Below are 129,293 nucleotides of genomic sequence, written 5' to 3'. Positions count from 1 at the left end.
ACTTAGCCACCGCCATCTGCTCTTCATCCTTTCTATAAAAGATATTTTTAATTTGTGGATAACGAATTTCCTCCTTTATGAAGGATGTTGTAATAGGTTCGAAAAATCGTGCAATGATATTTAAAGCGTCCTGACTTCACGCAAATTAGCTAGGATCTGTATAATATCGTATATATATATATATATATATATATATATATATATATATATATATATATATATATATATATATATAAATGATAACTGCATCATTTCTGAACAATGTGATCACAATTTTATTAAAGCAGTTGTTCTAGTGCAAAACCTCATTATATACACTAACTAGCACTACGACTTGTAACGAATTAATGAGATATTACTGCAGATTATTACACGGCCTTTTTGCAATAGATCAAAACAAGGAAACTAGAGTGATGTCTCTAACGTACAATTCACACTACCAAAACCTCTGAAATATAAACGACTAGTGTTTTAAATTGCAACAGAGAGAGAGAGAGAGAGAGAGAGAGAGATTCCAATTAAAAGAGCAATTTAGCATATAATATCGTACATGTAATTTAAATAAGGGAGCTTTCCAATAACGTTGCCTCGCTGGCGACGTTATCGGGAAACGGTGACGTTAATGGAACGGTTGGCAACGTCACAATGATCCAACGATGACGATTGCAGCTTACAACTGATACTTATCTTAAAATTTGATCAAGAAATTTTGGCTATTTGCAGTTTGAATGTATTTCAATGTAGTAAGACAAATTGTAGTTTTAGAAATACTGGTTTTGTAGAATTTGAAAACCTCGACGCCATATTGTTTCCTAATCGTCAACGGTATATTGCGTTGCCACAATCGCTCGCCGGCAACGCGCGTTCCAGCAATCGGCGACGAAGGCAACACCGGCAAACCCGGCGATGCCGCTTAAATGGAAAGCACCCTAAGGCCTGAATGCAATCGATAAGCCCTGTCTTCGTATATTGCTTTGTCTTCATATATATATATATATATATATATATATATATATATATATATATATATATATATATATATATATATATATATATATAAAGAAAATTTTAAAAATAAAAGACAACACAGAGTAAAACGTTAGCGCTTTCATTCAATCTTCAGACGTTTTTAAAATAACAATAACGTTACTTGGTGACGTCTGCAATACAATGACGTCATAGTTAAAGTTAAAGTTGTTGAGGGATATTGCCGCGTAATCCATAGCGTAATTCAATGAAATATATGCACAATACACAAAAAAGGTAAATTATAGCAGTCTGTTGAGGCAAGGTTTTAAAGTTTGAATAAAATGTTTTTCTTTTTCTCTTCTTTCCGTTGCACTCTCTGTAAAACGTTTATAAAAAGGAAACAATTTAAATTGCCTGCGTCCGCATACATCAATGTGCTCGCTGAGTTTAATTTTCCGGTACTCTGGGTCTTTAATCTGCTGTTTATGCACCCGGATTCTTGTTCTTAATGCAGTCCCTGTTTCGCCGATATAAAATTTGTTGCAACCATCTCATATAATGGTATATATTAAATTTTTGGATTGACATGACATGTCCGAATTTATGCGGAATCGTTTTCCTCTGAAGTCAATCGAGCTGCCTTGTTTTAAAAACGGACACGTGCCGCATCATGTGTCTCTACATTTAGATACCGTTTTTATTGACGTGTTAATTGTAGATGAACAGAGTATCCTCTTAAGGTTCTTTGGTTGCCTTTTACTGTGTATAAACTTGATTTTAGATAAAATGCGAGCCATATCTTCATCTGTTTTGAAAACGCCGTTGAGATGATTGACCACCGGAGCTATATTCAGGTTTCTAGGGTTATGGGTAGTAACAAGCGGTAATATTTTAGTTTCCTTGTTCCGTAAAATTGGATAAATAAGATCCTGTCTTGTCTATTTCTTTAGCCTTCATTATTCTGTCATTGATAAGGTTGATAGGGTAATGTTGGTCAGTCAAAAATTGTTTTAATTCGTTGAGACGTTGATTTCTTGTTTCCTCATCACTGATTATAGTACATATTCTCCTGGCAAGGTTGTAAGGGATGGCCCTCTTTATATGTCGTGGATGGGACGATCCAAAATGCAAATATGGATGAATATCTGTACTCTTGTAGAAGATATCTGTAGAAATTTTATCGTTTTCCTTCTTGACTAGAACATTTAAAAACGGAATTTTTGTGGAACTTTTTACTAATGTGAATTTAATATCTGGATCCAAATCATTAAGAATATTTTTTAATTTGTAAATTAATTTTGTAATTCAGAGTCTCCTTTATTCCATATGATGAAACAATCATCTAGATATCTTTTCCAGTTCTTTTTAGAGTCTGGCTGAATTCTTCACCGAATTACTCATTTGTCTTTTTATACAGACTTTCTTCTAAAAATCCTAAGCATAATGTAGAGTATGTTGGGGCCATGCTGTACCTTTAATTTGATGAAAGTATTTTCCATTAAACGTAAATACATTATTCTTTAACATTTAGTCGTTTATATTTCAGAGGTTTTTTTGGTTTGCTCGTTTGTTTGTTTGTTTGTTTGTTTGGTTTTTTTTTTTGGTTTGTTGGGTTTTTTGGGGGGGTTTTTGGGGGGTTTTATGGGGGGGGGGGGGTCTTCTTTGTGTATATCTTTTTGTTTTTCAAAATATCAGTTGAACTTAAATCATTTGCGCTTAGTTGAGCAAATCTTGATCTAAATTAAATGAGTTTGGTACTTTACTAGTACTTTTTCAATATGAAGTTTTTAATCTTGATTTTAGGACTGATTACCAAAAATTTATTCTATATATGTTAGGTCGTATTTTGTTTGATAAAATACATAAAATCTAAAAGGAGTGTATGTCTGATCTCTGTGAAGACGTACACATCGAAAAGGCTGGTATATTGTTATATTATGCATCTGCTAGCTCTTTTGAATGTGATTTTTGATATCATTTGAAGTTAAAATCACGACTTATAGTTAAGTGTTGTGGTTCTTAGTTTTCTCTTAAATGCAAAAAGAACCAAAAAAGGAAACAAAAACAAAACAAAACGAAACGAGGCAATACAAAAGTTAAAACAAAAACATAAAAACAAAGAAACAAAACGTAAAACATAACAAACATATCTTGATTTTTAGTAATGTATTCTTATGAATAGAAGCTGGAGGAGCTTTTTTTGCTTTATGACTACATGCATTTAGATCCACGCTTTGAACTCATGGTCATTTTTAATCCTACCCACAAAGCGTGCTTTTAAATTTTAGCGATCGTGATCATAGAAGGATTAACCATCACATCTTTATGTGGAAGTTATAGTCAAGTATAAATAAATCCTTTTCATAATGATTTACAATTGTAGGTGTCAATATAAACCATTGATTGAAAAGGATGTTTAAATACTTAATATCATTATAACAAAATGTGCTTGAAATGAGTACTACAATTTCTTTTTTTTTAAATAATACGTGTATCCAAAATATGTCAACCAGATCTGGATACTATATAACAGAATATTTGGATACTCAAAATTTGATAATCTGACGGTTATGATAAAATCGATAAAAGATATTTGCACGACTAATAGATAATAACTGGCGCTGTGATTTTGAGGAAATCATTTCATTTGTTCGACCGATGGCGCCGAAATGCATAAACATGTGCATAGAAACATATTTTCCTTCTCTCTACTTTCCGTGTCCATTAAATGAGGACTAATTTCAACAATCACTACCGTCCCATTTTCTACAATTTTGTGGAATTCTAAACTTTATCATAAATCGGTTAAGAAACCAATCTGGATTAAGGTAACACATAACATATGACACAGCAAACAAATGCATTTTGAACAATTTCTTAGGTAGTTTGCTATATTATTTTGTTAAATACATGTTCATTTATATTAAACGAATAAATTTTGTCCCTGAGAACTACAATCTGACAGATCAAGAGAAATTGATCCTCCTTAAATGTCATTAATATAGAAAATTCCTAATTACTCAGTTATTGTTTATCATTAGCACGCTTTATCATTTATTGATATGCTGCTTTTTAGTTTGCTAAATATTTATATTTTTTATACTTTTCCACCAAGCGCAAACTACTATCGATGCTATATATTGAAAAGCTGTATTCTACTCATCGTGTATTTTATACGTAAAATGTATTTGCTCTCTTAGTACCAGAACTTCTGTATTAAACGGGGAAATATCAGTGGAAAGTATTAACTCCAACCTAACTTGCAATGAAATGAGCAACAATGAGGAGGAAGGAATTGACATTTATAACCATTTACACGAAGACAATATCGAGCTCTCTGTACAGTCAGATTATGAATACGTCCAACAGCAAGTCACAGAGGAAGACGACTACAGTCACGTGACCACATTCAATCCAAATCACATCCAGATCTCTGGAGACTATGGAGTGATCAGTTGAAAAATAGAATGAATTATTCTTTTTTTTTTTCAAGTGAAGTCAACTGATTTATGTACATGCACTTAAAATTCCAGAAATTAGATCATAAAAAACTATAATGACATAACAATAGGTGTATATATAATGAAGAAGACAATTTCAAAACATTCTATAACATATACAAGTGTGCGTGTGATTAATATTCTCTACGTTCGATAGCATAAAAGGTGCATTTTGAGTTACCTATTTTAATTACTTATATAAATTTATGAAAAACTACAAAAAATATTACAAAATTAAGTGTCGTTAATTACTAAGTTATATCAGTCATTGGAGAGAATGGCATGTTAACATGTTTCTATCGTTTCAGATTTTACTGCACAACTAAAAATATAAAATCTACTGAGTGTGATTTTGCAATGCAAACGGCATAAAAAGTACCCAAATGATGATGGTATATTTGAGAGGTAGTCCCGAAACTTTGCAAATGGATAACGTATGACATATTTTCCAATTTAAAATCCCCTCAAGAAAAAAAAATGGTTTGAGTCAATTTGTCTGGGTTAAAAAAGAGGGAACATGTCGAAGAAATAGTTGAACATTTTGTTATATATTGCTTTTTTTGGTTTTGCGCAAGCACGCACTGCAGTATGGTTATCTATAAAAACAAGCAACAAAAAGAGTATTAACAATAACCTGGGACGAATCCGGGATGATTCGCACCTATTCTGTTTCGCGCTGAGATGATTCGCACCTCCCTCGGAGCGAAACATCTCACTGTATTAAGATATTTTTCTCGTGTTATTATCGCTCTGAAATTAATTATAACCAATATAAGAATTGAAATAAGGTATAAAAAACATTGAAACGATGTTTGCATTTATGTATGCGCCGCTATAGTGTAATGTTTTTTTTTCGTTTTCGTCGTCTTTTTTTTATGAGGGCTTTGAAGCCATGGCGTTATTATATAAGTTCAGAACAAGAGGTATTAATTGTGTTTTGATAACAATTATAACATGTCTTTCAGTTTAGATTTACCTGTATTTTTATGAAAAATTAGGGGTGTGATAGCAGGTAATTAAGTACCACTGATCTAAAGGTGGGGATAATTTAATAACATAAGTTTTCTGCTTTAAACTTTACATTGTTGCCTCTGCATCCATTCAGCTACCATTATTTTACTACTCTTGAATAAAAGTAATGTGTGATATTGTTTGATAATTTCAATTCCCATATTTTTATGAATTAATTCTTACGTCATTGGAGAATGGCATACAAATTAATGAAAAATACACACAAAAACATCACATATATAGTTATGTATGCAGAAACACTTATTGTGGATCTTGTACATAGTGGTATGTTTACAAAAATTCATAAATTATCCTTTAAACAACTTGCAAACGATTGTTTGTATACTTACGTAGGCTATGTGAAAAATAATACTGGTTTTTTTATAGTTGCGCCTCTAGTATTCTTCACTAGAGAACGTTAGTCATTTAAGATTAAATTGCCGATATAAATACTTACCTTTGTCTCATAACTATCACTTGTCTTATCATTAGCTGCTCACGGTGTTGTCCATGCTATTGGCAATTGATAATTCAAAATGACTTAATTGGTTTTGCAATTAATTATATGAACTAGTTATGATGTTATTTAAAGAATAATTAGCATGGTCTTCGAATAATCACCGATATTACTGTATATTTAATCATACCATTATAGTCTGTTAACAGATTAATTGAATATATATTGTGTCATGTGCAGGCACTTCAAAAATGCTTTAAATGGGAGAAAAACCCTTAAGTATTTTTATTTCATAAATATTTTGGAATATTAACTTAATATTTACATGTATATATTTAATAAATCATTCATTATTAAGAATGTATTCGATGCGAAACATCGCGATGCGAACCATCTCAGGGCGAAACAGAATAGGTGCGAACCATCTCAGCGCGAAACATGTTTAGGTGCGAAACATCCCGTACCCCCTGGGACAAACAAAAATAACTTACTTCAATTAATGTAAGTGAAAAAGGTTTTCTTGATTTTTGATGACTGACAAACTTGATACATGTATCTAAATTGCCTTAATAAGGCCCCTATGATTAACAGATTGCGTGTACACTGAGATAATTAACATAAGAGAGTAAACAAAGAAACATCTTATCCGTATTGACAAGAATTAAACGTGTGTCAAAGCCTTATCATTGTATTCAGTCGCATGCACATGTAAGTATTGAAGAATTGTTCAAGTTTTAAACTTATGCAGATAGTATAAGTACTTTCTGGTTTCTAACATCCGACAATTTCACAATGTTAGCAAATATTTTACTTCCCGGTACGTGTGTGGGTTGAAATATAACAGTGTGTGCTTGTCTTCCTATTCGAATGCCTTTATTTTGTGTTCTACATAACTTTATAGCGAATTAGTCATATTCGATTGAGCGAGAAAAATGACAACACAGCGAAACTTTATGTGTAAGTAGTTTATTATAATACATTTTTTGCTTCTGTCCGCCATTTATCGAGATTGTTTACTTATTACTTGACTGTAAAACGGACACATGCATTTTTAGAAACGAACGTGCACTTAAGTTGAATCACATTGAAGAAAAATTAAAGCAAAGCAATCTAACACGACGTGTAACACCGATGTTGATGGCTTCAATTTTTTAAAAACAAATACATCACTGTTTATGTTAACATGTTTTTTCATTAATCACCAGCGATTAAACATGTACTAAAATGTGATTTCTTGAAACATGAATATTCAGTATACCATTGTAAAATGTAACTAACTTGACATTAATTCCATTTTAGGTGGAATTCTTATCTTAGCAATTGGCGTTTTGAAGGAGAATATTGTCTTTGTGAGGTAGGGCTTATCGCTCGCTCAATTTTATTTCTATATAAACAGTCTAGAAAATTTGAAAATGTTTATAAACAAAAACTTGTTAATTTTTTTAATTGTGTTTTTACTGAGCGCATTTCATTTCAGCCTGTGTTATTGCTACTTACATGTATACATCTATACCGAACACCGTACATTAAATCTGAACACCTCTCGTAAATACCCGGCACTGTCCGCCATATTTTTCTTTCATAACCGCTATCACTGCAACACATAAAACAGCCGCAGACCTCTTAATACTTAAACGTATACACAAAAAAAACCCACATATTTAGATTATACATGATAGTTATAATCTGCAGTTTATATCTTAAGTCAATTTTCAAAACTTAAGTGTCGTTTGATTAAATCAAACATGTCTCATGTTGTTGTATTGAAAAGTTAAGAAGAAGATCACAGCTTCTCTCTGTCCATAAAAGGTAGGAATTTATCGAGCTTAAATTACGAATATGTCCTCCATTAGTTTCAATTCCAGCCTGAAAACGTCGTGTCAAAGAGTTAATAAGCTTGTTGATGATGTCTTGAGGGATGCTGTTCCATTCCTGCAATAAGACCTGCTCTAGATCCTGGATAGTGGTTGGTGGATTGGGACGGTCTAACTCGTTTATACAGCTCATTCCATAAATGCTCTATCTGGTTGAGGTCTGGTGACAACGCTGGGCGTGGAAGAACATGTTTCTCTGCAGAAAACTTGCGCGCACTCTTGCCACTTGCGGCCTTGCGTTGTCCTGCTGCAGAGTCAGGTTGTGTTGATGGATAAATGGAGCAACTAAAGTAGCAAGGATTTCATTGCAATTTTTTTAAATTAGTGCATTCGTATTTTCATGAATTATGTGGAGTGGTGTTCGCCTTCCGTAAGCAATGCCTCCTAAAATCATATTGTTTCCATAAACAAAGCGATCTCTTTCAATTGCTAAACAGTCTGCAAAACGCTCATTCTTCCTGCACATTGACGTCATCAGCTCTATTTTTGCGTGAGATATGTGGTTATATATTAAATAATACAAGTACACATGATTTTTAATCATTTTTGTATGATAGCCAATGGGAAATTAAAATTTAAGACTAATATATATAGAACAAGGTGTGTACTTCAACCAGCTATTTCCTAGTTAAGAGTTACCGTCTCTGATTTGATATCGATTATACACAAAAGTTAATAACAAAAATAACCGTGAAAGGCAATTTTAACAAATCATATCTTTAAAGTATCGAGAAAGGTTCTAATATTTGTAATTTCCTAAGTAGCCTTTCCAAGTGCTTTATGAGAGCAAAAGTAAACACCATTTTACATTATATCTTTTACAAATACATAATTGAAACGTAAAACAATGGTTCTGACTTTGCTATGAGGTCCATGAGGATATCCTCTTATCGTACACTAAGCAAAGTAGCTATGGATAGTGTTTTTATATAATATTTCATAAATAAATGTGTACTGTAATATAATATCTGGTATTATAATAGAAAAAAATGATTAAAACTTTTATGTTTCTATGCCTTTTGTAAAAGAGTATCAGAGTCAATCTATTTTTTTTTTTGGGGGGGGGGGGGTAAACATTATTTTTTTTTTGATTTGCAATATGTTGAAGATGTTACTGTAAGTCTGGGGGGATGTAAACTGCTTGTTTACGCAGAATGATATTGCTTATTATAATAACTCATTCATAAAAAATGACATATTTTTATTACCTCGAAAACACCATTTTTACCATAACATTAAAAGGATCTTATATTACGAGAGATAACTCCCAAATAGAAAAAAAATCTCAAAAGGCAATTCTAATTCATTGTATGATTTTAAAAAAGGCATTTTTCTTACATTGATTGCGTTATTTGCTTACACAACAAAATGTATAACCTCTTAATGTATTGCTCTTTCATCTTTTGACAATAGTTCTTGGTTGGGCAAAAACAAGCGATTTCCAGAAATGTTTACATAATGATCATTAAATGTACAAGATAGCGGCACATTCCTTTAAGATTAAGTAAATGATGGGAATCTACAGATGATATGATTTTTTTTTCAATGATGCCTCATATCAATGGTTTGACTCATTGCAGAAGCAATATCCATGCTTCGGTGCCAAGTTTTTCGGATGTTGTCTGAACAACAGTTGAAATATTAATAGTTATTTGCATAAAAATGTAATTCAACTTAAATCAAGAACGTAAATTGTACATTATATTTATTGGACAGTGTAAGTTTACGTTGGATACATATTTTAATATTGCATTGTTATCTTGTTCTTTAAAAAAATTCTAAATACTTTTAGTTGGCGGTGCAAAGTTGTTGTGAGGCGGAATATATAACTGTTAAATCATTTTTTAATGCGCCTTTTTTGTATTCTTATAAAAACAGCCTGCATAATGCACACTTCTTGACAACTTCTCTCTGGATTGACTGTGTCATAGCACTTCCTGAATCTGTCCTTCGATCACTTCCTTTGCCAAATAGTGTATTTTGTTTCAAATTGGCAACGATGTACATTTGTTTCTTTCGACAATATTTTTAAAATAATTTTTAGTTGAGTAAATATCGCTATTTCAAGTTTTAAAATAATATTCAGAAAACTTAAATGGACATCAATTTTATCGTTTATTTTTTAAGAAAGTTAAATATTCGTGGCCATTTTTAGACCGCATTCATCTTTGTTAGAAGAAGACTTGTATTAATATTAAAAATATATAGAACAATACTATAGCTCAAAAAGTGAAGTATGTTGTGTTTTATGTACTAATTATTAGTCTAATGCTAAACAATTCATGTCATAAAACTTTAGGAAGACCTTATGGTAAATGTTTTGACCATCAAACTTCCTTTAAAAGGCAAATGTTTGGTAAAGCTTTACTATTTATAATAGCTATAAACAACCTAACATAATTGTAAACAATACTGTGTTTAATTAATTCTTTTATTTTTGCTTTAGGTCTGTTTGCCTTCAGGATGCGTTAACATTTTACAACAGTAAAAAAGACGCATGTTCTTTTCGGAAGGATGATTTCAACAGGATTTTCTTGAGTACAAGATTTGGTTGAGCGTTACAATATTATTCCCGTTTCTCCTTTTATTTATTTTAAATCAAACTTCCAAGTACTACTCAAAATGATTTCAAAAAATACGGAAACAAATTATAAATAAACTCAAGACGTTTTCCGTTGAAAGATTATGTTTTATTATTGAAAAACAAATACAGCCTACTCCGGATATATTGAAATTCAGGGGACCATGCAAATTATTTCAATATAACCGTATTTCAATATAAGCGAAATTGACTGTGTGAAGCCGCCATTTTTGAAAGTTCAATCCCGATGTAAGCATAGAAAACCAAACCCGAACAAATTATTGGTCATCATTTATTGAATATAAGTCTTTGAAATTTTAATTAAAATGATATCCGTAAGTCTTGTAAGTTTCATTTATTTACTATCATAAGCCTCATTATAATATTCGATTGCATTCTTTTAAGTTTTAGAGAAAAATCACCAGACTCAAACGCTTCAAATACTGCTGAACGCTGCTTGTATATCATCGTAAGTGTACTCGCGATAATCTCAAAATCGTTTGCTATTTCGGATTTAGGCCTTGTCCTTTCGTCAATAGCCATAACTATTTCGTATTTAATGTCCGAAGATATAAGGTTTTTCTTTTTCGTGGGGTCTAGCCGCAATAAATCCGTATAGTACGTAAAAAACAAAAAATTCAACAGTGAATAAATTTTACTTTTTAAAGGAAGTATAAAAACACACATTATAAGAACTTATCAATTCACAACTTTGTATATCAACCGGTCAGTCTGGCATAATAACTGTCACCAACCGTGATGACAGCCACTAGGGAGTACATCAATATAACCGTTATAAAAACAACTAATTATCACCTATGGGGACCGATCAGTGGCTTCAATATACGCGATATTTCAAAATAGCCGATTTCATTATATCCGTTAAATCAATGCAAAGAGAATGAGAGGCAAAACTGAGGATTTATTTCAATTTCAAAATAAGCGGAATTTCAAAATAAGCGATTTCAACATAAGTGGAGTAGGCTGTAATAAAGTACTACGGTTTTAGCGGACACGCTTAATATTAACTGACGCGTACAGCGAAGTGATATTAAATCCCTGTGACTTTATTACACGTTTTGAACTTGACGGATACAACTATGTACGCCTTATAACGACGTAAAATCGCCCATACCTTGCACTTCGATATAGCGTTTTTAACTGTATTCTATTTAGACTTTTTAAGCTTAAATAATAAAAAAGATTATCTATACATTTTTTTTTTGCAGATAATTCTAAAGAATGTCAAATCAATTGTTCAATCAACTCATCAAAGCCACAATATTCCAATTTGGGTGATAAGAAATATGAAGTCATAAATATGGAAATTCGTTTTACGTCAACGTCATATAAGTTTCCTCTTAAAACATTGTGCTCAAATGGTACCATTGAGAATTTCGACATTGATTTAGATTGTGAAGGCGAATATTTACATGGTAATTACACGTTACATGTACATACAATGTGTTATTTGAAATTAATGTAACTATTACATGTAAAAATCTTACTTTTACTTTTAATGTTACTGCTTATTACATGAAATTGATATCAATTTATGACAATGTTTAGTTCGTGGAATAGGAGAGCGCTGTGTCAATGCCAGCCAGTGTTTGAGTGTTAATGTTAATTCTACTTGTAATGAGACAATCGGACTGTGTCAGTGTAAGACAGGGTACCAGTGTTTATCAGGGACGAGTACCCGTTTACCAAGTTAGCAATGCGCATTCTTATTTCACAATTACACGAATGTACATGTATAACATTATTTCACACACGCACTCACGCCCACATTAACACAAAGTAAAATATTTTTTTTTCAGTAAAGACCTTTCCTGAACAAATTCAAACTTCAAAATTGAAATTTTAATTTCATAAATAAAATAAATTACTGAATTTTGTATATATATATTTTTAATAATCAAATAGTCTGAATTGTTATTTTATTAATGACAGTAGAAATTTTTACCACAGCTCCAGAACTTGGAGGACAGTGCAACGATTCCAAACAATGCAAAGAGGTTGACCAGTATTCAGTGTGTAGCAGAGATAACATCTGTAAATGTAACAAGGGATATACAGAAATTAGTGATTATCGTTTAAAGGGTAAAGATGAATACAATTATTATACGACAAAATCTTACCTGTTTTTCAAAATGTTTCGAATTCATTGCGTACGTAACGATATTGTCAATATTACACACGTAAAAGAACCAACATACAGTACCGTTCGGACCTAACAGAAAGTAGACCTCAACTTAACCACGTGTTTACTTTTGGGGTCTGCTCAGGATTAACTCTGGGTTTGCTAGAGCAGATCAAAAGTAAACTTCGAGTAAGCCCTGGGTGGACACAGAACGTTACACTTTTTATACCATGCGTTTATGAGATAAATTAAGAGACTCTTCTCATTGTCACTCTAACCCTCATGTTTGACGGTGTATTTTGATTAGTTCACGTCAGTCTACTGGCCCATCTCAGTACCATAAAACTGTGGATTTCTGAATGAAAGTCTCAACTTAAAAAAAAAATAATCTTTACATTGATACGCATAAAAACCATTGTGAATTTTTTATTACGATTTTGAGGAAGAACTGGAGGTCCCTGGTTTTTTTTACTACAATAAATATTAATATATCCCGGTTGATATACAATACATTTTCTATATCAAACATATATAACTCTGTTTCAAGTATTTCATTATTTGTTTTTGTTTTATTTTAGAATGGTTAAAGGAATCAAGCACATCCTAAAAATTAACCTTCTGGTTGTAGACATAATACATACATTTTGATGAAACTTACAACATTTTTTTTTATTCTTATAAAAATTTAGAAGAAAGGAGCGACAACTCTGCATTAGTATTTGGAGTCGGGATAGCTGGATTCGTGCTGGGAGTTGCAGTCTGTGGGTTGTTTTACATCATCATGATTCGGTACAGAAACCGATCCCAAGCCAAGTAAAACTATATTATAAACATACGTATTGTACATCATGCTACTAGTATCGAACCTTTATATTGTACAAGTAAAAAAAAATAAATTGTTTTACAGGAATAATTTGATAAAGTGTATCTTTTTTTTCAAATTTTAAATTTTTTTTATCTATCTATCTATCTATCTATCTATCTATCTATCTATCTATCTATCTATCTATCTATCTATCTATCTATCTATCTATCTATCTATTTATTTATCTCTACAAACCATATCAACAAGGAAAATTCAAGATCTCAATTAAAATATCTTATGATATCCTATGCTCTGTTCTTTTGTAATGTGTGTTTGTTGATTAAAAGCAGGTCAGACAAACGCAGAGAAGATTGCACGGAAAAGGGATCCGTCCTGGTAACTTTATATCTAAGATTTTTCATTTTGTTTGTTGTTTTTCTATGGATATTATTCATAGCAAACAAGCGTTTTCAAATTCATAGTTGTGCTCTTTTACATATACAAGTTAACAATTATAAAATATTATTGTCCAGGTATCTCAGACCTCGACTCCACACCCGAATTACAATAAAACCTTAGGTGATAACTTCGAAGGAAATGATGTTTACAATCACTTACATGAAGCCCCTAATGAGGTCAGTGTACAACCGGACTATGACCATGTCCCACCACAAGTCGAGGAGAACGGCGATTACAGTCACATGACAACACGCAATGCACATAGCTCAGACATTGCTGGAGAATACGGAATGATCAGTTAGATGATTGCAGTTTTGTTTTATATTTTTTTGTTTAAATTTTTTATTCATAAATCATTAAACGAATGATAATTTTTTGAAGAGAACATCAATTGTATTTTGTTTACATGCACCATGTAAAAGATTGTTCAAGCTGAAAAGAATGCACAGGTAGAAGATCGCAAATACAAGATTCTTCAACTGTTTCTTATGGTACATGTAATATATTGGAGCAAACGCATGAGAGAGAGAGAGAGAGAGAGAGAGAGAGAGATTAACGTTAAATATTCGGTTTCTCTAGCTACATGTAATAAGGTTTTTTTGATATTATAATGTTTCATGGTAACTATACTCGGTTAAGATTGCACAGAAGCTTGAGAATCATCAGTTGTATATTGAGTGACGTTGCATTAGACCATGTTACACAATACACATGTAGTTAAGTCAGTCAAAGAGTTTTCAAATTAAGTATCATTTATTCCTAGATAGTGCTGTAGCATTTATCGCACACGCTACTTTTTTATGAAAATATATGATGTTTTATTAATGAACCATAGCATAGTCTTTTATCCTTTTTATTGATTTTTGAAAGAAACTATTTTTGATTTGTATTTTTCCTATTAAATATTGCTTTTAAAAATCATTTTTTTGTATCTGTTCGTACCTACTCACTAGTACAATAATCCATACTGTTATAATAACTTGCTGGTAATGAGATGTTGAATTTGGTCACTAAAGTTAATACGATAAAAATAATTCAGATTATTATGGTTGATTCATATTTTGGCATTGGTCTCTACCTTTATTTGAGGAACATAAACACTTAAATATTCAATATGATTAAAAATGTAAAATGTATAAATCATTCGAGTATCCCCTTTTAATTCAAACGTTTGCTTAAGAAGCGGTGTCTAAGGAAAATTTAAAAAAAACAATGATGGAGGTTTTTTCGTGTTTCTATGACGAAAGTAAACATTTCACTTTCTTATGAAATCTTAAAATAGCACTAACCATAAATTTGGTTGAGTAAATTATCAATAAAGTGTGTTCGCTTGAATACATATTATACATGTACGAATTATTATATTCTGCTCAGCAGCGTAACATTTTAAATAAGTCAAACGTAGATGAAAATATAAACAACCAATCTAATTAAAATTAGACTTGTAATTCCGCTCCTCTACGATACGCTATACAAGTATATATGCTTGTATAGCGTATCGTAGAGAAGCGGAATTACAAGTCTAATTTTAATTAGATTGTATAAACAACAAACGTCATTTTTTTTGTGATTCATTCGGACTATGAAAGTAGAGATTTGAAGCATCGCAGAAATAATACATTACCCGCTAACTGCAATGTTCGCAACCTTTATACCCGCAGGAAGCACATAAGAAACCCTTTTATTGTTACACGTATCGATCTCAAACACGATCAACTACGTCAGTCTATATTTCTGGATTACGCATGCTCGATTTCACGGTCGGACATAATTGAAAAACTACGATTTAATAGCTAAACTGTACAATGACAATGTCGAATCAAAGTACTGAGTATACTGTAAGATGGGGTTCTGAATGTTTAAATCTGTAATTATCCCCATTCTATTCAAATAAACTCTTAAAAATTATGTGTTTGAAATGGGTGTTCAAATAAACATTTAAAACATATTGACCGTGCATTATTACTAGCATTAATATTGGTGTGACATATTCAGCAATTGGAGAAAGATCAGCTGAGTTTCTGATGATAGACATTAAGATATTGATGAAGAAATTATTTCAATTATGAATGTGGTTGGTCTATAGCGTACAGAAATAAAGAAATCAAACGTTTGTGTCATAACAAGTAAAATAATTACATTATGATATTGATCCCGAAAAACCTGGATACCATGAACATTAACATTTAACTTTTGGTTTTTTAATCTATAAAACTGCACATGTATATTGTTTGATGTATTAGTCACCCGTGATGTATAATCTATGTTGGTTTTGTTTAAAATGTATTTTTCAATATTTTAACTCAGTTTAATTAACTAAAGACTCAATGAACGAAAAGGTGAAATCAGACTTATTTTAATTACTATGCATAAGATTCCTTTAGAGATGAGCAGCGGTCATTTTGCAAGTAGACTGGAGGCCTTTGAGAGAGAAATAAATGAAGAACATATTTAAGAGAGCTGTGTATAACCCGTTCAAATGATGAGCTCACGCATAAAGTGTGATAGCATTAAATTGATATATTATCATAATCTATAAAATTGTTTTGATCTATTACTTGCGCTTAACTGATTTTTACATGCATCAAAATATCTCCATTCATTAGTTTACACGTATCAGGGGAAGTCTCTAAACAATTAGTTTATGATTAGTTATTCACTTATGATAATACGAAGCTTTAAAACTGCTGATTTTTTTATACTCGAAATTGTATATCTAATACAGTTGTATTAATAGTATCACTATTATTAACAACAGCGTCTATGTAAAGGAATCAAGCGGTTTTATAATGTTTAAAAAAATACTTATTAAGTTACGTTAATTATTTGCTTAGGTAGGATGGGACAGTTTCAATATTTTTGTAAAATTGAGAGTTACTGTACTTGAAGACTTATTAGTGTTGCTAAAATTCATGAAAAAATGTTAATGATTATCATTAGTTAAAGGAATGTCTCTTGTTTAAATTGATATGCAATATGTAGGCCCCTAATGTTAAGTACATGCTAATCAGAAGTAAAATGCGAAACTCGCGACTGTGACTGTTGTGTTGACTTATCACACTGAAATTGCAAGTTATAGACGGGAGGTAAATTAACACGTCAAGTAGGTGGATAGGACATTATAAGATATACACTGGTAAGTTTCTGGCATGTGATGCTGCAACATGCACACGGTACGAAAGGTCAACCCTTTTCAGGAAATTAGCGAAGGGAGGTCAAAAAAGCTGTAATTCATAAAAAAAATAGGAGAAATAGAAAATGATTAAAATCTAAAAAAAAAATATATATGTAGCTATAACACAGAAACTGATGGCCTTATAAGATGTAAAAAAAAGTTATTTGTACTGCATGGTAACTGCATAAATTCTAGTTACAGAGTTCCGAAGACACTCATTGCCTAGCTACACTGAAATGTATCAAAAGATAAACTGTCTCCTGCCACCTTATTAACAAAGAACTAATGAAGTGCTAATATTTACCGTTTTATAGTAAAATGCGCTTTTAAAATTCCATAGACGTAAATTAAAGATAGAATTGCATAGATTGTCTTCAACATATTCAATTTGAACAAAAAATGAAACACATTACATTTATTTTAATTGTGTTCCTTTAAAAGTAATCATTTCATTACATTTTATAAACAAGCTACCGTATGTAACAGTTCCAACTAAAAGCAAAATTGTTATTTAAATTAAAAAAATCAGTAGGCACCTACCATTAACGTAAGCTAACCTTTAAGTCAAAATAATCATGAAGAATAACAAAAATCTTATTGAATGTATTGTTCAGTATTTTTAGCAAAATAAGCACATGTATAAAAATCCAAATTATTTACAAGTTTCATGACTTTTAAAAGAAGTAACAGGCCTGGGGTAGTTGTCTGTCCACGCACTACTAAACAAGACTTCTTAAATTACATTTATGCGGACTCTGTGAAGCATATGGCTCAGTGGTCAAGGGCATTAGCCCAGTAACCGAAAGATCGCTTGTTCAAACCCTGCTGTGGTCACTTGATGTTGGTGTTCTGCACTTATACAAAGCACTTCATCTAAATCGTCTCAGTTCACCCAGCTAAAATTGGGTACCGGCTTACGCTTGGGGCTAACATGCGATGGACTGGTATCCTATCCAAGGGATGTAAATGACTCTCATCCGCTCAGCACGACGGAAACCTGGGGTAAGCACTGGCCTGATGCGCCTTCGTGGCAGTGAGAAGGATTTAACTTTAAGGAGGTTGTTTACTCAGGGTTTGAGTTCTCAAATCCGGATTGTTAAAAAGTTCAATTTAATGAGAAAAATTTGTTTTGAATACAAAATGAAATGAACTATTATTGACTTAACAATCGATATTTTTACTAAATTATGGAATTAGGCTCTGACAAAGTTTACTTTTAGCAAAGCAGAGGCAATTCGGATTAAATTTTTCAGATTTTGTTTTCCACTGAAATAATTTTGATAGTTTTACTATAATATTTAAAGTTAAGATTTTATTTGTTAGTCAACACAATTTTGCATAATTTCGGTTGGTTTTATCTTGCTTTTTCAATTAGATAATCGTATGGCACACATTACAAAAATATTGAAAAATGCTGAAAATTGATAAAAGACACCATATCTCAAAATTTTGATCATTGACTTCATATAAATTTGATGCCAGGAGAGAAGGGTCATTATACTTAGTATAATACGATAAATGTTTTAGCATTATCATCATTCAGTTTTTTTGTTAAGGTGAATCAAAAATGGGTAGTAATTTAAAAACTGATAGAGGAAATTCGGACTAGAATACCTTACAAAATTGTGAATAAAAACTTAATTCTTTGTATCTATTTAATGTCACTACCATTCATAAACTGTATTTCATTTGTCAAAGAATTAAGCAATTTGTATTATTTTCACAATTAAGAAAATCTCAATCATAGAGTAAATTTTTTATGGATTTTTCTTAATTTTTCAAAAAATATTCAATGGCCATGTACTCAAAAAGTAGGTCATTGACCTACTTATTTGAAAGTGAAGAATAACACTACCATGTAAGGTCTACAACACACAGTAGTTGTTTTTTTCATTATCATCAGTGGAATTTGTTTTCATTCTGAGTAAACGTCATCGTTAATGCAGACTTTAAAATTTATTTAAATAATATCTCCGATTTTCTAACTTACCTGTTATACCTTTACTTTTTACAAAATTTTCTTTATCATAAGTTATAGACTTGTGAACGAGTTTTAGAGTGGTTTATTACCAGATTTAAAAGGTTGACTTCATTGGTGTCTTTTCTCATTCATTACCCATATTTAATTGTAAAAAGTATGGTGAAAGTAAACATTTCAAGCTTTTACAACTTAAACAATCTTGAGTCACAAGTAATATGGGTGTGTTGGTGGAAATGTAAAAGTAAACTTCCTGGTACACTCACAAGTTTAAGTGTACATGTATGTAATGATAAGATGTCCAGGTCAAGTCTAAACGAGTTATTGCACTGTATATTAATGCTAAATTCATTTTACTATATTTTATTAGGAATACATCTCTAAAGAGGGGTCAATGATTGTGGCACGTTAAATCTATATTTACCTTCTTTGGGCAGCGAGTTCTGTATATAGATACAAAAAATGTTAAAATTTGAAAGCGTACATATATATTTTTACTACATAGATTTAAGGGAAAAAGGTTGGCTAATTTGTTGGCCATCTTAATTACAAAAAGCAAATGATCCATAAATGAAATATTGTTTTAGATGATAATTTATAATCCTTCAAACTGAATACGGAAACATACATTAAATTTCAACCAACAAAAAATCCTACGTAACTGGGTCGGCTGGCTAAAATTTGAATCATAAATTAACTTCTCTTTACATACAAAGTACAATGATCTCAGACAATAGAAGGAGCAGGAAGAAATTTAAAGCACTCATATAAAACGTCTTCCGCAATGTAACTACCATTCTCAAATTAAGTTTTAGGCAAAGAAAATGACTTTTATAGGATAATTACAGTTTTTTTAATAATATACCGGTGATCGTGAGTTATTCAAATTTTTAAACTGTCTCATTCACAAGTTATTTGAGTGCTGAGAGAAAGTTTTGATAGCTGATATTCAATACATATGAGTGTATAAAATGGCGTTGATAGTATCTTGTCTTGTCATTATTCGTTAAGTATAAAAACAATTATGGTAGAAGTGTATACTTCATCAAATATAATGTAAAGTCGCACGTATTCTATGTATGTTGATCACTGTCAGAGCGTTAACTTCCTGGTACTTCGAAACGTTTCAGTAATGTCTTATTTTGTGTGTAAACATTCTCCTTGATCAACGTGTAAGATTAGTTTAAACAACTTAACATGATGGCACAGCCTGTCGACTTAGGTAAGTACACATATCGTCTTTATTTTACGTTTTAGATTTTTAATTGTCATCGGTTACCTTCTACACACCTACAAAGAACAGTTACTGTACAAAAAAGTGTTCGGTTGATGTTTTGAAAGAAACTTATCTTTAAAGAAAATAAATTTTAACAAATATTGATTTAAGACATTTCATTCTTATTGTTTAGTGTTCTTTTTTTCTAAATCATTTTCATTTTTCTTTTTCATCAATCATAATTCAACACTAATGTACTAAAATGACAAAAATTATCATTCAATTGGCCAATGTCTGATGAGATAACAGGAAATTAAACGAAATAAATTAACTATTCAGAAAGATTTAACTTAATAAGGGTAAAAAGAGCTAGACAACATTAGCTATATGTAATGAAATCTCCCTTATAGCAAAATAATCTTCATATATCTCTATTAAGTGAAAGGTCAAGGCGAAATCTTAAATAGACATACCGTTCTACTCAATCCACTGAGCTTTCATTTGCTTACTGTAAAGTTTAAGAATCGAACTATTACCTCTAGGCAGTTCTTTGTCATGCGTTCATTTTTCAGTTGGCTGATCATATGCACGTAAAAATGCACGTGCATGTACTCTTTTTCATTGTAAACCATGCATCAACATCTACGTAGGGTTTTCAGATAACCCCTGTGAAGAATTGAAAACTGAACACATAGAGTTTTCTGTTCATAAACCGAAAAGATTCAACCTAGCATTCAAAATAGAACTTCCATAGAAGTGCATTCACGTTTTAGTTCACTAATCATGTCTACATTAAAAAATACATTTATGTGTATACCATGCATAAAATATACATTTGATTTGTATATGCATATAAACCTATCAATCATTGAGAACTCAACTCAAAGAGTTGTCGGTTTATATACCGAAATTATTCAACCTCAAAATACAACATGTTTGGAATGAAATATATTCCAAGAACTTATATTATGATTTCGTGAATTTATGGTGTTTTTTAATTTTGGCTTAACAATATAATGTTTTTCAAGCCCTTGCTGTCCTAGTAATCAAACATTCATCAAAATATCTAAAAAGATACTTTTTGTTTTATAGACCATGAGATCAATAAATGCATGTTAATTCATTGACTGATTTTCATAATTTCAAATTCTGTATACGTTAACAAAAATTAATATGTGTAGCTAGTGTTCATAGTACAAAATGAAAAAAGCAGTAAAGTATATAATATTGTTGTTTTTTTGCGTTTTCTTATAACTAAATATGGCAATGCCCAAATGTAACGAATATACTGTATAAAAAGGTCCAGATTTAAGAAAAACTCGTTATTCATATTTAAGTTATCTGTAGGCATGCAGCCTCAATTAACACGATCCTGAACTTAATGTCAGAGTCAAACATATAACAACGATTTTATTAACAATATTGTTTGGTGTTGTCGGAATGAACGGGTATTCCGGAACTGGTACAACCCACTCAAAACGATCACTTATTGGGTACACAAATAACCAAAATGCACACATGTAAAACTCAAAATCATGTAACTGTATGTAATATTATTTCTCAGAACAGGAAGAAACATGTTTTTTACACACATTACATTCTTATATTACATTTCAAGCGAAGTTTTACTTTTGTTCAAATAAAAGTAACGATTTTCTACTTTTCCTGTAATACGTTTACGTTTACACATGCATAGTTATCTTTATCACAATTTATTGGGAGAGAGTTTTGAGAGCCTATTTTTACCAGATGTAATTGGTTGAATTCATGAATGTCTTTTGAAAATGTTAATTATCCCCACTCTGACATTTTTTAGTACACAAAGTTCTAGAAAAGGTATGGTGGAAGTAAATACTTCCAGCTTTTACTAAGTAAACAATAACGCATGTTTGTTGTAGGTCAGCATGTTAAAGAGAATATCCAAACCTTGCCCTTCTGGTACACAAATAAGTTTCAGTAGAAGTGTTGGTTCGTTTGTCAGCATTTTTTGTTCTAAACGTGCTAGTAAAGTCCGTGAAACAAAACAAAAAAATGATAAAAAGCCCATCAGTATGAGTTTGCACCCATGCATTTCTCATTTTGACATTTATATTTTTAATTGTCATTAGTTGCCTTTTGCACGTTTTCGAACAAGTTTAAAAAGTTCCAATTCATTATTTATACTAAATTTGTCTTTTAAGATAATTTATAATCTTGTACCATAGCTTGGTGAGATTTTTATGGTTAAAAGTGTGGGTTATATGTACATACCCCACACTTTATTTAACTCCGCCCACTATCTCAAGTAATAACAACATCAACAAAGTTGTTTTTTAACACGTCAATAATACTCCAGAGTAAGAGATTCCTCCAGATCAAAATTAAAACTCAACACGGATAACTGACTCGACTAACTTAGTCCGTCAAATTAATCTCATTCGTAGCTCGAGACAAAACAATATCGGCAATGGCTTTGCCTCTTTGACTCTATTTTAATATTTTTCTCCATGTATGCGGACAAGAAAAGAAGCGCTTGTTAAATGAAATGGGGGTATCCTGTATAAAGGTTCTATAGAAACTCAATCACGTGATAGGAGCGTGTTTGAATGGTAAACTTGTTTTGAGGACAGGGTGAATAGCGGTAGCCAATCAGTTTTGATATTTACCATTTATGGTTTCGCGACATGCATATCTCAGATAGTTTTTGGGGGGCTTATTGATTGATTCTGTTCAGTATATATGTACATGTTTTAAAAAACATACATGTATGTTATAGATAAAGAATATCAAATATGATTTCAAAAAGCTAATTTCATTCATCAATTTAAATTTAATTGTTTACACAGAAGCATTGCACAATTTAGGGTTCGTAAATATGAAATTTTGTTAATAAGTTTAAATAAGTAAATCTCGTACTATAGGTCGGAAAATGATTGAATATGAAATAAAAATATAACAATGAGAAGTCGATCTATTAATTATGGCTATGAATTTAAAAAAAAATAAAGAATACTTAATGTTTGTCGGGGATAGAAATTCATTTTGGAAATTCACAGAGTACAATACATATATTAAAGACAAATGCATTGGCACCGTATTGTTTAGAGGCAGGTGCACTCCCGATAACTATAATAAGATATAATGAATAATCGTAAACTATGGTACAAGTAACTTACCCCATATAATATTGTTGGTTATGTGCAGATACCCGATGGGCGTTGTCATAATGACACGAGGGAGCACAGGATGAATGACCATCTTTAAGTCCTCCTTAAAGATAGCTTAAAGGTGTTTAAAGGTAGCTTAAAGACGATCTTTAAGCCACCTTTAAGCTACCTTTAAGCTATAAGTATTGCTTAAAGGTGGCTTAAAGAAAACGTAAAGGTGGCTTAAAGGCAGCTTAAAGACTATCTTTAAGCCACCTTTAAGCCACCTTTAAGGACAACTTATAGGTCCTTAATGTCCAAACTTCTTTAAGCCACCTTTAAGCCACCTTTAAGCTACCTTTAAGCCACCTTTAAGCCATTAAAAAAAAATAGAATTCAATATTGTGCTTAATTTCCAACAAAATGTATTAACTTTATGAAAGAAAAGGTATTAAAACGGTTTTTGCTCTAGAAAGAAAAATGAAAAAGAAAAAAAAAAACGGCCACGGCGAGAATTGAACCCGGGACCCTTAGTTTACTAGCATCACCACACATCCTCTGCGCCACGGCAACTTACATGTATATGAGCGTTTTTATATTCTATATATCAATGGATATTGAATCACTGTATTGAATGTGTTTACTTGAAAAGATTTTGACAAACCATTCAGTTTGTAACAATCAATTATATCTAATTTATAAATTACATGCATGCATGTATTTAGAATGAAATACGGAACTTGGTCTTCAGTGAACAAAAATATATTATACCTAAATGGAAACCGTTAGGTTCACTATAGTAGGCTTTCTTAGTTAATAAATTTAAACCGAGTAGATATACGTTCATCTAATTTATAGCTATAAAAATGTAAGAAAGAAAATGAAATCATTTCTTTTATTAAATGCATTGATACTATTAGGGTATTTGTTAAATTTCCCGCAATTTCCCGGTTTTCATGATCGCGGCGCCGTTCCAATATGTTTAAATATTTACATGTAATTGTATGTACATGTACATGATTTTTAAACTATCAATTCTATAACAAACAAAATTACCAATTACCGGTGACGTATTTACTGCATGTGGCAATTGCAAATGACTTGTACATACAATTGTATGATGTGCCAGGCCGGGTATATTTGACATATTTACCCTTATATATATATTTAAATAATCAACCCCTATTTATGATCACCGGTACATTAATTAATTAGCCTCAAGATTTTACTCTTACATACATGTATCGTTACTTTGTAGACGTAACATCTTTGAAACCCAGAGCTAGGAAATAATACTTTGAAAATGAATTACAAATGTAAATTAACTTTAATTCACTAGACTTATCGTATACTCGTACATACTAAGATTCAACGCCTTTAGAAACCCTGACGTGCACCTGGGCACACGACACACCTGTTGTGTATATCTTGTATATTCTGTGTTAGTTCCAGGGGTTTTCCTAAGTTGGACAAACAATAGACTTTAATTAGATATACACAAACATGCACCTGGGCACACGACACAACTGCTGTGTATATCTTGTATATTCTGTGTTAGTTCCAGGGGTTTTCTTAAGTTGGACAAACAATAGACTCTAATTAGATATACACAAACGAACAAAACTATGTCTAGACAAACAAAGCAGTAATATCCTGCCCGATATAACAAAGGCAGTTGAGAGTCTTTTCATCTTTAACATGTATCTAGCAGATCTAGAGTTAGAAATAATGAAAATTGAAAAAAAAATACAAACCTTAAACCGATTAACAAATTAAATCATGCATTTTTGGTTCATTATCTTTATTTTGTTTAATAACCGGATGAACTGAGAGAGAGAGAGAGAGAGAGAGAGAGAGAGAGAGAGAGAGAGAGAGATTTTTTTCACCGATTAATTTATAATAGGAAACAAACATACTTTAATTAGTTTTATGCACATAGTAAGATACAGAGACTGCGCTCATACCTACAATAATTTTGAAACCCCCCAAAAAAATTATAAAGTATTTTATAACGGCAATCTGTGTCCATCAGAGCGGTGCTGATGATAGCGATCTGTGTTTAATGGAGCGACGATTAAAACCGCCTAGAACACCCCCCCCCCCTTCCTTGGAAATTATATTATCACTCGGATGACCCCCTCCCATCTCTATAAAAGAGCTTTTGCATTTAATATATGTTTTTATTGTTCAGCTTGATCAATATTGACTTAAAGGCCACTTAAAGACAGTGTAAAGGCAGTGTAAAGAGAGCGTAAATGCCACTTAAAGATGCTTAAAGGTGGCTTAAAGGTGGCTTAAAGGTAGCTTAAAGAAGTTTGGACATTAAGGACCTATAAGCACTTGCTTAAAGGTGACTTAAAGGCGGCTTAAAGGTTGTATAGCCTTTAAGCTCCTTTAAGTCACCTTTAAGCCACCTTTAAGGACTTGCTTAAAGATGGTTTTTCGCCCTGTGGAGCGTAGCCCATCGGGTATCTGCACATAACCAACAATATTATATGGGGTAACTACTACATTTTAACGTCCACACACTATTATGTAAGGCATTTCAAAATTTTGTTCAGCGTTTACACTGAAGCACTGAAGTGACATGACTCCAAATTTTGATTAGTCTTTTGAAAAAAAAAAGGTAAACGATAAGTTTAAAGGATTATTTGAAATGCGACTTCAAGTAAAGTGGCAGCATTAATTAAGAGATTTTTATCACAATTAAATGTAGCTCTTTTACTTAAATTTTTACTGTCATAAATTGATTCAAATTTCAGTTGTTTTCATCATCAAAATCATAGCCTTGATAAAAAGTAGCCTGCTTGTAAGGTATGTCATTATGGTTTCATTTCTTTTCTTCTTTTTTTGGAATTTTTAATAATGTTTGCATATTTGCCTTTGGTCAGTAAATTTAATATTTTACATTAAAAAAAATTACGTGTTCAGTTAACTTATAACTTAGCGTTCACTGAAACAGGTTGTTTGATTCATACATTTACATTTTTGCGTTTCAATCCCTGTTTCAATCCCTTCATTTGATCATATTTTGATATAATTCATATAATAAAGCACGGTCGTATTGTATCCATCAATCGCAAAAGAATATAATCAAAAGTAGCCCAATGCATCTATAGATAAGTTTTGTTAGATAATGAGAATTAGTTCACATTATTATATGTACTATATGAATATTTCAAAACATACTTTAATTTGTTTTCTTAAAAACATATTGATATTCAGTGATTAAATACGAACTGTTTTTCATTCTTCATTAATTTCTATTATAAGGTCTGTTTGTCTTCATGAAGTATTGACATTTTACAATGAAGAAAATGATGGAGCCTGTGAATTTAATAAGGAAAAGTTCACCAATGTCTTTATTGGTACAGGTTTGATTTGTTAACAATAGTAAAACATAACTCAATTCATTAAACGCTGAACCAATTAAACTCCTAAAGAACATTACATTTACATGCAACTGTATCAAGCTGTGTGTTTCATTTTTCATCGAACCCCAAAATAAACAACATCACAAAAACAAGATTTGATTTTAAACAATTGTTGATGAATTTGATATTTTTTTATGTTTACAGTATTATAACAATGTAGCAACCTAGTGTAATATACTTAAGCGTTTCCTTATGATAAATTCAAAATAATGTAGCTTTTTTCAAAATAATTTATTTGAAAGTCTTTTTTATAGAAAATGAGGATGCAAAGAGATGCCAAATCAATTGCTCCATTAAATCACTTGATCCACTTTATAAAGATATGGATGCATCCAAAAAATACGAAATAGAGGAATTGAAAATTGTTTTTTTGTCAACAACATACACCTTTATTTTGGAAAAGCAATGCCCTGACTATCCAAATAAAAATGTCTATGTTACAATCAATTGTGAAGGAAAATATTTACAAGGTAATTTGTTTATTTGGTAACCTTAATCAAATCGAAATGCACATTTTAACAAGTTGGAGTGTCAGTGAATCGTCCTCATGAACACTCATTTCGTATAATCATTTCGCAATTTGTTTCTAGTCAAATTATAAATAAAATAGTTTTAATACTAAACTAACAAACGCCATGTACATTTAAGGAAATGCAAATTATTTTTTAAAGTAAGCTGATGTACCATATTGACTTTTGATTGCTTTGCCATCTAAGTATATCTTTTCTGTAATTCATCTTTTTATTTTTATTCGTTTTTAAAAGATCGTGGAATAGGCGAGAGTTGTGTCAATGACAACCAATGTGTGAATGTAAATGTTAATTCTACTTGTGATGAGACGACCCAACTGTGTCAGTGCAAGTCAGGACACCTGTACTTGTGGGAGAATAAGACATGTTCTCCAGGTAAAAAAGACGCTGCATTTATGTACGAGCTTTCTCATCTTCACATTTACACATGTATTAAGTAAAAAAATATCAGGTTATGTTGGAATGTATTTACATTATGCAAAAATGCTAAGACAAATACCAGTATTCTTATACTGAAAAATGGGGAAATTGTATACTATCATTGATGACTCTTTCTCTTTTGCCTTGATTGTCCACAGTTCAAGAATTAGGCGAAATGTGTTACGATTCTAGACAATGCAAATGGATGAATCCATATTCCATGTGTAACAATGAAAATGAATGCGAGTGTCAACGTGGATATGTTAAACTGAATAACTCATGCATGCCAGGTAAAATTTAATGTTATATGACAGTGCCGACGGAGTATTCCAAAATGATGTTTATAGTTTTTTTAAGACATTACAAGCCTTTGGTTTAAAATCTTGACTTCAGATTAAATTTCCTCGTTTTTGTTTTACTTCCATCTATAAATATTGCTGAGCATGTTTAATTTTTTTATTTGATAACTGACTAATATTCTCACTCTAACAAAGTAATATGATCAACACAGTACAACACAGATAGAATAGTTTACTCATGTGCGGTTGTTGTAAACATACAATTTGGAATTGTGATCTTTTTTAAAGCACCTAATATTTTCTTCAAACTGCGCAAACGTTTTGCAATCATTGATTAACCAAATTAATGCATTCACTTATCTTTGTCAAAGAGCGCCGACTGAATGAAACGTGCGAAGATGATCTACAATGCTCAATGGTTACAACTAACTCTACCTGTAACAAAATTACGAAGCTATGCACGTGTAACGAAGGCCATCTACAGATGATGAACATGTGTGTTCATGGTAACAGTGGAGAATTTTTTTTTATTATTTTTAATATATAAGCAATTGCATGGGGTAAAATCTATGGTTTTCAATTTCATTTAGACGCTTAATACTATTAGAATATTTCATTTTCATTTCTTTACATCTTTAAAAATGTAGTTTTTTTTTGCTCGATGAACAGTATACAAATGGTATTCTTTTAAAAAAAAAACCACTGAATTTGACATATTCATGAATGGATTAAGGTTTTGTTTAAATCATTTTAGGTCGTTTGGTGGAAGAAATTTTAAATCACTGCAAGAAAGTACAGTTATCCATCGAAAATTTGGCGGATAATAACGTGGAACAGATCTGCTCCATGCTCTCAGAAACATTCCTGAGTACTAGTACTTCTATAGGTAACATATAATAGTTCTAATGGGATAAGCTTTATGTGTTTTTTAAATCAGTTATTTTTCAATTACCTAATATGCAATTACGAATATGGTCCAAAAAGGAAATAGCTACCTCAGGCATTTCTATACATTATCTAAAATGCATATCTTAAAAAAATATGTTACTGTATATTTTACGCCGATGAATCGTTTATATATGTCCCAGATTAACTTAACAACAAAGAAATACTCAAATTTAATGTTTAACAAACATAAATGATGCTGCAATAAACCTGACGTGAAATCGTATCAAAGAAGTTTTTTGAAGACCATTTGAACTGTTAATGATGTTAAAATACTCTATAAACTGGCAAAATGAATGAATATCTGGCACTTTTATGAAATTGATTTTAAATTGTTTTAGACTGAATAAATTGAAATATATAGGGTAGCTTACTTTTAAATGAAAGTATACAAATAATGAAATGAATTTTGTTGTATGAACAATGACAATAACAAACTGTCAACCATTTCAAACATCCATATAGCAAAATACAAATTCAAAGCAGAGCAACACGGACCTTTAAAAAGATGGAGGTGGGATCAGGTGCTTACATGTAAGAGAAATATGCCTCTCTGCCGACCGGTCACACCCCCAAGTGCTCATTTTCAATATCATGAAAAGCGAAAGAAACCGCACATGTATAAATAATGATCTAACAAGTATGAAACACGTCAGTCAGCATGTGTCTTCATTAAACACTGTACTTGCTGACAAGGTCATTGTACAGACCAAAGAACTTGCGTAAAGATGTTTTAACCGAGGATCTTGATGCTCTTGTTCCAACAAATTGTTTTGTTAGAAACTTTCGTTTAAGAAATTGGTCGCATGGAGCATAACGAATAAGCTGAGAGACATAAACCCTTTAAGAAGATAATGACGGTATATTGCTACATCAGTATAATTATGTTATAAAATTTGATTTTCGGGGTAATTGCAATCAAAATATTGAATCTAAGCACTGCATACTTGTTTTTTTATATATAAAACAGTCATTGTACTGTAAACAAAGTAGTGTAAAGCTTAACGTGTACACAAATGGAATTGTTTGCGGACGTCTCGTTTCATCAACTCTAACTGATCAATAAAGAATGTGGACATATTATGCACTGTATGTGTATAATGATTTTGTGTCACTGAATGATTCAACCTTGATTTATGATCTGACCAAAATCCAATTAAGTTTAATTTGAATTGTAATTTGTGAAATGCTATAATTTTTTTTAACATTGGGGTATATTTGTTACAATTACAACAGAGGCAGACAACGACAGTAGCTATGGTTTAGTGGTAGGTGTTGGAATAGCAGGACTTGTGATTGGAATTGCTATATGTGGAGCTGTATACGTTATTATGACTCGACATAGAACAACGTCTCAAAACAGGTGAAAGATGCATTACTGCTACAGAATGTAAAAATCATTTGACTTGAACTTTTTCAATCAAACATCCTGACCAAAAGTTTCAAAGCTTAAGTCTTCAATTGAAAAAGAGGCTTTCTCGTCACGTTTGATCAATAATATATATATATATATATATATATATATATATATATATATATATATATATATATATATATATATATATATATATATATAACAAATAAGAAAACAACATTTTCCTGAACTATTAAGGCCAATAATTTAAAAGTTACGTAGCAAGGTTAAGGCGTCCCGGAGCTAAAATACGGCTTGAAAATGATATTATTTAATTGTAAAAGACTTGGTTTTATTTGAATCATTGAAATTTATTATACTTTGACCAGGAGTGTTTCTTAAAATCTTTATTACATTTATTGACAATGATGTTAAATATTATATTTGATTTTTTATTGTGACGTTATATGTGCGTCGTAATCACGTGACGGGCAAATCCTTACAGTGCAAATGATCTAATTAAGTTGAATCGGCGCAGGTGATTAATGACATTAAATCATAAATATTTTAAAGAAAAATCCTTTGTTATGTCATATACTTTAAAGTTTTTGCTTGGGCTTGAAGTATATATTTTGTCGAACATAGATATTGCGAAAACATTCCTCAAAATCATCAAAATAAGAGACATTTTTACTGCAAATTACAAAAAATTGAGGAAATCCGTAGGTTTTCCAAGCACGATTCACATGGGTACTAGTTCTTTAAATATTCTCTACCAATTTTTCGTAAAATATTCAAAAATTGTATTGATCCTTCACCTGCGCCAAGCTTGTTTTTTTCATGCATTAACATTTCCTTATTCAGTTGTTTACTTGCAGTAGGGAGAGTCTCCAATTTACTAATTTATAAATTGCCTTTTACTTTAAACGAAGCTTTAAAACTGCAGATTTTTTTATACTGGATATTAATATGAATGAATTTCGCACGTCTAGCATAAACGGCAGCACCTATGTATGGAAAACATGCGGTTTCATTACTGTTTTAATAAAATTTACTTTTAGCTTTACGATACATTCCCTGCGAACTATTGACAAGTACATGTATGCAGATTGTGACGTTAAAGTTAATTATGACGTTAGATCGTATGAAGTACAGACATTTGACTCTCTACACATTGCTGTAAAATCAATCGGGAAGCCTTGACATACCCGCGTAATGTTTTAGCTTAAGGGCCTTCTACACTTTTAGAAGTGTTACGCAAACACGCACAAACTTTCAATTAAAAAAGTTCGATTTCTTAACATTTAAGAACGATTGAGAAAACTAATATGTAAAATTTTGGCAGAAAACATAATATTCATGAAACTGTTATAATACGACTTTCCCTTTCAAACTACTGACTATTTCCACTCTGCTTCTGTGCTTTTATGTCAATATCATAGATTTTCCAATGCAATAAAATATCCGAGCGCAATGTATTCTCATGACAATTATCAGTCCCTGACACTTAAAAGTTCCCTGCTTTAATTATCTAGCAGTGTCGTTGTATTTTCAATTTGTTGTATTTTTTTTTCATTAGTTAAATTCAAACAAACTTAGCACAGAGTATGTGTGTAGGTACATGTATAGGATATCAGAAGCATTAAAGTTTGTTTAAAAAAGGACTTACAGTATGAATTATTAATTGCAAGTACAACCGACCTAGGCTATATTTCAAACAAAACAGAGAGACATATTCACAGAAAACTTCATTGAAAATTACAAATAAGACGTTTGTTCAGGTGTTGACACCCAAAGTAAATATGAAAAACAAGGTGTGAAATTTTCAAAATAGAAATATTAAGGGAATAATAAAGGAACGAAACCATTAAATTAACTTGCTACACATGTACATTGATAAAAAAAAATGTTGTTAAGCATCCTATTGAAGAATGTATGATAATTTTCAAAGACTGTGCCCCTTTGACCAATAAATAAGTTAAGGAGGAATCTAGTACAACATAATGTTGTTTTCAAAAACAACAACGCAGAATTGTGAGTTATTGCTATTGTTTGCAAGGATATAAACGCATTAAATATTTAGGATTGTATGTAGATAATTTTAACCTTAAGAGTTTTAAGAGATGAAAAGTGTTACAAAGAAGGCATAGGGAAACAATAACGTTCAATTCCAATTTCTCAGTTTTGTTTTATGTGTTTTTTAAAATAAATTCATGATATAATCATTATTATTTTATTTTTTTCCCCTTGAGAATTTTTCATCATTTTATAGCTTATCCAAATTCTTATCAACTCACAAATATTAAAATTTTGAGTGAGTTTCTTCATATGAATAAATCTAATGTACATGTACATCTTATCTGTTTATTACCAGAGCCAATGCAGTCAAAGAAGAAATCAACCAGCCAAGATCTGTTGAGGTATATAACATTTTAGATCTGTCTTTTAATCAAATCATTTTATGTGTTTACCTGGAGGAAACCGTACATCGCTTTTTATACATAAAGATTTAAGTATTCGTTTTATGCTAAATTTTAAAGGTGTCCAATGCTGTGTATTCCGAACCTATCAAACATAAGAACAATAAATGTAAAACTGGTATTGCCGTGGAAAATGCTATTTACAGTCACTTACATGAAGACCTTAGCGAGGTCTGTATACAAGCAGACTATGACCATGTGCCACAGTTAGGCACTGAGGATGACGACTACAGTCATTTGGGTACGTGCAACGCGACTGGTGTAGATAGTCCTGAAGAATATGGAGTGGTCAATTAATTGGTAAAAGAAATCGCTTCGTTTATATGTTTTGACTAAAACAATTTATGTCCTCCGAAATAAACAATAGCAAATGGGGGATTTCTTGGTACATATTGTATGTGTCAGTTTGCAATTGATTTTTAAGGTTTAGGTTCTTTGTGTTATATCATAGTGATAAGTTGCGTATTTATTTCTTTTGTTATATTTATATGTATACAAGACTGTGCTTAATAAAACTCCTTTCAGTCAGTGAAATCACTCACTGTTCAATAATCACTGATATGTCTTGAGAGATAACATGTACAAAGTGCTAGCCAAAGGGCGAGGGTTAGATAAATGACCAGATGATAAGTAAATTAAAGGATTTAAGCCAATATTGACCTGACTTGAACGATGACATTATCCCTACTGCAAACTATGTACTGTATTTTTGTACAATGACTCCTATATGAAATACATTTGCCGTATATGCACTGTAAAAATAAGTATCCTGGAAAAATCTTAAACCTACAGATGGTTTTGCGAGGGTCACTTGAAAAAATATTGTACAAGTTATCTACACTGGTGCAACCGCTTGCATGTTATTATTATCATTTTTTTATTTTATTTTTTGCAAAATCAATTTATACAAAATAAATTATTATAATTTTAATCAATGCGTGACAGACATAAATGATATTCAAAAAAGCTTTTAGAAACTTTTATTGTGGCTTTTCTTATTCACAAATCGTATTGATATTAAAATGACATTGTTAATTATTATTATTATTATATTATGAAACAAGATGTATCTTCTTCCATTTTGTTTAGAAATATCGAAATGCTGTTGTAAATAAAAACATTTTGTTAATAGTCTTTCATCCTTTATAATATTCATGATTATCAGTTGGTGGAATACAGGTGTTCAAAGTGGAAGTGAAATTTGTATATTGTAATAACTGTTTTATGATGTGAGCAAATTTTGAACACAGTTGTTATATTACGTATGTGGTTTTTTTTAACGATGATAGCATTAAAATTGTTTGTTTTTACTATGCTTAATTTCGTAATTTTCTTCTTTAATGTATTTGAAAAAGAGACTCTTAAAGTTACTGCTGTAACATTTGCTTGCATAAAATTTATAACAGTAGATATGCATTTAACCTCGTACCATGTGAACTCAAAAGATTGTTTCTTTTTTTTTTTGTAATCTGTGTTTCATGATACAACATTGTCTTTTATCACTTGTACATTGTAATCTGAATGTATATAATTGAAACGTTCTGCAGTCCAAGTCAATGATTGCAAATGTCAAATTGAGACAATTAGAGCGTAACCTAATACTTGACTTATATGTTGCTCCAGGTGAAATTGTGCCATTCTGTCTGCAGAATGTTGACTGAAAGCGCTGAAAATGTAACTGAATGGCGAAGCTTTGCCAATCTTAACATTTAGCTACCTCTCATTTGACTGAATGGCAGAGTTTCCTTCTGTGTTGTAAAACAGATTAGTGTATTTTCTAAATTTCATTCTTATTAGAAACTTTCCAAGATATAGGTATAAATTTTATGTTTCTTATTGTATGATTAGAATGATTACTGGTATGTTAGATTCTACCAAAAGGAAGAGAATCTTAAGGCCGAACAATAAATTAAGAAGCTAAAAAATTATGCCAAGCGCTATAATAGTGTATCTCTTTTTCAATGTTAGGTTGCAGTAGTTACTCACAGACATACATCTCTTTAAATTATTAGATAGCTTCATGAACCTGAGTTCGTTTGTCATTTATTTTGTAATTTTTACAATTCAAATATAATTCAGACATTAAAATTGCATCTTTTATTGCTTGAAGATTTAAAAGAAGCTACATTTCAAGACCATGTAGAAATTAAGATTAAAGTTTGAAGTACAGTTCATGTACATGTATTAACATCAACAACCTGAGCTCGTCTTGATCATTATACATGTATATCAAGATCTCTATTTGTAAAATTAATGTAAATGTATGTTTACTTATTACAAAGTTTTGTATTGTATATATTGTTAAATATTTGTACTGGAATGTTTCTACTACTTCAAGTTAATTGTCGTCATTTGGTTGAGATAAATTCATACGGAATACAGTGAAAACAATTGATATATTTGTTTGAAGTTCAAATACTAGTGCCGTACTACTTGTTTTTGTTTATATTCTGTAAAAATGATATACTCCTGTAAGAGTAGATAATAGTTTCACTCCTATCTTCTGCTTCTTTTTTGTTTATTAATTTGGTATGTTTTTTTTTTTCATTTTATTTGGGGGAGGGGGGTTCTGTTATTTTTTTTGGGGGGAGGTGTTTTTTTTTTTGTTTTTTTTGTTTTTTTGTTTTGTTTTTTTTTTTGGGGGGGGGTTGTTTTTTGTAGAAGATATATGCAAGTGTCAAGTGGTCCTTTAATATAAAATAAATTTAAGTATGTTGCACTTTGTGACTTTGTCATTATTTGATGTTATGATTTATGAGTGTTCAAGAATGAAATAAAGTTCACAGCGACGATCGATGATACGTGCATTGTAAATTTGTGGACTATAGTTTTTATGTCACCTGAGTCACTCAGTCACTCAGGTCGCTCTAGGGTGGGGCCAATATGGCAATATAGTAAAATTGTTTTAAATCTTAAAAAAATCTTCTTCTCTACTCCCACACATGTGGACAAAAACTGAATACATGGTTATGATATCCACAATCTCCTTTACCTAAATTGTGAAATTCATGGCCCCTGGGTCAGGGGTTCAGGACATGGGGGGGGGGGCAATATGGCAATATAGTGTTAATGCATATAATGTTTAAAAATCTTCTTCTCTATTCTCACGCATCTGTATAAAAAAACTGACTAATCATTATGTTAACCAGGAAGTCCTCTACTGAAATTTTAATAATCATGTCCCCTGGGGTATGGGTTTTGACTCTAGGGCAGGGCCAAAATGGATGTATAGATGTTTATGCATATAACGTTAAAAAATTATCTTCTTTACTCCCACACACCTGAAAGGAAAACTGAATTCATGATTTTGTAGACCAGATCTTTTAGTTTTTCACCAAAATTATAGGTTTCACAGTTCTTTTTTAATTAAATGTGGTAGCATTGCAAATTTATAATTTTTCTACTCCAGTTTAAAACCTAATTAATTAGATCCATATATGAGACTCCATGACAAGTTTGTGTATGGGATATATGCTATTCAGGTGACCGTTAAGGCCAATTGGCCTCTTGTTCAAATTAAAAAATGTAGTCAATTATATTCCTAATTCAAGGAACATTTGAGGCAGAAACAACAATTAATTTAGGGAGTTTTCTTACTCTAAAAAAGGTTAAGAGATGTTATAATTTTTAAAAAAAATCCGTATACAATTACATTAGTAACATTTGACATAGATAAAATATAATATAATACACATACTCTATTAAATGAAATTGAAAATAAATAACCTGCAAAAATGATGCAGAAAATATTGTAAATAAAACTATTCTTTAAAACACCCAAACATATAATTGGAAAATGTACACTGTTTGCCTTTATAAACTTCTCTTGCTAACGACTTTATAAACCAGGAGTTCACATACTAGCAGAACGTAATTGTATGATCTTCTTATCTGCTTAAGACAGATGCATAGAGATAAATTTATTTTGTCCATGTGAATACAGCTGCCAAATTGCCTAGTTCATATCAATATTTTTATTTCTATTTGTCAACGCACATAAAATATGATATATGAAAGTAAGGTATTAGATTTTTCTATTTTTTTTTTTCAACTTACAGCACTTTTACTCTTGTTAAAAACCACAAATATATTTTTATACATGCAATGCAATGTCTTTTTTTTTTAAACATAAACCATCAAAAAAAGTAAATACACATATAGGGAAGACAACACTGGCTAGATTGTAAGTGTTAGAATTGTCGGACTTTTGTTAGATGTGCAGTTTTATTTCACTGCAGAAATCTGGCTAACAGGATATATCGTCGCATTTATAGTAATACATATCTATCTATATATCTAGTTTTCTTCTATCTATCTATCTATCTATCTATCTATCTATCTATCTATCTATCTATCTATCTATCTATCTATCTATCTGTCTGTCTGTCTGTCTGTCTGTCTGTCTGTCTGTCTGTCTGTCCGTCCGTCCGTCCGTCCGTCCGTCCATCCATCCTTCTATCTATCTATCTATCTATCTATCTATCTATCTATCTATCTATCTATCTATCTATCTATCTTTCTATCTATCTATCTATCTATCTATCTACCTGTGCTTAACTTTTTTATAGTTTTGTTCCATTATAATTCATTATTCTCCTTTAATTCCAATGATTACTTTCCAAATGAAAGCTCAATACTACATTACTAGTAAATAACAACACACTGTGTGGAATTAGCAACGAAACGCAGCAGCGATTTAATATTTAGCATATTAAATGTACAAATACATAATTATGCCATAAAGTTGGATCACATGATTTATATACATTGTATGGTAATAAAACAATTCTGAAAATCTAAACTTTCCGCTGTACGTGTCGTCCTAAACTGGTATTTAACACCTGAGCAATTCTTTATATAGCCTTGCTAATAAACCGGTTCTTAAGAACCAGGTGACACAAACAGGTATTCGAATGAAAACCTTATATATCCGGATAATTAATTCATTATTATACCAATCTGAAATTGATTTCTGTCTAATTCGTCTCTCAAACGAAAGAAATCATATTTTATCTCTTGGATTTCTCCAGATCCAATTTCAACAAGGTGAGAACAGAAAAGGATCTGCTAAATGAATACATTCGAGTAAAGAGGTCTAATTGCAAGTATCAATAATGAAAAACTTCTTTTCCTTACCTTTTACCTATATTATTTAATTTATTTTAAAACTAGCACTTTACCTTTTATTACCGTCTTCCTTGGAAGATGGTATAAAGAGTTGAAATAATTTACAGTCTCTGGGCTGTGCACTTCCTCTCCTTTGTGATTGGTAGAAAATACATGATGTGAAAAGTTACAATTATTCCATTGGTTGATATACTGTTCGGCACAAGGGAGATAATTTTCTGATGATCGTTTTTACGCACGACTTAACAATTTTCGTAGATTTCAAATCTTAAAAAGTGAGAAAACGAAAGAACAATAAAAATGGCTCTAAGTGAAATTCAGGCATTCATTTTTCTGTTAACTAGTTAAAAGCAATATTCTGTAACATCTCTTGAAATAATTTGTTCTTTTCTTTTTGTTTTGATTACACAAATACCAATGAAATTTCATAAGGTATGGCTAATATCAGTTAACAGGTTTGTATATTAGAAACGGTGAAACTAATATCAGTAAAACTGAATGATACTGAATGCAGTTGTATTAACTTTGATTTTACTACTGTGATACAACCCTTCCTCAGATCTCTTTTTACCTGCTACAGTCGATTTCAAATAAATAACATACTGTAAATAAGTTTCAATTTTAAGCACGCACGCTTAAAAGGCGCATATTTTTTTTAAAAAAAAAGGTCGGCACGCTATTACATCGAGAAGAAAGCGACATTCATATAAAAAATAATTAAATTGTTTTTGATATCTTATTGCTGTTAAGAAATTGCTCTAAAGACGGTAAGCTTTTTTAAAAAGCTAAACTTGTATCTCATAGAGAGTGAAAACCATGTGAACGTCTTGTTCCCGGAGGTATTACTTTTTTAATGAAATCTCATGGGACGCGAGATTTTATAACTAACACGATTTTTTTTAAACCTTACCAATGCTAAAAAAAAGAAGAAACTGGCAGATAAGAACAAATCAGGATCTTTAACTTCAACAGCATATATAAAAATCCGGTGTACGTATACAGACCATGATCTTGTAGATCAGGTTTAACAGAGAATGGTGATAGCAGGCATACAGTCATCAAAACACGAAGCGGAAATACGTAGAAATCTCGCGAGAATACGATGCGTTCAACCAAAGCTTCCTTTAATTTTAAAAAATCGTTCTGACTTAAAATCCATTGGGAATGGAAAGCAGATAAAGTACCTAATTTTTTTTTTTATCATGACTACTCTGATAAGAACTTTGCTATCAAGTTTATTAAGTTTACACTAGGTTGTAAGAGAGAGAGAGAGAGAGAGAGAGAGAGAGAGAGAGAGAGAGAGAGAGAGAGAGAGAGAGAGACTTGACCATTCTTCATGTTGTTGTTTTACATGCAAACCTTTATATAGGGTTTGATGGTTTGACAACCAGATCCCCAGTTCTCCATCGATTTATAACAAAACAAAGTGCACTTGACCTGTAAGATGGCAATAAAAAGAAATTACTTTGCTTGACGAATTAGAAAACGATGTAGGAGTCAGTTCCATTGATTCCCACGGGTTTTCAGTTTGCACAAATTAAAAAATGAGATTTTATTTCAACATTGCTCTTTAAAATGTCTTGCTGTCAAGTTTGTCTTGTTCAGCGGTTTGAATACAAGTCAAGTGAAAAAAAAATAAGACAAACACATGTTTTGATTGTTATTTGGTTTATTCATGTACACATGATTTAGAATGTACATGTAGAATTTATTTCAAATAATCTTTAAATGCTGATTTATCAGGCTAAACCACTTTGTTGTCTGTTATTCAAACTATTTCAGAAGAATTCTTCGTTGTTTCTCTGGGCTTTTGAATTGTTTCATTATTCAATGTTAGAGTACATACGACTTCTTTAGTCAAAATTTTGGACATACATGTTACATGTAATTTTGGGTTTTTAAAAAAATACTACCTGTATCAGTTGGAACGTAATAAAAAGGTGGCGAAATACGTAGTAATTTCAAGGACTAAATTGCATAATAATTTTAAAATTGCGAAAAGTGTATCATAAATATCATTATCCGGTTAACTGTTTCTATTTTTTTCCACCTGAATGGTAATAATGCATTGAAGCTTTCGCCACTCTATAGTTATCTTACAGAGGAGAAAACTGTATGAAACACTAATTGATTTTTCCATTCTAGAACGCACTTGACTTTCTTTTTTAACAGATATTTTATCTAAATGATTATCAAAGAGGTGAAAAGTTCCATTTTACCTTGCATTTATATTTAGAAATTTACATATGTTTTACACACCTAACATGATAAAATCAATCGTCAGAACAGATCATTTGACGAGATAAACTCTAATTAATTTGACACTGTTTAGCTGCATCAACTTGTTGTTGATGTTCTCACTTTGCTGAATCCTAAATAAGTTTACGAAATTGATTTCTAATGAAAAGTTGGTAGGGAGTTTTGATTATAGAACTTATTTTAATGTGCATTTTAATTGAATTACGAAAGTCTGAAGTACACTTAACTGATAGGAATACCATAAAACTGCAAATCTTTAACCTTTAAGATGACTATAGCCAGTGTTTACCGATTTTATATCAGGGCGGATTGGAATATGCATGGTTGAAGTTATCAGTTCTATCACGTGTTTTTCAAGTGGTTTTTGGTCGTGCTTTCAGTGTAAAGAAATTGCCTGACAACCTTGTAATTGAAAATGGATCGTCAATGATAAACGATAACCGATCAGCTTTGATGATAATTCCATGACATAACTGAAAAATGTTATCATTACTGCTTCGCATTGGAAAATGGATGTTTTATGTTGCATCTGTGTAATCTATAAATGAAATAGAAGAAATATCATAAATGAATACGAACTGCGATTGTGATCAGCAACACGGCCAAAATTCTAAAGAAGCTCACTAATTAGAAAATTCCGAAAACATTATAAAACTACTTCGTTTGTGTAACTGAGTGGCTAGAAGCAGCTTGTTGATCACAATAAATTAGTAAAGAGAGGAGTTAAATAGCGAAGGTCAAAACCGGAAAACACTGACAAAAGGAAAAGGTTATAAAAAAAACTTTTTTATATCACCGCCGTTGTGTTTAGATTGCGCATGTGGCTGTAATCCCTACTTTAGACTGTTGGGTATCAAACGTGTATTTTTTCAATTACAATGTAGTTTTTGTTGTGGAGAATAATTTTTATTAATAACTGTTTGAAACGTTTGATATAGTTTCGTGGAAACCTCAACCTAAAATAGGTTCCTATAAATTAGATTCTTTTTTAACAAACAAAGGTGCTTTTAGTATCAAATGAATTTGTTTTACTATTCTGGAATTTTCAAAGGTAGCATTCAGCTCATTTTAATTAGAAAGAAAAGATTTTGGAATTAAAATTAGGAAATAATTGCAAACTGAATCTACTGATGAATAAGGAAACAGTAAAATTAAAATTTATAAAAGATTGCAAAAATTAAAAAAAAAACCTTAAATATAATTGTATCATGGAATCATACACGAGTGTTTGTCAACCACCGATTCATGTCGGTTGACAATGGTTTGTTCGGGGTGTCAATTCCAACTGTTAGCCCCCCAAACAGATACTATTTATATATTGTTATCTAACCCAATTAAGCAGAAGACTGTGAAATCATTTTATATGTGGAGGTCAATGTTCATAGCCAAACTTTTCCTGGTTCATGGGGACGTAAATTCGCTGGAAGTGTAATCGGGATAAGTGTAACGAATATTAAACAAGTGATTGTGCATAGGTTTGTGAGAATGTAAATTTGGGTGTTAAAAATTATCTACGAAATCACGAACATTGGTTCCCCATGAACAATGATGATTCCACAGTACTCGTGGAGCGAATCATATTATTGTTACTGTAGTAATCCTTATCAGATAACGTTGCTTTGTTTGATCTTTAGGGTCTTCAACATATGCTTTCTCTGTTTATATTTCTCACAAATTTGTGATGTGATTATGATTTCACTATAGCTCTGCTCAGATGTGCAAGATATGAAGTTGGCAAGAGTTCTCTCGACCCATTAAATCAGTCACCTCATCGATGAATGTGTTTTCATTAATTACTGGTAGCGACATATTGCTGTCTATACAGACTTTATCATTCTTACAGTGAAAATAATTCCCAGAGGTACGTGTTCGATCAATAAGAAATTTGTTTTTGTATCACAAACGTAATGTCTCCCAGGAGTTGAAATGCTTCCACGGTAGGTGAGGTTGAAACGATCTGCTTGATCCCAAATCCATCAATGAAAACTACAATGAAATTACTATCTCAATAGAGGGAAATGTTTCATTATATATAAACAGTTGGGTTTTTTTTAACTAAAAGTGTTGAAAAAGTCCATATGATGTGAAACCAACTGCTCACAATTTCATTGGAATTTTAAAAAAAAAACATGATGAGCAAAAAATGCCTGTTGTCACATTAAGTGCTTTTTTTCTTCTCGATTTCTTCATCATGTCTCTATCTTAATTAAAGATATGTCCATGTATCGATACTTATTAGTCTTATTTTTAATTATACATGTACGGTGATCGACTTTTTTTCTATTTACTCCCTGGTTCAGGGTTAGGGAGAGGGAGGAAAAGGATCAATGGTGGCCATAAAACGTGCTTATTTCCATTCATTCATTTCAAAAGCTATATGTACGTTTCCTTAAATTAAATTCGATAATTCTCCAATGAAGTCTTGAATGAAAGTTCGCGGTCCTGGTTGCAATTTTCTTTTTCCACAGCTTAGATTTATTGAATTTTATATTCTTGAAAGATTACCAATTGCACAAAATGTTCCCTTGTCGCTAATGAACAAAAGAAATTTACGCCAATGACAGATTGAGTGATTAACATTTCCCATTATGGGACTGATTTCTTTTGAGATTTATAGCAATAACGTTATAAAATATAATGTATTATATCCTTTTAGATTAAATTTTGTTAGACAATATGAATTGTATTCTGGATGCTTAAAACATTAATCGTAACCCGCATTTGGTAACTGAGTGAGAATGATTTTTATTAACCGATGCAGAGGCATTGTGCTGCAAAAGAATTAGGCAAAAGGTTCATTATGTTATTCCTCACCGTTGGTGATTAAAGTCTTTATCGGTGCCATATTCCTCATTTGTTGAAACCGTTGGTGATTAAAGTCTTTATCGGTGCCATTCATTCTCGGTCTCAGCTTTGTTTTGTTTTGTGAATTTATGTAAAACTTACTACGTAGCTTTATAATGACTAACCACAGATCACGTTGGACTTTTGCTACTTTTATTAGCAGCTGAATGATTTTAAATGTAAGTCGTATTTGCGATCAGGTAAGTGCTAGACTCGATGAGTGTTCAAATTAATTAGAGTGAAAAGATTTAATTGGGACTGATCATGCAGGTTTCGTCCAGCAAAGCACTTTTTACTTTGAAAATTCGACTTCCGGAATTTTTTATAAACAAATTTGGTTTAAAAAAAAATCTTGTATAGTTTTAACAACTTATTGGGATCGGCTTCAGCCAATCACAGTTGTGTCCGTATGAGGCATCTATCCGGCAAAGTTCGCTTGGCACTTCTTGGTTAACTATGCAGTGACAGCTTTTTGTAAATATTTTGAATTCATAGGAACATTATTTTCATGCATTTGACTTGAAATTTAATTTAAACATTTATACAGTAACATATTCATAATTTAAAATGTGTTTAGATTTTATTTACATGCGAAAGATTTTTGTTCAGAAGAACACTTAAAAAGTTTGCATACTAAACGTAAGTAAATTCGTTATTTGCTATTTCGGAAAGCAGCAAAACAGCATGATTTTAATGCATGTTGCAATTGTTGGCATAACATTAAACGTTTCATGCTGACAACTGATACATGTATCACATGCCGATCGTGTCTTTAAGGAGGCTATGAGGTCAAAAAATTAACCATCAGATTTACCTAAAATTTTGAGATAACATATGTTACGCTATGACCTATATTTTTGTAAAGAAATACTGTTTACATTTTACGTTTTAAATTTCGTTATTTTCCAATATTGTTATAAAGCTCTTTTTTCTAAAAGACATCAAAACAATCTAATAATAGACAACATCATCTAACCCTTTTAAAGGGAATGTTGTCTTTGGTTATCCCCTATCAACAGGCGTTACATGTAACGTTGTTAAAGGGACATGTCACGATTTTGGTCAATTTGTATTTCTCTGTTTTTATTATTCACAATGTTTTAGAAATGTATTTCCAATGATCACATGTAATTTGAGAGTCAGTGAAAGAGTTATAAGCATGATGTAAGGCTAACAATTCTGTGCCATGTTAACAAGGTTCGTGCCCTGTTGGTATTTACATAGGTTTAATATACCTGTAAAAAACATTTTTCAATCTAATTTGTCTATATCCTCTGATTCATTTACAGCATAAATAAACAGTTCTTAATGGTTAACACAAAAACTGGATTTTTCACTTCAACATTTAAAATGTAAACAAAAGCTTTGTTTACATAGCAAAGAATTGTAAGATCTGCAACTCGCTCGTAACCCAACAAATTACAAGTTTTGGTTGTCCATTAAAAATGTCCATCTGAAGCTTTGTAAACATTAAAATCGAAAATAATAATTTTCAACCAAAATTGTGACCATGCCCCTTTAATTCGTTTTTACGATCTCGTTAGTGCTGCGCTCAGTCATTATTCCAATTGAAGTTAATGGGAAGTAAAACAGAGAAGAGACGCTTTGTGTGCAGACTTATCAAGTGCAAAAAAGTCATCAGAAAAATCTTTCGATAGTTACCTTCTTAAAACTTAGCGGTGTAAGACTCTCCTCAATATCTTTTTGGCACATAGAACAATATTCTTTTAATATATTGGGGATGCCAATAGACGATATACATGTAATGCCTATGCAATACTCTCAGACTGCCTGTTGTAAAAAAAACATTGCATACAAATTCGGTCAAATTTTAGAATTTCTCGATTCCCTAAAACACTTAACAATACTGTAACATTTAAGACGTCTGGCATTACTATGCTTATGATTTTGATACCTTTTGACTTTACCGAAAATTGGCATATCAACGAAAGACACCACGGATGCTTCCTTTATGGAAATTTATCTAAGGAATGCATGTAACATGGCAAATTGATAAAAAAAAGACATATCTTTCTTTTAATTTCTTTGAGTTTTCGTCAAACGTACATCTTCTGCATACCGAGACGCATAAAATATATACTTAAGTCACATTGATTGCCTTTGTTTGGGTCTGAAAGCATTCATTATTTCTCAACAAATCATATTCTTTACCGAGCTGTCTCGACAAATAACTGTAATTGAGGGCACTAGAACCGAATCTCGTTAGAATCTTTCTCACACAGTTGTCTTGATGAGAACCACTGTTGTAAATTGAAAAATCGATTAAATGGCGCTATAAGAGGGCTCTCCAAGAAACTTGAGCTGAATCGCAGAGATCTGCAACGATGGCATTGCGTTTTTTGGCACCAGCTTTTCAACTGTTATGATTAATGAAAAGCCTTCATCAGCAGGTCGTTATCTGATTCCGGTTTGATAACCTGGATATATGATCAACAACGTCATAATTCATGTACTTATTTTTTTTTTTTAAAGGGTGTTTCAAAAATGTATTCCATTTTTTTTTAATGGCGTGAAACTTTTTAACTTTGAGACATAAGCGATAGGTTTGATTTCCCACATTTCAATTCTGGTATTGATTTATATAGTTAAAAAAACATAAAAATTTTGATATTGTTATGCAATAAGTTTCATTTTGATAAAAAAAATTATCGGTAATAGTTCAAACCTTTTGAACACACACGGTATCCCTTTCCTCCTCAAAATGAAATATCATTTAATCTCGTTGTGTATCAGTTGTTCGGATGTAAATAATTAATGTGATCATGAAATTGGTCTTTAAAAAAAACACTTCAACCTCGCTTGATCACAGAGCAAAAAATATCCCAAACAGATAATATCCTTTAACAACGATTATTAATGATTTGTTTTTAATCAATTATACATAAAAATAGTTACTTAAAGATGTTTAATTTCATTATGTTAATTAATTTATCTACGATTAGTTATGTTTTACAACAAAGATTCACACGAATTGTCTTGAATGATTGTCTAGGCTTTAAACTTTATCAAAATAATTTCTTAGACTTCTTTTTTTAATAAAATGTTTTAAACTTTGTATTCTTTGTATCGTGTCTAGTAAAAGTTGACATGATAATCAATACTTACTTTTAATCCTTAAAATCTTACTAAAATAATCAATACTTACGTTTAATCCTTAAAATCTTACTTAAATAATCAATACTTACGTTTAATCCTTAAAATCTTACTTAAATAAATGTTTTGTTTTGATTATGATTCCAGTTCCAATGGTGTCACTTGATAGAGAGTTTTGACATATTGTTGTTGTTATTTTATTGTTTACACTGTGGTCCCGGTACCATCAATTCTTGGGTCCCCATAAGTGGTTTAAAGTTTGATATATGTTTATATGTCAGTAAGGTGTTCTTGAGAACTGCAATGTTCTTTAACATGAAAAGCACTTTGCCAGAAATCATTATTCTACTTTCCATTAAATAAATCTTTATCTAGAATACAATTTGATTGGCTGCAAAAAAAACATTTTTTATCTTGTGATTAAATAGTTTCCAAGATGTTACTCACAAACACTTAGAAAGAATAACTCATGTACTTTAAACGCCCCATTTAAGTTTGCCAATGTATTGGTCGATTTTTATTATATCTATTTTTTCAAATCATTCCTTAAGTAATATGATTGACGTTAAACATTAATATATGAAACAACCTCTTAAATTGACTATACTGTTTACTGCCCAAGGTACATCGAATTCAAAATCTCTTTTGAAAACAACAGAACCGTATCTATAGATGAAATGTCAAATAAAATTAAATACAGTTTTAACAATTGATATCAAATATTTGTTTACAATATAACAGCATTTACTTATCTCCTAAAATTTCATTTTTTTTTTTTGTTGTTGAATTTTCTAATTTTGGTATTCCTAAATTGTTTCATGATGACGAAGTTCTATTCTGTGTCTTTTTAGCTCACCCGAGCCAAAGCTTCAAATGAGGTCTTCTGATCAAAATTTGTTGGTGTCGTCGTTGACGTCGTTATCATTGGCGTAAACATTTCATATTTCCATCTTCGCCAGAACCACATGGGCAATTTTAACCAAACTTGGTACAATGTATCATTGAATGAAGGGATTTCTTGTTTGTTAAAAAAGAGAGCCACGCCCTCGATAAAGAGAATATAATTTAGAATTTTTAAAGAGTTGTTGGTATTTTTCAAAAATCTTTTCAAAACCATGTGGCCAGAAAAGGTTAATCTTGTGTGGAACCGTCGTCAGGTAGTGTGGATTCAAATTTGTTAAAATCAGGGTCCCCGAAGATAAGCTGGGGTCACAATATGGGGATTAATTTTTACATAGAATTATATATAGAGAAAATCTTTTAAAAATCTTCTCATAAACCATTTGGCCAGAAAAGCTGAAACTTGTTTTGAAACAGTGTTATGTAGATTAGATTCAAGTTTTTTTTAAATTATAATCATCAGGAATATGATGAGACCACAGAAGGGGATTTTTACTTTGGAAATAACAGACAAAAAATCTTCTAAATTCTTCTTTACAAAACCCAATTCGCCATAAAAGCTGTAACTTGTGTGGATGCCTTTTGTACAAATAATGGTCCCCGGGAGTAGAATATGTCTCTCTAATTATATAGATAAAAACCTTTGGAAATCTTCATCTCTAAATATAGTTATCCAGAAATGCTTTAACTTTTTTGGAAGCATCCTCGGGTAGTTTAGATTGTAGATTTAAGTTTGTTCTCATCATAATCCCAGGGATATGGTTGAGCCACAATGGGGGGGGGGGGGGTGGTTACATATTAGGAATCTGTGGAGAGGAAAACATCGAAACATTTCCTGGAAAAGCATTCAGCCTTCAGTTTGATCAAATCACGGCTCCTGAAGAAGGGTAGAACCACAATAGAGTGGTATTTTTAATACGAATAGAAGAAGACATTCTCACCACAAATACTGAAACAACAAAAGGGGTTTGAATTTTGAAATATTGATATGTGGACAATAATAGGAAGACTTTTATTAACATTTTGTGCAAGACTTTTCCTACTAAATTTTTAAGATAATTTTGAATTAAATACTGTTTTGATCAGAGTTATCAAAAAAGCTTGTTACTTAGGTGAGCGATGTGGCCTCCGGGCCTCTTTTTATTATATAATATAATGTACGTGAAACAGCGTGTTTCACTTGAAAGGAGATCTCTAATACAAACTACTTAGTGACATTTGGTTGATTAAAATTCCAGCCATGCAGACTGCCAATTTTTAAAAAAATCGAAATCGAACTTTATGTATTTTTCATTTATTGATCATTTGGTTTTCTAAATGTAAAAAATTTTACTATAGGCATTTTAACTAATTATTAAATTTAGTCTGCGATATTTTTTTGGGGTAATGTCAATAAGTTTATGAGTTGGTTTTTTGTGTTTTGTTTTTTTTTTTGGTTTTTTTTTTTTTTTTGGTTTTTTGTGGTTTTTTGGTTTTTTTTTGCATGGAAATGGAGCATGAGAAAATCTTGAAATATAGATATTTCAATATGGAAACTGAAAAGTACGCGCAAATCTATTAAGATAATTTTTTGCATTAGGTTTTAGAAACGTGTAATGGGAAATGATATGATATTATGTCTTCAATGGTGTTTAACATCTTAAGCTGGGTTGTAAAATGTCAAAATTGGTGTCCAGGGAAAAACCTTTAAATTTTCACCATGATAGATCAGAAACTAAACAGCCAAAACTTTTTTATTTAAAATGCTATGCCTATTAAAATATCCAGACTCTATATTGTAGGCTTCATTTTATAGAAATAATACGTCATCTATATATTATCACAACTCGATATTATGTTATTGGATATATAAATGCACATTTTATTTGTTTCACTAATGATAAAGATGAAAAAAGCAGGATAGCTGATGTCTGTTTGTTTGATTTTCTAAGGAAACTTGAGAAACCTACTTCTCATTTGTCCACACAAGGCGATAAAATCGAACACTTTAGTTTTGAAGTTGAAAGTGCATTTCTCCTTTACTTTTACGGTGCATTCAGCAGGCAAATTTCTAGTATACAGTACCGATCAGACCCAACCTAACAGAAAGTAAACCCCAACTAAACCCTGGGTTTACTTTCTGGGTTTACTTCGGCTTTACTAGAGTGGTCCTAGAGTAAACCCAGAGTAAACCCAAAGCAAACCCAGAATGGACACAGAGAGCAAACCCAGTCAGAAGTATACCCCTGAAAGCAGATGCTAACTGTGTATTCGGAATATTCAAGGGTCATGAATAACAGGCAGTATGATGGTAAGATAAAAGATGAATCTGCTTCACAATAAGTGCATAAACTTGACCTCAAAAGCAATTTCCAAGTAAACAAAAGTAAACCCCGAGTAAACCCAAAGTAAACCCTGAGTGGACCAAAATCTTCAAAAAAGTAAACCCAGAGTAAACCCCAAGTAAATCCAGAAAGTAAACCCGGGGTTTAGTTGGTGTTTACTCTGGTGTTAGGTTTGGTCTGATTGGTACTGTACAGAAGGGAAAGAATGTATATTAAAACGAAGTTTAATACAGGCCAACCAATTGCGAGGGAGTTTGCTGTAGGGTAAGATGATCAGGGAAAGCTGGATATTTTTTTTTAAATTCAAATAAATATTAGATAATGATAAACAATAAATAAGTACAAAATATTTTTTGATTATAGATTATATTGATATATAACATATGACATAGAAAGTTAAGTTTTAACTGAATTGGTCATAGAGCAAAAATGGCAAACCGAGATTGTTGTTGGTATTAATAAGGTCTCCACCGCATTTGTTAAACTGGTTACCTTTGCCAAAGGAGTTTTTGTGTAACTTTTTGTCTAAATTGGTTATATAGTCATGTATATTTTGTAAATAACAATCTATTTTATTATTTTTTTTTAATTATCTTCCATATGAATAAAAGGAAACATGTAAATATGCATGTGCAAGTCGATTTAAAATTGTGTGTAAAATCGTACCGTGTGACTCCACTTTCAGAAGTTAGAGAAGTTTTAACAACATGCACATGATCTTACCCATCGCTGGTACTAAACCATATCTTGACTTTTCTTACACCTCCATAAAAATAACTTCATTTGAGAGAGGTGTTTGCTCTGCAACCGGTGAATGGTAAGTATACACGATACAAGTCAAACCTGCATGTTACATGTACTACACTGATTATTGGGAGTTGATTTTATTCCACTCTCCTATGCAGTTACTCTAGCAAACCTAAAGTGAAACAGTGTTTGGACCTAAGCACAAATCATCTCCGCTTTCAAGACTTAAATCTTGAAAATGATGCCTAAAAATTCGGTGTAGCGTATGCTTAACCATTGGGTTGATGTACATGTATATCCTTCATTTGAAAGCTGATTCGAGTTACATGTACTCACGTGACTTTACCATGGATTAAGGTCAAGTACTTTTTTCAAAAATTTAAAGCGTCCTTATTATCTTGGACTTTCACTATAACGGTGCATTCAGTGGGTAAATTGAGAGCATAACAATGATTTCAACCGAATAATGATCACGAACTTAACCAAGAGGCCCATGGGGCCACATCGCTCACCTGAGCAACAATGGGCGTTCACAAGATATTGTGCCATATGGTCCCTCGGTAGAATAACAAAAAAATAAATATTGTCAAGTATTCGAATTTTACACTTATTTTTGCATACACGTAATCTTTGACATTGTACCTTCATGAGATACTATTTTTTACCAGAATAAGAAAATCCTACGCAAGATATAAAACTAAACATTTGGTAGGTGTACACTGTTAAGTTGTTAACTTCCAATTCCCTATATATATTCGTTCTGCCCCCCCCCCCCCCCCCCCTTTGTAAAGCGATCAAAATATATGAGAGCATATAGGTACATTTTTTTCATCAACTACTTACTAGTTATTGTATTTTTAAAAAAAATATAATAGTTATTGTATTTAATTTAAAAAATACTACTTGTATAGATGTAAGGAAGAAAATTGTACCTCAATGTGCTCAATTCCTCAAATTTAAAACATTCAAAAATTTAATTTGTCTTCTCCATTATAATTAAATAACTGTTATTTACCTCGCATACAAACCGGGATAATTTTCCGCTGTGATATTTTTCTTAGGAATTACTATATCCCCGCAACAGAAATGTGTCAGAACTATGGAAACTGTTTTAAAGATATCGTTTTTATTTACTCGTGTTTGAAAAACTATCAAAATTGATGTAAATTTCACATTATTTATTGTATAAAGAGGGGGCCTCAGAGAGTAGGTATATACAGAATATCATTCTTTTATTTTGTTTTTACAAGTTTTCAACATACTGTAATTCATATAGAATTTCTAATGTTCAACCAAAATATCAGCGTCAATCGTAGAATTATAAGCAAGGTACAGAGCTCATAGTTCGCCTAGGTTTGAGTCATATTTTGTTCACATGAGTTTATTACATTCAGCTTAAGATTTTTAACTTAGTATTCCCTATTCAGCATCTAAAATGGAAAAAAAGAATGGTTTAAAATTTTCAATTCTTTTATTCACTCAAGACCAGTTCACTGGTATTTGAGGTTCAAAATCAGCTTATACAAATGTACATAAACACAGTCCAGGATCACATGTACAGTAGGAGTAATAATGACGAAAAAAGGTTAAGTTTACAATACAATTAGTTGTTAAAGTTGGTTTCTGGAAGAACAGTCTATGAAAATTTTCTTAATAAATATTGACAAACTTTTTAATTTTTTAATCTTTAGTTTTTAAGATCTGTGTACAAACATAGAATTGTAAGCAAATCTCTGTATCTTGCTTATAATTCGAAGCTTAACACTCAAATATGGTTAGTAAATAGAAATTGTAAACAATTAAACACAAGAGACAAGCACTATAACAAATAAGGAACACAATTTATTTTTTTTTCGAAATGAATCATATATATACATGTATATACCTACATATTTCCGTCAGCGATATCAAATTCTATTTAAACTGAATAAACTCGAGAAAATGCCGAGCATCTCAACAAAACCTATTGCATTAATCTACCATTACGCAAAAGATACTGCCGAATTACCGATAGAATGAATTCTATTTGAGTACTTTTTTTATACATCAGATTTTGCTTAATTTGCGCAGGTAAAGAGTTAACTGTTTGATTTACCGAAGTCTCTGTTTGATTTTATACGTAAAAATCGCGAAATACAGACGATAGTTCCCAGGTTACAAAGCATAAATAATGAAAACGAAACGAAAATCAGAACTAGCTAACACCAACGTCATGTGTGAAAACTGTCAACGCATTGAAATATTTAACCTCAATTTACTTCACAAAATCGGCACCAATATATTTTGCATGTTTCAAAAATTTCCCTTCATACGCAAACTGTTGCACAACAAGCAAATTCATCATAGTCAGATCGACCCTTTTTCGTATAATATCATGGCTGCTTTAAACAAAGAACCTCGTTTTAGAAGTATGGAATACGAGTCTTGGTAAAATGGGTATGCAAACCCGGGCCGTGGCTAAATAAAAGCCGGGGCAGATCGACAATCGTCAATTCCAAATACGCATTATTTTGCATAATATTTACAGCGAATACAAATATACTGGTCCATCAAATATCCTGAAATTTTAATGAGATTGGCAGATTAATAACTGCCAATCTTTTGTTTTGCCCAGATCAAGTTTTGCCTACCCATTTTACCAGATGCCGAACGCGAAGCTGAAACACGCCTTTCCTTTATTATTATTTTCGTAATAACTCAGATTTGAAACAGAATTAGCACTTAATTTTTGCAATTTATGTTTTCCTTCCCATAAGGATAATTTATGCTAAACTACATTGAACTTGCCTTGGTAGTTCCTGAGAAGAAGATTTTTAAAAATGCACCCCCCCTTTTTCTACAGTTTCAATGTTTTCTCCGCTTTGAATACAGATCGGACTTTTATTTCTGCAATTTATATTCGCCCTCCCATAAGGATACTTTGTGCCTAATTTTGTTGAAATTGGATTAGCGGTTTTAGAGAAGAAGTTCAAAATGTAAACGGACGGACAGACAGACGGACAGACGGACGACGGACAAAATGTGATCAGAATAGCCTATTTGAGCTTTCAGCTCAGGTGAGCTAAAAATATAGAAAATAAAATTGGTGCTGAAATGTATTGTGTAATCACATCAACAATCGATCCTAAAGACCAACCTCAGCAAGTCAATGTAAGATCAGATAAAAACTGAATTGTGTTGGGTTCTAACATAATAACGCCACCTTAACCTTTGCTGGTTCTTAATTATATCTTGACTTTTTTACCCCCTTAAAACTTTTATTAAGAAAGGTATTGGCTCTGTAACCAACGGATACAGGTAGAAAATATACTCAATGCTTATCATAAAATCTAAACCTACATAAAAATTTAAAAAAATAAATAAATAAAAGTATTACATGTACGATTTCTTGTCAATCTAATTCTTATAGTTGTGTTGTCTTAACACAATTATTAATACTACAATTAATGTCATTAAAAAAATCAAATGTCCACCAAGCATTTGAATTACACACCGCTAAAACGACTAACTGTTGATGTAAATTAACGTTTAGAAAAATTGGACTGAATGCTATTCTATAAATAGAATGAGAAGTGTTAAATCAAATACGTCAGTAGCGTGGATAATATGTTCGGATATCTATTTAAAGTTTCTGTCCTTGACGTTTACATCCAAACTCCATTTCTATCTCACGAAATAATTATGATTTCCTAATGATGTAATAATGATGTAAAGTCATGCTATCACTGAGGAATCCTTTCATGACATAGAAATCGGTGATCAGTTTTAAGGAATCAGAATTCCGGAAGCAATGAGGAGCAATAAACATGCATTTTTGTGTCTGTTGACGCGAAACATTTTAACAGAACAAAGCAATGGCAATGATCCCTGCTTTCAGAAATACAATGTCAACAGTTTATTGCAACCATTAAATGAATATTGCGTAATGTTTATCAAAAAATGCATTATGTTTCAGCAAATAAAACCGAGTGAAAATAAAAAGGATTGGTAACAACTATGTAATAAGTTGATTGGAGACCTTTAATTTTCTGGTTGAGAAAAAATTTGCCCTAGCAAATCATGATTTAAACGTGAATAACTTTTTGTTTGGATTCATTGCAAAGCATAAAAATAAATTTTTAAGTTCAAACAAGTGCTGGCATTTTATTTCGCCAGAAGCCATTGAATGCATTTAACCAAAACTTAAATTGTTTCTAAAAATGTTCGAAGATAGCACAATTATAAGTTCTTTTTTAATAACTCACATATATTGTTTTAACTTTTTTATAAATTTTGTTGTCCAATTTATAAATATTGATAATGAGAAAATAAGATAAAATATTTATATTTTTAAAATACCTTCTTAATACAAGAAATGTATCAACACATTTGTTTAAAAACTAAACCAATAGTCTAATTGGGCTTTAGACAGTGGATCATTTTTAACAATTTGTTCGTAAGATATCACGATTCTTGAATTACTCTCTACTACTGTTTTGCACCGATATCTTTGGTATCATTTTGTCGCCTTTGTTATGCGGACAAACTACAATTAATACAAGAGTTTTCTGTGGCATTAGAGATAACATTATGTTCTTTAACACCAACATAATGGTTCTCGTATCGTTCTGATCTTTCATCAACGAACTTTTTCGCTACTGATAAAGACTGTAATGTCCTAACCCCACCTGAAATAGATTAGAATCGTTTTAAAGCAGCAATCAATGCTTATTCTGGGAGTGCTTGAGTATAAGCACATCTGTTAATATAATTGTTTTTTGTGACAGACAAATGTCATTTCAAAAATGGCAGAATTTGGAACTTAATTACTTTTTTTTTATCAGTTTATATACTTCATCAAAAGTTATACATGTATGATTATTTTACTTTCTTAATTAATATTAATAACGTCGAATTACATGTATCTAAACATTGACTAAGTATAATTTCTTCACGATGTATAGCATACTCAATGGTACAAGCTACAATAAAATGTTAATTTAACATGGCATTCGATTAGAAAAATTCGATCTTTTTTAAATATCAACGAAAACTCATTTCTCAAATTTAAAAAAAAAGAAGACAGTTCACGTCCTTCAAATAATATGAATTATGAACGTGTCGGGTTTTTTTTCTCGTAATTTTAAATGTGGAAAAATTTTTGTTAAAACTGTCAATAAAATGTGAAGAATATCAGGTTACGCATTTTTTTCATTTTTTTTCACTGATAAACACATATACATGTACAGCTTACATGTAACATTTTTATTTCATAAAAACCTGATATACATCGTAAATCTTTTTTCGATCCATGCAATGTTGTTTATGTATATAGATATTGAGTATCCACACTAATCTTACATAAATTATCAATACAATGATTATATTTTTCACTTTTTTTAGCAATTTTGTGTGGTAGTACTGGAATGTTGTTATCACGAACAGTATGTTTTATAGCTTTTTTGTAAGGAATAAATAAATGGTAAAAAAAAAAAAAGTTGTCTGACGAATAGTATGGATCAAGATAACCTTAAAAGCCTTTCTGTAATCGACGCATCAAATGTACATGTACAGTATGTTCTTTACCTCTTCTGAACAATGATACTAAATTAAACATTGGATTACTTTGCACATACTTTCTAATAGAATGTTAAGACATAATTGTTTCTTTTTTCTACATAATAAGTACGAGTAAAATCAGATCAACTATAATGTCTATCATAATAGAATAAGCCTAAAATGACTCTCTGGAATCATTTACTAGATCTTGACCGTATGATGATTTCTATTAACGTTGCATCGCAAGTGACGTCTTCTAGAAACGATGACACTAATGGAACAGTTGGCAACGTCAACATAAACCAAAGACTATCGCCGCTTAAAAATGATACTCATCACAAAAGTTGTTGGTGGAAGTTTTCCAGCATTAAAGATGTTCGAAGCAGTAGGACTAGTCGGAACAGGAAATCCTCATTTTGTAAAATAAAAACACACCATCATGTTTTTTTCTTAATCGGCAATTACAATTTAAAATCGGAAACGCCAAACACGTATTCAAATGATTTGTGACAAAGACATTTTCAATTCATTGAAATCCATACTAGCTGTTTTAATGGGTCATAATTTTGGCCAACCATCCCCCTTAAGCACATGTTGCGAGAATGCTTTGTTGTTTATGTTCTTTATGAATTTGATCCTTCTTTGATTCCGCATTGAAACTGCAAAATAACGTAACCTACTGCGATCCTGTCATACTCGTGGGGATAAATTTTCGTGCACTATCGTAAACCAACCAATCCCTGAAATATGTTATTCGTTGGGGATGACTCTACAAATTCATCTGTTATCATATTTCTTAAAACGTTAAACATTTAGATTAACTTTGTAAATCCACTTGAAAATATAATCGAAAAATACATTGATGCGCATGTTTCTTTACTAATTAACAGCCTATAGATAAACAAATCATCGTAAAATTTTAGGTAGATCTGATGGTTTATTGGTAGGCCATTCAGCCTTCTAAATAGAACCATTTTAACAAAAGCTTGGACGTAGGCCTGTCTATTTCATTGCTGTCCACTCAGTCATAGCTCTACGAAATCAACAAGACTTGTCTGGTTCTTGAGGTAAGACTACACAATCGGTGCATATTTCGCTTGAAACCGCGTCATTTAATCTTGTTTTGACGCAAGAAATAGATAGCTACGTCCAACCGAAAGTCCAAGGTCTTGTTAAAATGGTTCTACATGCATAAGTGTAATATTCAAATATGTCTTTTGGATGGATAGGACAAAAACATTCTTAATATAAATGACTAAACCCACTTTAATGTTATTATTAATATTATGCAGCTAACGTCCTGATGAATACTGCTAAAAGGAATCATTTTTAGTCTTGTACATGTATGATATTGAATAATAATTGTGAAATTGGCACATGCATTGATATTCTGTCAAAAAAAAATTACAAAACTGAAACTATCGAAATAGTGATAATTTCAAAGATGGTCATGCATAACATGAAATTTATACCGATGAATAAGATTTAGATAAAACTTTTAATACTATAGTTACGTATACATGTAAGAAAGGCCAAAAACCTGTCCTTGTCAATTTTTTTAATATACACAATGAGTTTTGTCAGATATAGTAATCAGTAGAAAAGGTATACTCACACTTTGGTTAAGAAAAGCCCATTGTTTATGGAATATTTTTTTTTCAAATATATCTTCTATTGAGTATTATCAAACAAAGGACGGGAAACCTTTACTTACCAATCTCGAACACAACTCCTCTGTAAATTGTGTGTAAATTTTGTGTTGCATTATTGAACTGCTTAATGTGTTGTTTATGCTACTTATTGTACACTAAACAAGTTATACGCATAGGTAACGGTTGCTTCTTTTAAATATGGATTGAAGAATAAAATGGTGAACTTTAATTTACGGTTTGAAAAATCATAACTCTGTAGAATTGAGTTGAACGATAAATTCCATTGTACATTTTTAACTAAGAGTTGATGCACAGGGGCCAAGCCATTTTGACGTCTTTGAGAAAGACTGATTCTGATTGGACCATCAGGAATATTAACCAATGAAACTGATTTTAACATTAGCTATCACAAAGGCCGGTCTGGTCAGAAGTTGATGTTGCTGCAGAATAAAAGTTCAGTTTGGAGAGTATTTAAGGAATTTTATCGGAATTTAAGGATGTAAGTAGCATACGTTTGATGTGAGATTTTAGAAAATTAGTGCGAATGTTTCTCGACTTGTTGCAACACTGCTGTTGCCATAGGCAAAATCCCATCGTGAGCCCTGGACCGGTAAATGTCCGAGTAAAAATAAAGTGGCGACTTCGAGAGAATAATGACCTATATCTCCGCTCTTTTTAGACCAATCAACTTGAAATTCGGCATGAGTGTATCTCAGACATTACTTTTTTGAAAAATACATGCATATTGCGAGTGTTTAAAAAATTAATTGATTTATTAGGCTTTTGAAGCGAGCTGGTAGTTTTTAATCTGGGTCAGAGTTCGACCCCTTTCTTTATTTATGGTTACATTGAAATTAATGTTAAAACGGGCTTGGCCCCTGTGACTTGATGCCATTCAAAGACCGTGAACTTTTTTTTTCTATACTTGTATACCGACGAAAAACTCAAAACATTACTGACGATGCAACAAAAAATGGTTGCTCCTAAATAGGGGTCAAGTGTCATCCTCACGGTGTATATTGATGATTTCCGGATAATTAAGAGTTATCGAACATTGCTGAGGATCGAAGTCCCTTAAATGACATTTGAACAAGAATTACGGGGTAATAATATTGGAGAGATCCAGTGTGTTACAAACAATTGAAAAAAAAATTGAATAATGAATTAAAAACCATGATGTGATTGCTATTTCATTCATTTTAATGAGGATGTTCATGAGACAGCAATGATGTGTACAAAATAAGGCAATTAAGACGGCTGGGTATTCTACAAATTACCCATCAAATCTTAAAATTCAACATATGGTTTTTACTCATAAAGCTAATTTATTGGTGATAATAAAAATCAAAATATATTAGGTTTATAATTCTTACAATGACTCATATATACTCATATATTAACACCTAGGTTTTTATCTCGAGGAGATAAATCTAATCAAAAAATACATTGTACCACCATTGACTTCGCTAGAGAATAACTAAAGAAAATATTCTAATTCTAAAAGTAAACATTATTTTTTTTATACTTAATATGACTTAAAGACTTTTGGAAATAAAAGCTAGAATTACAGATAAAGTCGATAGATAGTTTAACCTAAAAAATTAAAGAACGATAAATTGGTATCATTTATAATTTAGTCAAACTATGATCTTAAAGAAGTCAGCCTCGCTTTGTTCTGTTTTATATGTTGAAATAATTGTAACTGTTAGCGTAGTTGATATAATAAACATAATTATTCCAGCTTATCCACTCTCTTGTGGTTAGTCTTCCTTCTTTGATTATGAACTTTATTTTGGTGTCGGAATACAAACAGAACCAAGAAGATACATACATCATCAAAACAAAAATATATAGATAAAGGGTTAGTGGGTCATTAGGACATCGAATTCCAAGACAGTTTGTATTCCATTTCTATAAGTTCTTCTTAAGGCAATTAACCCTCTGTTGCTTTCTTTTCATTTCAGAGAATATGCATGTAATTCTTGACCAGTTACGATGAACAACCCATGTTCATGAGGTCGACAGAGTAACGTTCCCTTACGTTTTTTTGTGCTTTGAACTGGGTGCTGTGTTATTTTAAAACTAATTCTCAGTGATTCACATCTTCATTTAAAAATATGTTTTGAATAATTATACTTTTCAACTTATGTGGTATTTTTATGATATTGACTAGAATAATGGTCTTTATTGTATTGAGTAGAAATATCTTCCAAAGTATTTCTGCAAATAATTTTCAAGACATTTTAGAGTAGTCTGTCCCCCGTACACTGATCTTGTCTTCTGTCACATCTGTATTTCGTTTACTTTATTTACCAAACTATTTTTGTTTTCTTTGTTTCATTTCTCGTCAAAAATTACACTCTGTAAATTACTTAATGATTTCTAATATTACTAACAATTACTTTCCATCATTACTAACAAAATAAACGTTTTAAAGTTTTAAATTTACAGTGCTTCCCCTTTCAAAACCTTCGATCTAACAGCCATGAACTTTATGCAATTTTATTACTGAACATAGGTGCTAGCAAGTAGGTCATATCTCCAGAAATACCAAATAAAAAGATACCAGATCCTGCTTTTACTAACATTTCAACTTACTCAGCGCGGGCCTCAAATCAAAATGCATTCATTTGAGGACAATACTTAAACTTAGTATAAGGCTGAGTATTGACTTGAGCAAAAATGCTGACAACTGAATATATTATTAAAGCATAAATATTAAAGAATTTAAAACGTTTAAAAGAAAACTGAGAACAAAAATCTGATAAGGAAAAAATACACCCCTCAAATTGTTCACATAAGAATAATATATATAGTAAAGTTTAGCTGAAATGCAATCTCCCATCAAGTACTGTGGTTTCATCAATATTCGTTGAATACCAATTTTCGTGGATTTCGTTGTTAAGTTGATCCACGAAATTAAATGTTCATTGAAGTTCAATTTCAACTAACTTTTTGTATTGATAGGATCATTGGCCACGAGATTACGTATCCTTGAAACTGTGGTTTTCAGAAAATCCACGAAAATTGATACCCACGAAAATTAATGAAATCACAGTATCTACCACGCACCCCATTCTCTATTTCACCTCTTTTTCATATTTCTTTCTCCAAAGAGAGAGTCACAGAGAGAGTAAATGAAATTGAGATGAAGAAAATTTGAGAGAGAGAGAGAGAGAGAGAGAGAGAGAGAGAGACAGAGACAGAGAGAGAGACAGAGAGACACAGAGAGAGAGAGAGAGAGAGAGAGAGAGAGAGAGAGAGAGAGAGAGAGAGAGAGAGAGAGATGGAGGCTATTAACTTTACCAATATGTGTTATGTAGTTCGTTTATGACGTATTTAGGACCAAAACATTATGCCTAATGGCATTCAAAGCGTAACTGAAAAGAGCAAACATTTTACTAAAAGCATAATCCTGAAACATCTGTACAAATCAAAGGGCACATGGACGAACCCCAAGGCATATCCATGAAATTTAAATTGCATGTGGAACTCAATACAACCATAAAACAGGCAATAACCACCAACCTTAACACTATAACATTACGTGAACAAACCAAATCAAAGTTTTCTTTATTTCAAACATTTCAGAACAGTTAAAATAACCCACTTACCATTAGTTCTATTTGTCTTCCCACCCTTTAGGGTGTACTTTGAATTTGTTTCTTGACTCGCCCAGCCGATATAGAATGTTTGTTCTTTATATTGTCCATATTTTTGTTTTATTTTAATACCCTTAAGGGTTAACTTATATTTCACGTGGTCTTCATGATAATTATCAAACATTTAGATGCCGTTTGTTTTATATGCATGTTGCCAATTTGTCTTGACATCTACATGTCGCTTGAATGCTACTTATTTAGTCCGATTTCTCTCTGATGTCGTAAATTGATATAGTTACATTCTTATCTAATAGCAAAAGTTGTTTGTTTTTCGTTTTAATGAAAAAGTTAAAATGTTGTGGTTTTTGTTATTTGAGACGTACATGTATATTCCTTTACTGTACACAGCCAATTGTTTACATTATTTTTTGAATCAGTTCATTATTTCCCGTTCATTATGTCTCTAAGCAACGGGTAGTGCGGCATAAGGGAAGGGGGGTCTGATAACATGTATATCGAGCTGCATAGGGTAAACACAATTTTCTAAATAATTATCCTTATTCATTAATCAAATATTGCCATGTGACAATGTAGTTTTCAGGATTAAGTTAAAATTGTTAATGGGGTACAAAAAGCAATTACCTTAAAAAAACATGTTAAATTTAGTCATATTTACCCCCCCCCCCCCCCCCCCCGCCTCACCTTCTGTCACGAATATCTCCATTTCAACATCAGAACATTATGGACATAATAACAATGCATGATTTAATCTCCCACAACTGTTATTGTATAGAAGAAAAATTAGAACAACAAAATTTTACTATGTGGTCACATTGGCCCACCCTAAGGCCTGAAACCCTGACCCAGTAACCATGAGTTTTCAAACTTTGGTTAATGGCTTCATGGACACCATTACTGTGCATTTTGTTTTTCTCAAATATATACAGTAGCAGAGAAGAATATTTTTTTTAAAGATTTAATAAATTTCTTTACTACATGGCAAATTTGGTCTCACCCGAAGGATCATGAATTTCCCAATTTAGGTTGAGGGCTTCATGGACATCATAGTCATGCATCTAGTTTTTCTCAAATGCATATGGAAGTAGTGAAGAAGATTTTTAAAAATTAAATACACTTTTACCATATTGCTATATAAGCCCCACTCTAGGGCCTGACCCCTGACCCAGGGGACATGAATTTTGCAATTTTGGTAGATGGTTACAATGCATTTAAGTGCAGTTTTTGTCCCCATGTGTGTGGAAGTAGAGAATAAGATTTTTGAAAATTTGGCTTTTTTTTGTATATTTGACCCCGCCAGTGGCGCTACGGGGGTAGTTGAACCATGATTTTCAAAAGTTTGATTCCTCTTACCAAAGAGCTGTTTCACGCAAAATATGCTAGTAACTGGCCTTGCTTTACGGTTTTTTTTTTTCAGAAGAAGTTAAAAATGTAAAATTGTTATTGCAAGGTGAACGACGCACATTGCACGACGCACGACGACAGACGAAGACCAATTGCAGTAGGTCAACTGAGTAACTCAGGTGACCTAGAAATATTTTTGCTAATAGTGCACGCTCTAAAAATGCATAACATTGCCTTACTGCTGAACTACAACCTTCTACCTTTCAACTTAATCTTTTGTAATCTTTAATTGCTACATCTTTGTTACAACTTTCTGTAAGGATAGAGATCCTACTTGCAAATTAACAGTGGATGTAGAAACTATAAAAAATTGTTTTTCCCAATTGCTTTTCGCTGTTTCCAATTTTAATAATACCAGAATTTCAGAGAACACATGTTTAAGTGATATGATTTGATGCATTCTTTTCCCGTTGATAGACAATTTGTCTTTACGACCAGTACAGGCTTTAGCTTCTTTATCCGTTCAGTTTTCTCATCAAATGCAAATACTTTATCTTTATTACTTCTTTAGCTTGTTAACCAATTCTCTGAACCTTTCTCATAAAATTCAAATATAACATTATCAGAAAGCACCCGCAAAAAGCCATACAACATTTCTAAATACAAAAACGCTGTTGAAAAGAGAAAAAAAATAATGTGATAAGAATTGTACCTCTTGTAGCTAATGATGGGTTTAAGAACACGGACAAGTGAACAAAACAGATTATTGAGAGAGCCTTATTGTAAATATAATGAAAGGATGAAAAATGGCTGACGACAAACTGATTTGGTCATACAATCTGCCATCAGGGATCTTATAAATTAGTGTCACAAAGAGGCACAACCAAAAACCGATTTCATTAATCTTGATAGGTCTCGAAGCACTGATAGACCCGAAGTAGAGCTCATGCAACAGTCTCACAGAGCTGCGTAAAGCAGAAATCACCGCTATGTCAAGTCAATATTTTGTTATTTTTATTTTTTTTCATTATTACGGTAAAATAACCGTTTTTTGGAGAACACATCACATTGGAATAGTAGAATTTCGTGCAATCGATTAACAATTATCTAGATTCTGTGAAAGCTATTTGTAATTTTGATATTTATGATAAAATTCAGATCGACTTTTCTAAATTGTTTTGCTTTTAAAACATGTAATAAACGGGTCGTTCCGTGCAAAAGAAATTTTCCATGTTTTTATTGACTAGACATTAGCATCATTCAATCCAGAGAGCAATAGTGATTGCTATGAATGAACAATGTATGCTGGGATATCTCGACATTTGTGACAGGAATCGTTTATAATACTAAAGTTACTAGTAATTTGTAATTTAAACCCGTGATTCATTCATGAATCATTTTTTTTCACCTTGCTTGCCTTTAAGGCATAAACCATTCTTTTACTCTAGTAGGTCTATACAGTAGAATGTTATTTACTGTAGTCATGGGGATGTTTGTGACATCAGATAACGACTTTAAATTGCAGACTGCATTTAATTTATTATTTTTAATTTATCTTTTTTTAATTTATTATTATTATAAATTATACCAAGACAGGAGATGAAATTAAAAAAAACTTACAATGATTAGACAGAGAGTCATTGTTAATGGGCTTTCCAGACAATTTACGCGATATATCAATTATCATGTTTGAAACAAAATATTACATAGTGATAATATCCACGTATTTTAATAAACAAATTGTTTTGCGAAAGATTTAAAAAATACTATATTCCTGTGTATATAATCTAAGAAGCGAGTGACCTAAACACTGCTTTTTACAGAAAAATACACAAATATTTTCAGATTCCATCAGCGATTATCCACTTGCATGATTAACTATTCCAACAGCCAGTTTCTGATAAATAGATAAGGGTTATAATTAAGGGTTTACTTTACAATATTGACTAAAGTCTAAATTCCTCGAGATACTGCCAACCATAGCGTAATAGCTCATATCACACACATTTTTAACGTTTTGCAGTTGATTAAGCAAGTTGACAACAAATGGACTACTGAAAGCCCAAAACGATTAAGAAATGGGGTTTCCTAATCATTCGTTATATTACATGGAAAGATGAAAAACGTAAGAATCATACACATGTACACGTCTATCAGTCTCAACGGTATACTATTCTTCGCAAAATCAATCCATATTATTGCTTACATATTCATTTATATTTAAACAATAAATGACACTCTTGAATGAAAATGTGAAAAGATTGCTAACTTAAGTACGTTTTCTCTCTCGTTGCATTTTTCAAATGTTGAACCTAATAATAGTAAAGTTGTTAAAAAGCGTTGTATTTGTCTTTACTCATGCTTACTATTACTTTTAAATTTATATAATCTAAAGCGTATTATGTTGCAACCTGGAGTGTACAAATACACGATTTTGTTACAGCTTTCTGTAGGTGAAATAAGCACGGCGACAGTGTAACTAAATGAACGCTTTCTTGTTTGCCAGCTTTTCTGCATGTCCTTTGTGGTGGCATGTATTATATAAAACTAATTTTCTTCAATATCCAACTCCTTTGTATATCATCACGACAAACATTGCAAAACGATTAATGTTTTTCTGGCTAATATAATTTTTGCTCTCGCTGTAACTATCAATCAAATTTACAATGTTTGAATTCTGTAGCGTTCATTCGCAGCAGTTCCTTCGATAGGAGGTGGCACTGGTATGACGTCACAACAGAAACAGAGATATACTCATCAAAGAACATTGATTTTTGAGAGGCAGTTATAAAGGAGCTCGAGAATCGCTTCACGTTTGCTTCTGCCTGTCAAGTTATCAGCGCGAATTTGTTAGCAGATTTCGTTGTACGGGGGCGCAAAAGCCACGACTTAAATCGTAATATATTGGATGACTAGATACATTTCCAGAGTGTTTGCAATGTTGGCTTGCAATTAAAAGTAGAGTAGGATTTATGAGGTCTTCGAGGGAAAAAAAATCTCTTCTATTGTGTCATTAATCAAGATTATCCAATATTATTAAAATTGCAAACAGAAGAAGTCGCAGAGAAAAGAGAAAGAGAAAAGATACAAGTATTGATGTGCTTTTTCGTTCTGTTTGTTAATTCGCGGCGCGTTGGGGGTAAATATATGCCTGAGCCGACGACGCGAAGAATTATAGGAGATGTGCATGCAACAATATCAGCAGATGACATCTAATAAAACAAGTGGACGATGGAGTGTTTTGTAAAGCTCTGTTAAGCTTTAGTTGCTACACGGTATGGTATAAAAAGGGGGGAATAAAAAAAATCTAAACATGAATTCGTCATTGGATGCAGCAAACGGGACATCTGCGGCTTATTCGGCTTACATACCTGAACTTGCGTTTATTATCCCACTTACCTGGGGTCTTCTTGTGATCATTGGGTCTGTTGGAAATGGACTTGTGATTTATACCTTGGGTAGAAACGGTGAAACATCCCCAACGAACGTGTATGTGATCAACTTGGCGCTGGCGGATCTAACATATTTGATAATCGTGATTCCTATTACTACAGTCGCTTTTGCTGTCGAGGAATGGATCTTTGGAGACGCGATGTGCAAAATCAGCAACTATATGATTTATGTAAGTATACAGCTGTCCATCAATTAAACTCTTGTTAGATTAAGAAGGCTCGATGGTCGAGGCCATTTTGAAGACTTTTTGAATCTCCTTAAAAAAAGAGCTTTGTATAAAGATGTTTTTTTGTATATTAGTTTACAGCTCAAGAAATAATATCCTAAAATTTAAAGTAGATTTGATATGGTGGTTAATTTGTGGACCGCTAACCCTCCTTCGTTGTTTGACCGAATCAAAAACACCGTCAAATGGACACAAAGCCCCCATGGTTCCCACTGAAAAATCAAAGGTTGCTGTGAAAGTTGATAAGGCTTTTCCTAGCTATTAATCATAGAAGGTTATTGTTCTGGGTGTTAATTTCAACTTTAATAACGAGTCCTAATTGAATCATTGGTTTTAGGTTGCTTTTTTTATAATATGTGAAATCTATTTCAAGTTTGAAATATTATGCATCTTTAATTTTGGTAAATGTAGCTTTAACAGTTTGGTTTTCCCCAATTTGAAGAAAAGTAGGCGTCGGATCAAAAAAATAACTGCTACAATACGTGCCGTCTGACACAGGCCACGACTCATTACAATTGATTAGCCTTCGGAATTTTTTTTCATGTGTGTAGCAAATAAAAGCCGAGGAAATATTTCATTCTAATTCCCGGCCTTTTTCCTGCCTTTAGCAAAAATAATACAAGCAATTTAAAGCGCCTGATTGAATTGATGACAGATCGAGTGTCAATCGATTGATGCTTTTAAGCAAAGGCGTAATAAGAAATGTGTTTCTATACGAAATGGTATAATAGTAATTGTGGTATGTCATGATATATATCAAATCTACTCCAAAAATTTTTAAAAATAGAATGTTCATAAAACAGAGTCAGCTTGATGCAGTGCTATCATAGTTACATGGTTACATACACTGCGTTGCTCACTGGGTTTTTTTGTGTGTTAAGAAATTGTGAACAAAAATAATTTGTTTACGTTATAATTCTCAAGCCTATATACCTCCTCCCTCAATTGTAATTTTTCAGTGTTTCAACAACAAAATATGGGAAATGTTGTAACAAAGCAAAAGATGAACACGTTGTTTATTATTCCATGAGTTTCAAGGTTTTGAATGTGTGTGTGTGTGGGGGGGGGGGGGGGGGGGGGGTACGAATAAGTGACCTAGATATAGAGTTTTTAATGTGATCTAGATATAGAGTGTCATGTTACAGAGTATACATTTTGAATTTACCAGGTGTCAGTAATTACAAAATTTGCAAGTGAACATGTCAAAAGCCACAAGAAAGTTGAAGGTTAAATCTAAATTGAAACAAAAAATTAAAAGCTGTCTTACAATTATGCTAAACGTCAGTCATCACATTACATGAAAAAGATTTCAAGAACAAGAAAAGAAAACTCTCAAAACCCTTGACTTGAACAGAGATGGAAAAGTGAGATAGGAGTCGTATGTAAACGAAAATATTGTAAGTTTTCCAAGAATAGCTTTAACATTGAGTGATTTAGTCAAAATAGCAGAATAAAAAGCTGAAAAAAAACATACGAAAATGTGAAAAATGATGCTGTGTCAGATAATGATGACGATGATGATGATAATGATGATGATGATGAAGATTATAATGATGTAGATAGAAATAAAAAAAAAAAGTTATGTGATGCGGATAAATATTATGAAATAGTTATGAAAAAATGACATCTATTAATTACATGACTGTATCTATTGACATCTGTTAATTACATGACTTTATCTATTGACATCTATTAATTACATGACTGAATAAACAGTAAATTGGATCTTCAAAGAGTATGATTTATTTCTCTATTAGAGTTTGAGATATCTTTAAAATTTTATAATATAAATATTATTATAATTTTCCTTGTCTTTGCTGTAATAATGTCATCTGTGCCAAGACCTAATGCAAGTACCGACAGCATCGGCTTCGTGCTGTGTTTATTTCGGTGCATTTATCACAACATGAAAACACTTGATGTTATGAAATAAATCAAATGCTGCTGTTACCAGAAAACAACAAGTGCTTTTGTACAAGTGCTCTTTCTATCCATAGACTGTTTTTGCAGTCGTCTTATAATCTTCTCACAGATAGCTCACTAATGCGCTCGGTCTAATAGATAATCTTTTCAGTTTTCAAAGTATGCAACTGTATGGTTTTTGTTTTTAAGTGATTAGGAACTTTTCGGTTCTTAAAATAAAGTAAAAGAGGTTGACTTTTCATAACTAGTCCGGAGTTCGTCGAGTTAACATATTCTTACCTAACTTTTGATCAGTTGGAAGGGCATCACGTTTTGAATTTTTTTTACATTTGACATTTCAGTTGCACGCTATGGAAACGATAGATTTTATATTTAAGGTCTCCTACTTTGGAAAAAAGGAGTACTCTCTCTCTCTCTCTCTCTCTCTCTCTCTCTCTCTCTCTCTCTCTCTCTCTCCTGTCAAATCTGATCAGTATACGAAAGCAGCTTGATTGTGTATCATGCACAACAATCAAGACCAGCAGTACGGCTGAACTTTTAATAATAAAAAATAATCTTAAGCGCAGCTCAGATAACGGAACAAAATTCATTTGGTGGTGCAAAGCAATCCGTACCATTGTTTGTCAAGAGCCACCACTTCAGGTACGTGTGATTCGAGTTTAAGCAGATAGTTAATCATCGGATAGAGCTGTTTCGTGTTGCAGTCTTTGGCCAATGTGGTTAAATCTATTATGAAAACTGGATGCAACCTCGCAGTATGGCATTCAATTTAATCTCGTTTCTGGTATACATCCATATACCATTGGTTATGATTAGCAAACTCTATATACCGGTATTACCCAACATACATGTTGCAGACTCTTTCTTTTCAGGTTAACTGCAAAAATATTCATTCTCTTTTTTTGACGTAAACTTTAAAGCTTACTGTTTGCATATTTATATGTTTCTATTTTAAAACTGTGATATTATAAAATTTAATATGTTTAATATTCTATTTGAGGTTCCTTTCGATGTTTTCTGAAATTTAAAGAAACTGTCTAATTAAAATTAAACTAGTAATTCGGACTAATTCCGCTCTTCAAAGATGTGCTTAACGCAACGGCTTGTACATATAAAGATTATGGCAGAGGGGTTGATTTACAAGTCTAATTGTAATTAGATTGGAAGAACATGCTGCAATTCTCTATCTTAATGCTTTTTCTAGACATACACGTAATAGTAACTTGCATGTTATCAAAATCATAAACACATTTCGTTTCAAATTAAACAATAAAAATGCCTGCTTTTGAGAAAAATCTTATTTTGGTTCAATTTTTAAAAAAGGAGTTGAAATACGTGTAAGGCTTTCAAATGGTATGAAAGCGAACTCTCTTGTTTATAATCCGTAATCTATTTTAATTTTAGACTTATGTACAATTTCAAAATAAAAATTTTCGACTTGAAGACTTGCAGCTGATATTGCTTACATGTATGTAAAAGGATGATAGCATAAGCCTTTGGGCTTGTTTCTCAATCCGTTGTGCACTGTTACTGCATTAATATACACGTATAATGAAAATTACTAAATACTTATTGTTTAAACTGAATGACAATCTAACGTCTTTGCCGTAATTACGGCAATCGGTTTGTTTTAAACTTTGTCAAGTAGATATCCACCTTATACAGACTACTATGTCTTACATAATGGAGTGATATCTTTACTTGTGTTTCGGTTCCTGGTGAAGTGTATAATGAACTGCTATTCAACGTCTTTGTCTGCCAGATCATTTTAATTTTGAGATATGTTCGTTGATATCATCTTTGTCGAAGGTGATTTGCGTCCATTTGCTATTCCCCCCCTCCTGCCAATTAAATCTCGTGCCGTATATCAGCGTGTCTTAATTACATTCTTTATCGATTTAATTATTTCGTAAATAAATCGGCAAGTAAATATAACTTTTATTAAGGAATATAAAAAAAAACATGTTATATAAACTTTAATTTGCACGTGTTGTGTGAACCAATGATATTTATCAAAGGACGAAATCTTCGAAGAAATGTTAATTATATTGTTTTTTTTACCATTATGAAACGGAAAAAAAACCAAGTTGCATCACTCAAAGATCATAGATATGTAGAAAAAGAATATAAATTGTGGTCATTATGTTCGCCGATTTCGGTAATGAGATGAGAATGGAGAATGGAAGAAATTGATAATGCTAATTAAGAATCTGGAACACGATTCAGACCTCGTCCTAACGACACGATGGTTCTTTAAAGGACAAGACATGAAAGGGAATAAAATACAGCACTATTGAAGAGTAGAAGCTTTTTGTTAAAGTGATTAAAAGAAACGTTGTTTGTCAGCATGTATAAAATACATAATTATGATACAGGGCCGAATCCCATTTAGTTCATTTATCTTTTTTTTAGATGGATACCTTTGTAGGCATCAACTTTACATAAACAATTTTAAAAAATTATCAATATTATATAAAGTTCAAAGGTCAACTTCTTGTTTGTTTCTTGTTTTTTAATACCCTCATATTTACATGTAGCTATTGATTTTTTTTTAAGGTCAGACGACACGTTCCTCGAGCATCTTTTTTGTATCTCCTCGTAATAAAGAGTTCCAATAAAAATTATTATTTATAATCATTTTTAAAATGATTTAGAATTTTTTTTTTTTTTTTTTTTTTTTTGCATTTTTAAACCTATATGGCCGAGTGGTTAGAGCAGTGGCCGCACACTGCTAGAACTGTAGGTTCCATGGGTCGTGAGTTCAAACACCATATCCGGCTGTATATATCAATATATAATAATTCTTATATCAGCAATTCAAGTGTATTTTCAAGAAGATTATAAAGGAAATTGCAAACTCTAGTATTTTTCAGAAATTCCTGGTAAGGTATCCTAATTTTTTGCAAGAAAGCTTCTCAAAGTAGTAGTAAATCAAAAACAAATTCCTGGAAAAAGTTATATAAAATTGAGGAAAGTGTCGTCTGACCTTAAATTTAAATTGCTGGTTTCATTTCACACAATGTATCAACTCCATGCATTGCAGAATGCCATCTGACAGTTAAAATATTGATAATTTTGGATCACATAAATTTCACATTTGGTGGTTGTGTGAGATAATTGTTCAACGAAAACAATCAACTTCGCATAAAGATCTGTGCTAAGTTAACTAACATACAAGTTAAGTTCAAATGATTATTTCAAAAAGTATTCATTGATTCTATATCAATAGTCTTTTAATATTAAAAAGAATGAAACTAGATAAAGATGTATTTAAAAATGCTCTACTTGAATCATATCTATATCGAATTTCAACAACAAAAAACCATATTTTTTTCCCTAAGTCATTCATTTATCAAATTTAGAAACTTGGTAAATCAACAGGATTAATATTACAAGACATATACTGTAGAATCATTAAATTTCGTGGGGGCCAATTTTCGTGGATTTATTAAATTTTACAGGTTCGTGGGGACGTAATTTCGTGTATTCTCTAAAACCTACAAAGGAAATATGATTTATTACCCTAATTTATTAATTTGTGAAGGATGTTAATTCGTGGATGAGAGGTACCCACGAATTCCACGAAAATTGAGCCACCACGAAATCTAATGATTCCACAGTATGCCAAATAGGATGCACATAATTTACCGACATATATTAATAAGTATTTGGTCTGCTGTAGGTTGTATTGAGGATATTGCTCGAGAATCAACCGCTTAGAGGTGAATTAACGGGATACTTAGAGAAATTAATTGCTACAATCATATCAATATACCACAGGAAATGACTTAACACCCAGATAGTAAAATTGTATATAAATGTATTTAGGACAATTTCAATTTCATACTAATCTTTAATCATCGGGAATATACATTGTATAAAAATGTTTGTTTTGCTTTTTGCCAAGTTTCCAGTGCAATTGATAGCATCGTTTCTAAGGCAATTATTAAGAACAAAAATGTTTTCTCAAATTGTGTCTCTTTTTACATATTTTAGGGGTTCATTAAAGAAAGGGGGGTTATTCCGGTATAGATGAAACGTTTTAGCTAATGTTACATTAAAGTGCGGAATATGCTGATTGATGTCGAATACATGTACATGTATAGTTGTAGTAACTACAATGTACTAATTGATATGAACGTCTTCTGTCTTTGTGACGTTCTGATGGCCGATTATGATGATTTACTTACAATACTTGTTGTTTTACTCACTTCATTTGATTAATTACTTTAATACTTTAGAGAAAAAGTGAATGCTAAAATGCTTTTTGTGGCGAAGAGGAGAGAGAGAGAGAGAGAGAGAGAGAGAGAGAGAGAGAGAGAGAGAGAGAGAGAGAGAGAGAGAGAGAGAGGAGAGAGAGAGAGAGAGAAGAGAGAGAGAGAGAAGAGAGAGAGAGGGAGAGAGAGAGAGAGAGAGAGAGAGAGGGAGGGTGGTAATAAACCTTTAAACCAGTTTACACGGGTTATGATTTTTTTTCTCACTGTACTGCTCACTTCTTTCATACAAACATGAATCACCAAAGACGCCATTTTGTCATCTCTGTCTTAGGTCAAGTTAATATGCTGTAAAGATGTGTTTATTGAAATGACAAATGAAATAATTCTTCAATATCTGACTCAACTCTGTCTTATGTCAAGTTATATGCTGTAATGATGTGTTTATTGTAATGACAAATGAACTTAATCTTCAATATCCGATTCAACTCTGTCTTATGTCAAGTTATATGTTGTAATGATGTGTTTATTGTAATGAGAAATGAACTTAATCTTCAATATCCGATTCAACTCTGTCTTAGGTCAAGTTATATGCTGTAATGATGTGTTTATTGTAATGACAAATGAACTAAATTTTCAATATCTGACTGTACATTAAACTCGTGATTTGATTTCATAAGATTTATATAAAAACTTTGAACTTAATATTAACCTGACCTGCTTGAACTTAAACACTGATTTCAAAATCCTCCGTCTGCAAAAGGGATGAAGGATGAAGTTCCATTATCACTTTTAACTGAGTACTTTCACTGGAAATTCAAAAGTGTTATTATTTCTCTGATCATCTATGAATCTGGCAGCGAGAAGACACATTACCACCTTTAGTAATGGTATCATTTTACAGAATAAAATAAACGTTGTCGGATAATTATGCTAGCAACAATATGGCATTTTTGCAGCTGTCTAAGGCATAAGTCCTAGACAAAAATCCACATTCTAGTAATTATGTCCTTTTTTAAAGATTATATATCACCTATTGTTTAAATGTGTCTCACCTGACACAAATATATGAATCTTGATTTAAACATACATGTATTAAATATCCCAAAATAATATCTTTCCCAATTAAAGTTTTTATTTTCTGCAGTGAATATAAGTATTATCTTGGGATCGAGGGGATTTGCTCTGTAGGAGTTTTTTTTTTAATTTATTTTTACTATATATACATATAAATGTTTACCTTTGTTTAAAATTCATTGGATTTGAATTCCCTGAGAGAGCCATCTAATGAAGTTCTAAATTAATGTATAAAGAGATAGAAATAATGAGTTTTTGGGAGTTGATTTTAATCAACTCTCCTATGCACTTACTCGGGCAAACCGAAAGTGAAACAGTGTTTGGACCTAAGCACAAATCAATACCGGTGACAACACTTAGTTTTTGAAAAATAATCGATAAATTCAGATGCAATGTATTCTGAAGCATTGTTTTTCAAGAAAACTTATTTATTAATACCATGAAAATCGTATGTATTCCTACGCTAGAGTTCAATGTAGTCTCGTTCAACCAGACGCTCGGATGTCTCCGTTAATATCCGACAAAACAGAGTCTCTCTTACTTGTCGGAGATAAACGGAGACAGTCGAGCGTTTGGTTGAACAAAACTAGAGTTCAATCTTGCCTGGATCCATACAATTTCTCAGAAATATTTTGATTACTGATACTACTTGCCATGCAAAATCACATATCGCTGATTTTAAAATAAATGACAATCGAAAAAACCAACTCCTGTCAGTACTTCAGTACTTTGATTTCCTAAAGGTGTATTATTGATTTCGATAGAATCATACTGCATTAATTGTGTATTACCTGTAAATTTCATATAATTTCAACAAAGAATTGGCTAATGATGCCACAAAATAGCAAAACTAGAAGGATTAAGAACTTGTTTCTTGGTTAATTCTTGGTATAATCTCGAAACGCATGTCTAGCGAAATACAGAAGTACCTGGTATATATTTTAATGTACAGTTGTATATCAATTAGCATTATTATATATGTACAAGTACATGTATGTGTTGGTAATAACTAGTAGCTGTTTCTTCGTGGGAAAAGAAATACTGGTGTTTTTATTCACATTACAAGGATGTTAACGTTTTTATTCACATTTTGTTCACATTAATACAAGGACCTTCTTAAATTTTTTTTAGGAAGAGGGGGGTGTTTATAAATTTTTTTTAACGAAAAGGAAGCAATGGACAGATAGTATATTACAAATTATTATTAATATAAATCCTATGTCGTTAAAACAAAAAAGGAAGGGCGGAATAAGGGAGGGGGGGTAAAATATTATTTATTAGGTTTGTTACTCCGCCTCGCCTTCTATGGACTTGACCGACCCCTCAAATTTCTATAAACAGTCAGTAACAAACATAATAAGTGTTGTGTTTTGTCGAGGACCTAAAGTTTGATATGTAAACAGCTAAAGATAAATATAAAACAATTAAATTCATAGGCTTAATCTAATTTTGTACCTTTCTCGTCAGTCGTCTGTGCAGATCTGGATGCCATTGTATATAGGATTGTTTTATTACATCACGGGAAAAGGGGTGGGGGTCACTCTAAATATTTTTGGGCTTAAAAATTAAAGGTATGGTTGGACGTTTGTGTAAAAAATCAGCTCAAATAACGTTACGTCCGCCATGTTACCGTATAAATTTTGACGCCCGCCGTGTAAAGAAATTTATAAGGTAATCACGTGACGCGATTCATCCAATGACGTCGAGACATTCTAGTCCGAGGCAAAACAATATGCGTTTGTTTAACTTTTTTTTTACAACAAAAGTCTGTAAATGGTAAAGTAATGTAGTTTCTGTACTACGGACGTTTTCAACGAGGAATGGATGGGGTGAGGAATGGTTGGGTGGGTGGGGGCAGAGGAGCAAACAGATAGAAAGGACAAAGAAACTGACCAATAAGGAACTGCTGAACAACGCAATAATTTCGATCTAGAGCATTTAAGGGCATTACAATCAGAGGTAACTATAGGTACATGTAGGCGAAGCCACGTTAAACATCCTTTTTATCCAGACGTTTAAGTTAATTTAATTTATTTGTCGAGTCAGTTTATTGGCTACGAAAGACTGACGGCGAAAAAAAAAACAAGTTTGCAGATAAGGATGATTTGCACATGTATGTATATGACGTTTATTTGTTAATTTAATTAACAACCAGTCATCCGCTTGTATAACAGGTATTTTTATGTAATGTCGTTTTGATAATTATATTTACATGTACGTCAATCTATGACTACCACGGTTTTTTTTTAATATCATGTCAATATTTTATTTATCCTCATATTGTGGCTCTTCATAGATGAGCATACATTATAATAATGTTAACCACTTTAGGAGAACTGCTCTAAAGTTTATCATTTATCCCAAAATCCACGAGTCATTTTGATCTAGTAAGCAGGCAATTTTAGTAGTACACTGTTTATAGTGAACTTTGTTTCAATGGCTTTTCTTTAGCAATGAAATGATTTCAATCATTATTGAAAAAAACATATATCAAAAAATTAATTTAAGATTCGATTAAACAATGGGTATGAATACCCACGGCACTCCGTCATAACATCGACAGATAATGAATTCAAAGATTGTAAAGCAAAGGTATTGAGTATGATATCATATGGTGTTTGCTACTTTCATTTTATCAGTTAATATGATACGTATTATATTGATTTTGTTTTTCATTGTCTCAGTGAATGGTGATAAATCTTCAGTTAACGGTTGACGTAAATAATATAATTACGAAATTCGTAGAATTGACATTTACATTCCTTCAAAACATAAATGACACATGAGGCAAAAAGTAAATAAGTTTTCTTTATTTTGCAAACCATTAACGATGTTTTAATGAAAAAAACAAAAACCTTATAAGGTTATTTTACCATTGGTTATACATATAAAGGTAATAATTACCCTTAATATTTTTCTTCTTTAGATATTTTTCCGAAGAGAATTTGCTTTTGTTTTTTTGTTTTTTGTTTTGTTTTTTTTTTTTGTAGGCCATGTTAGCGATGTATTGAAATTAGATGTATATTAGAGGGCCCAAGTTCCAGAGAAAACGATCTATTTCTCATATGTTCATACTGTTTATGGAATTTACACAATATGTTTAGAATATGAAAATACAGTCTATAAAGCTAGTAAAAATCAAGGAATCCCATGAATCTACCAGAATCTATCGAATTAAAGCAAGTTCAAAACTAATGCAAAAGTTCACTCTTTGCAAAATTCGTTTGTCTAATATACTGAACTTTCTATTTATGAATGAAAAGTTTGAATAACTATTAATGATAAATCAGTAAATTTGGTGGTTATGTATGGCCCGTACAAAAACCATTGTTGAATTTATCAAGTTTACGACATGCAGCATTATTTCTTTGTTGGTATACTGTATACAGGGAAATATTTGCACCCGTTTTATTTTCGCCCCTTTTGTCATCGTTGCCAGCGGGCGAATTCTAATGTCTCAAATAATCTGTCTAAAAACACAACAGTGTCAGGGCGAAATCAAAACGGAGCGAAACTCCATATAACTGTAGACGGGCGAAAATTACATGGGGCGAAAATAACCCAGTATACAGTAATCATTTGAATCGTTCTTATACATGTATAAAATGATCCTCTTGTCCTTACATGTATACATGTACATGTACATCAAATGAATATGTAAAAGTTTAACATATGTCATTATTATACTTTCATGTAAAATACTGAAATCTGATTGGTTTAGACGCAGTTGATAATCCGTTCTATTACCCTCATCGTTAGCAACACACTTAGCAACGGGTAACACAACAAATTGTAACATGCGCGTAAACTATGCGCATACGGTTCGCCAAAGAATTCACGTCATTCATATATAAAAGTAGTAAAGTTTTCTTTAAAATTAAGACATTCAGTATAATAAAATAAATAGTGCCTGTTGAGGAGGGTAAGAGTTGAAACTGACACCCCTTGAAAACCATTAATACTTTTCTCGGGGTGTCAATTTCAACTCTTAACCTACTAAACAGGCACTATCTATATAATGTGCTTTATTTAACGCAGCAATGAGTAGGTGGTTGGGGAAGTGCTGATCTGGGGTTTTTGGGCTGACTCTTCTATACTGTTAAACAAATATACCCATTTTATCTGGATGGCAACATAATCGTGTACGCCAATTTGCCCTTCCATTTTTTGTCCGGGCTCTCATATTTTCACTTTGAAACACGATACTTCATGTCTGTGTCTTTAACTAATTAAAAAAATTTAATTGTCAATGAGTCCATGACTAAAAGACATCTGTATAACGAAATCCCATTTTCCATTGAATTTGCCTTACACAAAGGACCTCTCCTCTGAATAGTCTCTTCTATCAAAGCATAGGCTGGAAACAGAATTGTATTTTGGGAAAAAAATTGTCATTGTATTTCAAACGGATGCGCAGAAGAAACAGTAAGAATAGAGTCTCGGGTTGGATGGCTTTGGGAACTCTTAATAATCTCATTACGTATAAAAATGCTTTCATGCAACTCTATAGTTGGAGTCTCCGATCCCTTTTATTTTTTTTTTGATACAGCTTCCTTATTTCTATTCATTAAAACCCCTTTCTTCCCAAAGCTCTCATCCTCAGGGATATTATGTAAAATTTTCAATGACAGTGCAACTCACTTCCGCTCGCAAAATGAAATTTGTGCGGGTTTTTTTTAAACCTCTTTGCGAATGATTTACGCAATTTCTTTGCTACGTTCTGGCTACATTTTTATGTAAAATGTAAAGTTTACCATAAAAATTAAGATTTACATGACATTGTATCACAATTAGATTTCTTTTGGTGATTTTCTTATTAGCATCAAAATATATTGATTCGTGAAGATTTTGATTCCTATTCATATATAAAAAAAAAATGCAAGAAATTGAAACGGTTACCAGCGCACGAATACTCGATAGCGCGTCTAAAAATTGAACCCATATATTGCATGTATAGCTGGTACTTTTTCATTACTATCTCAACCATCTCTTAATCTTTTTTATAAATTTATGGAGTATTAAAAGATGGATTTTGGTATTTTCACTCGATAATCACTGAAATAGAACTACATACACTTTCAAAAAAAAATCACAAATTTTTCGTACCTGTGTAGCATGGTTCTAAATTTCACGTACAAATATAATTATGTATATCTTGCCTGATATTGAACATTCTGCACAGTGTTAAGCTCTTATACATGTATAGTTCTGCAATGAAATTTAGTGCAAATATATATCTATATTCTGATTCAAATAACGCTTGCGTTTTAGAGAATTATACGTGTTATTCCAGAATGATGCTAATCAACCTACCCCCGTCCTTTCAAAAAAAATATATTTATTTCTTCGTAAAGATGCTAATTATACCCCCTCTCACAGAATGTCTTCAGTAGATGAGTATTATCTCAATGAATAGTAGTGGACAACTAAGTCTAAGAAGAAACGCGCAATGTCCTCTATCATATCAATATGAATCGACATGTCTCGATATTCTTGTTATTATTGTCAAGACTAAGACTTCGCCGGTCGCTCTTCATTAAAAATAATTATTCCTAATTCGTGAATTGTAGTCGCTGAAAGGCAATTCAAACCCTTGTCTAATTGAAGAAGAAGAAGAAAAGAAAACCTTGCAATTACTCTAATGAAGATGAGAAAATTTTGCTGATTTCCATCAATGTCTTTATACCCGCTTCCATATCATCTCCGTCTGATGAATAGCAGAAACTGATCATTAGAAAAAAAAAATAAAACGATAAAAAGGTTATAAAATTAAGTCTACAAGCCTAGAAACTCTTAATTTTATTCAGGTGTGCGCACGCGCACTCGGATTGCTACATGTATTTTTTTGCTTATCAATATTTCTATTAAGTCTACCCCCTCCAACTTTCAATTTGCTTCCGACGCCACTGTATATAAAATATAGATGTATCGTAAATACAGTATACCGCCCCCCCCCCCTCTTTCTCTCTCTCTCTCTCTATTTCTCTTTCTTTATAGATAGCTTCGTCAAACCGAAAGTCCAAGGTCTTGTTAAAATTGTTCTAGAACTGGCATTGAATCCTTAGCTATAAATATTATCTTGATAAAGATATAAACGGAATATAAAAACGAATGATGTAACAATCAAAGTCAAACATCTCTACAGCAATCGGAAAGCAGAAACAATATTTCTAATTTGGACGACAAGTAATAATACATTCTCTCTCTCTCTCTCTCTCTCTCTCTCTCTCTCTCTCTCTCTCTCTCTCTCTCTCCAATATTCCTCACAGAGAATATCACATCTATAAATCATAAATCATATTGCCCAAGTCGTAATCGATTATTCGGGAAAGTGTCAAAAACGCTCAGAATTCGTCTCACTCGCGGAAATTGTTACTTACGATTATTCAGCGGTTGAATTCGATCTTTCCGTACCGAGGAAAAATAATACTATATTATACTGCCATTCCGATGTCACGCCTAAGACTGCACTCAGATGTTTACAATACATCCTTCGTGTTATCTGGAAACCGTCTGAAGTTGACCATGGTTTATACGTGCATTAATTACATTTACATGTACATTTTATGTAGGATAGATAAGGAACAAGCAAGGACACTTAACGCTTAATTAGATTGAGTTTTCTCTATTCTTAATCTTCTTAATACACGAACGAACGGTTTATATTTATCTACAGAATCACCATGTGTTATGCAATGTTAATCTCGGGGCCCTTGTCAGTAGTAAATTATTTTAAAATTTTTACTTAGTATAAATACATGTCACCAATCGCCTGAGTTCTTCCATAAGTCGACACAAAACGCTGTCTGCTGTCTCTCATCCATTAAAACTCTTAAGATACATGTATTGTTAAAATTTAAATTTATTTAGAATATAAAAAAATGAACAAAATTAATCCAACTTTGAACGCTATGATGAAGTTTCTTAAAAGAAGAGAAAAAAAAAATCAAAAGGTGTTTCGTTCTGTTGCTCGATGTTAAAAATTCAAGTGTTTATAAAAGAGGTGATGATTGCTACAAAAATCTTATTCAAGTTAAGATCTGCTTACTTACTCTGGTAACAATCGTTTCTGGTAACTGTTGGGTTTTGTTTTTTTTTGTTTTTTTGTGGGTTTTTTTTTTTGTTGTTTTTTTTTTTTTTTTGGTTTTTTTTTGGCGGGGGGGGGGGGGGGTTGTTGTTGGGGTTTTTTATTGGTTCACATCAATGTGTTTTGGGTTTTGTTTTGTTTTTTTTATTCTTTTTTTTTTGTGTGGGTTTTGCATTTGATCTTAACAAGCTTTACCAATTACGTGGATTTTTTTGACAAAGTGTATCGATGCTCAGACTATGTTTTTATCATTATCATCATTGATATTAACCCTTTAACATTCAATTATATTGCCCCACTTCAGGCATTATCCATAATGTAAAAAATAAATGGACGGGAAAACGTTCCAACAACAAACCTGTTAATAAATAAATCAAATTACGTTTATTATTAAGGTCAACAAACTGTCATTTTTGACGCTTATTAATGTTATTTGGCTTTATATCAAATTATGCAAATACTTTTTTTTAGCCTAGAGCTGTAACTTAACAATTTTCTTTTTTAAAACAAGTTAATATTTATCTGGTTAATATTTTCATCATCTTCTGTTAATATGAACTTTTAAAGAGTAGTTTTCATAATGGAAATCAAGTTTAAGTTTCAAAATGGTTTCCACTGTAACAAAGGAATTAGATTACATGTTTATGGGAACCTTGGAAGCAATACCGTATCTTCATTTTATCGGGAGGGGGGGGGGGGGGGTTCCAGCTAGGTCACCTGAGTCACTTAGGTGACCTAATGCTATTGGTCTTTGTCCATCGTCGTGCGTCGTCCCCGAACAATATTACATTTTTAACTCATTAGGCCAATTGTTGCCAATTTTGGTTTGAAGCATATCTGAAATAAGATGAATCTAAAATGTGAAATGTTTTAATTTACCTTACCACCCCTGGATCTCATTAGTTGGATCAAATATTTAAAAAAAGGCTAAATTTACAATTAAAAGATCTTCTTTTCTACTTCCACACGAGGTAAAACCTAAACGCATGTCAATGATGTCCAATAAGCCATCTACAAAGACAAAATTGCTACAAAAAACATTAATGACTCTTCAATAGCTAAGTCATGTACATGTTTTTATGCTACATGTAGCTTAGAAAAGGGGTCAAAGGGAAACATTTTCCCTATTTATACTCCCCCATCCCCTATTTTCAGCCAAAACAACTTAATTTATTCAATTATTTATTTATGGAATTAAATTTTGGGTATTCAACTAGAGCATCTTCGTACACGTAAAGTAAATGGCGATTCTGTGTTTTACTGAAATCTGCTCGACACACAAATTTTGAGGAGAAATTAAAAAAAAATTACATCGCAGTTTTTGTTCGAGTTTTTGAATGACCGTTATGTAGATATTGTAACTAGCTGATGGCGCTTGTTTTTTTTTGTATGGCGTGGTGTTTATATCTATATACTGATGGTGCTTATCAAAAATTCGTGTAAATTGATGTACTTTTTTGTGGTGTTTCATGTAATGGGTGTGTTGCGTGTGGTATTGAATTTTGGATGTTGATAGCAAACAATAGGAGTCTCGATAAGGCCGTGTGGTTATCTTTCAATTCAGATGCACTGGCACCTCTGTGGTTGGGGCTAGTTTTTTGTTGTTGTTTTTTTTTTGGGGGGGGGGGGTTAAAGATTTTTTGCTGGGGTATTTTCATTCGGAGGAAGGGGGTTGTTGATGACTAAAAGTTACTCTTATTAAGACAGGAAAATGATTAGATATTTTCCTACTCAAATTTTATCTCTCTTTTTACGCAGGAAAAAAAAGAGTTATCCTTTGAATCCCTTGACCCTGTGGATCACTGTTTACACAAAACGACGTTCAACTTAATTAACATAATTCCTGAAGCTAATACTATTGAAAAGTACATGTATTAATTGATTGGCTTTTAGGTTCTTGATTTTTTTTCTAATACTACTACATACTCTTTCAGTTTTCTTCTTGGATTGAGACAAGTTCCTTCAGTGAGATTAACTTGAAGGCCTTTTTTATCAAGCGTTTATCAGTCTTATCTTTTCAGTTAATCCCAAATGGGCAAGGCCCTCGTTGAAAATGAATAGAATTGTTTTTTACTTATTATAATATAAATCGATATGATTTAATTGTTTATTCTACTTTAACATATTTCTAACATTCTTTTTTATGAGTAAGTATAATATCTTAAACTCAGAATTGCAAAGTGTGTGTGTGTGGGGGGGGGGGGGGGGGGGGGGCAAAGCAATCTTCTATAACAATCCAATTTTTTGACACCTCCGGTTGTTTCATTTCATATGAAAACGTGTAGATGCCCTAGGCCTGTAGCATGATAGCATGTTACTATCCTACTATACTTGGGTCTGGTGTATGCTTCTCTCTAGTTTTACAACGGACAATGACGCCGTTCATACTTAGTAAGCAAGAACAAAAAAGCCAATTGTTATTCCGCAAATAAATCCAACGGCTATGAACCTGACAGAACGGCGTGTAAAAACCTATCGTGCTTCCTATCCAAACATTTTTGACACCCAAATTCACACGTTTCAAAAACAAATGTTTCTCATCCCCATTCGCTGCAATCGCCCAATAGACCGAGAAAACGATCGATGTTATCCAGAAGCTTGACTACCAAGAGAGCAGCTACCGACACTGAAAGAGCGCCTGTTGAGGACAGAAAATGCACGGGGAGTTTATTTTCATTCTCTCTATTTTGAATATTTAGCACAACAGTTGGTATAATAATCTTTGACGCAAATGCTCTATTTATAACACTTTCCCCCGATAAACATTTAAAAAACGATTAGGGTTTACAATGAAAGCTTTTTTTCACTGCGCTTTGAAATATTGTGTTAACTTAATTGTAGATGAATAATTTTTGAGCAGTAAAATAGCGATTTTAATAATACCTTCAATTTTTGTTTTGTGTTTTTCAAAACATCCTGCGTACAGGTATGTTCATCTAATCATTATGTTCAGCAACAGAGTACACATTCACCGCAACTATCCCGGTACATGCAATGCATATAACACATATATTTTTGTTATAACATAAATGTAACATGCATTGAAAAATCAAAAGAAAAAGTGATATAATACAAAATGCTCATATATGCAGTGTCAAAAACATTAATTATCTTTCGTATACAAATACTACTACTGTACAAAGATCAGCAGAATTCTACCATAATCTTTGGTATTCGTTTTCTTTGAACACTTTCAATGTTGTCTGTTGCGTCCTTTATTCTGAAAAATAAAAGACGGGTGGATAGGAAACATTTTACATGCAATAGCAATATGTTAAAGGGCATAATAACAAAAGACAAATAATTGCGAAACCATATTACAATTTTTGGGGGTTTAATTCGGCTTACGATTTTGAACTAATGAAACAACTCTTAAGTCGCATGCACTGCCTTGAGGAGGAAGTTGAAACAAATGTCTCCCGCAAATGTTTGTCTCTCTCTCAAAAAAAAAAACAATGCTGATAACCTGGACCGCACTTCATTACTTGTGGGTATTAGTAGTCAAGCAGCCTCATTAGAATTCATGAGAGTTCGATGCTTTTTCGCTGCAACTGCAAACAATGATGACCGTGTCGCTACAGAATCGCATATCGATCTTGGCTTTGTGGAAACAAATGTCGACATTTTTCTTCTGCCAAGTGCGAATAAACACGGTATAGAAACAATAGATTAAACCAGGCGGAATGCGTCTTATACAACGGACGAGTTGTGACTCTCTAAAGACACCCGACCCACCGCGGACAAGAGAGCCGCGTGACAGCATAATAGACATAAACTCATCAACAGCAGCAAACTTATGAACTTGTAATCCCATGTTTCAGGAGTGTTAATGTCAAATGGTCTGCTAAGAAAATGGAAAACAAAACTGTTGAGTTTTGTTGTTTTTTTTCTCTTATCCCTGTGAAAATGACAAATAATAAACTGTCAGTGCATCTGAAGTTTCAAAAAAAAAATCGCAATACTAGTAACAATGTTAATTAAATTTAAAATGAAAATTATTGCAGTCAAAATATTCATGACCATAATGATTGTTACAATTGGATGGATTGCAAGAGACAACAAGTTCGTTTTAAAGCAGACAGACCCTAACAAACATAATGAGTGGGTTTTTTTTTTCTTTTCGTTTTTTTCTCGGAGACCAAAAACTTTTTGTATGCGAAATTAATGTACATGTTTATTTACACGCAAAAGGCAATTCAATGAAAACCCGTTACGCCTTTAAGTTAACGTCCCTGCGTGATTAAACAAAAATTTGCTACTTAACGGCAATCATTCTATAACAGAGCATGATGTTATTGTCAGGGCCAGAAACCAAACTTGTTGTACGAATTTGCTTAGTCATCAAAGTAAATTAATTGAGATTGCTTTTTTCACCATTTCTGAATACAGTTGTTTAAAAAAAGAAAATGCATATACATGCACGTACCTTTCCTGTATCATGCATGCAGAATGACTGTATCATTTAATTAACAATAATCTTTATACAACTATAATTATACTAAAGTTAAGATCGCACAATAACTTCATGTACATAATGATAAATCATTGCTGAATAATGCTAAATATCTATAATAATTTTGTTTGACAGAATCCTATCTCGCCTAGCTTGGCAACTAGAAAAACTTCCAGTGCATATCGCCACTGATAAAAATCTTCAGCCGTTTAATGTGCATGTAAACCTGGACAATTTGAGTTTTACACTGTTATTTTTTCATTTCTTTTACGGGAGCGTAAATGTCAGTTAGTAGGAACAAGACGTAATTACACGTGGACAAAAACTGCATGCGCAGCACCATGCGCGGTCATCAAAAAGAGTAGTTGAGATTAGTCATGTATTTAAGCTAACGATCAGATGGTAGAAAATAAAGCTGAAGTTTTTAGACACTGATATGAAAAAAAAAACCATTTCAAACAATATTGCACACAAAAAATATGAACATATTGTTGTCCACATTAATCGTCTGTACGCAGACTTCTAAACAGAGAAAGAGGGGTGACAGACAAACAGACAGACTGATACATGTACACAGAAAACAAATGAGATACTCTAAAAAAAAAGAGAAAGACTCGCGTGACCATTGATATTCTCTCGTTTAATTTTTCATTAATGCTTCCGGGTCAGAATTAATCCTGTTCCGTCTGCACGCAAACAGCCTATAGCTGTTAATGCTGGAAACAATCGGTTTCTATGTTAGTGGATGTTATTTCTGGACAATATTTGATAGCGTCTGCCCCATTACATCATGAAGATTTCCCCCCTGATATTGACGATAATAAAAGGTCATGAAATAACCATAAAGTTTTTTGTTGAATTGTTATTTATTACGAGGGCAACAAGGATGATAACTTCGTCATCAAAGGTTTCGCTTCTTTATGTTTTTTTTTTAAGTATATATAATTAATATACTTGATTCCCGTTCGTAGTGAGTTTTTGTGTTATGTTTTATGGTCTGTAGTAACTATGACAGATCAATGTTTGGTCAAACATGAATTAGTTCTTTCAAGCAAAAGGATATACACACCTTCGTTTTTAACTGTTGACAAAATACCGTGCGAAATGGTGGTAGTGCGAACCGACGATACCAAAAATCGAACCAAAATCAATTGATTTTATTTCTTTTAGATTCTAAAAGTTGTTGGATCTCGATATTATAAAAAGAATACTTTAACCTAAAAACAATCAATTTTACCAATTGTCTCCACTGTCTTTGATGCTATTGTTTTCTTGATCGGTGTGCAGATGTTGTCAAAATAACATCCAAAACGCCTTTTGTGTATGTTATCTCTTGAATAATTCAAAATAATGATTTAATTTGGAATTCATGCATCGACAAGCAAAGATACAGCCATTTTAAACGGCTTCGGAAATTTTTTACGGCTTTTTTTTCTCTCTCTCTCTCTCGTCAGCGTCCAATTGGGCAAGGATCCTTTCGGTTAACTCCACGTCTCCATGTAATGAGAGGAAATCGAATAATGCGATCAATATAATATACCGCTCCAGGGGATATCCGTGTTGAAGAGAGCGGGCAAATTAAAACGCCATTTATGAAGAAAAAAAAACGGCATAATTTTAATGCCTTCAATTTTTTTTTGCCAGAACTAATGTTAGCAATTTTGTTTATCCAATATCTTTACAAATGCATTTACGTCTAATGAGAAAATTTTACAGAGTTTTTTTTTCTTCGCGGAATCGCACGGACAAGCTTTATTTAAAACTTCCTCCCTCCCAGAGCTTTAGATTATGAATATGAAATTCAGAAATAATTTTCAACGGACGCTATTCTAAAGCTGTCGATAAACGTCACTGTTACAGTGTAACGTAATCAAATAATGTTTTTTGATGTTTCGATTTAATTAGAATTCTAACTAAATACTCATTGTAATTTAAGTTGCAATTTGAATCGTTTTCTTATCTTTTAATTTATCCTTTTCAATTGCTTTGTCATTCGCATCCGCTGGATCATTAGTTAAAAGCCATTCCAACTTTCACAGTTTTGAATCAACTGATTGCATTCAATCGTATTTCAAACGATTTCGCAGTGCGAACTATTTTGTCTTTTCTCAATTGCTATTAAACGAAGTGACGTGCCGGAACTATCAATGCCCTTGTATCATCTTATATTTCTCCGCGCTCCATTTATACTAGAGTGCTGCACGGTCAAATTGTGTTTGCGTAGGATGCAATTTCAAAGATGATTAAAAAGCTGAGCACATAATCAATATTGAATCACATGCACGATTAAGCAATTGACACTTTATTAAGTCAAAAGACAGGGCGATTAAAAAGATTTATATGCAGCCCTCCATCATGAGACGGTCATTGATTTAGCACTCCACTTGTTAAATAAAAGAGTGATGGCAACTCAAATTAACAGTGTCGCCCTATTGCAGCTAAACCTCAAACCATCGAACAGAGCTAGGTTTCGTAAATTTCTTTTTTTTAATAATATCAGACCTAAATTGCTGTGGCAAACCTCGTTTTCGAGTTTCCCAAAAATCCTCCTTTCCTATTAAATTGATATATTTTCTGCCGATGTAGACAAGAACGGTAAATATGTGGGGGGTTTTATGAGTGTTTGGCTGAAACGACTATACTTCCTAGTTTCTGCCAATACTTGTTAATTTGAGTGTGGGTTTTCAAAGAAGCCATAAATATTGTTATCTCTGCTTCTCTCTCTCTCTCTCTCTCTCTCTTTCTCTCTCTCTCTCTCTCTCTCTCCGTTTTTTTATTTTTTGGGGTGTATTGGTTCTCTCTTTCCCCCCCCTCTCTCTCTCTCTCTCTCTCTCTCTCTCTTTCTCTCTCTCGTGCCATGCTCCTGTTTCTTCTTTCTTTTCCCCATTGATTAACAAGTGCTCTTGTTGAACTAATCATTATTCTCAATGAGTGTCAGGCAAATGAAATAGTAAGGCTTTTTAGCCCCAAACGACTCATAAACACCCATACAAGTCTTCAGATGATAACGCGTCGGTACTTCAGGGTACAATATGGACAGAATGTTGCTTCGTAAAAACCAGACTTTCACACGATCAGTCCAGCATCCTTCTTCTGCGAGACCTTTAGTGTTAGTTTTAGCAATCCAATAAATTACCCCCTTTTTTCTGCATCCTATCAATAGGATGTTCTTCAGTTTAAGTGGAGTTAAAGTACAAGTAAACAGTTCATCATAATATGTCCGCACTGACGGATCATCAATTTTGTTTTCTGCTTCCTGGTGAACCCTATTTGCTCAATGTAACCGTCGATTCCCTTTTCATATTTCCATTTCTATGTTTTTGTTTTATTTATAACAAAAACTTTAAGTGGAAAAAAGCACTTGAGTGGGTTTTGGGATTCTGTTTATTGGGGGGGGGGGGTTGTTCGCGAGGGGGCAAATATTTATTAAATATTCATTTATTTATTTATCCATCATCCTTTTATTTAATTTTCGGCAATTTTGTAAAATATCAAGTTACTTCTCATCAAAAAGAGATTTTGAACATAAAAACACTGATATACATGTAGTAGCAAGTGACACTGGACAGGTATTCAATCGTTAACAACTTCGTTTTCAAACCTATTTTATTTATTTGTTGTAGCTGGGTGTTGCTTTTTCTACTATTTATAACAGTACAGTATACCTTCAAAACAGACCACCTCCCTGGGGATATTATATAATTATGAGCCGATTCTGATGAGTTAACAGTTTCAACTTAACAAATGCTTCGCGTTCCAGGGTTATTTTGATCAAGTTAGCTGATGGCGACCTGGTCTGTTTTTAATTAAAATATAATACGTTCATTAGCTGAGAAATAATTCTCGCTAAGCCCCGTTCGGTTTCGCGCGTTCCTGGCATGTACGTTTCTTTCCATTATCTGACTTTCCCCCCTGAAGACTCAAATAGCATTGGCTTTCCCCTTTTTCTTTCCCAGGATAAGAATTAAACCTCGTACTTTGGAGTTGTTTACATTTTCGTAAGAAGAAAGACGATAGGTTAATTACTTTTCAATTCCACGGAGAGATGCCTTGTTCAGAATTATAGCGAAGAAAAATGACGGAAAGGCGAGGAAATGAGAGAATTAGAATTTAATGTACATTCTATTATGTTATACTGTAGGTATAAATTAGCACATTGCAGCAATGAAGGTGTTATTCTCTCTTTCTCTCTCTCTCTCTCTCTCTCTCTCTCTCTCTCTCTCTCTCTCTCTCTCTCTCTCTCTGAGAGAAAACACTACTTCCTGTACACAAAATTGAGAAATTAAAACGGTCATTCAATAAAGGTAATTTATTTACATACACATTTCCTTTTAAGTGAAATAAACAATAATTAAAAAGATATTCTTCCTCCACCATTTCAAAGCCCATCATGCAATAATACTGAAAATATTCTTTGGAGGAAAAACAAACAGTCGTTGACCTCATCTGACAATTCTTTGATTTCTTAAGAATCGACAATATCTAATTATGCATATATTCATACAGATGAAATCTGACGGATTCATATGCATACAGAAATAATACACTTTTTCTGCCAGTGACATGTGTGTGGATTACGAAAGGATTGAAAATGTCAATATATTGATGGGAAATCTAGGAAAATCCACCATGACCCTAACACAACAGGCTAGCAATCACAAATAGATGTCATCTTTCCAATAACATTCCGTGCATGCCAAATTGAACCTTGATTCCCAACCTGTAATTCATTCTCATAATGAGATATCATTGCTAAATGTTAACAAGTAAATCTGTTTTCTTTTTCTTTTCTTTTTTTTTTTGGGGGGGGGGGAGGGGGGTGGAGTGGTGGGAGGGAAGGGGGGGGGGCTTGTTAGAAATTTTTAAGGTAGGGGATAATTGCTCTCTGGAATACGATTGGTTTTCGATTTGAAAATAAAAAGCCATTCAACAATTAAAATAGATGTTCCCCAAATAGTCTTTCTTTTTAATATGTACATGTTAGTTTTCAGTTTCGTGATGCAGTCACCTTGAACAGTTTCCATGCTGTGAGCTACATGTATTATATCAATACATTCATCGGGAAATATATTAAGGAGGCTGGATAGTCAACAAATTAACCATCTGATCTACATAAAAAGATTTTGATATTCCTTTTTAAGCCATACAGTATCATTAAGTAAAGAAAAACTCATAATATTTCAGCTCTAAATTTTATGCATTTTCGTATATCTTTATACAAAGCTCTCCTTCTGAAGGAGATAGATATAGTATAAAAATGACCGCGACCATCCAGCCCTTGTAAAGTTACAATTCGTCCTATTTTCGTAGAGCATTCTCTTTGACCAGTGAGAAAGAAAGGGGGCAAGAGGGATGGGGGTTTCGAGGGTTATTCACAATTAAAGCAACTGATTAATCTGTTCAATAAGCAATACATTGTATATATGGTCGAGTTCATATTGCATCTTACAGCGAACACGCCTAATATAATTATGAATTCATTAGAATTAAAGATAAAGTCTTTTCATGTTGCCTGCTTTTTTTTCCAGGTGACCCTCCATGCCACTTGCTTCACCCTAACAGCCCTGACCATAGACCGCTACCACGCCATAGTGAACGCTGTCAGTTCGCTTCACTGGAGGACCCGCAGGACCTCAACTATCGTCAGCTTACTGGTGTGGGCAGGTAAGAGCCCGTATGATTGATTAACGCACGCGCAAAGGGAATTCAACGACCAAAAATAATTCAGGCAATTTTTCATATATAGGCGGGGATCCGAAGAATAATTTTTTTTGCCGAAAGGGGGTGTTACTTTTTGGTAACATTGCTATGTTAATTAAAAAAAAAGAAAAAAACCTTTCAGTTTTTCGAGGAGAGGGGGAGGGGTTTCCGACCCCTGTTTCCTTTTAAGATCTGCACATGGAAGGGCTACTCGTTCTAACAAATCAAGTTCCCTTTTCAGATACTGTATGTAGAATTCCAGAATTTGGGGTGGGTTTTTTTTTTCATTTTTCCCACCTATTATCAGATTGCCAATTTACAACATTTGTTACAAGTTTGCTGTGAATCCACTACTGTTGATAAAATACAGTAAATGTGCAGCGCATATGAAATTTTTGTTTTTGTTTTAAAATCCCCCTCCAAAAAAAGTATTTTCTACAAGAGAAAAAAATCTGAAATAACATTAAAAAAAAACAAAATATAAATGATGTAGATAAAATACCCAAACAAACAACCAAAACAGTGCTCCGATCAAAGAAAAGTAAAACAAAACAAAAACCTGGCAGAATATTTGCTCCCATTATTGAAAACAAGTTTCTTGCCATTTAATTTACAAGTACGCGATGAATAGTGATCGCCAAATGCTCTTTTAAGCCGTGGCAAAGTATGTAGTGACATGCAGAACATGCATTGGTTTGAGTTATTTTTAGACGGTAAATCTGGCTACTGTATGATCTAATCCTTTAAACTTTTAAATCATGTTGATGAAAATGTACGCAACATGCTGCTGATAAACTCATTCTCCTTTCTTCATTAGTCAATTCGACACGACATGCGTCTAATATGCAAATTAAGTGCGTCACAGATTCTTTTGAATTGAAATTTGATTTTCAGTGAGAGAAAGAGAAAAAAATGCTGATTGTACAATCATCCATTTACGGAATCTTGGTGGGGGGTTTTGCGTAATGTCCGGTAGGAATTTAAAAAAAAAATTCTTTTGTAAATCTTCGGCAAAAGGAATTGATATTTCCTCCTTCGCATGCGTTAATGTAAGTTTTATATCGAAATTGTAATCGTATGGTAGAACATAAATTTTTTCCCAAATTAAATCAATTCCTATAAAAGGAGTTCCAATGACGCTTTATTTTCAGTTGAATCAAAACGAATTTGATTTTTACATGCCTTTTTGCTCAAGAAATGATAAAAAATAAAATCCGGAAATAAGACAAGAGCTCATAGGAATAGTATTGCTTTGAAAATTCGAATATTCTAGATGGATTAGTGGCATTTGAAGACATTAAGATCAAAATGAAAATTCATGAATTCAAACTTTTGAATTTAACCACATTAAGAGAGAGAGAGAGAGAGAGAGAGAGAGAGAGAGAGAGAGAGAGAGAGAGAGAGAGAGAGAGAATATATTATAACTTGTCGCCCAAATTAGAAACGTTAATTAAGGTCTTCCGTTTCCAACGGAAGACCTTTCTATTATTGTGCGGGAAAAATTATTTTTCTTTTTTTTTTTTTCTTCCTAGACGCGAACTTTGAGGCGTCATATCTTGCTTATTTCTGAACGGTTTTTGCTTAAATTTTCAGGGCTAATGTACTTTACAAAACACTATCTTAAGCAATTCATAAAATTTAGAATTCCCCTTCCGTTAAAGAGTTATTCCCCTTTTAAAAATTTTTAGGGCCTTTTGTTTCCAGACAAAGGCTCTGAGACTATGATAGCAGGGAATGGGAATCCAACGAATTTGAATAACAGAGACATTGTAGTTGTGCACATCTGTTTTTGTTTTAAGATTACTTTTTTATTTAGGAAAAGGTAGGGGATCAAAAAACAGGATTCAAAAAAGTGCGAAAATTTAGACATATTTTCCTTTATATCTTTTAAACGAAAAATATTTTGTTAAGACATGTAGAATAAAAGTTGTGCAAAATATAGAGGGCTTTCATTTGACACCAATAAAAAAGGGCTGGCCCCTTAAATTAAGGGCCAATGGCCCCTAAAAAATTTTGCTTAATAACTCAAAAACGGTTAGGATTTTGATATGGCTGTCGCTGGAAAAGTTGTTTGTTGGGATCTCATAAAGGTCGTTACAATGTTATTTTGTATGTGGTTTGTGTAGTATGAGTGTAAAAAGCTTTACATGTTGACATGTACATGTTTTCATTTGACAAGTTAACGAAAGTCTTTGTGCGTACAACTGGCATAAAGTTGCCGCAGAAAGTATGCTGGTTTATACAGGAGGCATTAATTCATAAGAATTTTTGTTGTTGTTGGAGTATACGCTTTTCCTTTAGGAGTTAAAATTATTGTTGTTAAGTTCTTGTAGTGCACAATCATTAAAAACGGCAATTGTAAAACAAAACATTCTTTTTCTTTTCTAGTAAACCACAAAATATGGAATTAAAAAACTCTATGCATTACATTTTAGTTATTAACTCCATGCATTTAAAATCTACCTTGAATCAGATCTGCATGTGTGTGTGTACCATTACGTAAGCTCTCCCTTGCCCGCGGCCGAGAAAATCGGTTACCATGCTCGCGGCTGGATTACCTAGCGGTCAGCGGTTATCTAATACACGAGAGTTGCGTCTCTCATATATGAGTTTATGTAGCCGCGAACTCAAGAATTGTTTTAGTTTTGATTACACAAAATCTTTTGTGGATTAAACGATTGGATGTCAAGTAAGAAATAGTTCAGTTAATTAATAAAAGCAATGTCATTCTCTAAAGCAATAATAGACATAGATCAATTGTGGGGTTTAAGTTTAAAATATATAACTTCTATTTGATAGAGTAAGGTCATTATACTGCAAACTTTTCAAATCTTCCTTGGTTCTGAGCTGTGCGATTCTGTGCTTTGTACCTTTACGTAATCTATTCTTCGCCCACGGCCGAGGAGATCAGCCACAGATGCATTACCTAGCGGTAAGCGGTTATTTAATACACAAGATTCGCACACCGCGACTTACACTTACATGCATATGAACGTGTTTGAGTTAATATAGCCGTATATACAAGAACTGTTTTATTTTTATGTTATAAAAGTTTGTCCTACTTGTATATATATTTAATTAAATATTTGAGTGTAAATGAATATTAATGAATGATATTACTCCAAATCGGAAAAATCGTTAGACATAAACTAATGGTTCATTTGTTCAGGTAATTAAAGTACTTTAAAAACTGTACAATTAATGTTTTAAATCAACACCCCCCCCCCCCCCCCCCTCAAATATTAAACCTTTAAATGATGTTCATCCATCGCACATGGCTGAGGAGATCCGGCGCGAGTGGATAAGTGATCCGCCGTCGGTTCGTGTTCTTCTACATGTACCTTATGACGCGTTTATGTTTCATATTTTGCACGGACACAACTATATTTTATTATGTTTTCAACTATTATATTGGTTTAAGATGAAAAGATAAATTTATTTTACTTGTACAGTTGATTAAGCATTGGTGTATACGATAGCGTACAAGGTAGTTTAAAAATCAAATCAAATTATAATCAAAGTTCCATGTTACATGTTTGCGGTAGGTGCTAGCACGATAAAAGAATGTCCTGAGTTGAGGCATTCGATGATTATTTAAAAGAATATTCACATGAGTTTTAAACAACTTTAGATTAGATTCTATCGGTCACATATTAATCACTTCTGTAGTTTTTCTACATGTTCGTTTCATTATGGAAGCGAACTCATTGCTGCCCCCCCCCCCCCCCCCCCCCCCGCCCCCTCCTCCCAGGAGCTCGCGCTGTATTTTTTATTTTTTTTGGCGAAACGATATCAAGATCTGTCGAAAATCATTTTTGGTGGCTTCTTCTTATGTGTAACATTTTGTTTCACTTTCCCAACCGTTTGTTTATTCGGTCAGTCTGTGTTAATTCAATCGCCACGTGCGACCGAGAATCTTGTGTCGCTTCAGCGCACACAGCTCAGAACATATATAGCCCCGGGTCATCAATTGTTATGTAATTGAGTAACAGTTTGAATGGTGCTTTTACTACATAAAATATAAATAAAAAATCATCCAGAAAAAATGTTACCGTAACTCAATAGTCAATACCAAAAATAAAAATCCGTATGATTACAAACTGAAATCGGTTTTTCAGTATTCGGCGGGATTTGATTTTTCTTCTAACATTAGTATTTTTATTGGTTTCAGAGAATACGATGTAAAAATACAAACAGGAAATAAATCTGATATTATTTACATTGATAATGTTGAAAAATATTTAAAATTAAATTAGTCACATTCGTTAGAAAACAATGTTATACAAACATCCGATAATTTTTTTCCTATGTCGTATCATTCGCGTAAATAAATATGTTCTGTACATATCCATGTACCTCAGAAAAAATTCAAATGATTAAACAAAAAAGAAAGTTGTAATTACTATTTCGGATTTTTTTCAAAGTAATTTAACATTGTATTGAAAAGAACAAGAAATAAAAATGATTTAAATTTTTGACTCAATCTTCGTATATATTACCGGCGCTCCTTACATGTATAACGGCGTACAGTGTATATAGATTATCATGATCTATTTGAATTAAGTTCCATTCGTAAAGATTCCCATAATAATTAATTGCATGACTGTGTACATTGTAGGCAAATCCCTGTGCGTTTATTACGTCTTGTTTTCCGTTAACAGTGGTTTAAGTAATTGAAATAATTACTTGTAAAAATATCTGTAATCGGGATTCCAAAGAACTTACTTCCCGCAATTCATAGAAATGATCAGTATGTTTTCTTTCTATGTTTAAATTTAATTTTGTTCAAATAATTAATAAATTTTCTATCATTTAAATTGTGTGCTTCATCAAATACTGATTCCAATTACCTTGAAGTCATTAATTTTTCCATTGGCTATTGACAAAAAAAGAGACGCTTGACCATCCAATGAAAACAAATACACAGAGTTTGATTGACAGGTTCAGCCAGGTGCAGGTCTCACCCGATGTCCGAGGTTATGTGTGTCGCGAGTGGTCTCAATAAGAGTTATCGATGTAAATAAATTAAAAAAGATACATGCTTATCAAAACATGCTCGTGTAAGTTAAAGTTGATTAAGGCTTGTTCCAACAGAAATCATATTTTGCTAACTGTATTTAATATTTTTTATGTATAGCGAATTTTAATATTGTACAGTCATTTTACCGGTAACGAATCAGTACGCGGTTTCTCGTGCATGCAACTATTATTATCGGAATTCCAAATGTTTTTATTTTTTGTTTAAATCGCGTTTCTTTGTCCTTCTAAACTGTATCAAACCCGAAAAAATAAAGGATGAATTACGGAGACAGTAATTTCAACACCCCTTCCAGTTTCCTAGTTTTGAATTCGTTTCCCAGTATCGAATTAAGCGCCCTTTATCACTTCTGACCGAATATTTTGAGGCGAATTAATTTCAAAAATATACTAGAGGTACATGTTAATGGACTTATAAATGAACAAGGAAAAACAATTGTGGGAATATGTCATTTAAACAAATTATATGATCGTTATTTTTATCATACCGTTTTCCGGTCAAATTGAAACTGGACTTGAACAGTTTTCATTTCCGTTACTTTATAATATTGAATTTTCATACAAACACTTTATAGTAGTAATTGATGATAAGTAGTTGCCATTTTCCTTTGTTTTTCCCGTATATCTATCAATTTTTGCAGCCAAATAATACTTCTGTCGCAATGAACCGTAACTAGGAAAACTACACGTGGTCCTATTTGAAGTCGTAATTTCATTCAAAGCTCCATTATTATTTGATATGATGTATTATCTTTTTAAATGAATTATATTTACTAATTATTCACTAAATAGGGATCAATAACAAACTTATTTTCATAGTTAGGCTTAATTGTTTTCACACTTTCGTTTTTTCTGCTTTGAATATCCGGCAGCCCATATCTGGGGCACATTTTTAATTTGTAAACAATCGGTAAATAATCGTGCAAATGGCAAACACTGATATAATATTTATTTCTATGTTATAATCACCTAGCTAGAATTTTTTAAAACCTCAACTTTGTCTTCCACCAATAATTTTTCTAAAAATTATTCGATACTGGCAAATATTCGTTACCGGTAAAACTGTACCAGTACTGAAACATCGTATAAAACGTTATATATACATGTACTCTGTAACAAGTCGTCTTTTAATACATATACCTTTCTTTTGTTTGTTAAAAATAAATTCAATTTTGTAAAAAGATAAGTATATCATTTCTTCTAGATTTTTTTTTCATGAAAATACCTACAAGAGAGTTTTGCCAATCACAAACAGTTTAAAGTACATGTAATGTAAAACACGGGCTCCATTTTGAAACAAATTGTCAGAGAGTTCCGAATGAAATCTGATAAACGTTTCACATGGTTCTCGCACGCTTTGCTCGAAACGATTTAAACGCATTGTCCGAAATTCTGCACGCTTTGTCCGAAACGCTAAACGGTTTACACGAAACGCTTCACGATTCACACGAAACGCTAAACGGTTAATACGAAACGTTTTTCGCACGTAAGTCGCACGCTTTTTTTTTGTTGTAGTAGTACGTTTCAGGGTCTGTAAATTTTGTCAGCACGCAACAATTCTAAATTGCACATTGTCTTCAAAAATTTACAAATATTTAAATAAAGAAGTTATCTTAGAGAAAAGGTTACGTGTTTTGTAAACGGGTTCGGTTTAAAATAAAAAAAAAAAAACCACAATTCCTGACATGACACATGAGTACATACTGTTTATTACAATGCTTGCTACCCTCTGAAAATTTAACTCGCCATTAAATATCTCATTTTTTAAATAATGTTTGTTACGATTACATAAACTGTATGCGACAAATAGTTTTCCTAAAACATTTTCTTATTTTCTTTTTCAAAACACGTTTTATATGCAGGCTTTCAATCACAACACGTTTTTATAACAAAAGCAGAACTGAAAGTTTAGTAATTATAATCGTTTGACACCATATCACATATATTTTCAACTCGCAGCAACAACGGAAGACCTACTCGTGGCTTTGCCACGAGCTCTGCTCTAGTTTCAGATATTGTTTCTGCTTTCCGATTGCTGAAGATATGTTTGCCTTTGATTGTTACATCATTCGTTTTTATAGGTTAATATTTATCAAGATAATAGCTAAGGATTAAGTGCCAGCTCTAAGAGGCCAAGACATGCAACGGCGTCAGCGATACTTGGTTAATATATAATTCTTGAGGCCAGAAATAATGGATCCGATTCGGCGTTTCTTTTATTGGTCCGTCTATAAATTTGTCTGTGCGCTAGTCTGTATATGGCTTTATGTTTTATGATTGTTGGATATATCGTTTTATGCTTAGTGATAGTCGGATATATATATATATATCTCTAAGAATGGTCAATCCCAAAGCTTTCTGGGCTATAGCTACATCAAATAATCCTTTTGTGCATTGAAGGTCAATAAATATAAGAGATCATTTGATACGTAATGGGAAAAGACTATTAATATGTTAGTGTTTTATAGACATGAGATTTGTATTCAACAATGTCGGTGTCTTCTAAGGTTTATGTGAAAAATGAACTATTTCAGGCCAGATTTTCAGAATAACATATCTTAATTGATTCATATATAAAAGTATCAAATTTGGTGTGATTTTAGTCGACATTGTTACACTTTTATACAGTAACTTTGTGATTTGATTTAAAAAAAACATTTTCTTCCATGGAATCATAGATATGCTAATGCAAACTTCGTACAAAAAGGGCATTTTACAGAAGTAATGAGAACTATTCTTATTGGTCAGATTTCAAAATGGCGGAAATACATATACCGGAATAAACACTACGGGCGGCCGACTTCTGCGACAATAGCTTGCTCACGCATCCCAGAGAAATTATTTGTCTTTCATTATTTGGGGGCGGAAATGAATCTCGGTGGGGAATCGGAGTCGGTGTAATTTGAATGAAAAGTGTCTTCCGGTGTCAGTTGGAAACCTTGCATGTGAATCTCTGTGATTATTCACTTCTTTAGAATTTTCACATAGAACATAAGATTCATTTACCTTACGCAAAATAAATAAATAAATAAAGAACTATCCTTAATTCTAATTATATCTTTTATTCTCCTCTTGTTGTGGTCTTCACAGTTAGCTTGAAAATGAGAATTATATAATTGTGAGGTTCTGAGTTTCCACAAAAATATTTTAATTAAAGCATATTGAGTTTATAATCCTTACTATGCACGTTAGCTCTTATCAAAGAATCAATATTCTTAGCCGAAAAAAACGTAACTTTTATCAAAGAGACTTACATTCTATTATTTGTTGGTATATGGAAGACTTAGCAAGGTTTGTGGCTATAGAGTGATTGTATAGTATTGTATATTGTATATAATATGATTGTATATAATTGTATAGACTAATTATACAATTATTCCAAAGAACAGTTATGGGGGTTTTTGGGCATAATTTATAAAACAAAATACATGTAGCATAAATTCATATTTTTTTTTGGGGGGAGGGGGGGGCATTAAGTTATCCTACTTTCGATTTCGCCGGCTTAAAAAGGTATTAAACTTGTCAAACTTTCGCGTAGCAGCAAGTTTTGCATTCATATGCGATTATTGCTATAATCAGTCGCAACTTCTTGGGTCTTTCCAGCTGAGCTCAGATATTGGAAAAACACCTCGAAGTATCAACATAACAAGATGTAAAAATTTTATACAAAATGGATCGAGTCGTGTCAAAAATCAGCTTCAGTATTCAGGGAGGCTACATGGGTGGCCAACAAAATAACCATCATCTCTTTGGTAAAATTTCTTAAGTGATTGACTTTACGTTTAAAAGCAATAAAAAATGAATATGTTTTACTACATTTACATGCCAAATAAGTATGTAAATGCGTAGTAGGGATTATATTGTAATTATTATAGTTGACATAGAAAACGGGGGAAAATTATGATAATCACAGCATGTTGTGTTGCGCCACCTGTAGAACCATTTTAACAAGAGCTTGGACTTTGGGTAGTTGTGTCAAATAGCAAAGTGACGTAGGCCTGTCTATTTCATTGCTGCCCACTCAGCCATGGCTCTTTGAAATCAACAAGATTTGTCTGGCTTTTGAGCCAAGACTACACAAACGGTGTATATTTCGCTTGAAACCAGCGTCATTTTTAACTTGGTTTTGACGCAAGAAATAGATAGCTACGTCCTACTGAAAGTTCAAAGCCTTGTTAAAATGGTTCTAAATACCGTTATATCGACTGATAAGTTCTCTAAAAGAAGGGTTTGTGGTCAATAAATTTGTCACCACATCACCTACATTAAAGGTTTAGACATCATAATGATGATTGCACATGGAGAAATTGTACAGAACATCTGGATCTCTCCACTCCGTAACTGAGTCTTTGATTTCTCCAATGACATTCAAAACTGTTTTTCGTTTATTTCTCCAATAGTGTCCTTCCTCATCTCGATCCCCTTCGCCATGTATCACGAAGTGAAACATGAAGTTGGAGGGGCCAAGTTGTACTGTGTCCCGGCCTGGGGAGGGGAGGAGAAAGATAAACTGGTCACCCTGATCGTCATCTTTACCACGTACATCAACCCCCTCGCTATCATTATCGTGTGCTACACACAGATTCTGCGCAACCTCTGGACCGGAAATAGACACACCTACATGCCGAGTATCAAAACTGAGGTGATATTGCTGAATATACAGCAGGCATGTTGCTTGGTAACCTTGATTTCTTTTTTTTCTTCTTTTTTTATTTCTTTAATTCATTTTTACTGTCGCTTGATTATTTTTATATTTTATCTCTTTTGTAGTATTTATTGAAGATAAATAACTTACATAATTAAAATAAAGTTTTATATCATTGACTTTTACAACTTTGAAACTAAAAAATAAAAACTTTATAGTACTTAGATGTTGTACATGTATACACTATTATAGTAACTATATTATTATCTAATTTAAATGCATCCGTTTCATATACAGTATAGAATTAGTAACAATTGTTTGTACCCATGCGACACTTTCAGCAATGAATAGATATGTTTACTTGAACTCATATTGGCCGATAAATATGCGATATGATTGAAACATTTTGAAAGGGAAGCAAAACACATTATTATCCGTAGAGTAGAATTTAAAACAATCAAAAAGTGCGAAAATCAAATTACGAAATATTATACATATAGATAAATGACATAAAATATTATAATAATTAATCGTTATCATTAATTACATATTAACCAAGATCAAACGTGTACAGTATTAACTTCGTAATATTTATTACCCCCCCCCCCCCCAAAAAAAAAAAAGCATCCAAGTCTGCAAAAGGAAAATTACCATTTAGACTAAAATCTTTTTTCTCAAACTGTGGACAAGAATTCTCTCGCTCTCTGCTTTTTTTACGATGTTACACTGATATATAATGAAAATTAAACGTAGTACGTGTGCGCTTTCAATGTTTTTTTTTTTTGTTTCTTTTTATTTCAAGTTCATTCTAAGCAAAAATCGTTGTATTTTTCGTATACTGTTTTGAAAATAACCAATGCTACAATTATGTAATCATGTAAACAAAATAATATGGCATCGTTGTTTTTTTTTTTTTGTTCTTTATTTTGTCCATAGGTAAAGTTACGCTAGAGGTTATTATTTTTCGTTTTGTAAATTCACAGGAAGACGTAAACAGTAGCGTCCCTTTATCAAGGCGCTCCCAGACAAGACGGAGAAGCAAAGTTACCCGGATGGTCTTCATCGTGGTTCTACTTTTTGCAGTCTGCTGGCTTCCGGTCCATGTATTTCAGTTGAATCGCCTTTTTAACCCGAATTTCCCTAAAACCAAAGTGGTATACGTGCTCAAAATGATCAGCCACACACTGTCCTATGCCAACTCAATCGTAAATCCGTTTGTTTACGCGTTTCTTAACGACGGTTTCCGAAAAGCGTTTCGGCGTACGTTTCCGCTTATTAGCAGTTTCTGCCCGTGTGCTCAACTGACCTTCGAGGGCAACAGCCATGCATCCGACATGGTGGACAGATGTGTTCAAACACGTGTAGGCGAGTGCCAGGATGAAAACGGAAATGGTGGAACGGAAATCGTGTCCATGTCGCACGTCTCTGAGCACAAGAACTCCATTCCTTTGGTTCTAATACCGAAACCTCTGCATTCAGACATAGAGGAGAAAAGCGGAAGTGAACTTGAAAACTAAAATGTTTAGAGGTTTGATTACATAATCGGTAAAATGTTTCCGTATTTCTTTTTCCGATTCATGTTATTGCCAGGGGGATTTTTTTTCTGGTAAAGCTGTGATTTGGAATATCTGCGAAAGTAAAGTATCATGTCACTTCTAACGTACAATGTACCCACGTTGCTTTAGATAAAAGTGTGTAGGGCGGTTTTATACCTGTGAAAAACATATATGGGTATCATGACTCTTTAAGAGCTTAATTAGTTTCTTCACTTCCGTAACTAAAGACTTGTTGAGGAAAGACGAAATAAAATGTCAAGTCCGAATGTGAAATTGCTCGAAGGTTTTTGGAATGTGTGAACTTTTTTCACTGGATGAAAAAGGAATCAATTACGTAATTGTGCATCGCAACTCTTCTATTAGATATTTTTGTATATTGATATCATATTAAAGTGATGTGGACGTATTCAACCTTGTGGGCATTGTTGTAAACGAAGAATGAATGGCAAGTCTTCGTGGAATTTAAGGCTATGTATACGAAACACATTTTGATTATTTTCAATTTCACAAAATTATATATGATATGGTCACGTTTAACTAGAATTGATCAATCAACTCTATGTATCAAAGTATATTCTATATTTTCGGGGTTTTTTTATTTTTACAATGATTGATTAAGACTAAACCGAAAAATAGGAAAAAATCCCTCATTCTTTAGTAGGCATTATTTTGAATGTCAAATTTTAAAAAAGTACCCTATCGCGTTGAGTAGGTTTCGCTCGGACATTAAAATATTATTTTAAAAAAAAACTGTTTGTAATTGGTGCTAATTTTCTTGTTCCTCAGGTACGTGTAAAGATTTTTTTTTCTGAACTAGTTTTGCGAAGAATGAATATTAATTAACCTAATACAGCAAGTGATTGTGTTATAGACAATTTGCACAACAACAAGACACGATTTTAGTGAAATTTATTGAAATAAAAAAAAGCTAGATGCTATGAAAGATGCGCCCCCTCCCCCCCCCCCCCTACCCGAATATTCAAAGTTTTAAAATTTTACACAATAGAATTACCGAAAATCAAAATTATCCCTCACACCTCTGATTTCTTTTTTTTTTTTTTTTTTTTTTTTTTGGATCCACTCATGTATATGTATCAAATAGTTTTGCTGCCATAACTCATAGTGTAATGCAGATTGAAATTACGACGTTCTTGCTGATTTGCTAGGGGTTTTTTTTCCCCTAAAATATAAATCAATACTAGTATGTTTAATGCTATGAAGATGATAACAATGCATTTTGATAATGATAATGACTCTCCTTGATTTTGACATTTGAAGAAAAAAAATACGTCGGTATCATAATTTGATTTTAATTGATAAAACCGAATGGCAGCGGGCGGTTTTCAAATAAAACAACAGTCGTTGGCTGCTAATCCGTGATGCTCTACGCTTTGAGTTTTCAACCACAAAGGTTGTATTTGCATTAAACAGGCCTTTCATCTTCACCCTTAATGACATATTCAACCACTGAATTATCGCTGTAAGCATCGTACTATTTTTTCTCTATTTTCTTTCTTTCTTTTTTTTTTAATTTAAGACTACTTTCAGGACATTACGTATTTGAATTGTTTTGATGTGCCATAGATATTCAATGTAAAGCAGTTAGTGTATAGAAATATGTACATGTACTTCAGTATTTACAGACATAATTATATATATAAAGTGCAGTTTTGTAACTTCTTGGAGTCTTTAGTTTTATGTGTATTGTACATAACGAATGTGTGATTTTGTGGTATCTTTGGCATTGATTGTTAAATATCGATTAAATAATTTTTATATTAAAACCATTTTTCTTTGGTTTCTTTACTGTATCACACTCTTTCGACACATTTTTTTCACACAGGCGACCACCTTCTGCTTGAGTTAGGGAATAAGAAGAATGACAATTCGCTGTCTTTTATGGGGATATAAATGCGGTTTCGTTTGTGAATAAACCAATAAATACGAGTTGGTCACGTGTTCTCTATGGTAAATAAGAACGCGTAACAATTCGTATACAATGAAAATCTGGTTTTTAAAATTACTAGAAATATGTTTATTAATATTTTTAATCTGTGTCTAATATAGTTTAACTACATTATTCAACCAATTGACAAACATTCAGATCCAATGCTAAAACAAATAATTTTGTTTACACTTGAAAAGCATAACAAACGTACTGGGTAAACTTTGTAGCTTTATAAGCTTCTTTGCACCTACAGTGATTCGGTGGGGAAGAAGTATCATTTGGCTTATTCTTTATCACCTCGTCTTCAAACTGACAAAAAAATCTTTTGTTTTTTTTTATTATATGTGACAAATTGGGGGAATGACCATAAATAGGCCTAAACTTCGGTGTAAAAAAACACCGTTCTAGCGAAAGGGCAAAAAGGTTAACCAAGTACCTACTGAAGTACTACATGTACATGTAGTATATTGCGTTTGACCGTATGCAGTATACAAAGTAGCGCTATTATACATTTACTATACGCACAGCATGCTGGCCAGGATCCGCCCCCAACCCCCGGAAAATTCACAATCATAAAATTTAAATTGTAAAAAAATTAACTAAAAATAGGCCTCGGAAACCCCAATCCCCGGCAAACAAAACTATCCCTCAACCCCCCACCCCCCTTAATAATTCTTGATCCGCATATGCACTATTGCTCTATCACAAATGCTTGGAATAGGTTTTAAGCATACTTGTACATCATTCATTCATTCTTTATTTCTTTTAAGCTTTGCAGCTTATCAGGGCCTACGAATTTACAACTAATGAAAATAGTAAAGTACAAAAGTAAATGTTTTTACAAGAGACCCTAGCTCATACATAAGTAAGAAATATGACATAAGTAAGGGAAAAAACCATCAAAAGAACAACATAATAGTTAAAGCAAAATGAGCTGCAATTTTCATGATGAAATTTCTTTTACAAAAATGTTATTTTCTACTAGAAGGACAAAAATATCATGGTTTTTAAATTTCTTTTTGCCAAATTTTTATGAAAAGGGCCGTTAAAGAGCCTTAATTGAAGCAAAATTGAATTATTGTCGTCCTGTACAAAAATTGATTTGCTATATGTTCCTTAGAAGAGATATCTTTCCTCCCACAAAAATTGATGATTTTTTTCCAACCTTATTTATCATAAAAGTTTAAGTTACATGCAGAATAAGAATACTAGCAGGTTTTTGCAGCAAAATAAAATTCTAAAAAAATCTTAAAAATACAGCTCATATTGCTTTAATTACAGATGTTGATTCCAAATTTCACACTAAAGTAAATATATTTGCCAAGGTTACTCATATCTTTGAAATTCTCATTATTAAACATTAGACAAAAGTACGGATTACTAGTTTAGATACATGTACAGTCCTGTAAGTAATTCAAGCTCAAATCAAAGAGCATCGATAGACACCAACCCAACTACGCAAAATTCAGTCAATCGTGAGTTTTTAAGTTATTTTCAGTTATATTTCAGTTAACTGAATGCCAGAACGTCATCCTGTGGTAGTTTTTTTTTTCGTTTTGGAAAAAAAAAATTTTCAAAAAAAAAGAATTGATTTTTCATGATGAATACGCTTTAATATACAAGTTTTAAATGTTTTTATTTAATGACAGTTATGAAAAAAAATTTGAAACTTGTTACACTGAAACATCATATCCAGGGTATTGGTGAAATCTAATCCTTTTTCGAAACAAAATCCAAACTACATGCTTATAATGAACACCGGTGTCAACAAGTATAATTTATGTTTACCTTCGGGTTCATCGGCCGTTCATATGAGCCAAAAAAAAAACCTCATTTTAGAGAGACAGCATCAAGATACTAAAGATGAAAAATCTTGATTTATTTTGTAAGCCAATTCATTGTTAACCTTTATGGAAGAACAATACATAAAATTATATGGAGTCGTAAATATCTTGGAAATAAATCCCTAAAGGTGTGCTATAATGAACAATCAGTAATATGATATTTCAAATACCCGGAAGATCTCATTAGGTATAAAAAAAAAATATGATAAGATATAGGCAAAGAAATGAAAATTTGCTCATTCGTAGGCTAATAATGACTATAAAAATGATACCAGGGTATTATATTGGTCAAGTATTTGTGATATATGTCTCAATATACGTCCGATGTCGTTGAAAAACCTAATTAATCTACACAGTACGAATTGCCATTCCTTAAGAATTATGTACACATTTATTGTTTAAATTTTATAAATTCACGAAAATAAATAGGTCAAAATGAATTTAAATTACTCCAAACAATGATATTTTAAAAATTGCTTTACCCTAATCGATGATGATGAATAGTAAAAGATAACATTGATATATAAAAGATAAAACATATATATTACAATAATTTTGTGAGAAATCACATGATAAATTACTCGCTTGCTTGAACCAAACATATGTGTATAAAGATGCTTATGTTCTTTATCATTACAGCGATATCAACAAGGAACTAGAAATAAAGCCATCTATAGTTAACATCAATCCTGGTCTCTCACTTAGAGAGAGAGAGAGAGAGAGAGAGAGAGAGAGAGAGAGAGAGAGAGAGAGAGAGAGAGAGAGAGAGAGAGAGAGAGAGAGAGAGAGAGAGAGAGAGAGAGAGAGAGAGAGAGAGGATTGTACTAAAATATTTACTCTGTTCTCTGTAATAAACTTGTATTATATCTTCTTAATGATTATGCCTAGGATAAATCCAAAGACAACCGAATGAACAAAGATTTCCTGATGTATGGCTGTCTTTCTTTACAAATTACATGTCAGAAAGGAACACGGTATTTTAGACTTTTGACTACTCTTCGCAAATAACCACTCCATTCTTCTTTCATTTATTTATTTATTCCGATACATCAGTGACAAGTTTTTCTGTAAATTGTTCACGGTTTTGCACAAAAATACAATTTTCCTCATGGAAATGAGAGATGCTGACAAATCCTTGCTGCAAATAGGACTTTCCAGCGGATTCGTTTAAAGATTGCTTCGATAAATATTCATTACTAAAGTTGTCATATCAATTTTTTCCGGACCTACATGAATGTACTAAGCGAGCAACTACATGTAAATACTTGAAGAACCATTCATATTCGTGGGAGCTGTTTAAAGAAATCATTGAAAAAATTGAAATTGCGTTAAATTTGGGACCAAAATCAACTCGCTTTGAAATAAAACTCAAAGTCCGTTGAATTTGAGACCAAGTGCAAGTCAACGAATTTTGAACAAAAATATTTTTTTTTTCAAATATAGAGACATTTAACGCTCTTCGAACAATATGTATACATTACATTTTCTTGGAATCGATTTTTAATCACTTGATAGAATGTATGATGGTTTTTAAACACTAATGATTATGATTTACCATCTTTAAGAACGAGAAGGGAGCAGCCAAAGATGCAGTTAGAACCATTTTAACAGGAGCTTGGATTTGGGTAGTTTTGTCAAACAGCACTGTGCCACAGGTGCTTGAGGACAGGATCGACCCCCCCCCCCCCCGATTATAGACCCCCGGGACTCTATTATTTTTTTTTATTAAATTATCTTTTATGATATATTTCTAATCTAATTTATACATTCATTGCCCAAAATTACCGAAAACAATTTTTTTTTAAAATCAGACCCTCTCTACATATATATTATATGTACAGAGGGTCTGATTTTTTTTTTTCAAAAATGTTTGTTTTATATAATTTTGGGCAATGGATGAATAAATTAGATTACAAATATGTCATAAAAGGATAATTTAATAAAACAGAAAAATAAAGTCCCGGGGGTCTATATATTGGGGCGGGGGGGGGGTGGAAGGGGGGGGGGGGGGCGATCCTGTCCTCAAGCACCTGTGCACTGTGCTGTAGCCCTGTCTATTTCATTGCAGGCTACTCAGCTATGGCTATTTGAAATCAACAAGATTTGTCTGGCTTTTGAGCTAAGACTACACAATCGGTGCATATTTCACTTGAAACCAGTGTCATATTTCATTGTTTTGACGCAAGAAAAAGATAGTAACATCCTATTGAAAGTCCAAGGTCTTGTTAAAATGGTTCTAATTAACCATGTTAATTAACAGTACGTTCAAACTGATTACAGGAAGAAGGTCCCCTAGAGCCTTCAACTTTCTTTCCTAAACATAAGCAGTCAAATAATTACTAGTTTTTAGAGAAAACGTCAAAATATAGATAAATGTACTAAGTAATATCAATTGGATAAAGGTTGATAACTCTTGTGTTAAAATTGGTGCAAACATCCAAGTTAATGGTATAGTTTCATAGTCACAAACAAAAGTAGTTTTGAATATCGTATCGTCACTGAAGTTCAGGTTTATTCACAGCATCGATTTAATTAGATATAGTTTTATGACAGACAAATAAACAATCGTAATATTGTGGGGTTTTTTTATCATCAAGAACCGAACACCTCAGGCCTTTCACAGAATAATAACATTGTGATAGACCCGAGATGTTCCGAATGATTTTTCTCCTTTAAATCCATTCATTACTTTCCAAATGAAAGCTGAATACTATGATACTAGTAAATAACAACACATTGTGTGGAATTAGCAACGACACGCTGCAGCTATTTAATATTTGGCATATTAAATGTACACACACATAATTATGGCATAAAGTTGGATCACATGATTTATTTATTTTAATAAAACAATTCTGAAGATTAAACTTTCCGCTGTACGTGTCGTCCTAAACTGGTATTTAACACCTGAGCAATTCTTTATATAGCCAGGCTAATAAACCGGTTCTTAAGAACCAGGTGACACAAACAGGTATTCGAATGAAAACCTTAATCCGGATAATTAATTCATTATTATACCAAGTAGAAATTGATTTCTGTCTAATTCGTCCCTCAAACGAAAGAATTCATATTTTTCCCAATTTTGCTCGGCACTTTTCAACCTGACGAAAATTCCGATCTTTGGCCGATGACATTCCTTGATCTGAATCACTTCGCAACTTGTATTCTTGATAATTGGTTTATTTCATGCCATCTTCTTGCAGTTTAATTTTGACTATCTTTGAAAAGAAAGTCACCAAAAAAATTAAAGAATTAAGTTATAAGTATTGACAGGATTTAGTAATTGTTTTGGTTCAAGAAGGTATACAATTATAAAACCGAATGGCAAAACTCTTTATATAGATTTATTTAATTGGTTCTCATCAGATTTTGCGATTCGGTTTTTAGATTTTTATTATTATTCCTCGATGAATAAATGAATGAATACGAATGTACCGTCAATTCAACATTAAAATCTACGGTTCATTGAAGGAAAATAAAATCCATAACCTGATGACGCTTGCTCACTGAACCACTGAAGTAACATTTGATTTTTTGAATAAACTTTCTAAAAGTTATGAATAAATAATAATAATAAAAAAAAAACAAAAAAAAAAACTCAATTCATTATTTTTTGCTTTGATCTACAACCATTTATAAAAAAAAAACAGACCATAGCTGGTAAAAATATATCATAAATATTAATATTTGAACATGGAGTTCATTTTCACAATCAAAATTGAAGTCGTAAATGTAATTGAGTAATACATTATGCGAGAATTGTCAATTAGTTTCCATGAAAAAAGGGAACTTATTGGAATAAAAATCGCATTCTCAGTGGGCCGGGAATGAATCATTAATGGTACTGCGTCTCTGTTGCAACTGACTTTACATGATTTGATTGTCTAGTAAAACAAAGACTGGATTTAATGAATACACGCCTCGTCTTTTTTTTATATCTTAAATAAAACACCATTTTTCGACCTCAAAAGCTATTCTGCAAAAAATCTCGAAAGCTCGTACTACATGTATACATGTATCATCTCAGAGATTGCAAAGAAAAACTAAATGTTTTGCATAAAACAAATTCTTACCACATACATGTAACGCACCAACCTACAGTGTACAATGTCTTTCTTGCGGTGGATTAATGAAAAAGGGCGATTGAAATGCGTGCACATGATTTATATAAATACGAAGGGGAAGTAATTAGCTGCAGAAGGGGGAGACAATAGTTTATTAGGAAAAGGAAAAATCACTTTAGTTGCATTCCTTTGATAACAGAATCGTATTCTTATATGCATGCAGCGTAAATGCGTGCTTGAAAAGCGGAAACTAAAAGAGAAAGGTGAAATTATCTATAAAAACATGTTGTCTTACGATACAGCTTATTAAATTACATGTAGGTCCATACCTACAATAGTATCAAGTAAATGGAACTTACATCGACATGTTTGTGGAGTTTAAGATGAATTCTTTTGATGATGCTCAAAAACAAAATCTTAGCTAAATAACGTGTATCCGGGTTTTTTCGCGTGTCACAAAATATGCGAAAATGGGGGAAAATCTGAAACATTTTTAATTTGCGTCTGTCATTTTTTGCGATTTAAAAAGTTCGTTATAAAAATGATACAGGATATAATTTCTTATTCAATAATTTGCGATCTAAAAGAAGTGACTGTCGCGAAGAAAGCGAAAATTAGATCACCCCGAAAATTACCGGATATACGGTAACCTAAGCGCAAATCCGAGCTCCGTAATATTCTAACAACGGTATTAAAGGGGCGTGGTGACGTTTTCGATTAAATCTTATTTTTTTCTGCTTTCATTATTTACAATGCTTTAAGAATGCATTTCTAATGATCAAATAAAATTTGAGAGTCAGCAAAAGCTTTGTTTGCATAGCAACGAATTGTAAGATCTGTAAATCGTTTACAACTCAACGAATGACACTAAAATTTTAGTTGCCTATCAAAAAACATTGTAAACATTAAAATTGGAGGAAATAAAATAATTTTGGCCAAAATCGTGACCATGCCTATTGAAGGCGTTTATGTGTATAGTCTAACCGAAAGCCCGTGCGATGGTGACCTCTTGATAAATAATAGAAATTAATGTAATTATTGAGAACTAAAGAACATTGTTATTTGCCGCTCCTGACATGCCCACCATTATCACCTAGCTAAAACAAAAGCTACAATTTAAAGGCATGCGCAAAACGTGCAAACTAATAACCCGTACCGGAAATGTAAATAGCAATATTGACACAGCATGAATTCACGAAAATGTGACACACATGAACACGTTAATTGTGTTTCTCTTTGTTCTAGACACACTTAAATTATCGTAAAAAAAAATAATAGCATTATTATTGAATGCCTCTACGGTCCGTGGTTTGCTATATACTTCCATCAATTGTTTGAGGTGATGCTGAACGGTTCTTAATCTTGCAAGTATTCTGACTAGCTAGCTGCTTCTGAAATTGGCAAATAAGAAGTCTTAGTTAGTAATATGATATCAAAATGGGAATCCAATTAAAAATATCATGACTTATATGGAAGTATAAACTGTGTCATGTATGATTGGACTAAGAGCACAGAGCTTAGTGACTTCCCTATCATCAGTGCATTAGGCTGACAGAGTATGATCTCAAAGATCATATAAATGGAAGAAAACTGCAACATCTCAGTCAATTCTAAATGACCAAGAAACATGGAGGCGTGGGCGAATTTTTTTTTTCCAGAAAAGGAGTCAAGTATGAAGAAATGAAACATACTGCAACAAATCTGGAATGCATTGTTTTTCACAAAGATGATTTTGGCTTAATAATTGCCACCATATTTAGACCAGAAAACGCATTTTCATCAGTCCGCAAACGTTTATGTTGCATAGTTTCTTAAAATCATTCGATATTCATCTTCCGATATTCATCTTTATGGTTAAAGCGATAATTATACACTAGATTTAAAAGAATTATCAATAATTCTTATTTGAAACGTCCCTTTATTTTGTCAGTTGAAAGACGCGGCTATATACAAATATCATCAAAAGTTAAGAGATTTTGCATTGCAAACGTTATGAAAGTACCCGAATGAAAACAATCAAAAATTATAGGAAGTCTTCAAGGAGACTTCCAGATGAAAGATGTCAGATTTCCGATTATAAATCACTGTATTAAGAAAATTGTTATGGTTTCTATGAATTTTTCTTCGGGTAATACAAAGAGACTGCGTGTCAAAAAAAAAAAACCTTGGGGTTTTTTCCTTAAAACAATTTCAATCATATTTCTTTACTAAGCAGGTGTATTTTCGTACAAATTGTAAAAAACTGAACTGGGACAGACTACAATTAGAGTTGTTCAAATACATGCTCTAACAAAATCAATTTGAAATTTAAGATCACCGTTTCAAGTCAAGAATAATGATGACGATTGCTGATTCGAATTAGGTTGTTGCGATTTATAAAAACTATGCGGTTAAAATAAAAGAGTCAGCGATCGATCGATTTCACATTACGTCTCAAAATATAACGATGTTACTTAAAATATTACAGTAATCATGGTTGACAAATATGGGGTTTATAGCTATTTCATTTGAAGAAATTAACTTAAAGATAGAGTCTTGATACTTGATAAATAATTTTGTAGCAGGATTTATCTTGCTTTTTTCAACCTTTACACTAGTTTAATAAAACAGTACGTTTAAAAACGTGGGTTATTTCCAATCCTTATCTACATGTACATGTATATTTAGATTCATGAATATGTGGAAATGATCATAAGAGAGAGAGAGAGAGAGAGAGAGAGAGAGAGAGAGAGAGAGAGAGAGAGAGAGAGAGAGAGAGAGAGAGAGAGAGAACAAAAATAATTATGATATTATGAAAAAAACCTTTTTTTTCCAGAGACTGACTATCGTGAAAGGATTATGTTAGGACGAGAATGATGATTTTGTTTCAAGAAAATTGCTCCTGTTTAAGATTAATAACCTTTTAAAAGTATCTCGGGTATGTGCCCGTTTACATGTATATTTAATTAATGTAATCAATTTAATTTCATGCAAATGACGTTTGTTTGGTTTTGAATTTTTTTTTCATTTTTCAACAAAAATATCGGGGCCTATATATTAATTGATCATGATAAATGAATGTTGGATTAATTAAGAAATAAAACTCTTGTTTTACTCAGTGCTTGACATCATTCTGGTTACAGATTGAACTGCCACCAGAAGTTGCTACAAATTCCAGTGGAGATATTCCGAAGAATATGTGATGGTGTGTGCATGATATTTGTTCCTAGTCTGTTGATATTTATCGGTATTTTGAATTAATTATCCATTTAGATTAAATCTTTTTTCATGTTTAATTAATTGTTTGTTTTTTTATATTCCACTAATATAACGGAGATAAATACGGATCTTGATATTATGTTTGAGAATAATGTTTGAAAGCATTTAAGTATCTATATATTACTTGCAATGGGCATTTGGCAAAAGATAGCAAATGTATGTAAATTGTAACAAATTTTGAATCAAAACTCGTTTTGTGACTTTTTCGGATTATTAGCATAGGCGTCGGAACCGGGGAGGGGGGCCTTACCCCCCCCCACCTTTTTTTTGCAAAGTTAGACCTAACCATTAGGCACATAGCATCAGGGAGGGTCCAGCCCCCCTCCCCCACTTTTTCTCGCAGCAAACATAATTGTTTGTAAATTCACCTAAGATTGAAATTTTAAGTTGGGTCCATAGGTATACTAGCCCGACCCCCCCCCCCCCCCACACACACACACGCACACACACACACACACGGATTAGTTAATTTTATGATTTTGGGAGAAAAATTTTTGGTAGGTAATCATTTTTTTTAACTATGGTAACCCCCCCCCCCCGGATTAGAATTTTCATGATTTTGGGAATTACGTGGTTTTTTTTTGTTTTGCTTTTCAAGATTTCTGAGGATAAGTCAAGCCCGCCCCCCCCCCCCCACCTTCCGACGCCGCTGATTAGCGAAAAAATTAATTCAATGAGTTATCCTTAACAAAATATATATTTCTGCATGTAAACATAGAGATGCAGTAATTTACAACCAACAGCGAGTTTGTAGTTTATGACTTTTTTTTAACCAAAAGACAGAATTGTTGCCGAAGGCAGTGGGTAGCATACTAGGTATCTGACCGAAAGTCCAACAAATTAATTATTGTCAAATACATGTCTCAAAATTATGAAGTGACCTTTCATTTATGTCACAAGCAATTTGTTAATTTTGGCGTCTAGACATGTTCATGTACTCGCAATTAAACCTACGTAAATTTGTTCTGCAATGACCGCTACCTTCATAACAAGCATTGATCATCAAAGAAAGCAGTTTATTGTTTATACATGCATGAATTTACATCTTCCTTTTAACAAATAAATAGATTGATTGTAAAAAGTATTCAAAAATCACTAAATTACTAAAATTGTACATCAGTATGCCTATAAATGTCACATCTGCGGTGTATGTAAGGTCATAGTATTTAATTCAATGAAGTCTTGCTCAATCTAATCAAAGAGAGGATTGTCGCGGAGGCCTACGTTTTAATTATATGCAAGTTCGATGTCGGAAAGGTTTGAGACATCATTGCAAAAATGGGATAAATGTTGGGCAAGTACATGTACATGTACATGAAGTTTACCTTTGTAAGACTTTAAACCTAAGATATTCAACTAGCAATGAATGACGCAAATAAAAATATAATTATCACTTTAGTGACATGGATGGCCTAATGAAAAACGGAGTATGGTATAGACTTTTAAGTACAATATATATGTATTCATTATATTTTAAAACCTACAAACAATCTACATGTCATTGGGTGGATTCAAGGATCCGATTTTGATCACATTGTATACTTTTATGAATAAACATCACAATCATACATAAGCAAAGTAATTTTTGCCAGTGTACAATAAATATAATTCCAATGTATATTAGGCTTTTATTAAGTTAAAAGCTTATATATAAATAAAACTGTTGCATTACATGTCATCTTCTACCCACAGTCTATAGCTTTATCAATGCTCTATGCCTTTGAAAAATGAAAAAGAAAATATCAAGCAAAGAGTGTTTTTAAATTCTCAACAAAATAACACTTACTGTAGATACATGTAACTGTCTACTGGTTTCATAAATTAAAGGTCCCAATTATGATTTGTTTGATAAAAATGTTCTGTTAATTGTCGATTCTCATCTCATTGATCCTTAATACACACACTTATAGGCGCACTTCTAATGGTTGAGATTGCATGCCCAAAACCCAATCTTCTAAATCTAATTGTCTGAGGTTGTTTTATTATTACAGGAGGTTATTTAATGTGCCATATTCTGTTACTTTAACTTTTATATTTGCTTCTTCCACTATTCGTTTTAATAACTAAGATGAGGCACATATAGGCAAGCATGAATGCATGTTCCAAACCCAATCTCATTAAAAATGGTCAGTGTTTATAACTACAGCAGGTTTTTGATGCGTTGTTCTGTATCTGTCACCCTAATGTTTGCTTCTTCCACTGTCCTCCCAAGTTTCTTGATTTTCTCATCCTGATCATCCATTTCCTGCTGAACTCCAAGAGCCATAGACTTCAGATCTCCCAGAATGCCGCTTAGTTCAGACACTTCCTGGTCACTTACAATCTTCTTTGAAGACTGAATCGAAACTTGTGATGATTGGTCCCATGGTTGTATCGGTGCATCTGATTGGTTGTTGCTGGTCATATGATCACCAGGCTGGTTTATTTTGAGTGGTGCTAATCTTGGATCTGTTCCTTCATTTTTCTTATGAAAAAGTTGTTCTGAAATCAGAGAATTTATCGAAATCAGACACCTTTCTATAATAAATGTACAAGAACTATCAAAGTTCATCTACATGTATGTGTACTGTCCAGTACTATAAAAAGCAGAATTCTGAGTTTATTTTCTGTTAGGTTTGGTCAGATCGGTACTGTACATATCCCTTACCTTAAAAGTCTTAAGGTTTTACAATAATAGAGCTTAAAGAACCCTTATAGGTTACCACAATCATGTAAAACATTGTTATTTTCGTAAAGGAGTGTACAACTTCTAAACTTTTAGCTCTTTTACAGATAAAAAATCAGATTCCTTGGGCTATACTGGTCCATAACAGCAGATGTACAATGTACTTACTGGATTGACTACAAAGACTACTGGATGTAGCTTTCAGAGGTTTTACGCCGGACGACTCTCCCCGAAAGGCATCCTGGGAGTACTCCACCTTACTGCGCAGTCTGCGATCCAGAATGCCTAACACACTGTAAACAGATGTAAACACAAGAGAATAAGAGATGTCCGCCTCGCCAATCTGGAATCTAGTGACCGTGATTTCCCAGAGACTTACGACGCGAACTCTCGAAATTTCGTTCCACTTGTAGCAATGCACAAGTTTTTGTCTGTCTGTCATGAGATAGACTCCGTCCTGGGCAATCCGAAAGATACCCAGGTGTTGCGCATTCATTTTGTTGGGTTCTAGTTTTGTGTAGAGGACCTCATAGTCTAACTCTTGGGAGAGGTCACACTCAGTGACCATTAGGGGGTCATTGGTTTTGTATTCTTCTGGGACTGACCACCTGCCAAACCAGGATTCCAGTCCAGAGACGAGGTTTTCAGCCACGTCCAGGTCGGAGTGAAGGTCCATCATTGTGGCCATGGCAGAGTCTAATTGGTGACCCTTCAAACAGAAATCAAAGCTAGTCTAAGACATGGATACAGGAATAAAAGCAATATTAATAATACAATAATTGTTTTGAAGGAAAAAATCACAGTAACTTACTGTTTTAAATTTCTTCCTGGTAAATTTCAACCCATGTCAGTTCTATGGCAGTTCCAACATTTGATTTTACAAAAGTTGCATTTCCTTACCTGAGTAGTTAGCACTTCTGCAGCATTCCTGAGTGTTTTCTCAGAATCCACAGCAACAGACAGAAGTTTGCGTCCCATCTCAGTTCGTCCCTCCGTCTTAGTTGCTTCTATTGAACCCTTTTTTTGCAGCAGTTTGGACTTCAAGAAAAATCTGATGTATTGCACAACTGAGTAAGCGTCGTTAAATGAAGAAAACCAGTATTTTTCGCCATTAATTATGTCCACCACAACAGCTCGGAATATAAGTCCCGTCATTGACTTCTTGGCTTGGGCAATGTCTGAATACAGAATGTCGACAGTGTCTTCTTTGTCTGTGGTAAATCTCAAGCCTTTTCCCATTACACAGAGATTTCCGTATATCCATCTTCTGCTGCTGTTGTCGTAGTAGCAACATGGCCATGTTTTTATGATGTATGTCTCGTGGCTTTGTGTCTCTGTCATCATAATATCTTATGCAGGATTTTGAATCTACAAGTATACAAATTATCAGTTTATACCATGTAATACTGTCTGATTTACCTAAAGTATATGTTACACAAAGAACTATATATGATATTAGTCAAATTTGGCCCCCAAAATTCGCTATTTTTTATAATGATTCAGGTACATTAATTTGTTGTGTTATTTTATAAAAGAGTTGACATGATATATGTTTTTCACCTATTTATTTGATTTATATGCACTCACTGGCAGTATATGACGTCAGAAGTGACGCTATTTTTTTGTCATTAACATGCTGGCCTTGGTAGCAAAATAAACATGATAAATACAGCTACGTACATGTACTATATATTGAAATCCTAGATGGTATTTTCTAATCTTGTAAACTGTTTTTCGTTCTTCTTATGCCCTGTCATAAGTGCTTCATTTATGAATATTAATGAATATCATACTGATAGAGATAACTACAGTCAATCCATATGTACACAAGCTATAATTTTACAATACACGTTCACTAGAAGACCATACAACTTCTGGTCTTTGTTATTGTATATTTAAATAAGTTTATGAAGTCTACCAAAAAAATTGTTACCCACATCAGCGTTACACATTCGTGATCTTAATCCCCATGATAGATAAGTTACATGTAATATAAATGAAAAACGTTAAAACGTTTTTGTCAACATTACGAAAATCCTACTTTCATTTTCAATTTTGGAGTTAGAGTTATCTTCCTTAGTTTGAAATTTTTTTTTAATAATGTCCCGAATATAGCGAATGACCTTATTAATTTCGAACTTTAGATACATGTTTTTTATACACCAAACTAGTGTATTTAAACAATGTAAAACAGCAGATTTGTCCATTTAAAACTTTTCCATAAGTACATGTAGTAAGGTTGATAGGTACAATCATATATTCTGGGGGAGGGCATTTTTTTTAATCGTAAAGCACAGGGGCCAAGCCCGTTTTAACATTAATTTCAATGTAACCATAAATGTTAAAACGGGCTTGGCCCCTGTGTCCTACAGAACATTTTAGATAAAAAAAGAAAGAAAAAAAACCCTCTGAGTTACCGTTCTGATTTAAAATTAATTTTGAATCATTTTTTTTTAATCCATACATTTATATTCCTTGTAACAATATTGAATGATAAATTCAATGCTTCATCTACATAACTTTTAAGAATTAAAAGAAATGACTGGTAAGTACATGTACGCGGCGAAAATAGAAGAAGAAGAAGGCAACTAAATAAATTAATATACGATAAATTGCCAGGCACCGATTTTAATATTTTAAAAAATAAAATTTTTGATCTCGAATCGTGTCCAAGTCCCTTTAAAGAATGTTCTAAATATTCTAGCTCCGAAAAGAGCCTGGTGAGGTACCTTGAATTTTGGGGGATTAACAGGTTTAAACGTTAATAGGTAAGGAATAATATATCAAGAAAAATTATATAAAATTGAGGAACGTCTCGATCGTGTGTCCTTAAATATTTGCTAGATTAATCTATTAATTTAAAAATTCAACATGTTCATATATATTACCATCTTCACAACGTCAGGGCTTTGTGTTTACAGAGCTCCACATAGAATGATTGGAATGTGATGTTCAATCCGCAATTCTTGTAAATACATGCATGTACATGTATCACATGCACACCATGTACACTGTACTGAATTTATCAATCAGACATTTTAATATTTTTTTATGTATAAAATGGTTAACTGGTGCATGTTAAAAGTTTTTGATTTACCAAAATATTGAATAATTATAAAACTCAAGTTACAAGCGAGATACAGAGGTAAGAATTGATTGTTATGTAAACAAAGCTCGAGTCTTATAGTTGTTTACAAAAAATGTAATGAAGAGAATTACCTTTTCTTAGACAAAATGACATGTAAAAATCAATTTAAACTAATTCAATATATTCATAAATACTATTATCAACAAAAGAAAGATACATTCGATTGAAACTTACACCAATACAACAATTTACACATATGTAAAAAATGACAATATTCGAGCTTTGTTTACGAAACAAAGAATTATGCATGTGAACTCTGTATTGTCTTCCCACAAATGTTTATTTAAAAATAAAATTTGGTGTTATGACTATTTTTAGTCATATATTGTAACACCAAATTTTATTTTTAAATAAACATTTGTGGGAAGACAGTATCTTGCTCATATCTTGATATTTGTCTTTCAAATTTTCATAGCATTATAAACTTCTATATTTATCAGTATAAACATTGAAAATGGAAAAATAAAATTTGAAAATTTTAAGTCAAATCATGTCCAAGTCTCTTTAAAAAGCATGCAAAATGCATTTGAATACTTATAAATAAAGTCAGATTATGTATTTTTAAATTTAATTGAACACTTTATATATGAATTTAAAAAGTATCATATAACTGACATGAAAATATAATTATGAAATTATCATATTATTGATAATTATGGAAAAAATGGAAGATAGGTCGCCCCAGACCTTAAGGGATGGTTTTACTTTTGTTTACAATCCTGCACAAAGAAAATTAAAAAATATATCGTAAATTGCGAAAAAAGTGGAAGAACCACCCCCACCTCCAGACCACATTTCTCGTGCCTACTCAATATAGGCAGTGCATGTGTTGTGTACATGTACAAAATGTACGAGTACTGTAAATCAAATGCATTACAATTACATGTACTTGTGTTTATTCTCCATACAGCTTTTTACATCTCTAATTTAAACTTTGCCTTTTAGTTTGATTTTGTAAATGTAATTAAGATGTAAGTGCACACAAAGAAAAAAAAAACAAGAACATTTGACCCAATAAAGAAAATGTCGAATCAAAATTCATACAAAGAAAAATTTCACCGGGGGGGGGGGGGGCAGTCTTGGAGGAATTTCACGTGGATTCTCTACTTTTCAAATGTCCTTTGAATGTTTCTTTTGCGATAGTTTTAACATAAATTGAGACGGGTGAAATTTTAACAATTGTACTAATTATTATAATAAATATTAACATGTATAATTAGGTCGCATTCATATAAAAAAAAAATAGAAAAATGAGCATCTGATTCAATTTGTTCAATGAACATTTGAATATCAATTGAGGAATCTTTTTTATTTTATTTTCTTTTTTTAAAGAGATAGGTGCATATCAATTGTATCTCCATGCACGCGGCGCAAAATTTAATATAACTTGGGTTCAATAAAACATTTCGGACCATGTGCCATGCATTTTTGAATTATTGAAAGATGAAACCGAGATTTCATTAGCACAGGCAATTTTATCAGACAAAGACACTACTGGCACTGTACCACTTATCGGCTATAATTTTACGTTTTCTTTTCGTGTTTCCTTATTTCTGGATATATTTGAATAAAACTTGACATATTTTAAATGGTGAACTCCTAATTTATCAGTCTGTTGGATTATATCATCATTTAGAACTCAAACATTTTGTTTTTGTGCTATTTAGCACGCACCGAATTTGCCGAATTTTTACGATTTACTGTACCAGTTATCGGCTTCGTGATAATAACACAGTAAAATCCCTTTACATGTTGATTTCATATTCTGCAAAGTTTAAATTGAATTATGTCCCTTGCAGGGTCAGCCTATAGGTCGTAGGGGTTACTATACATAAACGAAACAAATAAAATTACCCGTTTATCATCATACGGTAATACATAAAAACGTATGTTGTTCAATACATAATTGTGCAATCAGACGTTCAACTGCACCATGAATCTCTCAGAATTAAGTGAATTTCTTTTGTTTAGAAAATTTATATGTATTGATATTATATGTCAAATCAAAGAAGGGATATAATAACGTATCACAAAGAGGTCATATTCTATTTTTAACTTATTACGTCACTTTCCCCATAGCTGAAAGTGCAAAGATGTAAATCAGCGGTAAACAATGATCGTTAAAGCTCATGTTTAAAACATATTCAAGAAAGTTTTCAAGCAAACTTACTTTTCTTTATTCGAAACAGACGACTGAATTAACAATTAAAAAATCTCGGATAGTCGCATGCTATAAACCCGAACCCTCAGTTTAGCCGATAACTGGTCTTACCCGATAACTGGTACAGAACCAGTAGAATTTGTAAATATAATTCGTTGTTCAACTTGCAACTACGTGTTTCATATACATGTACTTGAATTTTTTGTTGAGATTATATATTTTAAACGTATATTTTTGAAACAAATGTCGAAATCGAGATCATTTATCCCATTCTGTTTACTGGAGCTGAGTAATAAGCGCTTCCGGTTTATCACTCCCTTTCGATCCTCGTTGATCACGTGGGTTATGATAGTATATAAGCGGCTACAACGGAGGTTGTAAGGCAGTTGCAGTCTGAAGCTGAAAGTGTTCAATTCGTAATAGGTGAGAACAAACCCTTGATATTAGGATAAGTCTTATGTGCCTGAATAAGGCTTTCGAGACTTGAGTTGTTATTATATTAGCTGGTGATAGCTGTTAGGGTTAATAGAAAGCGCGCGCGCTCCATAATAGAGTGGGATATTGTAAATATTATTGATTAAAATATTTGATTGAGAAAGTTATAGTTTACTTACATATTTCTTAAATTGCTCAGGCAGAGCAGCCGAATACCTGAACCCAGAAACGTTACATAAATTTGGTGGCAGCGTCGGGATTCGGCAAAAGAAATAATCTATACTAATAATTTTAAATCAGTATTTACAATGGAGGAAATAGTAGATGAAGAAATTTCATTTTTGGAGAGCAGTTGCGAGCGATTGCGCAAGGAGATAGAGAGATACTCAACACCGTTAGATAGACGAGCGCAAGCGCGTGATTCAGGCATAGCGACTTTGGTTGGTGCGATCGGGGACCAGAGTCAAGCAACTGATGATACAGTGGTACTGCAGGGAAATGAGCAAAGTGGAAACCTTGTTGAAGGAGCATCCAATGAACATGTTACAGTGCGAACAGCGAGAGCGCAAAACAGAAATGGCAGAAGCGAAACGGAACTTGCGGATGCGCTGTATAATTACAGCTTAAGGAATGAAGAACATCCAGTTATGGTGAGCGCACAGCGGAGAGCGCGAGCGCCGTCGATTGTGAATGCTTCTGCTTTATTAGCGAATGCGCCAAATGATAGACAAAGAGATTTTCATAACAGCGCACAGACGCATAGCCTGGGAGCTGGAACCAGAAATTTGATAAATGAAAATCGACTACGAGAGGAATTTGACCACGGTAATAAAGGTTCAAGGTGTAACATCAAACCAGCGACATTTGATGGAAGTAATTCATGGCTTGACTATAAGTCCCATTTTGATGCATGCGCTACTATAAACAATTGGTCGGAAAAAGAGAAAGGCCTGTATTTAGCTGTATCACTAAGAGGGACAGCTCAGGGCGTACTAGGAAATGTTTCGAAAGAAACAGGGCAGCATTATGACTTGTTGGTAAAAGCTCTTGAAGAACGATTTGCTCCACCCAATCAGACCGAACTTTACCGGGCGCAGTTAAAGGAGAGAAAACAAAGAGCGTCTGAGACCCTGTCCGAGCTAGGACAGGCCATCCGTAGGTTGACGTGCCTTGCTTATCCTACGGCGACAGCGGAATTAAGGGAGACGCTTGGTAAGGACGCATTCATTGATGCATTAGTAAATTCGGATATGCGCTTGCGCATTAAACAGAATAGGCCTGAAAACTTAAATGATGCAATCCGACTTGCTGTAGAACTAGATGCATACTATAGAACAGAAAGGCGAGGTGATTTGCGGATGATTGAGGGTAAGGAACGCGAGTGCGATCAACCCGCACAATCAACAGAGCTTATTGAATTAATGACGAGGATGCAAACCCAGTTAGATAATTTGGAAAAACAGGTCCAAGATCAGAATTTTCGGAGGAGACGAACATTACAGTTGCCAGTCAGAAACACAAATGATGGGGTGACTTGTTATTACTGCAAGGAAAAGGGACACATTCGTAGAAATTGTCCGACACTTAAAGATAAAGAAACAAACAGAAACAGTAATGCATCAGCAAAGAAAGGTGGCAATGCGCGGCGGATTCGTAGTGAGCGCAGGAGGAAGCAGCGCTATGCGCAAGGACATGTTGGTGGAAACACCATGATTAACGAATCTGGTATTTTTGTTGAAGCTGATATACATGGAGTACGGTCAAAAATGTTGATTGATACAGGTGCATCATTGACGTTGATCTCAAAAAGGGTGCATGATATCATTTCAGCAGAAAAACGCCCAGCACTAGAGGAGAGTGGACAGAAAGTTTTGAACGCAAGTGGAAACCCACTTTCTCTTTATGGAAAAGCAGAATATCATATCAAAATTGGGAAGACTGAAGCATTTATCCCAGCAATGGTTACAGATGTTACGGTCGATGGAATCCTTGGTCTAGATTTTCTGAAGAAAGGCAAGGGTATTATAGATCTCAACTCTAATACAATACGACTTAACAATGAGGAATATCGCATTTCTTGTGAGGGGACCCTGGGTTGTTTTCGTGTTGTTGCGGCCGACGATATTTGCATCCCTCCTAGGAGTGAAATGATTGTAGAGGCTAAAGTTCCAGGACAGAATACATTTGGAGCCTCAGACTATATTGTCGAGCCAGAAGAGAGATTTCTTGAGAAGGGGCGTGCTTTCGTAGGTAGGACATTGGTTAAGGGGAGTGAAACGGTGCCTGTATGTTTGATGAATGTTACAGACGTTGCTCAGCAAATATACAAGGGGACTTTGATGGCAAAGATGACTGCTGCTGATGAAGAGAATCCGCAAGAAACAGCGGTAGTAAATAGTTCAAAACTACGACCTGATTTGCGAGAATTGCTTGATCGATGTAAGGAAAATCTATCTAATGCACAAGCTATGCAAGCCGATAAATTCCTTCAAAGGTATCAGCACTTGTTTGCTTCTTCGAACTTTGATTTAGGTCGAACCTCAGTAATTAAACACAAAATCAACACTGGGCCTATAGAGAAACCAATTAAACAAGGGGCACGAAGAATTCCTTTGCATCTAATGCAAGAAGTTGATAAACAGGTGAACGAAATGTTGGAGAAAGGGGTAATTGAACCCTCTAATAGCCCCTGGGCTTCACCTGTGGTTCTTGTGCGCAAGAAAGATGGGTCTGGGTTTTGCGCGAGCGCTTAGAAAACGCGCATGCAGTTGTGAGAGAACATATGCCAGGTGAGATGCTTCGACAGAAAAAGTATCATGATACTAAGGTGTCTTGGTCTTCATTCGAGACAGGAGATATGGTTTATGTACTAGTATACTTTCCGGTAAGGAAGAGTGGATGCTCTCCAAAGTTAACATCTTTTTGGAGAGGGCCTTTCGAAGTACAGAATAAACTGTCTGATGTTCTTTACACGGTTGCATGCGGGTCTCGCGGGAAGAACACAGTAATACATTGTGATAGAATGAGAAGATGTCAACCTCAGATCCTTCAGGGAGAAACTGAGAAAGGTCTGGTTGAGAAAGAGGAGGATCAGATTGTTGAAGAGCAATCTCAAGACAATGTTCTTGTTGCTGAGGGACCTTGCGCATTAAAAGAAGAAATTGGCGCATGCGAAAATAGTAGACCGCGGCGTACTAAAAACTTACCTAAATGGCTGCAGGACTATGAAGTCGATTACAGCGCTTAGAGCTTTAAAATTTCAAAGTAGATATGTGTAAATGCTGTGTTCATTTGAGTTTTTGAAATTAGAGTAATTGTAGCATGTTTGTTTTCTTTTCGTAATAGATAATGGTGAATACAAAAACAACACCTAGGATGGAAGGCCATCGATGTCCAATGTGTAATGTCAGGATTGCAAATGAGAGCGAGTGGGAAAAGCATGTGGTTGAATGTGGAAGAAAGCGAAGGCAGAAGAAATTTGAATGCGCCGATTGTGACTATGCCACGAATAAGAAAAGTGACATGGGGAGACATCGCCGCACTCGACATAATGAAATTGTTTCAGTTACGGCTGATAGCGGCACTGATGATTGGGAGCAACTGGACCCAGGGAATATGTCGGATGTAGTTGGAAGTACACCACAGCAGCCCCTGGTTGAAGAAGTTGTCCAAAGAAAGCCGACAAGACCGACTCCTGTTTGCGCGCCAGCAACAAAGTCGAAGGTTTCTCAGGATCTTCTGACGCCACGCGCTCCTTCCCCGTTTCAACACCCGATGACCACTCCAAGAAAACGCTCATCCATTGATGCAGATTTATCTCCAGTGTCTGTATTGTCGTCTCGTGATGCAAATACACAGACACAGCGTCAACTTGTCGATGCCAGTACCCAGACCAGAGGGCAGTTCGAAGATGTGGGTACGCAGACTGAAGGACACAAACGGCGGAAACTGGATCGAGTGCAGGAGACGTATCAAAGAGACGGAAAAACAGTTGTTGAAATTCACGAGGACGAGAATTGGTTTTAAAGGAAGCGTTTTGGCATTTGTTGACTGAAATCTTTTGAAATCATAACATGTTTTTGTGATCATAAAACAGCGGCGCTTGTGCCATTCATAAATCATTGGCTGATTTGTACTATGATGGTTTTCTTTTTACGACAATGACTCTTTTTGCTGATTTTATTTGTTCATAGAGCATACTCTATTAATCATTTGTTGATTTATCAGAATAATTGAAAGTCGTAAATTTAGTCTTTTGTTATGTCATTATTATAGTTTTCATGTCCCTTGCGTTATAGTTAGACCAGGTTAATGATTTAAATGCGAGACGCATTTCCTGGAGGCGTGGGTAATGAAACAAATGTCGAAATCGAGATCATTTATCCCATTCTGTTTACTGGAGCTGAGTAATAAGCGCTTCCGGTTTATCACTCCCTTTCGATCCTCGTTGATCACGTGGGTTATGATAGTATATAAGCGGCTACAACGGAGGTTGTAAGGCAGTTGCAGTCTGAAGCTGAAAGTGTTCACTTCGTAATAGGTGAGAACAAACCCTTGATATTAGGATAAGTCTTATGTGCCTGAATAAGGCTTTCGAGACTTGAGTTGTTATTATATTAGCTGGTGATAGCTGTTAGGGTTAATAGAAAGCGCGCGCGCTCCATAATAGAGTGGGATATTGTAAATATTATTGATTAAAATATTTGATTGAGAAAGTTATAGTTTACTTACATATTTCTTAAATTGCTCAGGCAGAGCAGCCGAATACCTGAACCCAGAAACGTTACATTTTCATTGTTTATATTTTTATTAATAACAGTTACATGTATCAAATGAAGAAATCTTATATCCTGATTTTTCAACAATAATGATTAATTAAATTAACTTGCAATAACTTGCTTTATATCGCATCTTATTTATTCAATAAGGTGATTTTACCAATTGGGACATTATACTCTTTACACTACAACCTCACGGTGCGTCGATTTACCCAAATGGACCCAAATGGACCCAAATGAACCCAAATGGACCCAAATGGCGACCCAAATGGACCCAAATGGCGACCCAAATGGCGATTAAAGTGGAAAACAATTATAATAAAATCCTTATTACTAATATTATTACTTGTCTTAGTCATTTCATGGGGTTGTTAGCCGTTATTAAGAAAAATAAAGACCCAAATGGCGATTCAAATGGCGATTTAAGCGGAAAACTATAAATTACAATAAAATTATTTTTTCTAATCTTATTACTTGTTTTATGAGGTTTTTAGCCGTTGTTCAGACTAATTAAAGATAAATCATGATGAATTAAATGAACATAACTGTTTGGAACAATTTAATAACATTTTTATAAATAATTATGAATATTATAGCTCTCTTAATTAGCAGGACAAATAGTATTAAGATAAACCAATAGTAGGTCGTTTAACAAAGTAATTAATTATGAGTATATAATTGGTTGATAAACCAATAGCAATCAATCAATTATTGACCAGTGAAATACTAGAATACAATTGAGTACTTAATTATGAGACCTTTTATCCTATAAAATCTCAGATTTACCCATTGTTAGTCATTCTTTCCAGAAGTTCACCTGCAGATGTAAGGTAAGTGTCACACGTATAAAAACTATAATTATTCTATTATTGAATAAATTTTATTTTAATTAAGTATTTATTAAATTATACAAGTGCTTCGAAGGAAAGAACAGGTCAAAGGTTCTCTGATAGCCCCTTAATATTCTTTGATTTAGCAGAATGTATAATAAGATTAAATTATAAACAGACTTAAATAAGAAGATAAAAAGAATAATGATTAATATTAAAGACGATGGATGAAGTCGGATATAGCATTTTAAAATTTATATTTTTCTTATCGTTTGTTAAAATATTGAAAACTTAACATATGTTGAAATCGTGCTCTTGTAAACTTTTATTATTACATAATCAAGTATATTTAGTTAAAAAAATTATCTTGTCTATTTTTTTTATTGAATTCATTCTGTCATTAAGATATGTTACGATTGATTGATAACAAAATTTTAAAATTACGAAGAATAAAGATATAATTTGTATCATAATTTTAATTTAAGCTAATGACATTCATTTTGAATATTGTAGAATTCATCATGGTTCGCAAGCAAGCTCAAAGGAAGAAAAACGAGTGGCCGTGTGGTGGGTGCGGAAAAAACTGTGTCAATTCATGTGTGTTCTGTGCTGTTTGCAATAAGTGGTTCCATTGTGAATGTGAACATTTATCTTCTGAGGATTTGAAATTATTTTCCGAAATTCCAGAGGATTATATTTGTGAAGTGTGTCGTTCCGAGGATGGAAAGTTCGATTTTCTAATTGGAAAAGAGAGAATAAAAAAGGTAGAAATATTTTTAAGCAATATGAGCTGCATTTTTCATGTTGAATCTATTTTTTTTTCTAAAATGTTCCTTTCTACCAAATTGACAAATATATCATGGTTTTTAAATTTCTATTAGCCATTATTTTTTTTAAAAATACAAATCATGTTGATTCAAATAATATAATTACTGCATTTCTTTCTTGACAAGAGCGATATTCTTAGTTATCATTTTTCAAATTATATTTTTTTCATGTTACATAAATTTCTTTTAGGTTAAATGTAAAAATATTAGTGTTGTCTGTTGGGTTCGAGCCTGAGATGTTTTGGTTGTTGGGCCATCGTATGTTCCACACGGCCACTCACGCTGGATAATTCTGGGTATTTAAACGTTTCAGTCGTGTGTGTTATATTATAAGTACTATATCATGTATCGTAGCGATTTATGGGTACTTGGGCTCTAGGGTATTTAAATCCAGGAATCAGTCAGAGTAATCATTCGACATTAGTTAGCCACACGACTGACAAGTTGCTAAGTTTATCATTTTATTATTATAAATTGAGTTTTATTTTCAGATAAATAAGCATTGGGAATAAATTTCAATCTTCAACAGTTGCCATGGTTTTTGCGGCATCCAAGATCCAATCGAAGGTTATTCTATGGAAGTAGACCTGTCCTCCTGATGACTTATGTGCAATTTGTAGTTTAATAAATGGCTAACTACGTCTATCCTATATTATGTGTTTGTTTTATTTTATTAGAATAGGAAATAATTTATGTTCGGCTGAGCGAAGCGAAAGAGAACATAATTGCATTTAACAAAAAAAGATTCAGCTCATATTGCAATATGTTTTATGATACGAGACATTAATACATCAAGATTTTGACATGTCCCAATGTCCCCAATCCAGATATGGATGAATAAGCTAGTGTATGTTACTGATTTAATCCTTTTTATGAGCATTTATATTAAGATGTTTAGATAAATGCTCTCAATGTTAGGAGGGAAGACAGTTAAAAGAGTTTAAATTCATTTATTTTATTAGTGATTCATATTGCATAGTAAATTATCAAAAGTCTTAAACGACTTATAATCACAAACGTTTCATCACAATATTATTAGTTCATTCACATATACATAAGGACATGATTATCATAATCAATTGTAACCTAGTCTCTTAATGTCTGCACAAAACTCTTGCCAGCCTACACTGAAACCTCTTCATGCCTGAAGTAGCACTCTTCCCTTGGGGGTTCTCATTTATGTGCACACTATCCATATTATAATGTTTGGGAAAGTGAATGTCGGGAAATGTCACAAACTGTCGGCCAAATTTTTTCCTGAGTTGATTATTGATCAGCTTTCTTTTCTTGTCAAACGTCTTCTTATCAAGGCCCGGTGATTTTCCAAATTTCCCCCTAGTCATGATTTCACACACGTACACAGTTTTAACGCCTTTGTTCTCTAACAAATTCACTAAATTGATGATATCTTCGTAGGTCTTCTTCGGGGTAGAGCTAGCAGTAATGTCATTGCCACCTAAACACACACACACTGTATTTGGATGATATTCAATAAGCTGTCGCAGGGCTTCTTTGTTCACGTTATCTGCTCTCATCCCCCCTATTCCATAAAAATTACATTGACCCGGAATTCCTAAGAAGTGATCACAAAATCTGCCTAGTCTTTTAATGTAGCTGTCTCCGAATAGTGCCGTCCTTGTCATGATAGAAATAGTTATGATACCACTAGCACTCAACATCTTTTTATATAGATACATTTTTGACATATGAATACAGTGAGTTATATTCACAGTAAGAACA

At 32.7% G+C, this 129,293-nt stretch overlaps 5 protein-coding genes across 13 annotated transcripts; 4 read left to right on the top strand and 1 right to left on the bottom strand.

Annotated features, from left to right (window-relative positions):
• Positions 1 to 6,615: 6,615 nt before the first annotated feature.
• Positions 6,616 to 14,717, top strand: LOC128164061 (uncharacterized). Of its 6 annotated transcripts, none has more exons than XM_052827780.1 (9): positions 6,616 to 6,894; positions 7,237 to 7,291; positions 10,258 to 10,361; positions 11,622 to 11,828; positions 11,962 to 12,102; positions 12,364 to 12,495; positions 13,228 to 13,348; positions 13,688 to 13,736; positions 13,874 to 14,717. In XM_052827780.1, the coding sequence occupies exons 1-9, from the start codon at positions 6,870 to 6,872 to the stop codon at positions 14,099 to 14,101; spliced, it is 1,062 nt and encodes a 353-aa protein (XP_052683740.1). In that variant the 5' UTR covers positions 6,616 to 6,869; the 3' UTR covers positions 14,102 to 14,717. The 6 variants fall into 6 exon arrangements, with proteins under 6 accessions (XP_052683740.1, XP_052683741.1, XP_052683738.1 ...); XM_052827781.1 differs by having other exon boundaries at positions 6,632 to 6,894; positions 13,691 to 13,736; XM_052827778.1 differs by having other exon boundaries at positions 6,643 to 6,894; positions 13,225 to 13,348.
• A 5,328-nt stretch (positions 14,718 to 20,045) lies between these two features.
• LOC128162063 (uncharacterized) lies at positions 20,046 to 35,308 on the top strand. Its single transcript, XM_052825250.1, has 11 exons — positions 20,046 to 20,174; positions 26,056 to 26,107; positions 26,567 to 26,661; positions 26,982 to 27,197; positions 27,492 to 27,632; positions 27,836 to 27,967; positions 28,348 to 28,482; positions 28,731 to 28,862; positions 30,158 to 30,284; positions 32,650 to 32,695; positions 32,816 to 35,308. The coding sequence occupies exons 1-11, from the start codon at positions 20,150 to 20,152 to the stop codon at positions 33,050 to 33,052; spliced, it is 1,338 nt and encodes a 445-aa protein (XP_052681210.1). The 5' UTR covers positions 20,046 to 20,149; the 3' UTR covers positions 33,053 to 35,308.
• A 29,708-nt stretch (positions 35,309 to 65,016) lies between these two features.
• On the top strand, positions 65,017 to 103,379 carry LOC128163943 (G-protein coupled receptor 54-like). 2 transcript variants are annotated; one of them, XM_052827637.1, is made up of 4 exons: positions 65,017 to 65,846; positions 90,186 to 90,321; positions 99,795 to 100,036; positions 101,023 to 103,379. In XM_052827637.1, the coding sequence occupies exons 1-4, from the start codon at positions 65,538 to 65,540 to the stop codon at positions 101,554 to 101,556; spliced, it is 1,221 nt and encodes a 406-aa protein (XP_052683597.1). In that variant the 5' UTR covers positions 65,017 to 65,537; the 3' UTR covers positions 101,557 to 103,379. The 2 variants fall into 2 exon arrangements, with proteins under 2 accessions (XP_052683597.1, XP_052683596.1); XM_052827636.1 differs by having other exon boundaries at positions 99,795 to 100,072.
• A 10,332-nt stretch (positions 103,380 to 113,711) lies between these two features.
• On the bottom strand, positions 113,712 to 117,433 carry LOC128163942 (synaptosomal-associated protein 47-like). Of its 3 annotated transcripts, XM_052827635.1 has the most exons (5): positions 117,312 to 117,413; positions 117,055 to 117,124; positions 116,275 to 116,742; positions 115,543 to 116,083; positions 113,712 to 115,190 (listed from the first exon to the last, which is right to left on the bottom strand). In XM_052827635.1, the coding sequence occupies exons 3-5, from the start codon at positions 116,716 to 116,718 to the stop codon at positions 114,850 to 114,852; spliced, it is 1,326 nt and encodes a 441-aa protein (XP_052683595.1). In that variant the 5' UTR covers positions 116,719 to 116,742; positions 117,055 to 117,124; positions 117,312 to 117,413; the 3' UTR covers positions 113,712 to 114,849. The 3 variants fall into 3 exon arrangements, with proteins under 3 accessions (XP_052683595.1, XP_052683594.1, XP_052683593.1); XM_052827634.1 differs by lacking the exon at positions 117,055 to 117,124 and having other exon boundaries at positions 117,312 to 117,433; XM_052827633.1 differs by lacking the exon at positions 117,312 to 117,413 and having other exon boundaries at positions 117,055 to 117,284.
• Positions 117,434 to 124,020: 6,587 nt separating this feature from the next.
• LOC128163952 (RE1-silencing transcription factor B-like) lies at positions 124,021 to 125,213 on the top strand. Its single transcript, XM_052827648.1, has one exon. It carries the CDS (start codon positions 124,467 to 124,469, stop codon positions 125,142 to 125,144), a length of 678 nt encoding a protein of 225 aa, XP_052683608.1. The 5' UTR covers positions 124,021 to 124,466; the 3' UTR covers positions 125,145 to 125,213.
• The last annotated feature ends 4,080 nt before the right edge of the window (positions 125,214 to 129,293 follow it).

Source organism: Crassostrea angulata, chromosome 9, assembly GCF_025612915.1.
Source record: "Crassostrea angulata isolate pt1a10 chromosome 9, ASM2561291v2, whole genome shotgun sequence".
Taxonomy (NCBI): Eukaryota; Metazoa; Mollusca; class Bivalvia; order Ostreida; family Ostreidae; genus Magallana; species Magallana angulata.
The sequence above is the reverse complement of the archived record's forward strand: the minus strand, read 5'-3'. Positions and strand labels throughout refer to the sequence as shown.

What these genes read in the sequence shown, in the direction of transcription:
- LOC128164061 (XM_052827778.1), top strand. Translation starts at nt 6,870, where the DNA reads ATGACAACACAGCGAAACTTTATGT. An exon ending in GAGAATATTGTCTTTGTGAG is followed by an intron (nt 7,292 to 10,257) that starts GTAGGGCTTATC and finishes TTTTTGCTTTAG; the next exon opens with GTCTGTTTGCCTTCAGGATG. An exon ending in GACGAGTACCCGTTTACCAA is followed by an intron (nt 12,103 to 12,363) that starts GTTAGCAATGCG and finishes TTTTTACCACAG; the next exon opens with CTCCAGAACTTGGAGGACAG.
- LOC128162063 (XM_052825250.1), top strand. Translation starts at nt 20,150, where the DNA reads ATGATGGCACAGCCTGTCGACTTAG. An exon ending in AGAACAACGTCTCAAAACAG is followed by an intron (nt 30,285 to 32,649) that starts GTGAAAGATGCA and finishes GTTTATTACCAG; the next exon opens with AGCCAATGCAGTCAAAGAAG. An exon ending in ACCAGCCAAGATCTGTTGAG is followed by an intron (nt 32,696 to 32,815) that starts GTATATAACATT and finishes TAAATTTTAAAG; the next exon opens with GTGTCCAATGCTGTGTATTC.
- LOC128163943 (XM_052827636.1), top strand. Translation starts at nt 65,538, where the DNA reads ATGAATTCGTCATTGGATGCAGCAAACGGGACATCTGCGGCTTATTCG. An exon ending in CAGCTTACTGGTGTGGGCAG is followed by an intron (nt 90,322 to 99,794) that starts GTAAGAGCCCGT and finishes TTTCTCCAATAG; the next exon opens with TGTCCTTCCTCATCTCGATC. An exon ending in TACAGCAGGCATGTTGCTTG is followed by an intron (nt 100,073 to 101,022) that starts GTAACCTTGATT and finishes GTAAATTCACAG; the next exon opens with GAAGACGTAAACAGTAGCGT.
- LOC128163942 (XM_052827634.1), bottom strand. Translation starts at nt 116,718, where the DNA reads ATGATGACAGAGACACAAAGCCACGAGACATACATCATAAAAACATGG. An exon ending in CAGAAGTGCTAACTACTCAG is followed by an intron (nt 116,084 to 116,274) that starts GTAAGGAAATGC and finishes TTCTGTTTGAAG; the next exon opens with GGTCACCAATTAGACTCTGC. An exon ending in TAGTCTTTGTAGTCAATCCA is followed by an intron (nt 115,191 to 115,542) that starts GTAAGTACATTG and finishes CTCTGATTTCAG; the next exon opens with AACAACTTTTTCATAAGAAA.
- LOC128163952 (XM_052827648.1), top strand. Translation starts at nt 124,467, where the DNA reads ATGGTGAATACAAAAACAACACCTAGGATGGAAGGCCATCGATGTCCA.